We start from the raw sequence: 141,850 nt of genomic DNA, 5'->3' as shown, positions 1-141,850 counted from the left end.
TGAAACGCTGAGGCGTCAACAAATTCAACTTGAGGATATAAATTCAGCCACCAGGTGGCGGACCATGGAATGAAGAATGCAACGCTTGGCCATGGAATAGCCTAGCCATTAGTGAATTCCGTAGAGATCGACTTAAGACGATGTACATATACCCCAGTATACAAAAAGAACCAAGAGGATATAGTCGCAATACCAGCGCAACGAACCAAAATTCGACTCCAACGAAAAACCCGCAACCCTCGCAGAGCTCGCAGACCTCGCTGCGAGGAAAACCGAGAGTTGACTTAAAACGAGCTTTTGGAATACGATGTAAGGTGGCTCGAAAGCTAAAAACATGCAGACTCGCTTGTTACATGGTAGTGTGGGGCACTCAGCTTCGATTGTATGATTTGATTTTGAAGAAACCCGAAAAACCAAAAACCCGCAACCCGCATGCGAGGTCTAGTGTGGGGCGGCCGCCGGCCTGCACAAGTAGACTATCTCCAATATCCAATGCGCTTGTGTCTAAGTGCTAGCCCCTAGGTGCTCCAAGGCTCCGTTCTTTCTTAGGCTTGTCAGACTATAGTTTTCCTGTTTTTTTTTTCTTTAGAGGCTCAGCATATGCCAAATTACTGGAATGGGAGATACAGGCATTGCAGGGTACATGGAGGAATTTTGGATCATTAGTGGATGTTGTGACCTGAAAAAGGACGCATCATAAACTGAGTTTATAGACCTTTGTACAGAAAACGGGTTACAAAACCCTCTGATTTCACATTCACGTTTGAAATAATACCCCTTAAACTTCTCAAAGGATCGGACTGATGGCAGTGGCTCAGTTTGGACCGACACATGTCATGAGATGTAAGCAGACACGGGATAAAAGCCGTTTTCACGACGGGTTATCTGGCGAATGCCAGGTAACCCGATTGCATCAAACTTGACCAAATCTGCACCAAATCTCTTTTAAAATAAAAATCTTGATATCAGGAATTTATTTCGGTGTTTAATTCAAAAATCATGTCTCATAATTTGAAAAAACAGGTATATGAACAACTGTATAACCCAAGCTGATAACTTCTGAGAAACACAACGAACCTAATTTGACCAAATCTGCACCAGAGGCCGGAATTTTTGCAAATTTTGCTCGGAAATTTGCATCCACCGCCACTTGACTTTGTCTTCTTTTTACCGCTCGATTTTTTTCAGGCTGCATTTTTATGATAATCAATGGCTCATAATCGGGAATTAAATTCGCAGCTGGCTCGGAATTTATTTTATAATAATGGCCTCTGATCTGCACCAAATGTGACTCAAATGTATACCAAATTGCAGTCGTGAAAACGGCTAACATCACATCTTTTCACAGCCACTTGACTTCTTTTATACGGACGTGCTTGGCTCCAACTATCATGCAAAACATGTGATGTATCGAATCGTGGCTCTAACTCCCTGACTTATAGGTGCACCCACAGAAAGCATGGCTCACAGCCACTCAAAAGCACAGCATCTGTAGTATAAAGCGCTAGCTTAGCCCTCGCCGGACCTATCGGTTTTCTACAAACGCGCCGGCCGGGGGGGGGGGTTACGACCCCCCTCGCCGTTTCGCCCCTGGTGGAACTAGCGCGTCGCAGAAAAAACGAGCGTGTGCGCCGTTACGAGACGCAGAGATTGGTATCCGATTTTAAGGTCCTAGGTCAACCGGTGACCTCTGAGGTCAGGTCAAGTGCCCCAAGGTACGGTTCAGTTTTTGGTGAATAACTTCGCAAAAAAACGGCCGCAGAGCCGCGATTTTGGCAGCATCGTGTTTGCCTCGCTCAGGCGCGTCGAATGATATACGTTTTGGTCGGGTCAGGTTAACTTAGGGTGTTGACCTCAGGTCAAGGTCAGGTCAGCACCCCCAGGTCACGAAGTTGGTTGAAAGAGGTCATGTCGCATATCATTCGATTCGGCAGGTCTTCCTGAGTCCATTGGTGGCTTTCCCGACTCGCTAGCTCAATTTTCTCAAGAGTTATTGACGAGACACTACTATGACCTTGGTGACGTCATAAATGACGTCACGCAAGGTCAACATTGGAAAAATGGCGCATCTAACCTTGCAAGGAGTGCATCAAATCACGATTCTGTGTGCTTGAGATAGTTGGAGATCGTTCCCGGCGCCAGAATAGCAGTTTTCATTTTTCCCCATTGACTTATAATGGTGAGGTCACGAAAATGACCTGACCTCATATGACATTTAGGAAAAATCCGAGATACACAAGTTGTGAGACTCATAATGGATACTAGATCCTGCAAGTTTCATTTCCCAGTGACATCTCTGGCAGTGAGGGCGTTGCGAAGTTGCGACATCTGAAGACCGTGCAGAGGTTCACTTATGACGTCATAGGTCAGTGACCTGACCTATGGCGCGGCGCGGGAACTACTTTCGGACTGGGGGGGGGGGGGGGGGCACACCATAATAGTTTACCAGCCTAGGGTACCCCCAAATCCAGTTTTCTCACCGGTTTTAGGCCACTTATTTTTCATCTCTTGGCTTTTTTAACAAAAAAAGAAAATATTTGCAAAAAAAGTGCGATTTTCCGTCTTAAAGTTGTGGGGGCACCGCCCCCACGGCCCCAGAGTTGGGGGGGGGGGCAAGCTGCCCCCACTGCCCCCCCGGTTCCCGCGCCTATGACCGGATCTAACCTGACAATCGCCCATCTAATAGCCGGATCTAACCTGACAATCGCCGGATCTAACCTGACAATCGCCGGATCTAGCCTGACAATCGCCCATCGTCTCCATCTCTTATCCCCTCCACTAGGAGGATTGGTGGGTGGGTGAGCGGGACAAAGAGATGAACAATAACTGAACACGGAAGAGAGAGAGAGAGAGAGAGAGAGAGAGAGAGAGAGAGAGAGAGAGAGAGAGAGAGAGAGAGAGAGAGAGAGAGAGAGAGAAAGAGAGAGAAAACGAGAGAGAGAGAGGGAGAGAGAGAGAGAGAGAGAGAGAGAGAGAGAGAGAGAGAGAGAGAGAGAGAGAGAGAGAGAGAGAGAGAGAGAGAGAGAGAGAGAGAGACAGAGGGAGACAGACAGACAGACAGAGACAGACAGAGACGGAGACATATTTACGGAGCGAGCGAAGCGAGCGTAGTCTTTCCTTAGATTAACGGAAATTTCTGAGTATGAGCGGCCGGCCGGCCGGCCGTGCGGACGCTTTTGCGAGGCTTATATCTCAGCAACCACTTGACCGATTTACATGCGGTAAATTTTGTAGGGTAGCTTCATTCCTTCTACCAAGTATTGGACTATTCCCGATGCATGTGGGTGACGCCTTATGCACGTGCCACGTGCAAAACGAAGAGGTGTCACTTTTGTAATTGTTGCAATATCTCGGTAACTACTTGGCCGATTGCGCTCAAAGTTGGCATGTAGGTAGGCACCCACTAGGCACTACATATCCATGTGTTAGAGTTGGGGTGCTGCTGCACGTGCGCACGTGCAGGGGTCGTTTCCAGATCTCGAGAACGGCTGGACCGATTGCGCTCAAATTTGGTACACAGTTAGGGACCGGTTAGTAGGGTGCCGTGCACAAGTCAGTTGGGACCCATTTTGCACGTGCGCACGTGCAGGGTGCCGCTTCCAGATCTCGAGAACGGCTGGGCCGATTGTGCTCAAATCTGGCATATCGCTAAAGACCGGTTAGTAAGGTGCCGTGCACAAGTCAGTTGGAGGTACCCCCTCGAAATTTCGCACGTGCAAGGCCCACCCTCTCGCTCGCTCCGTTAGTCGCCCCAAAAGGCGTTATACTGGTTTTTATGAATTCTCACCATACCGGGTGGCCCAGAAAAAACGTTCCCAACTTTAAATCAATATTTCTCAGAAAGTGATAAAGATACAACATTGAAACTTCGAATAGTCAATGCGTCACATGTTTTCAGTAAATGGTGTGATTTTCATGGTGATCGGTAAATTGCTTTTTAAACGGTTCGTGTTTCAAGCATGCCATGTAAAAATTACTTTTTTGCTCCGATGTTAACTAAAAAAAAAGTGAGTGAACGGGTCACTTTCACCCCGCGGCACCGCGGCCTAGAGCCATGACTTCTACTGGCAGCTAGTCTCATTGATGGTTCGGGTCTCAGGATGACACATTCACTCAGGCAACCACGATGGCTCTGTGCCAGCGGCATCGGAAGAAGTTTCCAGTTTTCTAACCATCTTGTGGCTCAAATGCTTTCCTGGCTGACATTCCTGGGAAAAGGTAGCTTTTCAACCAGTTTTTTGTCATCTGCTAGCAATGTTGTTTTTCATAAGCTATTCTGTGGTCTTCTGGCACAGGAACCAGTCTGCTTTAGTTTGTTTTCCTTATCCGGTCGATTTACTGTTTGATCTACTGAAAGGAGGGTAATCAGCAGTAATCCATGCACCGTGCCACTCCTGCTCGAAACATGATTTGGTGTTGAAACGAATGGCATCCATGAGCACCATCTTGGCTCAGTATTTTGATATTTGGCACATAAGTGAGACAAAAATATTTAAAATAAGAACATACGTGTTGGTTTCATTCACGTGCTCTATTTTTTATTCTTTTTTATAACATGGGACGTCTAACCCAATCATCACTATCGTTTGACATCGGCAAAAAAAGCAAAAACGTCTTGCTTAATTCAACTCAAGATTGCCAGCTTGAAAATGATGGTATAGTGTTATAATTTGGCATACCAATGCGCAAGGAAATGACGCAAACCTGTTGAAAAATTTGGCTCGTTATTTATACTCGAATTTGATATATAGGCCTCCAAAGTTCGGAACGTTTTTTCTGGGCCACCCGGTACATCAACATCTGTCTCTGCAATCACAGCGTCATTGAGGATATCAATACTAAGACATTACAGTTGCGAACTTCCCAAGCCACTCTCGCTGCAACAAGATGGCTAGCGCCTTCCTCCTAAGAACTTTGGGTGCATCGGCAGCGCCAGAGCCTCACATCTGTTACATTTCCCAGTTTTGTTCTGCGCACTTCATTGCCGACAGATAATGCTACAACAGCTGCTGTCGTGCACGGTATGACGGTAGTGGATGTGAACCAGACACCTGTGAGGAGGTATAAAACGGGCCGGATTGAACATACACCTTCAGTGGAGACGACTGCTTCTCCAAGGACAGCACAGGACGCCCTCCTGCAACACCATGGAGTTGCTGTCACGACTCCCAGCGGTCGGCTGCGTTCTATCGCTGCTGACATGCGCCGCTGGGCTGGGCGCTGAGCAAAACTCTGGCACCAACGGTACGTCCCTGCAGGATTTCATTGTCCGCGACTGTAGTGATCTGCCCTTCGGCTCCCCCAGTGGAGTATACCTGATCCACCCTGATCTACAAACTCCGATCCCGGCCTACTGTGACATGGACGACGGCGAGGGATGGACCGTCTTCCAAAGAAGAACCGATATTTCACCGAGACAGGACTTCTACAAGGACTGGGGCGCCTACAAGTGGGGCCTGGGAAGTTTTGATGGAGAGTTCTGGTGGGGACTTCATCACCTCTGGCAGCTGACCTCGTACTTGGACCGAACGTATGAGTTACGGGTCGACCTCTGGGATTTTGAAGGGCAGACAAGGTACGCCACCTATCAGAAGTTCACCATCGAATCCGAGGATGAGGGATACAGAATTGACTTTGGCGACTACTTCGGAACCGCCGGAGACAGTCTTACCTACCACAAGGGAATGAAGTTCTCCACTATTGACAGGGACAACGACATTTGGCCGGGCAACTGTTCATCTAACAACCAAGGGGCCTGGTGGTACAAATCCTGCTGCATCTCCAACCTCAACGGACTGTACAAACCCGGAGTATCAGACTACGTAACCGTCTTTTGGCATGAATGGCGACACAACGACAGTCTGAACGCCACCACCATGAAAATTAGACCCACAAATACACTCTAAACACGCGGAGCCGTAGGCAGCAGATGTAAGCTTTTCATATTTATTTCTCTCATATACGCATATATGATATTTACACTTACATCATTCGTGCATCACATATGTCACTCATGTACAGTGTAAGCGTTTAAATACAAGTTCACAGTGGAAGCTCTACGGGACCCTGTCCCGCCCCGCATCTCCCGCGAATGATCCCACATACCCGTCCTCGCCGGGGCAATGCCCCAGGCCGCTGCACTGGCCGGACCCGCGACCCGTCACCCTGATAGGGTGGCGAGCCGCGCGCCCGGCCGGCCGGCCGGCCCTTTTTAGGGCCGGCCTTCGGTTAGCGGGGTATAGCAGATGCAACCTTTTATGAACCTGCACTCTTAATTTTCGATTTGGCAGAAGTCATATTAGCTTTGGGAAGCTGTTTTTTGTTGAACTGCTAACTATGAATTTTGGTTTTGTGTTGTTCTGCAAAAATGTATTGTTTCATCGAAATCGGTTTCATCAATAAACTGAAAAATGACCGTGTCCAGTCGTGAGGGCACGTTAAACGTTCGGACAAAATTCTGCCATACAACTGGAATTGCGCGATCGGGTGGTGGGGTCAGGGTCAGCACAACAAGCTATGCTTAGTGCGGGCTCTGATTCCTCAAATCCACCCATTCAACCATTCGGACTAAATTTATAAAAAAAAATGTTCCTGTTCTTTTTTAAGTGAATTTGCTTGGTTTCGTCGGCATTACGCCCAGTGTATAAGCACTGATTTGTAAATAGGCCTAGTATCTTTTCTATGTTTATTTCTATGGATTATCATTCCTACGAATATTCATCTTCATCTGCATGCACCTACTTTATCATTATTATCATTACTTATTACTACTTATTTACTTATCACTACTTATTACTAAAGATTAAGCTTACCTACCAAGCTATAGTTGGCAGACAGATCAGTTTCACAGACAAGTACCATATAGTTCAGTGGAGCGTAATTAGACGCCAGGTCAGGCGGGGTCGGGGCCGGTGTCGACTGTTTCCTAAGCCGGCTCCGACACCGCGGGGGTGGGGACGGGGAGGGGGGTCTTAATTACCGTACCAGTGGAGTGACCCGCATCCCGGGATTACGTGCCAGGGTGTCGGCGGATGCACCGACAGAGAAAGAGTGACATGGCTGATCAGGTTACGAGATATCCACCACGCGGTAACTGCAAAATGTCAATCTCACTGATCCCAAGTGTCGGCTGAAAGGTCACAGGTAGGGTAGGGGTAGTTAAGCCCTCAATGGTGTAAATGCCGGCTGGGGGTATCGGCAGCGGGGGTGGGGGTGGGGGGGGGACGCCACCGATTAGGACACCCGACACTTGTGGACCGGTAATATCCCCTGAATGCTGGCGCCCGACACTAATTAGACCGGCGCAGACGCGGGTCTGGGAAAACTCAGAGAACCAGATCACTGGGTGGTGTCCCATCATATAAAAAAGTAGTATGTTGGGTGTACCTACCTCTGTATCAGTATGAGTATATTCTATGTGCATGTCCATTATATATTTTATCCTCGAGGATCAATGGATGCCTAATAACCAGTAAAAAGCCTTTCGGGGCGACCAGCGGAGCGAGCGAGAATTGCACCCGGTGCCGTGCACAAGTTAGTTGGAGGTACTCCCTTCGCAATTTCGCACGTGCAAGGCTCACCCTCTCGCTCGCTCCGCTGGTCGCCCTAAAAGGCGTTTTACTGGTGATTAGGCATTCATTGATCCTCTAGAGGATAAAATAGTGCACCCTACTAACCGGTCCCTTGCGATGTGCCAAATTTGAGCGCAGTCGGCTTAGCCGTTCTCGAGATCTGGAAGCGGCACCCTGCATGTGCGCACGTGCAAAATGGATCCCAACTGACTTGTGCACGGTACCCTAGTCCCTACTAACCGGTCCCTAACCGTGTACCAAATTTGAACGCAATCGGCCCAGCCGTTCTCGAGATCTGGAATCGACCCCTGCACGTGCGCACGTGCAGCAGCACCCCAACTGCGGCACATGGATATGCATTACCTAGTAGGTGCCTACCTACATGCCACCTTTCAGCGCAATCGGCCCAGTAGTCACAGAGATATTGCAATTGTTACAAAACTGACACCTCTTCGTTTTGCACGCGGCACGTGCATAAGGGCTATCCACATGCATCGGGAATAGTCCAATATTTGCTAGAAGAAATGAAGCTGCCCTACAAAAATTACCGCATTTAAATCGGTCAAGTGGTTCCTGAGATATAGGCCTCGCAAAGGCGTCCGCACGGCCGGCCGGCCGGCCGCCCGCTCATACTCAGAAATTTCCGATAATCTACGAAAGACTTCGCTCGCTTCGCTCGCTCCGTAATAACCGAAGGTTTGTTGTCAATAGTTAAAACACTATTCTTTAGAATTGTGTTTTTCTATTGAAAAACAAATCTGAGTTCCCTGACAATTTGGCAAAAGCTGCCTGAGATCAGTAAGCAGCTGACCAGTCAGTTCCTTATATTATGTTATACGTTAACAACAAAAAAAAAGTAGGAAGAACGACTTGAATTGCGTAGGTGAACGACAAATTACTTGAAGAGCTGGAAGTGGAGATTTCTCACACGCCGCACTGGCAAAGACTTCCATGCAGAGATGCTTTTTTAAAATGAGAAGCATTCTTACTATTGATTCATTTCCTTCCTTTTTCCGTTATCTTATCAGGACAAAACGATCATGTTTATAAAGATACATCATTCGCAAAGCCTTATAAGAACTCATGATGCTCATTTATTTCCAAACCATAAAGCAAATGCCAATAGATAACAATTTAATTGTCTACTTGATATCCACAATCAAATTTCACCCAAAACAAAACCAAAACCTGCGTCCCTTTCCCTTTAGCTACCCCCATGCGCATTGCGCACGCGCGACTCGAAGATTATCATTGGCGTCTTGCCACCGCGCCAGGGCACCGGATTTAATCCCAGCGGGTCTGTACCGTCCGATGGATAGGTGATAACTTTGTGGGTCACCGACGCTCGGCTCATTTGCTCGTGAGGTGCGTACAGTTCGCAACCCGTGCGTTCGATTAGTGGTGTCAGCGAATCAGCGAGGTTACCTCCTTCTGCAGCATCGCAATTCGCAATGTAAGTAGACACGCCCTGTTATTATTTAAAGCCTATCAATTTTTTTGTAATAGGTCCTAAAACGTCCATTTCCAGTCATACTTACCTACATTTTCATTGAATTCGTATGTTTTTAAACGCAACTGATGATAAAAATACCAATTAAATACCTACATTGTGCCTCGTCTTTTGCGTTGTTTACTAACTTGCGATTCGCTTAGACATTTTGGAGCCGTATACTTATTCGAGAACTATACCGTGATATCTCACCTAGAAATTAAACAGAACATTTGAAGGCTTGCGTTATGGGCTGGTGCAAGAGAATAAGAATTTACCACTGTAGGTTACTTAACCCGCGCACCGACGGGGGGGGCGGATATCCGCCCCCCCCTGAGGTTTTTCGCGGATAGCGGGAAAACCGCGGCGCGTAGCGCCGCGAAATTTGGTATGACTATTCTCTCATCAATTTTACACATGGTGTGCAAGTTTGAACCTCCTAACTTTTAAGGTCAGGTCACCAGGTCACTTTGAATGACCCAACCTCAAGTCACTTTTTTGCAACTTTGTCACCGTGCCAGAGCTACAGTAGATGTCGGAGGCCTTTGAAAGTCGCAGGATGTTATTAGGTCATTAGTAGCTACAATTTGTATATCTCGGAATTTTGATGTCGGTGACCTAAGGTCAGGTCAATTTCGCGACCTCCCCATTATAAGTCAATGGGGGAAAAATCAACTCCCTGTTTTTACCACTAAAACGGGTCGGAATGGCCCCATATACCATACATGACTTCACATACGATCAACCTTCACTACCTTGAGGTCTGTTTTGCTGTTGGGCAGCTGTAAGGTCATGTGACGTCATCAAAGGTCACCAAAGGTTTTTTGCCAATAACTCCTTACAGGAACAAGATACAGGCGCGCGGATGGTCTCATTGTGTTCAGCTCGTCAAGACGCATCGAATGATATACATGATGACCTCGAGGTCACATGACCTGAGGTCAACCTTTGACCTTGACCTTTCGAGGTCAACATATATATCATTCGATGCGGATTGACGAGAGGATCACGATGATGCCCTTAGTTTGTTCCTATCTTGACTACTTCGAAAGTTATTCGAGAAAAATCCTCTCCATATCTAGCGCCGCCATTTTGACTTTTTCGACCCCTGTGACGTCATCTTTGACCTGACCTGAAAATGACCTTAGTAAAAATTGTAGACCTTGTCCGTGCGTATCCGATGCCGTTTACCGCTTGTCGCTACCTTGCTTCGTTCTCGAGATCTCAGGGGGGGGCGGTCATCCGCCCCCCCCCGTCGGTACTAAGTTGGCGCAGACCCCCGTCGGTGCGCGGGTTAACCACAAAATAGTTTGCCGATTTTACCTAGCTCCTTATTTTGGTGTACTCGTAAGGGACTGCAGGTCGGAAATCGGTAATTATACGGTCCCAGCTTTGAAAGTAAGGGCATGTAAGGGTACCAGCTCTGGAGTCGGGTTATACGGGTCATACCTACTGAATCGGGATATAGAGCAATCTTTTCATGGTCATTACATGAGGATGCTTATGAGTGGTTGATGAGTTACTTAATGAGTAAGAATTAAATTAGTATGCTGCCAGGATGCCAGCAATTAATAATACTCAGCTCTCTCCTAAAATAGTAGCTTGGTATATGAAGGCAGGGACTTTTTAGGGACTTTTGGGAGATATCGTTTTAAATGAACAAGTAGATAAAAGACTCTGAACATCTAGGCCATTCAATTGGATCTTAATATACATGTAAAACGAAAAAAATCGGTTTAACGACGGCTATCTAGTACACATTTGGTGCACATCTGGTGCAGATTAGGTGCAAATTTAGTCAAATAAGGTTCAGTGTGTCTCTTAGTAGTGATCACCTAGGGTTGCACTAATTGCTTATATGCCTGCTTTGTCATATTATCAGAGTATCATCGATTAAAACACGAAAATAGATTCATGGAATAAAGATATTTGCTGTAAAAGAGATTAGGTGCAGACTTGGTCAAATAAGGTGCACTCGCCGGATAGCCCGTCGTGAAAACGACTGATAAAGGTGCGTTTGTAAAATGTTACTATATACGTAGTGCAATAACATACGCATAAGAATGGAATCTCTGCCATCTGTCGGCTTGTCTTGCTAACAGACCCCACCTTTTGCGTCTCACAGGTCTCCCGTGACCAGCTCGGCTGTGGCAGAGTGTCGTGGAAAACGTTCCTCTTCCGAGAACCAGCCTGGCACGCCACCTCCCAGCAAGAAACCCAGAACGACGGCCGCCTACCGGTGGTAAGTACCCTTGTTTGTTGTGTTGGTACTTCATCGGGTGCGCCTTCGTTCACTCATTAACTGACCAACTGAACATAGATGATGGCCTCTGGGGGCTCCCGAGCCTGACGTGATATCTACTCAGTTTTTTTTCTGCCACACGCATGGCATCCAATCAGCTACAAAATCCATCGGACGATTCAGAATTCCTTTGTGCAAACAAGAAGCTGTTGTTTTCCATTCCGCTCCTCCAGGAGACAACTGGGCGTAATGACGTCATCAAAATGGCGTTGGTGACGTCAGGCTGCCGACCGTGGTTTTCCATGATCCATCACTTTCCTTTGTCATGAACCCGAATGCTAAGAAGCCCTCCCCATGCTTTGGGCCGCTGTTTTACCGATATAACTATATAGATATTTCTCAAATGTTCATAGCCTGGCCCAGCTCCTACGCGAATAGCGCCAAAGGCTCGTTTTGTCCAAATTCGGTTTTAATGACGTCGCAACGTCAATGTTTTGTAAATTGTAACGCATAAGTGCCGAAATAATCCTTATTTGCATAGCAGTAGAGATGAGCCACAGTGGCAAAAAGTTGCCTGAGCCTTTGTAGGATAGAGCCTGCATGTCAATCTGCCCTCTAACCCTATGACCCCTGCACCGTTCTCAGGGAGGGCACTCCATCACCGCCTCCGAGGACCCGTATCTGTCGTCTGCGCCCCCGCCGCTCTCTGGCTGCCGTCTTCAGCGCGGTGTCCAAGGATGGTCCTCCCGTGCCGCTGCTCCGACCCCGGCCCATCCGCACCCCACTGGACCTGCTGGAGAGCCTGGCGAAGGAGGAGACACACCGGGAGTTCACCACCAGTGGACTGTTTGCCAGTGAGTACAGACGACATTGGTTAGGAGAGAACTGTGATGAATTTTTATCTTTTCTGGAGGCGTTTTGGGGGTTGTGTGTTCTGGAGTGATTTCCTGTGTTGAGGGCCAGTGACAATTAACCCGTTACCTTTGAAGTGGACACAAAGCTGTGATAAACATTCGACTTCTTCCTGGATGCTAATGCCAGTTGTGTGTGTTGATACCCAGCGTCTACCGCCCCCTAACCGTTCTCCCGTTCCGTTGCAGTCCCGTGTCCGAAGGAGGGGTGCGGCACGGTCTGCCGGGAGCCGAGCCGCCACTGTCCGCGGCCCTACCGCCAGTCCCGGCCGGAACTGTGTCTGCCGGCCGAGGTCCTCCTGCCGCCCGGCGCCGGCGCCGGTCTGGGGGCCGGCCTGGACGGCCTGCGCTGCCCCTCGTGCGGCTGGTGCGTGGCGCTGCGCGTCGGGCCGCTCTGGACGCCGCTGGAGCTGCTGCTCAGCCTGGTCCAGTGGCGCGCCGCCGGCTGGCACCCGGTCCAGTCGGTGGCCGATCGCGCCATCCTCTACGTGCTCATCAAGTATGTCTACGGTGAGCGCGAGCGGTCATCCGCCATGCGAGAGCCCCTCTTCGCTCCGCCTCCCGTCGGCGACTCGGCGTTCTTGCTGTTCGCCGAGGGCGGCGAGGCGGTCGGATTCGCCACGCTCAAGCGGCGCGGACAGCTACTGAGGCCCGACGCCGGACCGGAGACGTTCGACATGGACGTGCTCGACTGTGTGTTCGTGCGCCGGTACGCGCGGCGGCTCGGCCAGGCGTCCTCTCTGCTGCTGGAGCTGTGCCGCGCCGGTCAGCTGGGCGTCAGTCACCCCACGCCGGCCATGGACCACCTGCTGCGCAAGTTTGTGCGCCGTCACGCGTGGTGCCGCCGCGTGCTGCACCAGGTGACGTGGACGGCCGGCGAGGGTCACCGGAGCAGCGTGTGGAGCGCCGTCACCCGAGAGGAGCTGGAGGACGCCGAGGACCTGTACCGGGAGCGGCTGCGGCAGATCGGAGGACGGGACGGGTCCCCCGAGAGGACGCCCCTGTACCAGCGGCTGTGTCCGTCGTCGTAGGTGACCTGGGTGATCCCGTGTGGCAGCTCCTGCATGCAGCGTAAGCATGCCGGCATTTGCAACGCATGCTCTACATTAAAAGCTTGGTAAGATGCACAAGGTGCTATTGCGTGGAAGCATGTGGCTACCAGCCTTTTATGTTTTTTTATGATTGTCAATCGTTTGAGCTTGCTTTAGCAAAATAATGAGTTTTTGTTTGCATAGGTATGTCTACCAATCATGGAGCGATTTGTGTGGTCATTGTATTACGCAGCAGTCTGTTCGTCAGTCGGTTTGCCAGTCTGTTAGTCATTCTGTAAGTCGCTGTCAGAGAGCAAGCCTGTTAGTCAATTTGCTAGTTTGTCTCTTTTCCAGTTTGTTAGTCAGCAGTGGTGTGAGCCTGCGTGCAATGCTGCTTGCATGGCGCTGGTCTGTCAGTTCAGCGTCATTGTTTTTGCTCAACCTGCAATACCACTCGTGCAATGTGTTTGCCAAAGTGTCCATCTTTTAATTTTCTTCAGTGATTTAATGTGTCTGCAATACAACGCGCAATGTCCCTTGAGCATTTGTGTTAGTGAGTAATAGGACGTCCAAAATGATAAAATAAAAAGGAAATGCTATACTTCTCAGGATGCAGACAAATGTAGCGTTTATCTACGAATTGGTGAAACGAAGAGATGTTTTTTATTTGGTTCTTCGAATTACAACGACAAAGAACTGCGGAAATCCAGAACATATTTCAATTGAAAGCAGCATTGCAACATGAAATTGCTAGGACAGATTTAAGGGTATCTTTCCCGGAAAATCAATGAGCAATTTACTTGCGATCTAAACACGGTCTTAAATCAGGCTTCATGTATTGATTGATGAAGTTTAGAGCAATTTCTTGAGGTTCCACAAAATATTTGTTTTTCCTTAAACAATAAAAGCGCGTTGTGCATATTACCTAAGCACAACAGGTGCGCAAATGCATTTAAGCACACACTTACGCGTATGAGTACAACGGAAACCGGAATCCAGACCACAAGCAAGACGACAAGACTTCCCTGGCCGTGGAAGCTCCCTTCAGCCAGTCTCTGCACTACACTTACACTCGCGCCTTTCCACCCCGTTCAGCGGCCACGTGACCAGTCACCGCCCCGGGCAACGGTCACGTGACCAGTCACCGTCGATCACGTGACCGCCCACCGCCCCGGGCTTCGGTCACGTGACCACGTGACCAGTCAGCGCCCCGGGCATCGGTCACGTGACCGCTTGACCAGCAACCGCCCCGGGCATCGGTCACGTGACCGCCCACCGCCCCCGAGCATCGGTCACGTGACCACTTGACCAGCCACCGCCCCGGGCGACTACGCTCGGCTCGGTGTCAGCCAAAGGTAGCAGTCGTCACGATAGAAAAAGGACGCTATGAGCAAACAGAAGCTGGGTACTGCGGGTTGCAAGAGCTTGTACTTGATAGCCCACCTGTTTTATCGTCAATAAGAAAAAATTATCTGATTGTGAGCCTGAACAATTTTTTTTTGGAGGAATTTCAAAACAGACTATTAAAGGGACTATCCCACCTTAACATTAGGTTTGAGTTGAGATAGCCAAATTTGCGGCGAGGTTCAGAAACCGCTATCTATCTTGGTCGCAACCCCCGCAGCCTCGTGGTGTTGAAAAAAATTGTTCCCTTCATTTGAAAATGTTCCTTGTGCAAGTCCCAATCTCTTAACCATTAGCGGCAATCTGATGACGTCATTTGCCTTTTGAACGCCTGTTACGCATTCAAGTGAAGTATCACTTGACTTACGAATAAGCCAATCAGAGGCATTTTTTATTGTATGAGCCGCGTCATATTTGAGAGCAAATACCTATATTTGCTGCCAAATTTCCCCCACATTGGCATTAAGTAAATCCTTCATTACGTCACAGATCCGATCTAAATGACGTCACGATGAAATATAAAAGTCGCAATATCTCAAAAAGTATACGATGAAAACGCGTAAAAACTTGCAGAATTCGTCACAATATCATGAGTAACATTTCCGAATCCTAAATGGTACTTTTTGAAGGTGGGATAGTCCCTTTAATGGATAATGGTCACGTATGATATTCATGTGACCGCGATGATACATGAGTATGATGCGTATGCATGATAGGTTCATGTGTATGATACATATGCATGATACATATGTATGATAAATTATGATACATAATACATTATGTTACATACGTAGCTGAATGTGTAAAAGTGAAGCTCCTGGCAGTGATCGTGACGCAGCGTCATGCCACTGTGACGTCACGTCATCGCGGTCATCGAGTGTGACGTGACGTAGAGAAATTACGTGGCGTGCGTGACAACGTGAAATGGCCATGGCCTGCAATCTTGAGCTGTCCTCAAGAGTCACATGCATTACAAGAGCGCAAAAGTAATATCGATGGCTCAATGACTGGATGAAAAAAAAATAAAGCCATTCAGTACAATATGGTCTTTGTAGGAGTGTTGCGTTACCGGTCCTTTCCTGATAGGCAGACGAGATAAATAACCCAGGTTTCCGCCTCAGCCGATGACGATATCTCAAACCACTCCCGCTGCAACAAGAAAGCCAGCTCTTTACTCAAACGATTTTTTGGCGTCCTCGGCACTGCCAGAGCTTCACATGGGTTCCGCTTCCCAGATCTGCTCTTTTGCGCACTTCATTGCCGACAGATAATGCTGCAACAGCTGCTGTCGTGCACGGTATGACGGTAGTGCATGTGAGCCAGCCACCTGTTAGGCGGTATATAACGGGCCGGATCGAACATACATCTTCAGTGGAAGCGACTGATCCTCCAAGGACAGCACAGGACTTCCTTCTGCAGCACCATGGAGTTGCTGTCACGACTCTCAGCGGTGGCCTGCATTCTCTCGCTCCAGATGTGCGCTGCTGAACTGGGCGCTGAGCAAAACTCTGGCACCAACGGTACGTCCCTGCAGGATTCCATTGTACGCGACTGCAGTGATCTGCCCTTCGGCTCCCCCAGCGGAGTGTACCTGATCCACCCTGACTTCCAAACTCCGACCCCGGCCTACTGTGACATGGACGATGGCGAGGGATGGACCGTCTTCCAAAGAAGAGCCGATATTTCACCGAGACAGGATTTCTACAAGGACTGGGCGACGTACAAGTGGGGTCTGGGAAGTTTAACAGGAGAGTTCTGGTGGGGACTTCACCACCTCTGGCAGCTGACCTCCCAACTAGACCGCGTTTACGAGTTACGGGTCGACCTCTGGGATTTTGCAGAGCAGACGGCGTACGCCACCTACCAGAAGTTCACCATCGCGTCCGAGGCCGACGGCTACCGACTGCACTTTGTTGATTCCTCGTACGCCGGGGACGCTGGAGACAGTCTAAGCTACCACAACGGAATGAAGTTCTCCACATTTGACAGAGACAACAACGCTCACTCGGGTAACTGTTCATCTTTAGACCATGGAGCATGGTGGTATAATGCCTGTCAGAGATGCAACCTCAACGGAGTGTACATTCCGGGGTCAACTGAACCGAGTAGGTCCGTCCGGTGGATGGACTGGAGGGGCGACTACAGTCTGAACGCCACCACAATGAAGATCAGACCCACAAATACGCTCTAAGTGCATGAACGTTGCAAGTAGCAAATCCAAACTTTCGTTGGGCTGCACTCTACTAATTTGTTTTCGTTTCGGCAAAACTCGTATTTAGCTTTGTGCAGCTGTTTTTGTTCAACGGCTAAAAGGTACTTATGCATTTTTGTTCTGTGTGCTTACTCAGGAAAACAAAACAAAAATCGAATGTACCATCGAAATCAGTTTCAGCAATAAACTGAACATGCTCGTGCGTTTTTTATTCAAGTGTGTCTAGTACTTAGTAGGTAGGTCTACAAAATAAGTCACCGCCCCTAGTGAGCGGGTAGCGCCCAAGGGCTGCTCAGGTGCCACCTGCCCGGTAACTTGGAGGTTGCGTGGCGCCTCAGCAGCCGTCAGGCGCTACCTGCCCACTGGTGGCAGCGACTTGTATAGACCTACTGTACTTTGCATATGCTGGCATTACGCATCAGGGTCATGGGTGTAATCTATTTGTGTAACAGTTTTTCATGGTTTATTTAGGGACTCAGCACATGCCAAATCACTGGGAATGGGAGATGCCCACTCTGCAGGGTGCCTATGCACTGTGGACCAACAGCGAATAAGATTTAAAAAATGGACGCATCAGAAACTGAGCTCATGCACCTTAGCACAGAATTCTGGTAACAAAATCCTCTTATTTCACACTCACGTTTTTAAACCCTAGCTTTGAATCCTCCCAAAACAATCAGACTAATATCTAAAATAACTCTTAGATGTATTTCTGAATTTTCGGCAAGTCCAATTACATAATATCAAACTGGCGCTTTATGTTCTAACTGGTGTGTGAGTGACCGCTAACAGAAAATGCTGGTCAACGAAGCCAATGGAATTAGATTATAAGTGAGCATGAACCTTACTTACGGTTAATTCACATGATGGTGAAAACCCTGAACACGTAATTCACATGACGGTGAAAACCCTGAACACAATATTTCTTACGCGAGCTGTTGGCTTTACTAACAAAATGACGTCTTTTTCTAAAAATGTGAAAATTTGATACCTAATCTTTGTTTAAGAGCAAGTTTTAAACTCTATAGCATTAAAATTTATTGATTATAATTTTATGGCTGTTTATAGTGACACAAAACAATTTATTGCCACTTCTTTGCTATTGACGTCATTAAAAACTCAAGTAAAATTTTTGATTGAAAGAGGCAATTGTGGCTCGCACGTCCTTGTGGATTTGAGCGAAGATCATTATTTGGAAAAATCAAAATAGATGAATGTTTTTCTTTCTTGGATGCTCACTAGTGTTTTTAGTTTGAGTCTTGAGACTTGCTCGGAAGGCTGCTTCAAGCCTGGCATATCACACCCCAGAAAATATGCAAGGTAAGAAAGAAGCAAGAGTTTTGACTAGACAATCACTGTTTGACAGTCCATCAACTTCAGTTTCATTTTCCATGCCTAACATTGATAATGAAAAGCATCAGGGTCTGTTGTTCTGTCCCACAACCATACTTCAGGATTTGGCATTAGATGTCTACACTGCTAGTGCTTCTATTCTGGTTCGTTGTTTATGTTTTCTGTTGATGTAGGTACCTACCTACCCATCTTTCTTAACCCCTTGCAAGGGCTTGTGTAGGCATGCGTTGCGCATCAGGCTTCAGGCCTTTGGCCTAAAGCCAGATACACAACCACTTAACCTATGATGCTTCATGAGCTTGAGAATCTATAGCCCATTGCAATGTGCTTTTGGCTATATGTTTCAACTAAAAACAACTTATTATATACTATTTGGTTGCATTTCATTGAAAGTATCCACGGCCGGCTGGCTGCCTACAGTTTGCCATGGCTGTGGGCGGCTGTGGCTGTGGAGCCACGGCTGCGGGGCGGCTAGGCTGTGGAAAATTGCAGCCGTGCAGAACTCTACTGGGCTCCGTAATGCGAAACATATGATGCGTCGAATCACGACCCATGGGTTACAGTTGCACTCAGCAGGAGTACGACTTGTGGCCACTCAAAAGCACACCATCTATCTATAATTATACTAGGCTAGCACAGCTATCAGCATAGAACCGACGGTCACGATAAGTTTTAAGCCTGTTTGATGTTTTTCTTTAAAACTGGCGACCAAGAAACAGGTATATAAAGAGCTTAGAGCGGTGTTGACGTTGTTCATGATGTTGCCTACATGAGCTTGCGCCGTCTATCAATACTTTTATAGAACAGTCTAATTAGTCATATTTACATTGGGCGTTTATAAGAAATATTCGCTTCTAAATAAGGTGCGTAGGTAGTGCAATCCTTATAAACAAATGTTGCATGAAAAGACACTTATCATAATGAGGAAAAAAGAATGAAACTAGCAAAGCAGATCACCAGTCATCTCTGGTCAAATCAACTGATGCGCTAATGAGCAAGGAAACGAAGCCACAGAAATACGGGCGGTTTTGCAGCTTCGGGCTATTGTTACGGCTCCGGATTAGGTTATGAGTAAAATGTCTCGGCGGCTCCGGCTCCCGCTCCGGTCAGAATGTTCCGGCTCCGGCTGCTCCGGCTGTCTGGCAGCTCTAGCTCCGGCTTCTCTCTTCCAATTCGTGATCAACTCGCATTTGATAACACGGAGAGCGCAGCCGAACGGTGGCATTGCAGCGCAGTCGCACAGTGTAGAGAATGGGAAACTTTATTATAAGAAAATGAGAAACTAAAAGAGACGACACTCGCAATCCACATATTTGCGTCTAAAATCTCGGCTAGGGCTCGTCCACCTTTTTGATCCATATTAAAACAAATGAAGTCCAAATTAAAACAACTGACATCCGGTTTAAAACACATGACAACCATATTAAATCACATGCATGTTAATTAAATATCAAGTTAAAATAGATGACAAGCAAATTAAAATATATGAAATGCAATTTAATCCGATCAGACATCTTGGTGTTTTCCGAACAGTTTACCTGCATCTATGTTATTAGCAAGTTAAAATAGTGACAAGCAAATTAAAATATATGAAATGCAATTTAATCCGAAGAGTTATCTTGGTGTTATCCAAAAAGTTTATCTGCATCTATGTTATTAGCCTAAATATAAGCCAAGATAGAGAAACGACTGGACTGCCATCAACTTGAGCGTTTATGTGTAAGCTTTCAGATAAGTTGGTGTGTACCTACTGGAATTAGCAAGAGCATGTCTATAAATTGACAATTGAATGCATATTACATATACTTCATAAGAATACACAGAGAATTTGCGACAACGAAATAAAATCGGAAATGTGTTGCATTGCATTGGGTGTCTGTTATATGCATACCAGTCAAATCGGAAGTTTTTGTACCTGTTGTAAAAAAGAGTATCTGACGCCTTCCCCGCTTCAACATCAGTGCTATCCGGACCGGTCGATTACCTACATAGACGTATGTTTAAGGTAATGACATATTTGCAATAGAACCGCTTGAAAAATATCAAATTGATTTGGTTTGAATTGCATGTCATTTATTTTTATTTGCTTGTCATCTGTTTCCATTTGCATGGCAGAAATTCATGTTTTCGTCTCAACAGATGACATTTTCAGAAGCCACTCCCGCTGCGGCAAGATAAATAGCGCTTTGATTCCACGAATTTTGGCGCCTTTTGGACTGACAGGGCTTCACAGCTGTTACATCTCCCAGCCCTGCTCTTCTGCGCACTTCATTGCTGACAGATAATGCTGCAACACTTGTTGTCATGCACGGTACAGGGGAGTGCTTGTGAGCGAGACACCTGACATGGGCCGGGCCGACCACACCTTCAGTGGAAACGACTGCTCCCCTCAGACCACCCAGGACGTCCTTCTGCATCACCATGGAGCTGCCGCCGCGTCTCCCAGTGGCGGTCTGTGTTCTCTGTCTGTTGTGCGTCGCTGAGCTGGCAGCTGGACTGTGGCTAACATCGGATGTCAACGGTACGTCACAGCAGGATTCTACTGTACGGGACTGCAGTGACCTGCCCTTCGGTTCTGCTAGTGGAGTGTACACAATTTGCCCTGATCGTCTCACTCCGACCTCGGCTTACTGCGACATGGATGATGGTAAGGGATGGACTGTCTTTCAAAGAAGAGCCGACATCACACCCAGGCAGGACTTCTTCGAGGACTGGGAGGCCTATAAGTCAGGCCTAGGAACTTTTGATGGAGAATTTTGGTGGGGACTTCACCACCTCTGGCAGCTGACCTCCCAGCTGGACCGCATTTACGAGTTAAGAGTGGACCTCTGGGATTTTGAAGAGCAGAGGAGGTACGCCACTTACCAGAAGTTCACCATCTCGTCCGAAGCTGAAGGCTACAGAATTGACCTCACAGGCTACGCCGGAAACGCTGGGGACAGTCTTACCAGCCACCGGGGAATGAAATTCTCCACAGTTGACAGAGACCAAGACACGTGCTTAAGTAGCTGTGCGTCGGCTTACGAGTCGGCCTGGTGGTATTATATATATTTAATTGCCCGGTCCGAGCACTTTACCAGACATTATTCGGTCGCTTTCCCAAGGGTGTTTTAAAATAATGTCCGAACGAAGTGAGGACATTATTTTATCGAAAATAGCGTCCGAACGGAGTGAGGATGCTATTTTCGAAAATTGCACGAATGAAATGAGTGCAATTTTTGCATTGAATGTGCGAGCCTGCGAGCATATTCAATGAAAACACCCTTGAGGAAAAGCGACCGTATCATGGCTGGTATAGTATTCGGACCGGGTAATTAAATTTATTATAGTAAATATTTGGCACCTAGCACCAACGCATCTCTGAGAAAGGGTTCGCTTTTGGGCTTCGACATCAAGGAGGTGCACGGGAGATGGGGGGGGGGGGGCAGCAAATGGGTAAAGCTTTGGGCGTATAATGAAAATTATTGCCAATGGACTTTAACACACGATGGGCGAATAACGAAATTAATCTATAACTTGGTTTCAGTATACCTATACAAATGGTAAATTGCCTACCATGTCGTATTTTGCTTGAAATTCATCCCTCATTTCTCAGATATTTCCTGGTAAACATGCGAGACGCGTCTGTTACCTACTTTTATTAGACATTCATGCTACGAAGCGAGTGAGGAGTAGGCGTTGCGGAGACATGTTTTGTCTTCATTAGTGGGGAAATGTGATGTCGTTGCATTCCCTCCTCTTTCCTATGTTTTGAGTTTTGACATCCAATATCCATGAAGGTATGATAACAAACGTCGATCTTACTACAAACACTGGCTCCTGACAGTGCTGTTCTTCCCGTTTTGTAAGGTTCATCTTCAATTGCTCTTTTCACTGGCTCTTGAGAACTAGGTGTACCTCGAAATCTGCCTTCTAAATTTCTGCGTAACCTGCTAAGCCATCTCTTTGAAATGCATACGAAAAGTCATTACATTAAGGCTGTGTTCTTTTCAAAATTCACCTGTCAACCTGTTTCGCAATTTATTTTATTCCAAGCTGCAAGCCGCTGCAAGCTTCTATGACCGGACTTTTATTGAAGTTTCAGTCATCGAATGCATTGTTTAACAGGGAGCTTTTGAAGAGAAGAAAACTGCCGTATAATGAAATTAACCGCCGTGTTTTTATGCATGGGTTTTAATAGGCATTTCCGAGTTTTGGCGTCGACTGAAATTAACCGTCTCTCGCGCTTCAGCCTTTCAGCAGGCCACCTTTATACAAAAATTTAACTGAACTTTTTTAACATGCGTCGGTGGCAAAAATGTACTATAATTGTTGTTACCAGTCCAACCTTAACGGAAGGTACATGCCTGGATCAAATGATTATAAAAGTATCAAATGGAACTCATGGAGCACGTTCAGTCTCAACGCCACCACGATGAAGATAAGACCCACAAATAAAGTCTAGGCACGCAGAGGCTGTAAGCAGCAGATGCAACCTTTCATTTGGTTGCATTCCTGCCACTTTGTTTCCGATTTGGAGAAAGCTATGTTAAGCTTTGTGCAGCTGTTTTTGTTTAACTGCTGATAGGTATGCAGTTTTGTCCCGTGAACTGGGTCAGGAAAAACTGAATGTTCCATCGAAATCAATTTCATGATAAACTGAAAATGTTCGCGTGCTTGTTTATTTTTATTGAGGTGTGTATTGTACCTACTTGTTGCATATGCTGGCATAATGCGTCAGGGTCATGGGTGTAATATTTTTGTGTAACAATTTCTATGGTTTATTTAGTGACTCAGCACATGCCAAACCACTGGGAATGGGAGATCCCGACATTACAGGTTGTTATGGTTAAACTGTCGATCATCAGAGAATAGAATGATAAAAAATGGACGCACGAAAAACTGAGCTAATGGACCTTGGTACAGAAAACTGGTTACAAAATCCTTTGAATTAACACTAACGTTTTTCAACCCTACCTTCTAAATTTCCAAAAACGATCAGGCTGGTGGTAGCCGATCAGTTTAGGTTGACACACGTCATGAGATGTGAGCAGACAATACCACACCAAAAGAAGCCACTTGGCTTTTTTGTACGGTCTTACTGGGCTCCGTCATGCGAAACATACTCGTATGATGCGTCGAATCGCGACTCTGAGTTACAGTTGCACTCAGCAAAGGTGCATCTTGTGGCCACTCAAAAGCACTCCATCTATGTATGTAGCTAGCCCGCGCACCGTTGGAGGGGAGGGGGCGAAACGACCCCATCTCCTTTTCAGCCAATATCTTCTAAAATATTGCAGATATCGTCACCAAACTTTCAGGACTTCTCCCTGCATCAATTTTACATCTTGTCGCGAAAATTTTGTAGAGCGTATGATAGGTTGGCCACAAATGACGTCAGACTGACGTCATAATCTGCCACTTTAGACCTAAAAAGATTTTGCATGAAAAGCTGTCACACCTGCAGTGTTGACTGTTGAAGGGAGAAAAAGTTTTGGTGGAGGGCTACAAAACATTAAACAGGGCTACAAAACTGCTATCTCTAATTTCTAACTTTTGGATTTTGATCCCAAATTGAACAATGCTTTTTTCATATATTACCCTAAAATACCAAAAAACTTTCACACCTTGGCAAACCGGAACATATGTTATAGAACTAACGGTCGCCCACCGACATGACAAATTTGAGATCGATAGCATCATTGTTGGCAACGTTATGTCGAAAAAGTGCTCAAAATTGCTTAAGTCGAATTTGCATTTGCAAACTCAATTTTTAGTTGTTCTAGACAGCGCAACGTAAAAAAGACCCCCCACTGAATTTCCAGTGGCAAGCGGCATCGAATAATTACCCCTTTATGCAAAAATACCAACTTTAAAATTTGACCCTTCATGCCCTGATCTTGACCCGACCTCCACCAGAACGTAACCTAAACTGGCCATAATGGTCGCACAGCCCACACAATTGACTTTGAAATATGAAATTGGCCATAAAACATGTCTCACACTACCCTAGTTTGGTCAGGGTCCAATTGTGGCCGTTATTGAACTGACCTACGTGACCTGATCTGGTGTCAGTGATTTTATTTAGCAACATTGGTATTAGGCAGCCAACGTCCTGTCGATGATTTTCGATAACATCCCTTTTACTCGATGTCATAACGCATTCCTTAGAAGGCCTGTAAACGGTGAAAATGCGACCTTTCACCTGACCTGTGACGCCATCAGTTGCACCTACGTCAATGAAATTAGATCACGTGGTAGTTTCCCTATGGAACTATCAAACGCTGTTTGAATTTTGAAAATCGGTTGGTAACTTTCTGAGATCTTTGGGGGCCGAAACGCCCCCCCCCCCCCAACAGATGGCAGGGTCCGCCAGCAGCCCAACGGGGCGCGAACTAGCTCAGCTATCAAAATAGAACCAACTGTCCCGATAAGTTTTGGACATGTTGGACGTTTTTATTGAAACTGGCGACCAAAATGCAGGGGATGTAACGAGCGGTGTCGACGTGGGTCATGTTGCTGTCTACGTAAGATTGTGTCGTCTGTCAAGGCTTTTGTAGAACAGTGTAATCGGCTATATTTATATTCAGCGTTTATAAAATGCTCGCTTGTAAATAACGTGCGTTTGCAGTCCTAAATAAACAATCTTGGCATGGAAAGACACTCATAATATGAGCAAAAAAAAAAAGAAGAAAGAATAAAACTAGCAGAGCAAACCACCATCATGGGCCATTCGTCTCTGGTGAAATCAACCGATGCGCTATTGAGTAGGGATACGAAACCATAGAAATAGAACTGTTCTGACTCCGATTCGTTGCTACGGCTCCGGCTCAGGCTGTTCATAAAATGTCTCGGCGGCTCCGGCTCCGGCTCCGGTCAGAATGTTACGACTCCGTCTGCTCCGGCTGTATGCCAGGTCCAGCTCCGGCTTCTCTCTTACCAAACGTGATCAATCCACATTTGAAAACACAATCAGCACGGTAGAACGGTCGCAATGCAGCGCAATCGCACAGTGCGGTCGTAGAAAATCGGAAACTGATCACTGTGAACAGAATCTCGCCTCGTGCGACATGCATGGCTGAGACAATAGCAGAGAGGAGTCTCCAAAAGACATCACTCACAATTTTCATCTCAGCATCTAAGCATTCCGGCTAGGGTTCGTCCAGTTTTAGCAACTTTTGAAATATGATCAATAGCTGGAACCTCTAATACCGCTTATAAATAGGGCTATGTTGTGCTTTTTTGCGCATCTGGACGACGCCAGACAGCCGAGATAAATAATCTCTGTTCTCGCCTCAGCATATGACATTTTCACAAGCTATTTCCACTGCAGCAAGATAGCTCTTCCTTGCACGGATTTTGGTGCCTCAGCACCCACAGTCGACACACAATTGTTCAATTTCCCGGTTCAGTTCTGCGCATTTGACTTCAGACAGAGGATGCAGATGCAACAGCTGTTTTCGTGAAATTCGGTCTGGAATGGATGTGAACCAGACACCTGTGAGGCAGTATAAAACGGGCCGATCCGACCACACCTTCAGTGGAGGCGACTGTTCCTCTTAGACCACCGAGGACGTTCTTCTGCAGCACCATGGAGATGGCGCCGCGTCCCCCAGTGGCGGTCTGTGTTCTTTGGCTGCTGATGTGCACCGTTGACCTGACCTCTGGGCTGACCTCTGATGTCAACGGTACGTCAAAACAGGCTTCACTTGTACGCGACTGCAGTGACCTGCCTCAAGGAACAGCCAGTGGTGTCTACATGATAATGGTAGATCTTCTGACTCCGACCCCGGCGTATTGTGACATGGACGATGGCGAGGGATGGATCGTCTTCCAGAGAAGAGCCGACATCACACCCAGGCAGGACTTCTTCCAGGACTGGGAGGCCTACAAGTGGGGCCTGGGAAGTTTAGAAGGAGAGTTCTGGTGGGGACTTCACTATCTCTGGCAGCTGACCTCCCAGCTAGACCGCGTTTACGAGCTAAGGGTGGATCTCTCGGATTTTGAAGAGCAGACGGCGTACGCCACCTACCAGAAGTTCGCCATCGAATCCGAGGATGAGGGATACAGAATTGACTTTGGCGACTACTTCGGGACCGCCGGAGACAGTCTTACCTACCACAAGGGAATGAAGTTCTCCACTATTGACAGGGACAACGACATTTGGCCGGGCAACTGTTCATCTAACAACCAAGGGGCCTGGTGGTACAAATCCTGCTGCATTTCCAACCTCAACGGACTGTACAAACCCGGAGTATCAGACTACGTAACCGTCTTTTGGCATGAATGGCGACACAACGACAGCCTGAACGCCACCACAATGAAGATCAGACCCACAAATACACTCTAAACACGCGGAGCCGTAGGCAGCAGATGTAAGCTTTTCATATTTATTTCTCTCATATACGCATATATGATATTTACACTTACATCATTCGTGCATCACATATGTCACTCATGTACAGTGTAAGCGCTTAAATACAAGTTCACGGTGGAAGCTCTACGGGACCCTGTCCCGCCCCGCATCTCCCCGCCAATGGACCACATACCCGTCCTCGCCGGGGCAATGCCCCAGGCCACTGCACTGGCCGGGCCCGCGACCCGTCACCCTGACAGGGTGGCAATCCGCGCGCCCGGCCGGCCGGCCGACACTTTATATAGAGCCGGCCTCTGGTTAGCCGGGTAAAACAGATGCAAACTTTCATTAACCTGCACCCTTTCTAGTGTATTTTCGATTTGGAAAAGTCATGTTTGGTTTTGGGAAGCTGTTTTTTTATTAACTGCTGAATATGGATTTTGGTTTTGTGTTGTTCTTGAAAAATGTATTGCTTCATCGAAATCGGTTTATTCAATAAATTGAAAAATTTCATTTTCTTTTTTGAAGTGCATTTGCTTGGTTTCGTCGGCATTACGCTCTGTGTACATATAAGCACTGATTTGTAAATAGGCCTAATATGTTTTCTATGTTTTTTCTATGGCTGCATGTAGCTGCTTTGCTATTATTATTTTCACTTATTACCATTTATTTACTTATTACTCATTATTACTATAAATTACGCTTACCTACCAACCTATATTTCACAGTCAGATCAGTTTCACAGACAAGTACCATATAGTTCAGTGGAGTGTAATTAGACGCCAAGTCAGGCGGGGTCGGGGCCGGTGTCGACTGGTTCCTAAGCCGGCTCCGACACCGCCGGGGTGGGGACGGGGAGGGAGACGGGGAGGGGGTCTTAATTACCGTACCAGTGGAGTGACCCGTATCCCGGGATTACGTGCCGGGGTGTCGGCGGATGCACCGACAGAGAAAGAGTGACATGGCTGATCAGGTTACGAGATATGCACCACGCGGTAACTGCAAAATGCCAATCTCACCGATCCCCAAGTGTCTGCTCAAAGGTCACAGGTAAGGTAGGTGTAGTTAAGCCCTCAATGGTGTAAATGCCGTCTGAGGGTATCGGCAACGGGGGTTGAGGAGGGGACGCTACCGATTAGGACATCCGACACATGTGGACCGGTAATATGCCCTGAATGCTGTCGCCCTGCAATAATTAGACCGGCGCATACGCGGGTCTGGGGAAAACCGGAGAACCAGATCACTGGCTGGTGTCCCATCATATAAAAAAGTAGTATGTTGGGTGTACCTTCCACTGTATGAGTAGGATGTGTATCGGTATATTTTATGTGCATGTCCATTGTATATCCCGCGCCCCGCTGGGGGGGGGGGCAGAATCTGCCCCCCTCCCGTTTTTCGCCAATAACTTCTAAACGCGTTACGCCATCAACGTCAAACTTTCAGTACCTTATCATACGTCAATTTGACACGTTCCTTGAAAAGTTGAACGAAATTCGTCGGAAAATTTTTGAGAAAATGACGTTTTAGTGACGTCATGTTCGCAATTTTCGCCTCAAAAATCGCAAAATTTCAAACGCCGCTAACATCTTCATTTTTAAAGAAATCAAGATGTAACAAAAAAGGTTATACGTAATATTACTTTGTCTATCAAATGGCTATCTCGGTTTTTTGAAAATATTGGATTTTGGCCCAAATTTTTTCAAAAAACCGACGTTTTTGGAAAATAATTATAAAATCCAAAATTTTGAGTGTATCGAAACAACCGGAATATATGTCAGAGAAGTGGTCTATGTGCACCTACATACCAATTTTTAGAAGAATCGGTTCAAAAATGTGGGAGTTATTCAAAATTTTATGACGTCACGACACACAAAATTTTTGAAAAATAAATTTTTGGAAGTTCTAGACCTTGTACGGAAACAAAAATAGCACCATTCGACTCGACGTGAAAAACTGCATCAGATAGACACCTTTTTAGGCCTTAACAACCAACTTCAAAATTTGACCTCACTTGACCTGACCTTGACCTGACCTCGACCTGAAATTCATCCAGAGATGGTCCATATCACTAATTGAGTGTGCCTATTGAATTCTATGAATAAAATGACCCATAAAACATGTGTCGCACATGCCCTTTTCTATATTTTGTTTTTGGTGACCTGACCTGACCTGACCTTGACCTTGACCTTTGAATGATATTGTATGCAACGAATATTGTCTTGGTAGCCTAAGAACACGTTTTGGGCAATCAGTCTCAGTCCATTCTTCGGCAATTACGGTGCAAGGCCGATACTGTAGAAACTTGCATTTTGTACCCTTGACCTGACCTTGACCTGACCTCTGACCTACTTAAGCAAAAAAAATTGAGCTCTTAAGATTCGCCTCGTTGAGAGCTTTCGATTGCCGTTTTTCCCGTCTTTCTACGACCATCGGTTCGGAAGTTAGACAGGGGGGGGCAGAATCTGCCCCCCCCCCCCCAGCAGGGCGCGTATGGCTGAATAGCCCAGCGGGGCGCGGGATATGTTATCCTCTGGGGGGACCAATGGATGCCTAATTACTACTGTTATCTGTGCTAACTATAATTAACAGCTGACAAAAGTCAGTGGGTTATTGGCCAGGCTTGTTTATTTCCTGAAAGCTTTGTGACTTTTGTTTAAACGGGCCCTCTCACCTTCAAACAAGCTAATGAATTAACATAGAAGTGACTAGGGTGACCCGCGTGCTCCGCAACGCGAAAAGGGATATTTTCGATCGGCGGATGTTCGGTTGTTCTTGTGTCGGTTGGGTTATCTATCCATTTCGGTCGATTGCTTTTTGACGGCTAAACGTTTTGGTTTGTGGAAAAAATATCCACCGCATCGAGGTGCCCGTGTCTGATAAGCATGCTTTCCACTTCAGAATCTGTCAAATGTGCTTTATAATTTAGGCGCGTAGTTTTATGACAAATTAAAGGCGTAGATAATTTTCACTAAAAATCGTTTTGCAGAGGTTTGAAACATTTATATTTTTAAGAATACTGTTGCTTGTCATGCAAACGTGATGATTGGATCTTGGAGAGAATTGAATGCTCTTTCCAATGATAGCATTTTCAATTGTCAAACGTATCAGGTTAAGCAGCAAAATCCGTGTAATTATTTAGTGGCACATTTTGGACAAATACCATTTAATTCAGCGATTTTTTCCACATTGTTTTTGATCAATTAGCTTTTCACAATTTTTCCATGTGAGACGGTACATTTTTATTGCTAATAGGCGCTGTTTCAACTCATTCCGTCTGACGATCACCTGAAATTAATATAAATTCCAAAATCCGTCCAAAACGTCCATTTTTTAAAAGAAAGTGTCTTTCCCGCTGCACGTGGCGCGTGCCAACCCCTGCACCGCACACCATTCGATAGCCCGTTCGATTCTCTACACGATGCTGTTTTCCCCGTACCGGTCGGGCCCACGGTTACCGAGATATTGCACCGGGACCGGACCCGTGTCGGGCAAATTTGGCTGTTTTCGCCCGTTTTTGCCAGCCGATTAATACATGTAAAGTCTATGACGCGAATTTGCACTTTTTGGGCACGCGCCACGCGCTCGCTATCGATCCGATCGAGCTGAGACCCATCAAAGGCACGTTGTCCATCATTGTTCTATGAGTTGCGCAAACTTCAGCGCGGTAGGTGCAACGGTGTGACCTGTAACCCGCGCTACGTAGCACCATGTCGCGACCTTCGTAATAGACAGAAACTACGTCACCACAAATAGTAATATAGACAAGCGGCTGCGCCACTTGCTTTGCTGCGTGGTAGAAAAAATTGCGGCACCAGCCAATTTGCTTTCGAATGGTGTTTGATTCATGTCGATGTGTTGTCTAGAAGCATAGATATGGACGGAAATGTGAAGAGAATTTAAAACAGAACTGTTCTGAGGGCTTTGTTGGATGAAATTTGGGTGATACAGGGTCAAGACGGGTCAAGGGGGTCAGCCCCGGTCACTTTGGGTCAGGTCAGGTCACATAGGTCACCTGTCGTCCAGCTGGGATCAGCCCGGGCCACTGTTCTGCTTTTGCCTCCACCACTACCCCTGCCCCTACCACTACCCCTACCCCTACCACTACCCCTACCACTACCCCTACCACTACCCCTACCACTACCCATACCACTACCCCTACCACTACCACTACCCCTACCACTACATCTACCCCTACCCCTACCCCTACCACTACTACTACCCATACTCCTACCCCTACCACTACTACTACCCATACTCCTACCCCTACCACTACTACTACCCCTACCACTACCCCTACCCCTACCCCTACCCCTACGAACACCGCTGGGTCATGTCAGGTCACAGAATAATTGGATCCAATCAGTACTAAAATATCAGACTTAAAGTGTTCCCAGCCCTGCCCCTATTCGTGCCATTCCATTACGCTTAATCGTATTGGTCGGAAATGGCGCTTTGTGGCATATGTGGCGCATTGCGACAAACGTGGTGCATTTTCAACCGGCGATTGAGCATGCATCTTGGCACCAAATTGCACCCATATCGGACTATATTTGACAAAACTGTGCGATTTGCGGCAAAAATGACGCCCTGAGATAATTGTGGCGCATTGCGGCAAACGCGGTGCATTTTTATACTTGTATCGCAAACTGTTCCTGTTGAACGAAAAATCTACACATTCTCTCGACACTATTTATTCAAATTAAAAACTTGCCCATCCGCCAATGCGAGGCACCCGCCGCCGATCGGCATGCATTTAGTCCACAAAGTTTGTCGACCCCGGCTCTCAATGAAGATATGAGAACCGATCAAAATTTCATTGGCGTTCTTCCAGCGCGCCCCACGCGCGAACCGTGCACCCCAGCGAGTCGGAACCTAGAAAAGGCGCTGACCCGCTCTGTCACCTAAAAGGTGTGAAAATTTCAACCTCCTACCTCGTACCGTCTGCCCTGTAGCCGTAACAAATTGAACCCACTACACGATGTGCGGACACACAGACTCACAGACAGACGGATTCTGTTTGAATAGTAAGTTAGATGTATCGTGGTTAAAAAGAAAAGCCTAAATAAATATCTACCAAAATATACCGAAAAATATTCACCTTTTTTAGAAATTAGACTTTTATTTTTGTTTATTTTTTGGGCCTCTGGTGTTCCTATCGCGTCATTTGGAAGCAATACTTTGAATTATAAGTGGAAAACAATGGGAACGTTTTTGGTTATATTACTTTAAGTTGGCTACACATGTGTTTCGATATAAATCTTTTTCAAGCCATAAAGACAAAATAAAATGTAAATAATTCGCCCAAACATCAAAGTTGTCAAAATAGTTTGCGGCACAGATTAAAATTCAAATAGCAATGCTTCACACCCGTCGCTTCTCACTTTGCACTTCTAGTTTTTAGATCGTGCAAAATAAGTTCAGCCGTAAATCTGCTCAGTTTCACTTTTCCTGCATTACCATTTAGATTGTCAAAGATGTGAATATAAGCTGCTTCTACAGCCTGCCTATGCTTCTTTGTCAAACCCCTACACAACACAGACATATCATCCCAGTTGGGGAGATGTCCCGCCTCATCTACGTGTTGCACAAGGGCGTTGGACAGACGGTGGTACCTAAGGTCACTCTTATGCTCCTTTTGCCTGGTTTTAATGCCCCTGTATGTTTCACCGACGTAACATTTATCACATGCACCACAAGGAATTTTGTAAACCACACTATCCTCATTAGTAGAACCTTTCTTCTTCGTTTGCACAAGGTTTTTAATGGTCAGGCCAGCTGGGGATGAAATATTGATAGTTTCCCTTACAAAATTGTCCACAGCTTCTACTTCTTTTGATGCTGGGACTGAGAGATACCTCCTCTTGCTATTCCTTGTGGCGTTTGAAGCTCTAGCTCGTATTTTGACGGCCCTCTTCTCTAGCTGACATAAAAGACCTGGCGGGTACTTGAGTCCAATAAATACTTCTTTAATGTAGTTCAGCTCGTCCCTGATAAATTCTTCTGAGCAAATGCGAAGTGCTCGAAGATAAAATCCCAGCACGACTCCAGTTTTTGTTCGACTGCTGTGCGCCGAGTAGAAGTGTATCAGGTCATTCTTGTTGGTGGGCTTCCGGTACACTGAAAATACAGCCTTGTTGCCCCGATTATGGATGCACGCGTCCAGAAATGCAATAGTGCCATCTTCCTCCTCTTCGGAGGTAAATTGTATCTTCTGATGCACACTGTTCAGCTGCTGCAAAATACAATTTAAATCCACATCTTTGTTGATGATGACCAGAATGTCATCGACATACCGGAGCCAGGTCGTATCGGTACCAGCAATGCTCAAGAAGTGGTCCGCTTCTAATGTCTCCATGAAAAGGCAGGCGAGTACCGGGCTCAACGGCGAACCCATCGCCAGGCCATCAATCTGCTTGAATTCTGCTTGGATTTTATCTTCGAGCACTTCGCATTTGCTCAGAAGAATTTATCAGGGACGAGCTGAACTACATTAAAGAAGTATTTATTGGACTCAAGTACCCGCCAGGTCTTTTATGTCAGCTAGAGAAGAGGGCCGTCAAAATACGAGCTAGAGCTTCAAACGCCACAAGGAATAGCAAGAGGAGGTATCTCTCAGTCCCAGCATCAAAAGAAGTAGAAGCTGTGGACAATTTTGTAAGGGAAACTATCAATATTTCATCCCCAGCTGGCCTGACCATTAAAAACCTTGTGCAAACGAAGAAGAAAGGTTCTACTAATGAGGATAGTGTGGTTTACAAAATTCCTTGTGGTGCATGTGATAAATGTTACGTCGGTGAAACATACAGGGGCATTAAAACCAGGCAAAAGGAGCATAAGAGTGACCTTAGGTACCACCGTCTGTCCAACGCCCTTGTGCAACACGTAGATGAGGCGGGACATCTCCCCAACTGGGATGATATGTCTGTGTTGTGTAGGGGTTTGACAAAGAAGCATAGGCAGGCTGTAGAAGCAGCTTATATTCACATCTTTGACAATCTAAATGGTAATGCAGGAAAAGTGAAACTGAGCAGATTTACGGCTGAACTTATTTTGCACGATCTAAAAACTAGAAGTGCAAAGTGAGAAGCGACGGGTGTGAAGCATTGCTATTTGAATTTTAATCTGTGCCGCAAACTATTTTGACAACTTTGATGTTTGGGCGAATTATTTACATTTTATTTTGTCTTTATGGCTTGAAAAAGATTTATATCGAAACACATGTGTAGCCAACTTAAAGTAATATAACCAAAAACGTTCCCATTGTTTTCCACTTATAATTCAATTTGTCTATCTATATCAAGCAATACTTTGGCATCTTTAAAATGGACAAATGCTGTGCACAAGGCAGTACCATACTACCACAGCAGTAATTGTCTTTTACCAAGGTTTTAGTATACGATATAGACATCGCTAAATCTGCGCTGACGAATACATTTCAGAGGGGCCCTCAAATGCATTAGGTCCTCTGAATTCGAGTACTGCAGACTTTCGGCTTAAATATTTCCAATTTAAGGCATTTCCCGATGTTGTGAATACCAAACCGGTAATTGCGAGCCAGGGAGCCCAATTTGGCTATCTCAGCTCAAAACTAATGTTAACGTGGGATGGTCACTTGACGTATGTATCGCTGCAACAGAAATTCGTCGAGAATAAATATCATAACATTGACACTATAGTTCGTTTTTTTTTTTTCAAAAGGACGCTGGCTCAAAGTTCAATATCGAAGCTCTCACGACTTTTGATGGACACTGACTGGGACAGACTTTTGGACTGTGACTTGGACGACGCAGCATATAACTTGACTGACGCTCTATTAACTGCAGCCAAAGCAGCCATCCCAAGTCGAAAAATTACAATAAAATCTCACGACAAACCATGGCTTACCATTGAACTTAAACGAGAAATACGCAAGCGGAATAGGCTTTTCAACATAGCAAAAAGACGTAACACGGACGATGACTGGGAACGATGGAGACGACAGCGAAACAAGACCACAGAGACAAACCAAAGACTTAAAAATAGACACATACAAAACCAAATTGACAAACTTCTTGACCATAAAAAGGACCCACGATCATATTACAAAATTTTAAACAGTATTATCGGAAAAAGGACTCATCGTAGCATGCCACCGCTTATAAATCAAGACGGCATACCAATCTCAGACGACTTTGACAAAGCGACAATCTTAAATGACCACTTTGCATCCCAGACTCGACTAGACACACACAACTTGCAAATGCCTGAAATCCCTATTCCTGTTCCCCCTATTCCTCCGCTAACGGATGTCCAAGTCACCGAGCCCGAAGTTCTCAAAATTCTAAATTCCTTAGACATCAACAAGGCAACAGGCCCGGACAAAATTCCTAACAAATTATTAAAAATGTGTGCACTTTTACTTGATGAACCTCTGTCCAAACTCTTTAACAAATCACTTCAACTAGGAAGGTTCCCCTCACTTTGGAAAAAAGCCTGTGTCACTCCAATCTTCAAGCAAAAGGGATCTAGCTCAGATCCAACAAACTATCGTCCTATTAGTCTTCTTCCCAATCTCTCTAAAATTCTCGAAAAAATCGTTTTTTCCAAGATATATTCTCATTTGAATGGAAACAACTTACTTTCAGAAAAACAAAGTGGATATCGTCCGGGCCATAGCACACAAATTCAGCTCTTGTATCTAACTCACCAGCTATACTCTGCTCGAAACAAAAGTCAAAACTTTACAGCTATCTATTTTGACATCTCGAAATATTTTGATAAAATTTGGCATGATGGACTCCTTTTAAAATGCAAAATCGAGTGCAATATTTCCGGTTCTCTGCTAGCCTGGCTTAACTCTTACCTTACAGATCGCGAACAGGTTGTTCGTGTTGGAAACAGTCTATCATCATCCCAAAAAATACTATCCGGTTGCCCCCAGGGCTCGGTGCTTGGACCTCTTCTGGCCTTAATTTACCTCAACGATCTATCAAACAAGACCAAAAATGACGCTCTCTTTTACGCTGACGACACTTCACTTTATTCTTCCCATCCCCACGACAGTCAGGATCATAGACGCTCCTTGCAGAACGACCTGGACGAGATTAAACGATATGGGACTGACTGGGCCATCACCTTCAACGCTAAAAAGACACTACAACAGACATTTACAAACCGACGAGACAGCTGTCCTCCAGCACTCGCATTTGACGGGCAGGACATACCGACCGTGACAAGTCATAAACATCTCGGACTGACACTCTCGACGGACCTTCACTTTCGCGCACACATCAATAACGTCATTCGGACAATTAACATTCTCCTAGGACCGATATATCCCGTGGCTAAGCTTCTTCCTAGACCAGTCTTGAACAACATTTACTCTACCTATATAACACCTCATTTCGACTATTGTGATATTGTTTACGACGGACATTTGACATCAACTGACGCCATCCGACTCCAGACGCTTCAGAACCGCTGTGCCAGACTTGTAACAGGGACGCTTTATCGAACACCAACTACCGCATTACTTACCGAACTAGGATGGGAACGACTTGAGACAAGACGATTAATTCATAAGCTTCTATTCTTTCACAGACTTTACTTCAATCATCCTCCTCTCCCTTCATACATTAAAGACATATTGACAGAAACCAGACAAGACGCCACGGGACTTAGACTTCGCAATGCTCAATCTCTTACTTTCCCCCCTACCAATCTCACTTCTTTCTATAGAGCCTTTTTTCCTTCGACAATAAGACTCTGGAATACTCTCCCAGACACATTGCGTAACACCTCATCCCGCTCCGCTTTTGCTCGTCAAGTCTGGCAGCGATTTGGGGCACCAGAGCCACCCACTTTCTTTTCTTTCGGCAACAAAACGCGTAACACACTACACACACGATTGAGAGTGGGCATGACGACTCTCAAGGCACACCTGTTCAATATACAACACCACAACACACCCAGCCCAGTATGTGCTTGCGGTTATCACGATGAGAACACAACTCACTTCATACTCTGGTGCCCACTTTACCATACACAAAGAGTAAAACTTATAAATGCAGTTCGAATCATCACTCCAAATTTTGACAATTTCTCAGCAAAATTAAAACTTGATACCCTTCTCTTTGCAAAAGACTTAAACAAGCATCAAGGCACACAAATCACCCATCACCTTCAGACATTTATTGTAGAGACAAATCGGTTTACCAATACAACATAACTGTTTAGTTAGTGCATTTAAGTACCATTGATATTAGGGGCATTCCACGATAGATCGACCAAAATTTTATCAGATTTACACCCGACCATTTTTGATTTTGATGAAATCTTGTCTACAGGGTTCTCTTATGCCCTGAAGTCAATGGTGACAACGCCAGACCCCTACGGTCAGCGGTTTAGGAGATATAGCCCCGGGCATTTTGACGAGGTCACTGCAGAGTGATTTTTGAAGTGCTATATCTCCTAAAGGAATAAAGGAAATGCATTAAAGGTAGTGTGCCAGCTTTCCTGGACCGTATGGAGTTAATGGCCCAGATAAGGAGAACCGGATTTTTAGAACTTATCCATACCTTCAAAACTCATGGAAACGTCTTAAATTCTTCAAATTTTGAGTACCCCAGCGCGAAATTCGCCCCGACGGGTTGTCGGTCGTACCCCAACCACATTTCACACCACTATGAACAATAAATGCACACACTGAAATCGCTATTACCGATATGCTCATCCAATCAAGTTTCGATAAACCCGTTCATCATCAGCTCCTGCGGTTTCGAACACGCCTGTTAGGTGGTGCGGTAGACCGCGCCCAAAGCCAGGGCCCCGGTAACGTGAGGTAGCCGAGTCAGGGCAGCGTGCGATGACCCAAGCCGGAGCCGCGCGTCCTCCCGGTGTCATGTGATAGCCCGGGGCTGCCCGCGGGGATGCGGTAGACCGCGCCCAAAGCTGCGGCCCCGGCTTGGGTCAGCGCACGCTGCCCCGACTCGGCTACCTCACGTTACCGGGGCCCTGGCTTTGGGCGCGGCTTCTGCTCATACTTTGTGGTGCGGTGGTGGTGCGTCGGGCTGCGCGCTCTGACTTCGGCCAAGAAAAATGCGTCAGCTGATCATTGTCATTTCTGCCACTTGCGTGTGGTGAAATGGGGTCATAACTTATGAGACGGCTTTTTCATATCAATTATTTTACATAAAATCATATTTCAAACCATAAATAATGTTCGACAGCCAAATAAAAGAAACAATACCAATACAGGCTTACAGTTTAAGGCTCGACATTGTGTTGTCTATGATTAGACAGCTGATAACTCATTCCCGTACGTCGTATGGTCGTAACACTATAATGACCTTTGCTTATTGTCACATGTGCGCCGCATTCGCAATTGTTTGCCGACGCCTGTTTGCAGGTGAGCCCACTACAGTTGTTATACATATCTAAAAACCGATAAACTTTTAGGCGAAAAAGGCACTATTCCAGGCCCATTTTTGATTTTTTTTTGCGATATTAGGTAAAAACAGAAGCTTCTTATCCTAGGAAAAATAAAATGGGAAATCTTTCAAAGGTGGCACACTACCTTTAAACCTTTGCATCGTTGTGATCGTGGTGAAATGGGCAATTAATTGGCCATCTCGGATTTTCAAAAAAATGATTTTGATTTTTAGCTGTGACGTCATCAATTTTTAAACTTTCTGGCTACCCCCCTAGTACATTAAAATTTGCCATTATTTTTGCTCAGAAATAAAGTTCCGTTAATTTCCTTTCGACTGGAAAAAAACAAAAATGGTAATCTTTCTACAAATATTTTATTTTATTTTTTGAAAATCGCACTACAAACTCTGATTTACAGAATCGGGTTATTAAGCAATATAAGACACATCTGCGAGGACCAGTTACTTCCAAAAAGAGGTTATCTGGGTTTCGGCATATATGTAGGGAAATACAGAATGTTAACCCTCGCCGGACCTATTGGTTTTCTACATACGCCCCGGCCGAGGGGGGGGGGCGGGTACGACCCCCCCCCCCTCGCCGTTTCGCCCCTGGTGGAGCTAGCGCGTCGCGGAAAAAACGAGCGTGTGCGCCGTTACGAGACGCAGAGATTGGTACCCGATTTTAAGGTCCTAGGTCAACCGGTGACCTCTGAGGTCAGGTCAAGTGCCCAAAGGTACGGTTCAGTTTTTGGTGAATAACTTCGCGGAAAATGGCCGCAGAGCCGCGATTTTGGCAGCATCGTGTTCGCCTCGCTCAGGCGCGTCGAATGATATACTTTTTGTTCGGGTCAGGTCAACTTGGGGTGTTGACCTCAGGTCAAGGTCAGGTCAGCACCCTAAGGTCACGAAGTTGGTCTAAAGGGGTCATGTCGCATATCATTCGATTTGGCAGGTCTTCCTGAGTCCATTGGTGGCTTTCCCGGCTCGCTAGCTCAATTTGATCAAGAGTTATTGACGAAAAACTAATATGACCTTGATGACGTCATAAATGACGTCACGAAAGGTCAACATTGCAAAAGTGACGCATCTAACCTTGCAAGGAGTGCATCAAATCACGATTCTGTGTGCTTGAGATAGTTGGAGATCGTTCCCGGCGCCAGAATAGCAGTTTTCATTTTTCCCCATTGACTTATAATGGTGAGGTCACGAAAATGACCTGACCTCATATGACCTTTAGGAAAAATCCGAGATATACAAGTTGTGAGACTCATAATGGATACTAGATCCTGCAAGTTTCATTTCCCTGTGACATCTCCTCTGGCAGTGAGGGCGTTGCGAAGTTGCGACATCTGAAGACCGTGCAGAGGTTCACTTATGACGTCATAGGTCAGTGACCTGACCTGACCCAAAAATGCGGTTGGTGTCAAAAGATGCGGCTTGGATCAAAGGTCAGGTATGCCAAGTTTCAGCTCTTTAACGCCGGCGTGTTCGGAGCTATCGCGAAAAAACCCTATGGGGGGGGGGCGGCACCCGCCCCCCCCCCCCCCCCCCCCTCGGCCGGCGAGGGTTAGATTAACCCTCGCATGTGTAGGGGGGGGGGTCGGATGGACCCCCCCCATGGTTTTTCGCGAATAACTCGCGTAAAAAGCGGCCGATCGCGACGAAACTTTCAGTACCCTCGCATTGATCAATTTTACACCTACCCTGAAAATTTCATGACCCTGACCCAAATGACCTTTGACCTGTGACCTCTTTTCCGAGACCATGTTTGGCCGGAATCGCGATTTCGCGTATGTCGGCTTGCACTAGCCGCGTGTTTGCAAGCTTTTCGTGGTTTCAAACGTTCAAACATGTGATTTGATGTTACTCCCGTGTGTGTCAAGGTCACCTGAAGGTCAGGTCAGGTCATTGACCTTTGCTGACCTCGGATGACCTCGGGTCACTTTTTCGAGTTTTACATGTTTCTAGGCTAGTTTTTGGAGCTGAATTCGAATTTAGCAACCATTTGAACATTTACGAAGTAGTTTTGGTGACTTCGTAACATGTTACGAAGCTGTCAGAGGCGGTTGACACGTACTACGAATACCCGTCACGACGCCTACTGGTTGACCTGACCTGACCTGACCCGACCTGGTCTAAATGCTTCAAGACATCATCTGTGATCAAAACTAACACGATATTCGTGATCAGCACCCCGAAAACCCCCTTAGCAGCCACACTTTACGACTTTCTAACAGGTCCCGATTTTCCCGACTTTGGGTCATTGACCTGACCTGGAAGGTCAACCAATGACCTAGGACCTTAAAATTGGGTATCATCGGCTTCCTCTCGTCACGGGCAACACGCTCGTTTTTTCCGCGAAGCTCTAGCTCGATCAGGGGCCAAACGGCAAGGGGGGGGTCCAACCGACCCCCCCCCCTACACATTAGAAGCTGGCAAACGCCGCACACATGCGAGGGTTAAAATATCTTACGCTTTGTTCCAGTTGCGAAAAATATTCAAGAAAATATTATTTAGGTGTTTTATAAATCCAGTCCTTCCACTGTCCGTGCCAGCTGCACCTATTTGTCGTTTCAGAGCAAATGTATGCAAATTTCATATTACAGAGTTGTTTTCAAAAAATAAAATAAAATATTTATAGAAAGATTACCATTTTTATTTTTTGACAGTCAAAAGAACATTGACCGATCTATATTTCTGAGCAAAAATAATGACAAATTTTAATGTACTAGGGGGGTAGCCAGAAAATTTAAAAATTGATGACGTCACAGCTAAAAATCAAAATAACTTTTTTGGAAATCCGAGATAGCCAATAAATTGCTCATTTCACCGCCATCACAACGATGTACAGGTTTAAAGGTAGTGTGCCACCTTTGAAAGATTTCCCGTTTTATTTTTCCTAGGATAAGAAGCTTCTGTTTTTACCTAATATCGCAAAAAAATCAAAAATGGGCCTGGAATAGTGCCTTTTTCGCCTAAAAGTTTATCGGTTTTTAGATATGTATAACAACTGTAGTGGGCTCACCTGCAAACAAGCGTCGGGCAACAATCGCGAATGCGGCGCACTTGTGACAATAAGCAAAGGTCATTATAGTGTTACGACCATACGACGTACGGGAATGAGTTATCAGCTGTCTAATCGTAGACAACACTTGGACAACACAATGTCGAGCCTTAAACTGTAAGCCTGTATTGGTATTGTTTCTTAAATTTGGCTGTCGAACATTAATTTGTGGTTTGAAATATGATTTTATGTAAAATAATTGATATGAAACAGCCGTCTCTTAAGTTATGACCCCATTACACCACACGCAAGTGGCAGAAATGACAATGATCAGCTGACGCATTTTTCTTGGCCGAAGTCAGAGCGCGCGGCCCGACGCACCACGCGTATTTGGAAATTCCGACCTCGACGAGCATCAGAAGCCACCTAACAGGCGTGTTCGAAACCGCAGGAGATGATGATGAACGGGTTTATCGAAACTTGATTGGATGAGCCTATCGGTAATAGCGATTTTAGTGTGTGCATTTATTGTTCATAGTGGTGTGAAATGTGGTTGGGGTACGACCGACAACCCGTCGGGGCGAATTTCGCACTGGGGTACTCAAAATTTGAAGAATTTAAGACGTTTCCATAAGTTTTGAAGGTATGGATAAGTTCTAAAAATCCGGTTCTCCTTATTCGGGTCATTAACTCCATATGGTCCAAGAAAGCTGGCACACTACCTTTAATGCATTTCCTTCATTACTTTAGGAGATATAGCACCTCAAAAATCACTCTGCAGAGTGACCTCGTCAAAATGACCGGGGCTATATCTCCTAAACCGCTGACCGTAGGGGCCTGGCGTTGTCACCATTGACTTCAGGGCATAAGAGAACCCTATAGACAAGATTTCATCAAAATCAAAAATGGTCGGGTGTTAGGCCTTGGTCGATCTATCGTGGAATGCCCCATTAATGCAACACACTGCTTACATAACACTACACTACATTACAAAACACAAAACATGACACTATGACGCAAGCTGGCCCGATTGGAGTCGTCCGTCGCCTGGGGCCGGGTACTGTTTGCTTTTTTGGCTCGGCGGGTTTCGGGCGGGGTCGACGCTTTCTGATACTTTGGTTTGGTCATGTGTTCTTTGTTTAACTTAATTGGAGAGGCGCCTTTGATTTAAGCTTTTTGCTTTTGCGCCAATCCTCTATTGTTTTGTTCGTTGTTCTTGTTTACATATGGAAAAATACAATGAACTGAACTGAACTGAACTCTCACGTGAGTTTTGGCAGCTTCGGTGTCTGGCCAAGAATTTCTTACCGAAAAAATAATCGATTTCAAATTGTGCACGGTAAGTAGCTGGAAATTGTTTCTTAAAGATGAACATACTATGATGACGTCACTGGTGGCAGCAGGCACCCAACTGTCCGTGCAATGGGACAAGTCTCAACGAATTTGGGTGAAACTTAGTTTTTCACTGTTGCCGAGCCTATAATCGAGTAAGCGGTTCCGTCCATGATAGTTATACGTTACATTGCAATACATGTTCGACAGCATGACGTCACCACTGTTCTCATATCTGGTTCCAAAACGCACATATGGAAATTATCGGGAAGAAATCACATGTTAAAATTAGTCGACGTTCGATTTTCTCAGGTTCAGTTTTGCTCGTTTTGCTTGCTAAAACACGTGCTTGTTCGAAGAACATACTTGGAGCCAGCGTCCTTTTGAAAAAAAACGAACTATAGGAATAAACTGTCGTCAAACAAACATTTATAAAACTTGAGTCAAATTTATAAATTTATACGAGAACAATACATATCTAGTTGACCAACGAATGCATATTATAAAATTTCCAAAGTTTTATGGACTTACTAGATAAGTTTACGCAATAGTTTTGAAAATGTTTATTTGTGACCAAGTGTAAGAAGCGTTATATCTATGGCCTTAATTATGACACTCCATGCTACCCGTGGCGCTATTGGCGGCACAAATAGCGAGTGATATTTTCTTTTCTTTTCTTCACGATGCAATGAAATTGCCTTGGTTTCTTCATAGAAGTCATGTATTTGTAATTTCCTAGACTTAATTCTAAGTTAACAACAATTGAAGTAGAAAGACCGACTTGAATTCCATAGGCGAACGATGAAATCCCTGGAGAATTGAAGACTTCCTTCACACGCCGCACTGGCAAAGACTGATTTGTATAAAAACTTATTTTTTAATCAAAACATATATCCTTGCTAGTTGCTATTGATTAAACTCCGTCCTTTTTGCGGAATATTCTCAAGACAAAACGATCATGCTTAAAAGGATAGCTTATTAGCAAAGCCTTATAAGAAAACAATATGCTTGATTATTTCCAAACCCTAAAGCAATTGCCAATAAATGCCTAACAATTTCATTGATTTAAAATAATTGACCCTACTCTCTGAATGACATTTTATCTACCTGATATCAACAATCATATTTCACCCCAAACATAACCAAAGCCTGCGTCCCTTTCCCTTCAGTTACCGCCATGCGCATCGCACACGCGCGACTCGGGGATTATCATTGGCGTCTTGCCACCGCGCCAGGGCACCGGATTTAATCCCACCGGGTCTGTACCGTCCGATGGATAGGTGATAACTTTGTGGGTCACCGGTCCTCGGCTCATTTGCTCGTGAGGTGCGTACAGTTCGCAGCCCGTGCGTCCGATTAGTGGTGTCAGCGAGTCAGCGAGGTTACCTCCTTCTGCAGCATCGCAATGTAAGTAGACACGCCCTGTTAGTATTTAAAGCCTATCAATTTTTTGTAATAGGTCGTAAAACGTCCATTTCCAGTCATACTTACCTACATTTTCATTGAATTCGTATGTTTCTAAACGCAACTGATGATAAAATACCAATTAAATACCTACATTGTACCTCGTCTTTTGCGTTGTTTACTAACTTGCGATTCGCTTAGACATTTTGGAGCCGTAGACTTATTCGAGAACTATACCGTGATATCTCACCTAGAAATTAAACAGAACATTTGTAGGCTTGCGTTATGGGCTGGTGCAAGAGAATAAGAATTTACCACTGTAGGTTACTTAACCACAAAATAGTTTGCCGATTTTACCTAGCTCCTTATTTTGGTGTACTCGTAAGGGGCTGCAGGTCGGAAATCGGTAATTATACGGTCCCAGCTTTGAAAGTAAGGGCATGTAAGGGTACCAGCTCTGGAGTCGGGTTATACGGGTCATACCCACTGAATCGGGATATAGGGATGTTTTCATGATTATTACATGATCATGCTTATGAGTGGTTGATGAGTTAATTAATGAGTAAGAATTAAATTAGCATGCTGCCAGGATGCCAGGAATTAGCAATACTCAGCTCTCTCCTAAAATAGTAGCTTGGTGTAAGAAGGTAGGGACTTTTTAGGGATTTTTGGGAGATATCGTTTTAAATGAACAAGTAGATAAAAGATTCTGGACATCTAGGCCATTCAATTGGATCTTAATATACATGTAAAACGAAAAAAATCGCTTTCACGACGGCTATCTGGTACACATTTGGTGCACATCTGGTGCAGATTAGGTGCAGATTTGGTCAAATAAGGTTCAGTGTGTCTCTTAGTAGCGATCAGCTAGCGTTGCACTGATTGCTTTTCACAGATACAAAACATTGAGAAGATACAAATAAAAAGGTGATACAGAATATTTCCGGTACATATCCACACACACGCACACACAAACCCATACACACATGCCCGCTCGGACACGGTCAGGAGGCGTTCAAGCGCCAATCCTCCGTGCGGCAGTTACAGTCCCCCACCCTCCATCCTGACTATCTGGCTGCAGATTACTGATTGCTTATATGCCTGCTTTGTCATATTATCAGAGTATCATCGGTTAAAACACGGAAATAAATTCATGGAATAAAGATATTTTCTGTAAAAGAGATTAGGTGCAGGTTTAGTCAAATTAGGCGCACTCGCCGGATAGCTCGTCGTGAAAACGACTTATAAAGGTGCGTTTGTAAAATGTTACTATATACATAGTGCAATAACATAGCTAAGAATTTGAATCACTGCCGTCTGTCCGCTTGTCTTACTAAGAGACCCCACCTTTTGCGTCTCACAGGTCTCCTGTGGCCAGCACGGCTGTGGCAGAGTGTCGCGAAAAACGTTCCTCTTCCGAGAACCAGCCTGGCACGCCACCTCCCAGCAAGAAACCCAGAACGACGGCCGGCTACCGGTGGTAAGTACACTTGTTTTTCTGTGTTGGTACCTCATCGGGTGCGCCTTCGTTTCACTCAGTAACTGACCAATTGAACATCGATGATGGCCTCTGGGGTCTCCCGAGCCTGACGTGATCTCAATGTTTTTTTTTTCTGGCACACGCATGGCATCCAATCAGCTCTACAAAATCCATCGGACGATTCAGAATTCCTTTGTGCAAACAAGAAGCTGTTGTTTTCCATTCCGCTCCTCCAGGAGACAACTGGGCGTAATGACGTTATCAAAATGGCGTTGGTGACGTCAGACTGCCGACCGTGGTTTTCCATCACTTTCCTTTGTCATGAACCCGAAATGCTAAGAACCTCTCCCCATGCTTTGGGCCGCTGTTTTACCGATATAACTACTAGTATATAGGTATTTCTCAAATGTTCATAGCCTGGCCCAGCTCCTACGCAAATAGCGCCAAAGGCTCGATTTTTCAAAATTCGGTTTTAATGACGTCGCAACGTCAATGTTTTGTAACGCATAAGTGCCGAAATAATCCCTATTTGCATAGCAGTAGAGATGCGCCACAGTGGCAAGAAGTTGGATATCAGCATTTGTAGGATAGAGCCTGCAGGTCAATCTGCCCTCTGACCCCCTGACCCCTGCACCGTTCTCAGGGAGGGCACTCCATTGCCGCCCCCGAGGACCCGTATCTGTCGTCTGCGCCCCCGCCGGTCTCTGGCTGCCGTCTTCAGCGCAGTGTCCAAGGACGGTCCGCACGTGCCGCTGCTCCGACCCCGGCCCATCCGCACCCCACTGGACCTGCTGGAGAGCCTGGCGAAGGAGGAGACGCACCGGGAGTTCACCACCAGTGGACTCTTTGCCAGTGAGTACAGACGACAGTGGTTAGGAGAGAAATGTGATGAATTTTTATCTTTTCTGGAGACGGGTTGGGGGTTGTGTGTTCTGGAGTGGTTTTCTGTGTTGATGGCCAGTAACAACTGACCTGCTGTCTCGAAAGTGGAAGCAGATCTGTGATGAATATTCGACTTCTTTCTGGATGTTAATACACAGATGTTTGTGTTGGTGCGCAGCGTCTACCGCCCCTAACCGTTCTCCCGTTCCGTTTCAGTCCTGTGTCCGAAGGAGGGGTGCGGCACGGTCTGCCGGGAGCCGAGCCGCCACTGTCCGCGGCCCTACCGCGAGTCCCGGCCGGAACTGTGTCTGCCGGCCGAGGTCCTCCTGCCGCCCGGCGCCGGCGCCGGTCTGGGGGCCGGCCTGGACGGCCTGCGCTGCCCCTCGTGCGGCTGGTGCGTGGCGCTCCGCGTCGGCCCGCTCTGGACGCCGCTGGAGCTGCTGCTCAGCCTGGTCCAGTGGCCGGCCGCCGGCTGGCACCCGGTCCAGTCGGTGGCCGATCGCGCCATCCTCTACGTGCTCATCAGGTATGTCTACGGTGAGCGCGAGCGGTCATCCGCCATGCGAGAGCCCCTCTTCGCCCCGCCTCCCGTCGGCGACTCGGCGTTCTTGCTGTTCGCCGAGGGCGGCGAGGCGGTCGGCTTCGCTACGCTGAAGCGGCGCGGACAGCTACTGAGGCCCGACTCCGGACCGGAGACGTTCGACATGGACGTGCTGGACTGTGTGTTTGTGCGCCGGTACGCGCGGCGGCTCGGCCAGGCGTCCTCGCTGCTGCTGGAGCTGTGCCGCGCCGGTCAGCTGGGCGTCAGTCACCCCACGCCAGCCATGGACCACCTGCTGCGCAAGTTTGTGCGCCGTCACGCGTGGTGCCGCCGCGTGCTGCACCAGGTGACGTGGACGGCCGGCGAGGGTCACCGGAGCAGCGTGTGGAGCGCCGTCACCCGAGAGGAGCTGGAGGACGCCGAGGAGCTGTACCGGGAGCGGCTGCGGCAGACCCGGGGGACGGGCCGGGTCCCCCGAGAGGACGCCCCTGTACCAGCGACTGTGCCCGTCGTCGTAGGTGACCTGGGTGATCCCGTGTGGCAGCTCCTGCATGCAGCCTAAGCATGCCAGCTTTGGCAGCGTATGCTCTGTATGATAGGGTTGATAAGATGCATGAGTTTTGGTATGGAACCTTGTGATTACGAGCTTTTTATGTTATTATTAGGGTCAATCATATGAGCTCGTTTTTAGGAAAATATTGAGCTTGTAGTGTGTTACTCAGCGTGCTAGGCCGGTGTGTTACTCAGCAGTATTTTTTATCATTCTCTTTGCGAGTGTCTTTGTCACTCTTTTTGTCACTACAATGTAAGTTGCTGTCAAACAGTAAGTCTGTTAGTCTGTTAGTTAGGGGCTTTTAGCCGGTTTGTTAGTTAGCAGTAAGGCGTCCGGCGAAGCTTCAGTTGTGCAATAAATTGCCTTGCAATATATCCAACAATGGCAACCACGCCGCTGTGTCCCATCGTCTGCCATCGCCCTCTGCTGTCTCTTGTATCCTCTAAAAATGATTTAATAAAGGGAAAGGTCATACTTCTCAGGAAAAAGACGAAAGTAACATTTATTCACGAAGGGGTAAAACGAAACAAATATTAGGTCTGATACACAACGACAAAAAAGCTCTAGGAGGCCAGAAGAACACATTTCAATTGCAATATTGAGTGCAATACTGCTCGAAATTTTCCTCGAATTTCGGCGCCGTCGGCATTGACAGAGTGTCACATCTGTTCCATTTCCCAGTTCTGCTCTTCTGCGCACTTCATTGCCGACAGATAATGCTGCAACAGCTGCTGTTATGCACGGTATGACGGGGAGTGTATGTGAGCCAGCCACCTGTGAGGCGGTATAAAACGGGCCGGACACAGCACACCTTCAGTAGAGGCGACTGCTGCTCTGAGACCACCAAGGACGTCCTCCTGCATCACAATGGAGATGGCGCCGCGTCTCCAAGTGGCAGTCTGTGTTCTCTGGATCCTGATGTGCACCGCTGGGTCAGTCTCTGAGCTGACCTATGGGCTGACCTCTGGCACCAACGGTACGTCACAGCAAGATTCCACTGTACGCGACTGCAGTGACCTGCCCTACGGCTCTCCAAGTGGAGTGTATACAATCCATCCTGATCGTCTCACCCCGACCTCGGCCTACTGTGACATGGACGATGGTAAGGGATGGACCGTCTTCCAAAAAAGGGCCGATATTTTACCCAGGCAGGACTTCTTCAAGGACTGGGAGGCCTACAAGTGGGGTCTGGGAAGTTTTGATGGAGAGTTCTGGTGGGGACTTCATCACCTCTGGCAGCTGACCTCCCAACTGGACCGAGTTTACGAGCTGCGGGTAGACCTCTGGGATTTCGAAAACCAGACAGCGTACGCCATTTATCAGAAGTTCACCATTGAGTCCGAGGATGGCGACTACAGAATTGACTTTGGCGACTACATCGGGACCGCCGGGGACAGATTTGGTCTAACCTACAACAAAGGAATGAAGTTCTCCACATTTGACCGAGATAATGAACCCACGTCATCTAACTGTTCATATCTCTACCAAGGCGCCTGGTGGTATTCTAACTGTGTCTGGGCCAACCTCAACGGACAGTACAAACCCGGAGTAACAGGCCTCACAACCGTCTTTTGGTACGACTGGAGGGGCTACTACAGCCTGAACACCACCACAATGAAGATTAGACCCACAAATACACTATAAGCACGTGGGGCTGCAGGCAGCAGATGCAAACCTTTATTGGGTTGCATTCTTATCAATTGTTCCGGTGTCATGAAATGTTATCTAATTTAGCTGTAACAACAGCTGCCCACTTTCCGCTTTGGGACACATGTTCATTTCCTTCGTTTGTGATGCTTTTGTGAAATTGAATTGATTGATTCTTCCGATCCGTTTTCAGCAATTCACTGTAAATATTAATCGCGGCCGAAGCGCAAAACTCCCCCTAGAGAGGTAGCTTAGAATGGGATTTTCAATAGAAAATCACAATTCTAAAGAATAGTGATTGTTCTTAATCGAAAAGTCCCAACCTTTGGATACGTGTTTTATTGGAAGGTTTATGTCTTCTTGTGTGTTGGATGTATTGTGGGCATAACTAGGCTGAATGTATGTTCCTATGTTTTTTGTGAATATATTTTAAGTGGATTTTCCTAGGAATTTCTATAAATATGTTCCAGAAGTCTCATTCGCAATGCGAGATTAGACATAGGAGGATTGCCTCTGATATCTCGCGGCCTCTCACGAGCATTCCATCCATAAAATAAAGGCGAATCTCCACATAGCACCACCTGTCTCAATAAACTTCGGAGTCACCAGGGAAAGCGTACTTCGCCTTGCGTGAGTATTAGAAGTCATGACTCACCGTCTCCGATTCGGTGATGAGGCTGCTCTTGTCCTCTGTCAGCCCATCCTCCACGTTGAGGTCCTCCGCTCCCAAATTATCCTCATCATCCTCCTCATGTTTAAACACCTTCACCTCATCCGTCGAGCCTTGTTCGTCGCCGTGCGGCATTTTGGCAGCGGTCGCGCACTAGCTCACAGCACCGACGCGGCCACTCGGCCCTCAGCACCCATCACAAGCGCCACCGACACTGTGCGCACGTATAGACAGACATACATAAGGGTACTTAATCGGAGTGGTCCAACTGGAGCGGTAAAAAAACGTCTGTTAAATGCTTTTTCATCAATGGTACCATCTCTTCCACACCATCCAGCGCCAACCAATCTCATAGACAAGAGGATATTTACAATTTCAATCATGCCCGCCTCTATAATTGCGCTAGGTGTTCGTGTTCTGACCAATCATAGTGTACTTTGTCGGCAGTAGCCTTTTGTTCAATTCGTCGGCACCCTTTGACTCTATCGCCGCTAGAGGGTTCGAGTGCCACAAAATAGAGCCATTCTCGTCTTTGGATCAGCAGCGGGAAGCAGTGCCTACCCTGAGGAACCGTGCCATCGATAACAGTACACGGAGAAAAATAATTACTCCCCCCGGGAATCACGATCCCCTATTTGGGAATCAACTGACACCCATGGTGTAATCCGATTCTGAAAAACAGTGTCCATACACCGTTTTTTAGTGTAAATTGATCTCGGTCAGAATCACATACCCAAGGGTCATTTGACTCCCAAAATTTTGACTCCCATTTTAGGTGTCGTGTCAAAAGATCCTGCACGGTGTCAGTGTAAAATAACACATCTAAGCGTTTTTGACGCTATCATGAGGAGTTTTTATATCCTATTGGTGTCATTTTACACAGTTGAGCGTTTTCGCAATCCGTGACTCCCTTATTAGGTGTAATTTGATCCTCAGTGGTGTCATAATATTCCGTTCAAATGACTTATTGAGTGTAATTTGACCCTCGGTAGTGTCATAATATTCCGGTGTCATTTGAGCCCCATTGGGTTCAAATGACACCGGAATATTATGGCACCACTGAGGGTCAAATTACACCTAATAAGCGAGTTACGGATTACGAAAACGCTCAACTGAGTGAAATGACACCCATAGGGTTCAAAAACTCCACATGATAGTATCAAAAAACACTAATATTACAGAAATTGTTTTGACGTCACTGGTGGTCCAACCGACTCCGACTACGGCCAGAACTGTCGACTCCAACGGACTCCGACTCTGATTCCGTAACCCTGCCCCTGGTGTAGGTTCAGTGATTTGAATCAATGCCCGGAGTGACGTCATGTGTGAGCTAGCCATGGCTGGTCCGCTACGAAGATGAAATAGGCAATAGCCCAATCAGTAGGCTGCACTGTCAATTTGCGGACGAAGAGTTGCGGAAAAATGCGAGACGAAGAAATGCGGGGACGAAGAAATGTGCGGACGAAGAAATGCGAGACGAAAAATACGGAGACGAAGAAATGCGAGACGAAGAAATGCGAGACGAAGACATGCAAGACGAAGACATGCAAGACGAAGACATGCGAGGTGAAAAAATGCGAGACGAAGAAATGCGAGACGAAGAAATGCGAGACGAAGAAATGCGAGACAAAGAAGTGCGAGACGAAGAAATGCGAGACAAAGAAATGCGCGGACGAAGAAATGCGGAGACGAACAAATGCGGAGACGAAGAAATGCGAGACGAAGAAATGCGAGACGAAGAAATGCGAGACGAAGAAATGCGAGACGAAGAAATGCAAGACGAAGAAATGCGAGACGAAGAAATGCAAGACGAAGAAAGGCGGAGACGAAGAAATGCGCGGACGTCAGGTCCAGTGGTTTGAGTCAATGCCCGGCCAATCAGCAAGCTGCATTGTCGTGTGACGTCATTTGTGTTCTAGCCATGCCGGTCCGCCACGAAGATGAAATAGCTCGACCTTGCAGGAAAACCGTTAGGAAAGCCGTTGACTTCAGTTGCCGGAAGTGTGCCCACGTGGGTGCGTGAGGTGTGAGCGGGGAGAGGAACTTATTTGAATTAACGCGCTTGTAATGTCGCCAAACGTTGTTTAAATTGTAGATTTACTTCAAGTGATAGTGCTTTAACGATAAACTTCAGATTTTATTTGTAGTTTGCTCAACATGCGTATTTAAATAACGAGGCGCTGCACTCGGCGAAATTTTGAAGTAGGACAAGATAGCAACGCACCATGGAGACGGAGGTAAGTTTTTATGTCATTAAGCTGCAGAATAACTCTACCTAAGTAGCAATAATCACCGGTTGATGGAACATTGTTGAAATGTGAGTAATTCCTTACGGTGAATGAAGTCACGGACCCATGAGCCTTACGATAAGTTTTCATTAGATTTTGCCATACATTTCGTGCCCAAATGTTTTGGAATTTATTGTTGCATATGAAATAAAGAATGGCATGCATGTATTGTTAATTTGCGTCACGTGGTTAACAACTGCAATTATGACTCTGTTGGACAGTGTATTTTAATCCCACAAGGTGTATGATTCCGAGAATCATTTGACAATATCTGGTATAAAGACTGATTGAAAAGAAGACGTCATCGTCAATAGATAAAATTGTAGCTGCAAGGGTGAAGACACATGTAAGCTACATTTAATGTCTCGTTGCAGTCTGGCTAATCTATATTACTATTTGAGGAGGGTGCGTCTGTCCGTTACCGAGGTCCCGACTTGGTGGTGCTTTGCGTGGACTACAGGCCAGACCGTTGCACCTAGCCCGGTGAAATTTGCACAACTTATAGATCAAGGATGCGCGACGTGCCTTTGAGGGGTCTCAGCTCGATAGGATTGATAGGGAGCGCGTGGCGCGTGCTCAAAAAGTGCAAATTCGCGTCATAGACTTTACATGTATAAATCGGCGTGCGAAATCGGGCGAAAACGGCTAATTTTGGCCGACACGGGTCCAGTTCCCGTGCAATATCTTGGTGACCAGGGGTCCGACCGGCACGGGGAAAACAGCATCGTGTACAGAATTGAACGGGCTATTGAATGGTGTGCAATGCAGAGGATAGCACGCGCCACGTGCACCGGAGAGGGCACTTTTATTTGAAAATTGCGGTTTTTGAGGGATTTTGGAATTAATTTTATTTTTAGGTGACCGTTAAATGGAGCGATTTGAATCAACGCCTATTTGCAAGAGAAAGGTACCGCCTCTCATATAAAAAATTGTGAAAAGCTGATTGATCCAAATCAAGGTGGTGCAAATCACGGGAGAAAATGGCGTTTGTCAATTTTGTGCCACTTTATTAATCACACGGGGTCTGCTGCATAACCTGATACCTTTGGCAATTGAATATGGTACCATTGGATAGAGCATTCAATTCTGTCCAATATTCACTCTTCATTTTTGCATGATTAGCAACATTATCCCTAAAAATGTGAATGTTCCAAACCATTACATTGTCATTTTTAGCGAAATTCATCGATGGCCCTCAAAAGACTTCACGCCAGTTTTCGAATCATTCTAAAGTAGAACGCATGATAATACGACACGGGCACCTCGATGCGATGTAGGTATCTTTTTGTTTTCTTACAAAATGCTTGGCCGTCAAAAAGCAATCGAACGAAATGGATATCTACCAACCAAATCGACACAGACCAACCCAATACCCACGGGTCAAAAAAATCCCCCCTTCGCGTTGCGGAGCACGCGGGTAACCCTAGTCTATATTACTATTTGAGGTGACGTAGTTTCTGTCTATTACGAAGGTCGCGACATGGTGCTACGTAGCGCGGGTTACAGGTCACACCGTTGCACCTACCGCGCTGAAGTTTGCGCAACTCATAGAACAAGGATGGACAACGTGCCTTTGATGGGTCTCAGCTCGATCGGATCGATAGCGAGCGCGTGGCGCGTGCCCAAAAAGTGCAAATTCGCGTCATAGACTTTACATGTATTAATCGGCTGGCAAAAACGGGCGAAAACAGCCAAATTTGCCCGACACGGGTCCGGTCCCGGTGCGATATCTCGGTAACCGTGGGCCCGACCGGTACGGGGAAAACAGCATCGTGTAGAGAATCGAACGGGCTATCGAATGGTGTGCGGTGCAGGGGTTGGCACGCGCCACGTGCACCGGGGAGGACACTTTCTTTTGAAAAATGGACGTTTTGGACGGATTTTGGAATTTATATTAATTTCAGGTGATCGTCAGACGAAATGAGTTGAAACAGCGCCTATTAGCAATAAAAATGTACCGTCTCTCATGGAAAAATTGTGAAAAGCTAATTGATCAAAAACAATGTGGAAAAAATCGCTGAATTAAATGGTATTTGTCCAAAATGTGCCACTAAATAATTACACGGGGTATGCTGCTTAACCTAATACGTTTGACAATTGAAAATGCTATCATTAGAAAGAGCATTCAATTCTCTCCAAGATACAATCATCACGTTTGCATGACAAGCAACAGTATTCTTAAAAATATAAATGTTTCAAACTTCTGCAAAACGATTTTTAGCGAAAATTATCTACGCCTTTCATTTGTCGTAAAACTACGCACCTCAATTATAAAACACATTTGACAGAATCTGAAGTGGAAAGCATGCTTATCAGACACGGGCACCTCGATGCGGTGGATATTCTTTCCACAAACCAAAACGTTTAGCCGTCAAAAAGCAATCGGCCGAAATGGATAGATAACCCAACCGACACAAGAACAACCAAACACCCACCGATCGAAAATACCCCTGTTCGCGTTGCGGAGCACGCGGGTCACCCTAGTCGTTCCTATAAGCTTCAGAAGCAGAACATACCCATGGGTATGCTGGTTAGTTGTACCATACTATTGGTCTCAAGATAAGGGCCCAGGCGACCCGTTTTTCTGAGCTGATGTATGACGCTAACAGGAACAGGCTCTGTATCGGTATAGAAAAACCATCCCAAGAGTCATTTGACACCGTTGAGGTGACACCTACGAGGGGTGTTTTTTGAAGCGTACCAAAAACGCGCAGTTTCCAGGAGTCCGATTACACCCGGAATCAGACACCCCCCGAGGTAATCTGACTGGTTGGGAGTGTATTTTATACCACATGTCGTCAAATGATTCCCGGAATCATACACCGTTTGGGATCAAAATACACCCTCAAAATCCGATTACTCCCTGAAGTGACACCTAAAAGGGGTGTTTTTTGAAGCGTACCAAAAACGCGCAGTTTCCAGGAGTCAGATTACACCCGGAATCAGACACTTTCTAGAGTATTATGACTCTGATTTGAGGTGTATTTTTATTCCATAAGGCGTATGATTCCGGGAATCATTTGACGCCGCACGGTATAAAAATACACCCTCAACCAGTGTCATGATACCCTAGAAAGTGTCTGATTCCAGGTGTAATCGGACTCCAGAAAACTGCGCGTTTTTGGTACGCTTCAAAAAACACCCCTTTTAGGTGTCATTATTTTTTTCAGTGTATGCACTACAGGGGTATCCAAAAGGAAATCCAACTTAAAAAGCTCGGAACCGGTAGACCCATGCCACCCACGCCGTCACATAAAGTCGACCTACCGGTATCTAGCGCCTTGGGCATACCGGGGGTCGGATGGATACGCCGACAAACTAACGACCAGTAGCCCCCATCCCGTCTATCCCCCCCCCCCCCACGGAGCGACAGGAGCGGCGGGCCAGTCCAAATTCATCCTCAGTTATTCTACTCGTACCTACTTACATGGGTCTGTGTCGCGTTATACATGACCACAGCCGAGCCGCCACCAATCGCAAGGAAATGACCTAGCAACCGACCATAGTAAACATCTCTTACCAACTCCGCTGGATGGATAGTAGTGTGAGCAAGAGAAAGAGATGGACGATAAGTGAGCGAGGAAGAGAGAGAGAGAGAGAGAGAGAGAGTGGGGAGAGAGTTGGAAAGAGAAAGAGAAAAAAGAAAGAGGGAGAGAAAGAGGGAGAGACACAGAGAGAGAGAGAGAGAGAGAGAGAGAGAGAGAGAGAGAGAGAGAGAGAGAGAGAGAGAGAGAGAGAGAGAGAGAGAGAGAGAGAGAACAGAAACAGAGACAGAGACAGATATTTTTTATAAATTGTCACCATACATCAACATCTGTCTACAGTCACAGCGTCATTGAGGATATCAAAAGTACGACATTACAGATGCCAACTTCGCAAGCCACTCCCGCTGCAACAAGATAACTAGCGCCTTCCTTCCACGAATTTTGGGTTCATCGGCACCGCCGAAGCTTCACATCTGTTCCATTTCCCAGTTCTGCTCTTCTGCGCACTTCATTGCCGACAGATAATGTTGCAACAGCTGCTATCGTGCTCGGTATGACGGTAGTGTATGTGAACCAGACACCTGTTAGGTGGTATAAAACGGGCCGGATTGAACATACACCTTCAGTGGAGACGAGTCCTCTTCTTAGACCACCAAGGACATTCGCCAGCATCACCATGGAGCTGGCGGCGCTGCTCCGAGTGATGGTCTGCTCACTCTGGCTGGTAATGTACAGCTCTGGGTCAGCCTCTGGGCTGATCTCTGACACCAACGGTACGTCACAGCAAGATTCTACTGTACGTGACTGCAGTGATCTGCCCTACTACTTTGCTAGTGGAGTGTACACAATTTACCCTGATCGTCTCACTCCGACCTCGGCCTACTGTGACATGGACGATGGCGAGGGATGGACCGTCTTCCAAAGAAGAGCTGATATTTCACCCAGACAGGACTTCTACAAGGACTGGGAGGCCTACAAGTGGGGCCTGGGAAGTTTCGATGGAGAGTTCTGGTGGGGACTTCATCACCTCTGGCAGCTGACCTCCCAACTAGACAGAGTGTACGAATTAAGGATCGACCTCTGGGATTTTGAAGGACAGACGAGGTACGCCACCTACCAGAAGTTCACCATCGAATCCGAGGATGGCGGCTACAGAATTGACTTTGGCGACTACTTCGGGACCGCCGGGGACAGTCTCCACTACCACAGAGGAATGAAGTTCTCCACTATTGACAGAGACAATGACATTTGGTCGGGTAGCTGTTCATCTGACCGGGAGGGTGCCTGGTGGTATTTCGGCTGCGCCAACTCCAACCTCAACGGACGGTACAAACCCGGAGTGTCAGACGTCACAACCGTCTATTGGGATGAATGGAAGGGATACGAATGTCTGAGCGCCACCACTATGAAGATCAGACCCACAACTACGCCCTAAGCATGCGGATCTACAGGTATCAAATGCAAACCTTCATTTAGCTGCACTCTTAAGGCCGCCGTCCACTGTTTATGCGCGCATTTTGCGCGTAATCCCAAGTGCCTACAGCGCGCTGAAAAAAAGAAGTATTTCAAGTCATTAGGAGGCGTAAAGCAGTCTTAAGTTGTCAGCGCGTGATTCGGCGCCCAACAGCCGCCGAATAATCAGCTGACTGCGATTCACACGCATTCGGCGCTGCAGTGGCGCAGCCAGGGGGGGGTCAGAGGGTCAGCTGACCCCCCCGAAATTTCTGTCGGGGGCCCGCTCGAGAGAGAAAGAAAGAAAGAGAGAGAGAGAGAGAGAGAGAGAGAGAGAGAGAGAGAGAGAGAGAGAGAGAGAGAGAGAGAGAGAGAGGAGAGAGAGGTCCTAATCTAATTGGACGAGCCCGCTTCGAGAAATGCCTACTGGGACACCACGGGTGAGGGGTCGGCCTGGGGCTCCAGGTGGATGGGGCCCGGGCCCCCGGGAGAACGGGCCCGGGCCCCCTGGGTGGATGGGACCCGGGCCCCCGTGGACGGGGCCCGAACCCCCGGGAGAACGGGTCCGGGCCCCCGGATGAGAACGGACCCGGGCCCCCAGGAGAACGGGCCCGGGCCCCGGGTGGATGGGGCCCGGGCCCCCGGGAGAACGGGTCCGGGGCCCCTGGTGGATGGGGCCCGGGACCCCCGGTGGATGGGGCCCGGGACCCCCAATGGATGGGCCCGGGCCCCCGGGAGAACGGGTCCGGGCCCCCAGGAGAACGGGCCCGGGCCCCCTGGGTGGCTGGGGCCCGGATCCCCGGATGGATGGGGCCCGGACCCTTGGGAGAACGGGCCCTGGCCCCCTGGGTGGATGGGGCTGGGCCCCCTGGTGGACGGGGCCCAGACCCCCGGGTGGATGGGGCCCGGGCCCCCGGGTGGATGGGGCTCGGGCCCCGGAGCCCCGGGTGGATGGGGCCCGGAGACCAGGTGGACGTGGCCCGGGCCCCCGTGTGGATAGGGCTCGGCCCCCATGTGGATAGGGCCCGGACCCTCAGATGAATGGGGCCCCCTAGGGTGACCCGCTTGCTCTGCAACGCGAATAATGGGTATTTTCGATCGGTGGGCGTTTGGTTGGTCTTGTGTCCATGGGTTATGTATCCATTTCGGTCGATTGCCTTTTGACGGGTAAGTATTTTGGTTTGGGAAAAAATATCCATCGCATCGAGGTGCTCGTGTCTGATAACCATGCGTTCTAATATAGAACATGCGAAGTATATTTTATAACATAGGTTGACGTAGGCTACCTATTGAAAAATTGAGGCCATCAATGAATTACTATGTACAGGTTTGAAACGTTTATATTTTTAAGAATATTGTTGCTCTTCATGCAAAAGCGATGAATGGATATTGGACAAAATTGAATGCTCTTTTCAACTATGCCATTTTCAATTGTCAAACGTACCAGTTTATGCAGCAAAACCCGTGTAATTAAGTAGGTAAGTCATGAAAAAATGTCATTTTCTTCAGCGATTTGTTCCACCTTGTTTTTGATCAATTAGCTTTTCACAATTTTTCCATGAGAGGCGGTACGTTTCTCTTGACAACAGGCATTGTTCGAACCCGCTCCGTCTGACAGTCACCCGAAAATAGCATTAAGTCCAAAATCCGTCCAAAAGTCAATTTTTCAAGCATAAGTGCGTTATCAGGTGCACGTGGCACGTGCCATTCCTGCACCGCACACCATTCGATAGCCCGTTCGATTATCATTTACGATACTGTGCTCCCCGTGCTGATCGGACCCACGGTTACCGAGATACCGCACGGGTACCGGACCCGTGTCGGGCAAATTTAGCTATTTTCGCCCAATTTTGCAAGCCGATTTATACATGTAAAGTCTATGACGCAAATGTACACTTTTTGAGCACGCGCCATGTCCTCACCACCGGCCCGATTGAGCTGAGACCCCTCACAGGCACGTTGCCCATCCTTGTTCCATCGGTTGCGCAAACTTCAGCGCACTGGGTGCAACGGTCACTCTAGCCTATACCTACCCCGCGCTAAGTAACACCATGCCGGGACCACGGTAACATACATAATCTACGTCACCACATCATCACACCACAACAAACCCGGCCCAAGGCAATACATGTCTCATGTGAGCGCGTTAACCCTCGCCGGCACAGACCATTTTGCGTCCTTCGACGGCAGAATTACGACCCCCCTCGCGTATGGCCCATGATCGAGATGTAGAGCTTCGCGGAAAACACGAGCGTGTTGCCCGTGACGAGAGGAAGCCGATGATCCCCAATTTAAAGGTCCTAGGTTAGGTCATTGGTTGACCTTCCAGGTCAGGTCAATGACCCAAAAGTCGGGAAAATCGGGACCTGTTAGAACGTCGTAAATTGTGGCTGCTATAGGGCTTTTTGGGGTGCTGATCACGAACATTATGTTAGTTTTGATCACAGATGATGTCTTTATGCATTTAGGCTAGGTCGGGTCAGGTCAGTTCAGGTCAGGTCAACCAGTAGGGATCGTGACGGGTATTCGTAGAACATACGTGTCAACCGCCTCTGACAGCTTCGTCACATGCTACGAAGGCACCAAAACTACTTAAATTTTCAAATAGTTGCTAAATTCGAATTCAGCTAAACAAAAACTAGCCTAGAAACATGCATAGCTTGAAAAGGCCGTAGTGTACTGAGGTCCTCCTAGGTCAATGACCTGACCTGACCTTCAGGCTTCAGGTGACATTGACATCCACCCTTATGCATGGGAGCAACATATCAAATCACATGTTTGAACGCTTGAAACCACGAAAGGACTGCAAACGCGCCGCTAATGCGAGCCGGCATACGCCGAACCACGATTCTGGCCAAACATGGTCTCGGAAAGTAGGCCAACTTTGGCCTACTTTCCGACCCTTAGGTCGGAATTTGACCTTGAGTTGACCTTGAGGTCATTTGGGTCAGGGTCATGAAATTTCTAGGGTAGGTGTAAAATTGATCAACGCGAGGGCACTGAAAGTTACGTCGCGATCAGTCGCTTTTTACGCGAGTTATTTGCGAAAAAAAACTTAAGGGGGGTTGCATCAAACCCTTCCCCCTGTGCCGCGAGGGTTAAAAGTTCTTGTGAGCGAATTCACGTAATGAAGAAGAATAAAGGCACAATCTACTACAGCAGCCAATAGATGACTTAGAACAGGCACATGGGACTAGTTGAATATTGTCCGACAGAAGCAGGCAACAGTTCCGATTGCATATATGCTATGCATATTGCGGAAGGGGCACATTTCGGCCTCGAAAGATACGAATTCTTACGTCATAGTAACATATTTCTGTCGTGGTCAATTTGCGTAAAAATTGAACACCGAGTGATTACCGAGCTATTGTTCTATCCAAATGTTCTGATTCAAACTCGCTCAGGGTTATCGCGCAGGTAAAGGGGGCCCGCTCAGCAGAATGTGTATGAAATATGGAGAGATTCTGAAAAATGGGTGGGGGGCCCGCACACCAGGGGGCCCGCTTTGGAGGCGATGACCCCCCCGAAATGAAATCCTGGCTGCGCCACTGCGGCGCTGAACAGCATTCGGCGCGCAGCCCATAGACTTCAATGTTAAATTCAGCGCGTACTCCAGTGGACGGCGGCCTTTACTAGTTTGTTTTCGATTTGGAAAAAGTCATATTTAGCTTTGGGAAGCTGTTTTTGTTTAACTGCTGAATATTAACCCTCGCCCGTAGTGGTGTTTTTCCAGCCGCGAACGTATAAGGGGGAGGGCTTGCCGTTTCGCCCCTGATCGAGCGATCTTCGCGGAAAAAACGAGCGTGTTGCCCGTGACGAGAGGAAGCCGAAAATACCCAATTTTAAGGTCCTAGGTCATTGGTTGACCTTCCAGGTCAGGTCAATGACCCAAAAGTCGGGAAAATCGGGACCTGTTATGTAACACGGCGGCTTCTCGTGCCCAGGGCGGGGCGCGTCGTGTTGTTGTCAGCCCTTGGCAGAAGAGATGATCTGCCGGTCCAGGTGTATTGTCTCACGAGCACAACACAGAGCGAGATGGTCGGCTACAGTGTCGGTCGAGACCGATGCAGGTACACGTCCGGCCTCAGTGGCTGCCGGGGGTCTTCTGCTAGTCCCCCCGATCGGGTGACTTCAGCAGAGCTATCCTACTCTTAGGGCGTAGCCCTCTAGCCTACACTGAAAAAAATAATGACACCTAAAAGGGGTGTTTTTTGAAGCGTACCAAAAACGCGCAGTTTTCTGGAGTCCGATTACACCCGGAATCAGACACTTTCTAGGGTATTATGACACTGGTTGAGGGTGTATTTTTATACCGTACGGCGTCAAATGATTCCCGGAATCATACGCCTTATGGAATAAAAATACACCCCAAATCAGAGTCATAATACTCTAGGAAGTGTCTGATTCCGGGTGTAATCTGACTCCTGGAAACTGCGCGTTTTTGGTACGCTTCAAAAAACACCCCTTTTAGGTGTCACTTCAGGGAGTAATCGGATTTTGAGGGTGTATTTTGATCCCACACGGTGTATGATTCCGGGAATCATTTGACGACATGTGGTATAAAATACACTCCCAACCAGAGTCAGATTACCTCGGGGGTGTCTGATTCCGGGTGTAATCGGACTCCTGGAAACTGCGCGTTTTTGGTACGCTTCAAAAAACACCCCTTTTAGGTGTCACTTCAGGGAGTAATCGGATTTTGAGGGTGTATTTTGATCCCACACGGTGTATGATTCCGGGAATCATTTGACGACATGTGGTATAAAATACACTCCCAACCAGAGTCAGATTACCTCGGGGGTGTCTGATTCCGGGTGTAATCGGACTCCTGGAAACTGCGCGTTTTTGGTACGCTTCAAAAAACATCCCTCGTAGGTGTCACCTCAACGGTGTCAAATGACTCTAGGGATGGCTTTTCTATACCGGCTCAGAGCCTGTTCCTGTTAGCGTCATACATCAGCTAATATCATACCAGTACTATTGGTCTCCTATATAAGAAATACCGGTAATATTCGAGTTCGGGGACTGGGTTGTGTGCAGGGGTGAGGGATGCACTCGAACCGAGCTGCGGCGAGGGTATAAAGGGTATATTCATCGCATCAGAAAAACAGGTCGCCTGGGCCCTTATCTTGAGACCAATAGTATGGTACAACTAACCAACATACCCATGGGTATGTTCTGCTTCTGAAGCTTATAGGAACGATTAGCCAGACTGCAACGAGACTTTTAATGTAGCTTACATGTGTCTTCACCCTTGCAGCTACAATTTTATCTATTGACGATGACGTCTTCTTCTCAATCAGTCCTTATACCAGATATTGTCAAATGATTCTCGGAATCATACACCTTATGGGATCAAAATACACTCTCCAGCAGAGTCATAATTGCAGTTGTTAACCACGTGACGCAAATTAACCATAGGGCATGTCATTCTTTATTTTATATGCAACAATAAATTCCAAAACATTTGGGCACGAAATATAGGTATGGCGAAGTCTAATGAAAACTTATCGTTAAGGCTCATGGGTCCGTGACTCCATTCACCGTAAGGAATTACTCACATTTCAACAATGTTCCATCAACCGGTGATTATTGCTACTTACTTAGGTAGAGTTATTCTGCAGCTTAATGACATAAAAACTTACCTCCGTCTCCATGGTGCGTTGCTATCTTGTCCTACTTCAAAATTTCGCCGAGTGCAGGGCGCCTTGTTGTTTAAATACGCATGTTGAGCAAACTACAAATAATATCTGAAGTTTATCGTTAAAGCACTATTACTTGAAGTAAATCTACACTTAAAACAACGTTTGGCGACATTAAAAGCGCGTTAATTCAAATAAGTTCCTCTCCCCGCTCACACCACACGCACCCACGTGGGCACACTTCCGGTAACTGAAGTCAACGGCTTTCCTAACGGTTTTCCTGCAAGGTCGAGCTTATTTCATCTTCGTGGCGGACCGGCATGGCTAGAACACAAATGACGTCACACGACAATGCAGCTTGCTGATTGGCCGGGCATTGACTCAAACCACTGGACCTGAGCTGTGGTTCGCACCAGGGTTACAGAGTCAGAGTCAGAGTCGGGTGGAATTGACAGTTGTGGCCGGAGTCAGAGTCGGAGTCGACGGCGACTTTGGAAGCCGGAGCTGGAGTCGGAGTCTGGGTCACCGAAAATCAATTGATACCGCAGCGTATCCGGACAAATCTTTGCATGGCATTTCTTCGTCGCGCAATTCTTCGTCCGCAAAACTTCGTCCGCTCATTTCTTCGTCCGCGCATTTCTTCGTCTCCGCCTTTCTTCGTCTTGCATTTCTTCGTCTCGCATTTCTTCGTCTCGCATTTCTTCGTCTCGCATTTCTTCGTCCGAGCATTTCTTCGTCTCCGCATTTCTTCGTCCGCGCATTTCTTTGTCTCGCATTTCTTCGTCTCGCATTTCTTCGTTTCGCATTTCTTCGTCTCGCATTTCTTCGTCTCGCATTTCTTCGTCTCGCATTTCTTCGTCTCGCATTTCTTCGTCTCGCATGTCTTCGTCTTGCATGTCTTTGTCTTGCATGTCTTCGTCTCGCATTTCTTCGTCTCCGTATTTTTTCGTCTCGCATTTCTTCGTCCGCACATTTCTTCGTCTCCGCATTTCTTCGTCTCGCGTTTTTTCCGCAAATCTTCGTCCCTAAATTGACAGTGCAGCCTGCTAATTGGGCTATTGCCTATTTCATCTTCGTAGCGGACCAGCCATGGCTAGCTCACACATGACGTCACTCGGGGCATTGATTCAAATCACTGAACCTACACCAGGGTTACGGAGTCAGAGTCGGAGTCCGTTAGAGTCGACAATTCTGGCCGTAGTCGGAGTCGGTTGGAAACGACAGTTCTGGCCGTAGTCGGAGTCGGAGTCGATATTGGAAGCCGGAGCTGGATTCGGAGTCTCATTCACCGAAAATCTCTTGACTCTGCAGTGTTGGCAGAGTCAAGAGATGGTGGTATACCACCAGTGACGTCAAAACAATTTCTGTAATAATTTAGTGTTTTTTGATACTATCATGTGGAGTTTTTGAACCCTATGGGTGTCATTTCACTCAGTTGAGCGTTTTCGTAATCCGTGACTCGCTTATTAGGTTAATTTGACCCTCAGTGGTGCCATAATATTCCGGTGTCATTTGAACCCAATGGGGCTCAAATGACACCGGAATATTTTGAAACTACCGAGGGTCAAATTACACTCAATAAGTCATTTGAACGGAATATTATGACACCACTGAGGATCAAATTACACCTAATAAAGGAGTCACGGTTTGCGAAAACGCTCAACTGTGTGAAATGACACCTATAGGATATAAAAACTCCTCATGATAGCGTCAAAAACGCTTAGATGTGTTATTTTACGCTGACACCGTGCAGCATCTTTTGACACGACACCTAAAATGGGAGTCAAAATTTTGGGAGTCAAATGACCCTTGGGTATGTGATTCTGACCGAGATCAATTTACACTCAAAAAACGGTGTATGGACACTGTTTTTCAGAATCGGATTACACCATCGGTGTCAGTTGATTCCCAAATAGGGGATCGTGATTCCCGGGGGGAGTAATTATTTTTCTCCGTGTACAGTATGTCTAAAAAGAATGTACCGTCGCCACTACGTGGCGCTGGTGTCGCGAGCCGGTAGTTGGCCGAATCCGCACCAGACCACACATTCCCAAGCGCTAGGTGACAGCTGCGCAGCGGCCGGTAGTAGCGTAAGCCCGAACCTTCGTGACACGACCCCGTGGTGGGGGGGGGGGGGGGGGGAGGGAGGGGAGCGGGCGGGGCAGCGCGTGCAGGGAGGGGTGCTCCGGCAAGCTGGCAGTTGTCGCGGCCAAAGGTCAAGGGGTCACACACCAAGCGAACGGACGCTGATGTGGGTTCGTGGGGATCGTGAACTTGTGTGTGGTAGGTGCGCCTTGCGATGCACGGGTGATACGCCATGGGTCTAAGCCAAATGATTAGGGGGAGAGCGGAAGAAAAATACCTGGTCAACTACGGCGAATAATGGTGCTGAAAAATGGAAAGTATGGGTCAATGCAAGCCTTCATGACTATCAACTTTTCTGAGGACGCAAAGGCCAGCATTGAATAACGATATCCGGATCGAAATTAGCAATGATTTATAATTACATGCCGAATTAATAGCGCTGCAAAACCCACCTATAGTCTGTTTTTTTAGCAGCTGCCGGTCGTTTTAAGTGCCTAAATTGCAACTGCGCGTGCTTTTGAGACTGCGAAAACAGAAATACGAGACACTTTCTATCGGCTCCTTTTATGGCGGCTCGAATGGAGCGTATCAATCCAGTATCGATCCGTGTCGATCCAGCTGTCGTACTGAACTTGCCATGTTCTGCACACTCAGGCTCCAGCATTCAGAATTGTGCTGACTTTCACTTAGGCTGGTGGAATAAGCTGCGGATTTGTCTTTTACGCCTCACAACCCTTCTTGAGAATTGTCATCACCGTTCTTGCGCTATCAGTTTGTACACTATATAAAAAGAGGAGAGAGGGGTTGAGAGGAGGGCAACGTTCCCTGGCCAGGTGGCCTCTTTGTGTCAGCGAAGATGGTACAAAAGTCGTGCCATGGTGCCAGCGATAGCAGGAGGCAGGAGATTGAGAAAGTGAATAATTTAGGAATGAAACCAGCTTGTGTATACCGCCTTATCACTGTTCTTTATATGTAGATTGCATCATACCTATATGAAATGCAAAAGTGCTCAAATGTCCGGGCGTCGTTTGTATTTTAAACAGCGCCGGGCCGGTACTCGGCGACTTCCGCGCCGGGCCGGGGGTGTCTGAACCCACCCCCGTCTAAATCAGCTCCTGGGCCAAGTAGCGACTCGCAGTAAGCGTTATTCGAAAGAGCAAAAGAAATAATGAAGAAAACACATCAGTCATTTTTAGGTCAGGTCAAAGGTCAGGTCACCAGAGGTCATCAAAGGTCAAATTTTGTCAAATCAAAGGTCAAACGAAAGAGCAAAAAGTAAACCATATATTCTGAAGGTCATCCCAGTGCAGTCTGCATCCAGCTGTTCACGCCTGCCTCGTGCATAATCGCAAATCATAATCATGCGATCATCATCAGTCATCACCGTATAGCGAGTCAGCCCAGCACAGCTCCTCTCGTCTTCTACTCGTCTTCTGTGTCTTCGTCTTCACTATCACTGCTTCCCAGGGTAACGACGACGCGCTCCACCTCTTCGGCCACGTTCTCGTGCTGCCAGTAGCGCTCTTCGAGCACTTCCACGTGATCGCAGCACTTAGCCCATGCCGAGGGTGGGATGTGGGCCACCGCCTCTTCCACAAGCAGCTTGATGGCTCCCATGCTTCCGCTTCTGTTGCGTTGTCTCACATACGTTTTCAGTTGAGCCCATATCATTTCGATCGGGTTCAGGTCGCAACTGTAGGGTGCCAGCCTGACCACTGTGTGTCCTTTTTCTTTTGCCAGTTCATCCACATAGTACGTTTTTGGGGGAGCGTGCTTGTGAACCAGCTCCAGAAGCTCCACTTTGAGCATGTCGTCGGCATATGAAATGCCATTTTCTTCCAGCCATGCCTGGATCTCCCCTTTCTTGTTACTGGTCGTCGGGGTCTTGTTTTTAATCCGGCTGTGGTAGCTGGCGTTGTCCATGACGATAACGCTGTTAGCCGGGATGTTCTGGAGTAGGCTGGAGAACCATTCCTCGAAATGTTGCGCATTCATCGAGTCGTGGTAGTCGGTGCTCTTGCCGTCGGTCCAGGTGGTAAGCAAGGCATCACCGACAAATCCATCTCTGGATCCAGCATGGACAATGATCAGACGCTTGCCTTTGCCAACAACACTTCTTCTGCCACAAAACTCGCGATCATCCAGCCAGCCTTTTTGATCAAAATCAAACTGACTGAACCACGTTTCATCGAGATAGATGACTGCTCGGTCGGGCTCAGTATTGCGGATCCTGCGCATTTCTCTGAGGTAGCGGGCTCTTGCAGCCCGCACGTACGGGCGCTCTGTTGTAGACGGCCGAATACGGTACGGGGGACCGGCGCGCGGGAGCGGGCCGCGGCGGCTGTGCCGTCGATGCTCCGCCCTAATCACGTGATTGCCTGGAGGTGTGTGTCGGCCGACCCCGGGTCGGCCGGCCGGGAGAATACAGTTCATGCCGAGAGACGAGCGTGTGTGGCTCTGGTGGCGGGGATAACATTGGCGACGAGGATGAGATCCGCAAGATGCCACTCGGCCGGTTGGAAGTTTTTGAAGCAGCAGAAGACAACTGGGAGGAGTACATCGAACGGTTGGTCCAATTTTTTGTTGCAAACGAGATAGAGGAGGATGTAAAGAAAAGGGCTATTTTGTTGAGCAACGTGGGAGCCCGAACCTATGGCGTCTTGCGTTCACTTTTGTCCCCGGTGAGACCCGATGAGGTTTCATATGACCACATCGTGAATGTATTGAGAGAGCACTTCCATCCGCGACCGTCGGTCACTGTGGCGCGGTTCAGATTTTTCTCGTGCTCCCGTAGTATAAATGAACCGGTGCAAGACTATATAGCCCGACTGAAACAGCTGTCACGGGATTGTCAGTTTGGCTCGTTTTTGGAAGAAATGATTCGTGATCGGCTAGTGTGCGGAATCAATTCGGATTTGATTCAGAGCCGTCTGCTGTCGGAGCCTGAATTATCGTTACAGAAGGCGACTGAAATGGCCGTGGCGCTGGAGACAGCCAGCCGGAACCAGCAGGAGCTGGCAGGAGGACCTCGGGTTGGACAGCCACCGACCGAGCCAGCGGTGCAACGCATCCACACATCGGAGTCGCGGCCGCCACACGGACGGGGGAGCCGTGAAAACTCAAGTAAGCCCAAGTTTTCTGATTCTGAGGCTAATAAGTGCTGGCGCTGCTTGAGTAGCAAACATTCAGAGTCTGAGTGTTTTTTCAAACGCAAGCGTTGTTTTCGTTGTTCCAAATATGGTCATACAAGTGCCGCTCATAGAGCAGGAACCGTGAACAGTCTCGGAGATGTGCCTCACCAATCTGACGAGGTGACTGTTGAAGATGGTGAGCCCGGGCCGGAGGACACTGTGGTGGGAGACCTGTTCACCTTCTCAGCTGGACTGAGCAGAGGTCGACCTCCGATCCTGCTGGACGTGACGCTGAATGGGAAGCAGGTCCAGATGGAACTGGACACTGGAGCGTCGGTGTCTGTCTGCTCCTACGGTAGGTTCAAAGAACTCTGGCCGACTGGTGACCGGTTGTTACGGCCCACAGACATTCTCCTGCGCACTTTTTCTGGAGAAAAGCTGGTGGTAAGAGGTGAGGTGATACTTGATGTGGGTTATCAAGGATCAACGTACCAACTACCTCTGGTGATCCTGGAAGGAAGGGGGCCATTGCTGTTTGGAAGAAATTGGCTGCATCAGATTCGGCTAAATTGGCAGAGCATTTGTACGGTGTCCAGTAAAACTGATGTCGAGGCGGTGGTGGACAAGTTTCCGGAGCTTTTCCAGGACGACTTGGGGTGTGCTCGAGATGCTGAGGTCAGCATCCCAGTGGACGAGTCTGCATCACCGATCTTCTACAAGCCCAGGACGGTGCCGCTGGCGTACAAGGCTCAGGTGGATGCTGAGTTGGAGCGGCAGCTGAAGGCTGGACTTCTGGTACCTGTGAAGTGGAACAGCTGGGCGGCTCCCATCGTGGCAGTGCCGAAGGCTTCAGGTGAGCTCAGAATCTGTGGTGATTACAGATTAACCGTAAACCGGGTTACACCGGTGGAGCAATATCCGCTGCCTAAGGCTGAGGAACTGTTCACAAAGTTCCAGGGAGCTACAGTTTTCAGTCAGCTTGACCTTAAAAGTGCGTACAATCAACTGCCATTGTGTGCAAAAAGTCGTCAGTACTTGGCAATAAACACGCACAAGGGGATACTTGTCCCGACCCGTCTGGGATATGGGTACGCGTCAGCCCCCGCAGTGTTCCAGCGGTACATGGACACCCTGTTGACTGGGATAGCAGGAGTGGGAGTGTTCCTTGACGATGTGGTTGTTTCTGGCAAGAACCCACAGGAACACAACGCAGCGCTGGAGGAGGTTCTCCGGCGCCTGTCAGAGGCCAACCTGAGGCTACAGCGACGCAAGTGCCGGTTCGGGATGAAGTCGGTGATCTATTTGGGACATCACATCGGGTCAGAAGGGATAAAGCCAACGGCGGAAAAGGTCAGTGCGGTAGAGGATGCACCCGCCCCTAAAAACGTCAAAGAGTTGCAGGCCTGGCTTGGCCTGATTAACTATTACTCCAAGTTTTTGAAGGATCTGGCTACTATTCTTGCGCCCTTGTACAAATTGCTCAAGAAAGAGGAAAAATGGCAGTGGGGCCCGGAAGAGCAGAAAGCATTTCAGGCTGGGAAAGACTTGTTAAAATCTCCCATCACGCTGGCGCATTTCGATGAGTCCGCGCCAGTGATTTTGGCATGTGATGCTAGCCCGTGGGGCTTGGGATGCGTCTTGAGCATTGTCGATCGGCATCTGGGGGAGCGTCCGGTCGCATTTTACTCCCGATCTTTGTCAAAAACTGAGCAGAGATACTCACAGACGGACCGCGAGGGCTTAGCGGTCATAGCAGGAGTCCGGCGCTTCCACTATTACTTGGCCGGCAGGCAGTTCAGCATCCGGACCGATCATAAGCCCCTGCTGGGAATGTTGGGGGAAGATAAGCCAATCTCACCCATGGCGTCTCCCCGGGTGACCCGCTGGGCGCTTCTGTTGTCTGGATACAAATACAAGTTGGAATATGTTCCAGGGACAAAACAGGGCCATTGTGATGGCCTGAGCCGGCTGCCTCTGCCATCAGATGCCTGCGAGCTGCCGACGCCTGCTGAGACGGTGCATCTTATGGAGTTCGTGGACTCGACTCCAGTGACGGCGAGCTGCATTCGGACCTTCACCGCCCGGGACCCGGTGCTGAGCGTCGTCCTGCAGTACACCCGAGACGGATGGCCGACCAGCGGACTCTTGAACCCGGAACTGGTACAGTTTCGACGCAGAGAAGGTGAGCTCAGTACCCACGAGGGCTGCCTGCTCTGGGGCTCACGGGTAGTGGTGCCAGCCAAACTGCGGAGCCGTGTACTTCAAATGTTGCATGAAGGGCATCTGGGTGAAAGTCACACAAAGAGTTTTGCCAGAATGTACGTGTGGTGGCCCAATATCGATGTGGATATCTGTCGGATGGTCAGTGAATGTACCACATGTCAGACGTACCGCAGGCAGGCACCAGTCGCGCCCCTCAGTCCTTGGAGCTGGCCCAGCCGTCCCTGGGAACGGATCCATGTGGATTACTGCGGGCCAGTACAGGGGCAGATGATGCTGGTAATTGCAGATGCGTGTACGAAATGGCTGGATGTGCACGTAACCACTCGATCTACTGCAGAAGTTACCATAGAGGAGCTTCGTAAGTCGTTTTCGAACTGGGGGCTGCCAAAAGTGATTGTCACGGATAACGCAGCGTGCTTCACGTCACCAACGTTTCAATCTTTTTGTGCAAAAAATGGAATCAAACACCTGCTAACTGCTCCACTATCCCCCAAGAGCAACGGGCTAGCTGAACGAGCGGTTCAAACTGTCAAACAAGGGGTACGGAAACAGCATGGTGGCAGTCTTCAGTCAAAAGTAGTCCGCTTTTTATTCGCTTACCGAACTACACCCCACAGCGTCACAAGACACACGCCAGCGGAGCTGATGGTGGGTCGTCAGCTCCGAACTCGCCTTGACTGCGTCCTACCCAACTTGCAGGAAAGGATGGTGGAAGTGCAGCACAGAATGAAGCAGAGATATGATGAGAAGGCGTGTGAGCGCATTGTTCTGCCCGGAATGCATGTTCTTGTCTCGCAGGTGGCGGGCCTGGCGGGCGTCGACCGTTCCACCCGGTGGCTGCGTGGGAGCTGCATCGGTCGGAGTGGCTCCAAGCTGACGGTGCGACTGACTGACGGCCGGGTGATACAGCGCCACCTGGACCAGGTGGTCGCCGATCAGGCCGGCGGGACGCGGCGGGACGGCGGCGCAGACGGGCTGGACGCAGGTGAAGCCGTGACGGTGGACCCCACCGCTGCCGCTGTACCGCTGGTGACACCGTCGGCGGCGTCGGCGGCCCGAGTCGCTGCCGGCGGGGCCGCGCTGGAGGTCGGGCCGACGCCGGCTGGCTCCGGCGCACCGATGGATGCTGCGTCTGTGGAGCCTGCTGCTGACCCGGCGACTGACGTGCCTGGGACGACGGGCACCGCAGCTGGGGACGGCGAGGCGCCGGCGGGCGCGGCGGCTGGGGACGACGATGCTTCGGCACAGTCGCGCTACAACCTACGGCCGCGTAAACCGCCTGTTGTCAAAACGGGATGTTTTGATTCGGGTGGGAGGGATGTTGTAGACGGCCGAATACGGTACGGGGACCGGCGCGCGGGAGCGGGCCGCGGCGGCTGTGCCGTCGATGCTCCGCCCTAATCACGTGATTGCCTGGAGGTGTGTGTCGGCCGACCCCGGGTCGGGAGAATACAGTTCATGCCGAGAGACGAGCGTGTGTGGCTCTGGTGGCGGGGATAACACGCTCCATCAGCAGCTTCCTGTTGTTTACCTTCCTGTAGCGGAAGCCGTTCTGGAGGAGGATCTTGCGCAGGGAGCTGCGACTGAAGGTTAAGTCCAGCTCACTTGTCACCTTCATCAGGATCGAGTTTAGGGTAACTCGCTCACCCTTTTCGTACATGCTGTGTATGGCTCGTTTTATGGCACACACGTCGAAATCGTCGATTTTCTGAACGACTCCCGTCCGTGGGGCTGACTTCATAGGAGACTTGAACTCGCCGACTTCCTTTTCTTTCATGATGCTGCGAACTGTCCGCTCGGAAACACCAGTCATCAGATTCACTCTCTCATACACTTTATTTGGGTGAACCAAACAATATGAACCGCATGGTTCTCCTGTTAAGGCCATGTTACTTTTCTCTTTTGAACAAAATTCAAAAACATTGAAAATCACCTTCTTGGTCTGGCGATCGATTGGGGAACATTTTAGCTTCGAAAAAGACATCTTTTCCTTCTTTTTAGTTCATGTCGAAGAAAAGTTACGGATGTGCAAAGTTTCAGGATTTGCAGGATTTCCATAGCATTTTTGCTTTCGCTCCTCGCGCACTTATCAGACAGGCGCTTTAAACGACCGGCAGCTGCTAAAAAAACAGACTATAGTAATTGTCAAGTCGGATTCATACCGACTTGAATTAAACTATCCTAAATCAAATTGTATATAAGATCTCTATGCTTTGACCAGCTTCGTGACCTGACGGGCTGTGACCTGACCTTGACCCGAGGTTAACACCTTAACTTGATCTCACCCGAAGAAAAAGTATACCATTCGACACGCCTGAGCTAGACAAACACGATGCTGCTAAAATCGCGGATCTGCGATCATGTTTAACGAAGTTATTTACCAAAAACCGAACCTGTGCCTTGGGCCACTTGACCTAACCTCAGAAGTCATCGGCTGATCCTAGTCCTTAAAATCGGAGACCAATCGCTGCATTTCGTAACGACGCGCACGATCGTTTCTTTCGTGAGGCTCTAGCTCATTAAAGGAAATAGTTCACTTTCACGAAATTATATTTTTTGCAATGGATTTATGATTTTTTATGTTCAAAATGATCAGCAAAGAAAATAAAACCTTTTCATAACAAAATATTATTTTCTTTATTTTTGATATAGGAAGAACTTTTCAGTTTCTGTAAGGCACACGCGATCCAGTATGAAAAGAGCATGGGTCCCGAAAATTCTTCAGAAGCTAGAGAAATTATCGCGGCCACCGGCATTTGGGCGATCTGCTCATGCTTTTGTTACTGGAGCGCCTCTGAAGAATTTTCTGAATAATTTTCTTTTGTTACTGGAGCGTTTCTGAAGAATTTTCGGGACCCATGCTCGTTTCATACTGGATGCAAATATATGCAAGGCACACAACCTCAACGCAAGGCACCTTTTTCGGGACGAGAAATAGAATATCTTTGCCTAGGGTGATCGTTGGGCTGTAAAAGCTCCTGATTTATGCTCGTCTCAGCCCAAGCTACGGAACTGCTATTCCAGTTAAAAACCCATGTTAAAATGTGAACTATTTCCTTTAAGGGGCGAATCGGCAAAGGGGGTTGTTCCCTCACTTCCAACCCCCCAACGCCCCTTCGGTATTCAGAAAACCTGAAGGTCTGGTGAAGGTTAAAACGTTGCTCCTGAACGAGGAAGAAATGTAAAAGTCAAAGCTCTATAGACGTCCTGTAAAAGTGGCCATAATAAATAAATTGGTTAGAGATACGATGCTTTTTAAACGACTTCCTCATATAAAATCGGGTGCTGGGACCAATCTTATAAACGCTTTAGAATGGACAGGGCGTCACTGGCTAAAGTTTGGGTGCAGAAAACAGCTATTAAATGCAAAACGGTTTTCATGCATTTCAGTCAATTGTATATTGACGTCACAGTGGCCGAGCTAAAAAAAGTTTGGTAGTGTTTTGCATCTTTTACGCCCTAAGAAACTACACCATCTATTGAAGTGGGCGGGCTTATTTGAATGGGAGGGCGCATTATGCGTCAATCGTGTGCTTTCGTTTGTTTTGGACTGTATTTTACGACATCCACTGCTGGTATCACTATTAATATTATCAAATGCCGTGAATACGACAGCATTCCATTTATAAGATTGGGCCAATGGAGTCGCGCCCTGCGAGCTCGGTTTTCCGCTCGGCCGCTACGGGCCGAGGAAGTCGGTCTTCGCCTGAGGGCAGGACGGAGGTCAGCGAGGGAGCGCGGGGTCAGCCAGGTATCGCCCAGTGCCGAGCGGATGCCGCTCCCTCCCCTCTCTTCCCCTCTTCTCCCCTCCCCACCTCGGTATAGATGGGGAGGGACCGAACTGCCAATGACATGCGAGCGGTCAAGGCCGCTCGCGCGGCAGCGACCCTGGCGGCCGGGTGGCGAGTTACCTAAGTGTGGAACTACCCAGCGCCGAGCCGGCCGGATGACGTCACACCACGGCCAGTGCCGGCGCGGCGGCAGACTGGCCGAGATTGGCATGGTCTTAACTTGGCGAAGAGGCATCAGACGCCAAACTTCTGCTGCAGCTATTAATCACATTTCATGCGTTTCTTCCATGTGTATGAGCTATCAAGTCCTTCGAATACCTAATGTGTAGGTGAGCGTACCTGCATTTAGCAGTGTGTGCTATGCTATGTGGATGGGCACATCCGACAGTCGACACACTGCGCAATGGATTCCGATATTGCTTGGCTGATTCTGGCTTTGTGTCTTCGAACGAACCATTGAAAGGGAGGACGTCATTTTTATCCGAAGGTTGGGACTTTTCAATTAGACAATCACTATTCTTTAGAATTGTGATTTTCTATTGAAAATCCCAACCTGAGCTACCTCTCTAGGGGGACATTTGCGTTTCTGCCGGAAATTGGGACATTTTGATCGCCGCCGAAACGGCACGGTAGAATTTCTTGCCATTTTCAGCGTTTGGTCCCGTATCGGGGAGCTACCGGCTGGCATCGGTCGCTTGAAATATAATTAACCCGTTTTGGGGTAATCGGCACGTGCATTTTCCCATAGGGTTAACATGGGGGAAAATTGGAAATTCGATTTGCGAAAAATTTCGTCAATTATATTTGCTGATATTTTTAGGATCGGATCTCGGCCTGGCACCTCACCTTTTGATGTTAATTATTTAAAAATCATAGGGTACAATTTCGGGTAATCTTGACGGACAGTTACCCCATGTTGAGCCTATGGCATTTTCGAAAAATTATTTTCGAATCGATTTTGCCAAAAAATTCCACGTTAGATTTTGAAAATGTTCCAATATGTTGTGCCCCGGGGTGTCGGCTACCACATGGTATGGGTCAGATATGGGGCGATTGAAAAGCACGTGCCACGTGCAAACGTGTTTGATGGGGTAACCTCGGGGAAAATCCGACATTGGCCAAATGGGGGTCCTATGGCTCAGAAACGACTGCACCTAGTGAAACCAAATCAGCGCAGCCGGTGAGCAGATGAGTCCAGCTGGTCGCACCAGTGGTCACGTGGCGCACGTGCTATTGCACGTGCCGTGGCACGGGGTTAATTTTTGTGCTTAAATACACCAACAATGTGAAATGCAAGGAATGGGGGAAATAGCCGTCAGGCCGTCAGTTTTTATGATAGGGTCGATCTGAAAACGGGTATAGGCACATAATGAAGGGGGCTAAAAAACTGCTATCTCAGATTTTTTTGTAAAATGAAAAAATTATAATTCTGGGGAAATTATATATTCGAAAGGTGAAATTTCCCTCAATTTTCCCCTTTTTCGAGTTTAGCCGTCCACTGTTCAGGGACGGTGACACCGGCCGGGGTCATCTTTTACATGCTGATGGCCACGTCGATGGGTCATCACGTGGCGTGATCTGTGAAGCTATCAAAGGTCCGGCACGTGCCACGTGGCCACGTGTTTGAGTCGCGTACCTCCCAGATTATCGTGTGTTTGCCGATTTGTGGCCTTATAGCACGAAAACAGCACAAGCCAGGAACACTGAAATGGTGCAATCAGTGAGGGGACAAGTCCTGCTTGCAACACCGGTGGTCACGTGGCACACGTGCAAATTTGGGCACCTCCGTTGCGGAGATATTTTATAGTGAAATATTCAAATGTACATAACTTTTTCAGTTTAAGTCCGATTGGGCTAGAATTTGGTGGGTGGATGAACTGTAAAGCGACATGAACGAATGCGCCATGTTTGTTGCAGTGCGCCACGTTTGTCTCAAAGCGCCATTTTTGCCGCAAAGCGCAAAATGTGCGCAACTTTGTCGAACATTGGACGATTAGGATGCGCTGTAATTAAGGGATGGCTGCTTAAACGGCAGATATGAATGCACCACATTTGCCGCAGGGCGCCATATTTGTCTTAATTTGTCAGTGTTTGTGTTTTGCCTACGGCGGGCGTTTTTTGCGGCGGTGTTTGCGTTTTTTTCGGTGTTTGCGTTTGACGGCGGGCGGCCGTTTTTTTGCGGCGTTTTACGGTTGGCGGCGGGCGTGCGTGCGTTGCGGGCGTTTTTTGCGGCGTTGTTTGCGTTTTTTTTTGTTTGGCGGCGGGCGGGCGGGCGATGCGGGTGTTTTTGCTGTTTGCGTTTGGCGGCGGGCGGCCGTTTTAGCGGCGGTTTGCGGCGGGCGGCCGTTTTTTGCGGCGTTTTGCGGTTTGCGGCGGGCGGCCGTTTTTTGCGGCGTTTTGTGGTTTGCGGCGGGCGGCCGTTTTTTACGGCGTTTTGCGGTTGCCGGCGGCCGGCCGCTATTTGCGATTAGCGGCGGGCGGCGGGCGGTCGTTTTTTGCGGCGTTTAGCGGTTTGCGGCGGGCGGCCGTTTTTGCGGCGTTTTGCGGTTCGCGGCGTGCGGCCGGTTTTTTTGCGGCGTTTCGCGGTTGGTGGCGGGCGATGCGGGCGTTTTTTTTGCGGCGGAGGTGTTTGCGTTTTTTTGCGGTGTTTGCGTTTTGCGACGGACGCGCGTTTTTTTGCGGCATTTTGTGCGTTTTTTTCTGCGGTTTTCGGCGGGGGGCGATTGTTTTTTTTGCGAAGTTTGCGTTTGCGTTTTGGGCGTGCGTTTTGCGGTGTTTGCGTTTGGCGGCGGGCGGGCGGTTTTTCACAATTAAAGTCCCAACCTTCGGATCCGCAGAGCTGTTCGACAAGCGCTGCCCGGGCCTAAAGGTTGTTAGGTGCACTCAAACGTTTTAAGATAAGCAACTGCTGATTGAATTTCTGGCGAAGGTTAGTGGAACGCTCTGTTTACAAATGAGTATCTACCTACCTAGTACCTACCTGCAGTGGCAAATAACTGGGTCGCGGTCAGTTAGGCATGATTCACGAAGTCCCTTATCTTTTATTAGACTTATTAAGCCCAATGTGCAACATTTGCGTCTTTTCGCGTTGTATCGGGTAGCAAATGAGAAAATCTGCTTCTTCTCCACAGCCCTCAATTCAAGAAACCGTCCTTTTCCTTATCGCATTATTCCAGAACATAATTTTCAAACATGGGTATCTTCCCCACAAAAAAAAACTGAAGCAGTTTCCTTCGGCTCCAATGCGCCGCTCGCCCAGGGAGACGGAAGTGTTATATTCTCGGCGGTCCAGTCTGCATTCTGCAGCACACTCAAACTTGGCGGACCCCCAGCGCACGACTGAACGATTCGTATTGTTGTGAGTGACTGTGACAATTCACTGGTGGTTTCGGAATAATTAACAGGCGGCGCAGCCCAGTGCCTCTTACAATGATTTACAGTGGCGAATGCACTATTGCAGAGAAGAAATGGATTGAGCAGATGCCCAACCTCGCTGTATTATCAACTAAACATTAGGTACGCTTTACATTTTAATCAGGCAATCATGTAAACAAACGACTTGCGAGTTGCGACCCTTCCGCCTTACATAACTCGGCAGAATGCCCCTGAGTCGGCTAAACTACACTGCATCTCTTCAAACCTTAAGTATTTTACAATTTACCACTCAGCTATGCAATAGGCTTATAATTCACTGCTCAAGTCTCAACCCCTTTTCCCTATCATCTTTTTGGCACCGTCAATCGCCATCTGCGCTGCCCACTGTCCAGCAAATAATCCGGCCGTCTCCAGTTCTCTGGCAGGGGCTTCCAAACTCAAGCGAACTCGCCGAAGTTTCGCCATTCAATGCGCAGGATCTGTACAATTGAGTTTGAGAGCCTCTGGGTTGGCTCGGCGCGCCTGCGCCGCGCCGTTGGTCCGGCCAAGTACGCGAGTGACGTCATGCTATAAGCGTCATCCCCCGACCAAAGTCACCAATCAGAGCCCTAGAATCGACTTGTAGTTCCACACTTAGGTAACTCGCGGCCGGGTGCCGCAACTGGGATTCAGCCAAGTTACCGATTCGCCTCCTGTGGGAGAGCCAAACCAGGGGACATACTTTTTAGACATACTGTACGTGTCAGCTTACTATTGGCCCGGGGAGCGTTTCATATATGGTTACACAGTTGCGATTGGTCCCTACCACGACGGAGGAGGGAGATGCACTGCCCGAGGCTCACCCGGTACTGGCTAAGTGTGACTAAACTATGATGGACATTGGACAGGTACCCATGTAAACGGTAGATCTAAAGCTTTGTTAAGTAAAGGGCAGAGTCGAGATAGTTGAATAGCGCGCGCCGCTAAATCCTCCGAAGATGGACATACGTGGCACCGTGACGAACCGGCTTTGGGCGGCGGCGCGGCGCCACGGCTGGGCGGCGGCGCGGCGGCACGGCAGCGCAGGGTCTCGGCCGGAGTTCGGCGAAGTCGGCAAAGTCGGCCCCGCACGGCAGATATACAGTGAAGTAATGAACGTTGAAAATGTCTAATTGAAATAGGGCCACCACGCAGGTAAAATCAAACTACAAACTAATTAATCCTAAACCCATTAAAATCGAAGCGACGGTTAGCGGAGACAAACAACGATGAGCAATTAACGAGAAGCAATGAACGAAACACGCACATTACAGTTAGAATGTCGTAAAGTGTGGCTGCTATGGGGTTTTTCGGGGTGCTGATCACGAATATTATGTTAGTTTTGATCAAAGATGATGTCTTCATGCATTTAGGCCAGGTCGGGTCAGGTCAGGTCAGGTCAACCAGTAAGGGTCCTGCCGGGTATTCGTAGTAGGTGTCAACCGCCTCTGACAGCTTCGTAACATGTTACGAAGGCACCAAAACTACTTCGTAAACGTTCATATGGTTGTTAGATTCGAATTCAGCTCCAAAAACTGGCCTAGCAACATGTAAAACTCGAAAAAGTGAACCGAGGTCATCAAAGGTCAATGACCTGACCTGACCTTCAGGTGACCTTGACACCCACCCTATGCATGGGACCAACATCATTTCAGATGTTTGAATGCTTGAAACCACGAAAAGACTGCAAACGCGCCGTTAATGCGAGCCGACATACGCCGAATCGCGATTCCGGCTAAACATGGTCTCGAAAAGTAGGTCACAGGTTAAAGGTCATTTGGGTCAGGGTCATGAAATTTTCAGGGTAGGTGTAAAATTGATCAACTCGAGGGTACTGAGAGTTTCGTCACGATCGGCCGCTTTTTACGCGAGTTATTCGCGAAAAATCGAGGGGGGGTCCGTTCAACCCCCCCCCCCCTATACGGGCGAGGGTTAATTTGGGTTTTGTGTATTGGTTCTGCAAACAAGGTATTGTTTCATCGAAATCGGTTTCAGCAATAAACTGAAAGTGTTCGTGTGTGTGTGTGTGTGTGTGTTTTTTTTATTGAAGTGCGTATGGATGGTATTGTCGGCATTACATATCAGCTGATTGCGCTGTCGATGGCCGTCCCATTCACGGCACTTTTTAGTGCCGTGAATAGCGGGTGTTGTGAAAGGGATAGGTCGCTGGGAAGATGTTACTATGCAATATCTTAATTTATGATATTTTAAAATGTAAACAATTCTTCATATAATGCCCTTGACTTCTTAGAACGACGCTTATACGCATAGTGGTCATGTTTGAAAGCATGTATTTTCCATGAATAAAACCACACTCAAACCAATAGAAATAAGTTTGTTCATTCATTATATGGCCTTATTTTCAAATCCAAACGAGATTGTGGAGGCGATTTTAGCACCTGCAATCGTCTTGAATTTTCCGCAGCCGGCAGCCACTACCTATCTATCTACATGCTAGGTAATATGGGTATTCACCCCGTCCGGACGTCTTACAAATATGCTTTCCAAATAAATATTGAAAATAATGATAACAATAACACGTCAAATGTATATTCGAAAGCTTTGTGTGTTTAAATATACATTTGAGGTGTTATTGTTATCATTTATCCTAACTGTCTTGGATATTCTACAATTGAAAATAATTATATGCCTTCAGTTTGTCAAACAAGTATAAACACTCACAATGCGTATTTTATCACTTTCTGTCTGGCACAGGCAGCTACGGAACATTCTGCTGTTTCTCTTCATGCATCCCAATCTTACTTCTGAACCGAAAACCTTTTTTATATGGTTTTCAGATGTAGACGGGTTTCTTCAATCAAAAGCGCAAAAGTAATGTCGATGGCTCAATGACTGGACGAAAAAAAACAAAGCCATTCAGTACAATATGGTCTTTGTAGGAGTGTTGAGTTACCGGTCCTATCCTGATAGGCAGACGAGATAAATAACCCAGGTTTCCGCCTCAGCCGATGACGATATCTCAAACCACTCCCGCTGCAACAAGAAAACTAGCTCTTTACTCCCACCATTTTTTTTTTTGCGTCCTCGGCACTGCTAGGGCCTCACATCTGTTCCATTTCCCAGTTCTGCTCTTCTGCGCACTTCATTGCTGACAGATAATGCTGCAAATGTTGCTGTCGTACACGGTATGACGGTAGTGTGTGTGAGCCAGACACCTGTGAGGCGGTACAAAACGGACCGGACCGACCTGTGACAGTGGGACCGAGCACACCTTTAGCAGAGACGACTGTTCCACTCAGACCACTGAGGACGTTCTTCTGCGTCACCATGGGGCTACCGTTACGTCCACCAGTGGCGGTCTGTGTTCTCTTGCTCCTGGTGTGTGCCGCTGGGTCAGCCGCTGATATGACCTCTGGGCTGACCTCTGAAACCAACGGTACGTCACAGCAGGATTCCATTGCGCGCGACTGCAGTGATCTGCCTCGGGGCACAACAAGCGGTGTCTACATGATAATGGTGGATCTCCAAACTCCGACCCCAGCCTACTGTGACATGGACGATGGCGAGGGATGGACCGTCTTCCAAAGAAGAGCCGACATCACACCCAGGCAAGACTTCTTCCAGGACTGGGAGGCCTACAAATGGGGCCTGGGAAGTTTAGAAGGAGAGTTCTGGTGGGGACTTCACTACCTCTGGCAGCTGACCTCCCAGAACCGCATTTACGAGTTACGGGTCGACCTCTGGGATTGGGACGAGCAGACGAGGTACGCCACCTACCAGAAGTTCACCATCGCGTCCGAGGCCGACGGCTACCGACTGGACTTTGTTAATTCCTCGTACGCCGGGGACGCTGGAGACAGTCTAAGCTACCACAATGGAATGAAGTTCTCCACGTTTGACAGAGACAACGACGCTACCTCGGGTGGCTGTTCATCTTACAACAATGGAGCATGGTGGTATAAAAACTGTCAATACTCCAACCTCAACGGACTGTACATTCCGGGGTCAACAGACACAAAAAGGTCGGTCCGGTGGGCTCACTGGAGAGATCAGTACAGTCTGAACGCCACCACAATGAAGATCAGACCCACAAATACGCTCTAAACACCCGGAGCTGTAGGCAACAGATGCAAACTTTCGTTGGGCTGCACTCTTACTAATTTGTTTTCGTGTTGGCAAAACTCGTATTTAGCTTTGTGCAGCTGTTTTTGTTCAACGGCTAATATTATATGCATTTTTGTTTTGTGTGCCTGGTCAGAAAAAAAAGACCAATGCCCATCGAAATCAATTTCAGCAATAAACTGAACATGGTCGTGTGTTTTTTATTCAAGTGTGTATGTGCACAGGTAGGTCTACAAAATAAGTCACCGCCCCTAGTGAGCGGGTAGCGCCCAAGGGCTGCTCAGGTGCCACCTGCCTGGTAACGTGGAGGTTGCGTGGCGCCTCAGCAGCCGTCACGCGCTACCTGCCCACTGGTGGCAGCGACTTGTATAGACCTACTGTACTTTGCATATGCTGGCATTACGCATCAGGGGCATGAGTATAATCTGTTTGTGTAACAGTTTTTCATGGTTTATTTAGGGACTCAGCACATGCCAAATCACTGGGAATGGGAGATGCCCACTTTGCAGGGTGCCTATGCACTGTGGACCAACAGCGAATAAGATTAAGAAAATGGACGCATCAGAAACTGAGCGCATGCACCTTAGCACAAAATTCTGGTAACAAAATCTTCTGATTTCACACTCACGTTTTTAAACCCTAGCTTTGAATCCTCCAAAAACGATCAGACTAATGGAAGTCATTCTGTTTGAACTGACACATGTCACGAGGAGGTGAGAGCGAACAATACCACACCAAAATAAACCACCTGGCCTCTTTTATACGGTCTTACTGGGCTCCGTAATGCGAAACATATGATGCGTCGAATCACGACCCATGAGTTACAGTTGCACTCAGAAGGAGTACGGCTTGTGGGCGGCGGCAAGTCCGTTTGATCGCTAATCCGTTAATTAACGGATCTAAATTTTGGGTTAACGATTAACGGACTCGCTAATTTTTTCCACGTATAATGGACCGTTTTAGTTCCGTTACTTTTCGGCTCCGTTAATCGTTAAAATTTAGTCCGTTAATCCGTTAACCCTCGCGGGCCCGGGGAGGGGCGTTTTTCGCCCCCCCCCCCCTGGCGAATATTTGCGATAGCTCCCGAACGCTTAGGGATAGGAAAGCGAAACTTTCAGTACCTTTTCTCCCATCAATTTGACATCTTCTGAAGTAAAAAAATTTGGACCTAGCCTCCTCAATGACGTCACAGGGTTGATTTTTCTAGACCCCTGTACGGCAAACTTCGTCGTCACAGACGCAAACTTCAAATAGCTGCCAAAAATAGAGTTTTCAAGATAAAGACAAATTACGAGCACGGTTGTGTAGCGTTTGACCTAGAAAAAAAAAAGAAAAATAATTTTGGTGACCTGAGGTCAGAGGTCAGGTCAACGACCCAGAGATGTGGTTTTAGTTTTTCGCAAATAACTTCGACAAAAATGGTCCTAGAGCTACGGCAGTGGTCCCATCGCATTCGCCTTGTCAAGCCGCTTCGAATGATATATATTTTGTTTGTAAAAGGTCAAGTTTTATGTTGACCTCATGTGACCTCGAATGACCTTTGGTTGACCTTGACACATGAAAGGTCGTTAATGATGGATTCGTACCCGCTGATCACGAATCTGGCATCTATTTTCCTCTAATCCTTCATTTAGCGCCTCCGGATGGCAAAATTGTCTTATTTATTATTACTAACTTGAATCAGTGAAATAGCCTCTAGCAAGGATACTCTTATGTGACCTTGACCTTTGAGCAGCCTTGTATCGTAAGATGAACCACAAATAGGGACCTGATAAGCCTCAAAACATTTCAAAACATCTTGGAAGTTAGCACGCAAGATGTACGAAAAAGTGCTAAGTTTGAGGTCAATATTGAGCATGACCTTGACCTTGACCTTTGATTTTGAGCACATTTTCGGAATTCTCAGATTCTCTTCTTCCTTTTGACACCCGATTTTGCCGGTTTTATGCATCCTGCGGTCCTCTAGAACGCTTACTTTGAGATCACTACACATGTGCCGGTTTTTGTCTTTGACCTTGACCTCTGACCTTGAAAATTGACCTGAGGTCAAACAATTTAGGTGCTTTAGAATCGTCTCGTAAGGACCTTTCGTTTGGTATCGCTTTTGTTTCCGTAGCTCCCTTATTTACGGAGTTATGCAGGGGGGGGGGGGGGCGAAAAACGCCCCTCCCCGGGCTGCGGTGGTTGGAATTACCCCCCGGGCCCGGCCGGGTTAATCGTTACTGGGGCGTTCCACGACAAATCGACAAATAAAAAATTAACCCTCGCATGTGTGCGGCGTTTGCCAGCTTCTAATGTGTAGGGGGGGGTCGGTTGGACCCCCCCTTGCCGTTTGGCCCCTGATCGAGCTAGAGCTTCGCGGAAAAAACGAGCGTGTTGCCCGTGACGAGAGGAAGCCGATGATACCCAATTTTAACCCGCGACCTGGTGGGGGGGGGGCTATTTTTTGCCCCCCCTCCAGACTTTTCGATATATCTCCAGAACCACTGCGCCGATCGTCACCAAACTTTCAGTACCCTCCCGGACATCAATTTTACACATTGTGACCAAAAATTTTTCCAAAGGCTATGATAGGTTGGCCGGAAATGACGTCAGAGTGACGTCATGTTCTGCCGTTTTCGACCCAAAACAGGGTTTCGCGGGAAGAGCTGTCAGGCCTATAGCTTTGCAAATACAGAAAAATGATACAGACATAAAAGCTGTAGAATGGACAGGGCTACAAAACTTCTATCTCAGATTTTTGAAATTTTTGGATTTTGGCCCCCAAAAATCAAAAAATAGATTTTTTGAATATAATAGCCAAAAAATCCAAAAAGTTTTTTGAATTTCGAAAAAAAACGGAATATATGTGATAGTGCTTACCGCCTTCTATCTACATACCAAATTTGAGATCGATACCTCTTTTTTTGGCCAAGTTATAGCGAAAAAACTGTTCAAAATTGATGACGTCAAATTTTCAAACTCAATTTTCAGCAATTCTAGACCTCGTAGCGCAAAACAAAGACCACCATTAGACTCCCCGTGACGAGCTGCATCGAATCAATACCCATTTTATGCAAAAATATCAACTTTGAAATTTGACCTTTTTTGACCTGACCTTGACCTGACCTCCACCAGAAAGTGACCTAAACCGTACCTGATGGTCTTATAACCAACACCATTGAGTTGGAAATGAAAAACTGACCATAAAACACGCATCGCATAACCTTAGTAAAGTTGGGTTCATGTGGTGACCCTTGGTGACCTTTGGTGACCTGACCTGTGACCTGACCTGGTATGACCAGTGACCTCTAACAGCAACATATCTACTAGGCAACTGACGCCCTATCGCTGATTCCCGACAAAATGCGTTTTCCTCGGTGTTATAGCGCATTCCCTAGAAGACCCGTGAACGGTGAAACATTTCATCTTTGACCTGACCTGTGACGTCATCGGTGACCCCGAGGTCAATAAAATTTGGTTTCCATCGACAAATTTGACAGGCCTTTCGAACGCCGTTTGAATTTTTCGGATCCGTCCAGTAGTTTCGGAGATACGAGGGGGGGGGGGGCAAAAAATAGCCCCCCCCCCCCACCAGGTCGCGTTATAAACAGACCCCACCAGGGCGCGGGTTAAGGTCCTAGGTCATTGGTTGACCTTCCAGGTCAGGTCAATGACCCAAAGTCGGGAAAATCGGGACCTGTTAGAAAGTCGTAAAGTGTGGCTGCTATGGGGTTTTTCGGGGTGCTGATCACGAATATCGTGTTAGTTTTGATCACAGATGATGTCTTGAAGCATTTAGACCAGGTCGGGTCAGGTCAGGTCAGGTCAACCAGTAGGCGTCGTGACGGGTATTCGTAGTACGTGTCAACCGCCTCTGACAGCTTCGTAACATGTTACGAAGTCACCAAAACTACTTCGTAAATGTTCAAATGGTTGCTAAATTCGAATTCAGCTCCAAAAACTAGCCTAGAAACATGTAAAACTCGAAAAAGTGACCCGAGGTCACCCGAGGTCACAAAAGGTCAATGACCTGACCTGACCTTCAGGTGACCTTGACACACACGGGAGTAACATCAAATCACATGTTTGAACGTTTGAAACCACGAAAAGCTTGCAAACACGCGGCTAGTGCGAGCCGACATACGCGAAATCGCGATTCCGGCCAAACATGGTCTCGGAAAAGAGGTCACAGGTCAAAGGTCATTTGGGTCAGGGTCATGAAATTTTCAGGGTAGGTGTCAAATTGATCAATGAGAGGGTACTGAAAGTTTCGTCGCGATCGGCCGCTTTTTACGCGAGTTATTCGCGAAAAACCATGGGGGGGGGTCCATCCGACCCCCCCCCCTACACATGCGAGGGTTAAATTTGCACCCACATATTTTATTCTTGATTGAAAACTGGTGTAAGGGGTTGTGATGGGCGGGGAAGCCAGCTGTGGCAAGGATTTTTTCTTCGAACAACGGTTTCCGAGATATAGCCTCGGGCAATTCCTGGAGGTCACGCTGCAAGCCTATGTTTAGTGGCTTATAACTCAGAAACTATTGGTTTTCTATGATAAAAACTTTCAATGGTTCAACTCACAATCAACCAACAAACATTTTGGCTATCTCGGATTTTCAATTTTTGTAAATTTTGATCACGTGACCTTTTGACCTATTTTTCAAAGAGTGACCTTGATATTTTCCCCACTGAAAGTTGCAATTTTGTCTGATGGCGATTGAAGTCCTATCAATTGTCATTCATATGCGATAATAAAAAAGTGGCTATCGCCCTGCGTTGACCTCAGGTCAGGTCATTTTTATGACCTGTCCATTATTACGAGCGAGAGCGACAGCGAGATCTCGAAAACAAAGCAAGATAGTGACAAGCGATAAACCGTACAGGGTACACACGGATGAGGTCTACAATTTTTACTGAGGTCATTTTCAGGTCAGGTCAAAGATGACGTCACAGGAGCAAAAAGGAAGTCAAAATAGCGGCACTACATCCATATGAAGTTTTTCTCGAATAACTTTCAATGTATCCCAGCTAGGAGCAAACTAATAGCACCATCGTGATCCTCTCGTCGATCCGCATCGAAACATATGTATGTTGACCTCGAAAGGTCAAGGTCAAAAGTTGACCTTAGGTCACGTGACCTAAGGTCATCATATATATATATATCATTCGATGCGCCTTGACGAGCTGAGCACAACGAGTCCATCCGCGCATCTATATCTCAAACCTGTAAGGAGTTATTAGCAAAAAAACCTTTGGTGACCTTTAATGATGTCACATGACCTTACAGTTGCCCAAGAGCAAAAAAGGGTCTCAAGGTAGGCAAAGTTGATCCTATATGAAGTCACTCATGGTATATTAGGCGATTCCGACGTGTTTTGGTTTAAAAGTAAGCGAGCTGATTTTTCCCCAATTGACTTTTAATGGAATGGTCAAGAAATTGACCTGACCTTAGGTCATCGATATCGAAATTCAAAGCGAACTGGCGCTAGGCTAAACCAACACAATGGTGCCTGTTCCACGTCTCTTTCTTTATCTGATCAAAAGGTGCAGCCAAAACTATTTTGACTTCCTTTTTACCCCTGTGACGTCATCTTTGACCTGACCTGAAAATGACCTCAGTAAAAATTGTAGACCTTATCCGTGTGAATCCTGTACTGTTTACCACTTGTCGCTATCTTGCTTTATTCTCGAGATCTTGCTGTCGCTCCCGCTCGTAATAATGGACAGGTCATAAAAATGACCAGACATGAGCTCAACACAGGGCGATAGCCACTTTCTTATTTATGCATATGAATGACAATTGATAAGGCTTTAATCTTCATCAGACAAAATTGCAACTTTCAGTGGAGAAAATATCAAGGTCACTCTTCGAAAAATAGGTCAAAAGGTCACGTGATCAAAATTTTCAAAAATGGAAAATCCGAGATAGCCAAAATGTTTGTTGGTTGATTGTGAGTTGAACCAGATAAAGTTTTATCGTAGAAAATCAATAGGTACCGAGTTATAGGCCGCCAAACATAGGGCTGCAGCGCGACCTCCAGGTATTGCCCGAGGCTATATCTCGGAAACCGTTGTTCGAAGAAAAAAAATCCTTGTCACAGCTGGCTTCCCCGCCCATCGCAACCCATTAGACCAATTTTAAGCAAAAATTAAATTTGAGGGTGCAGGGCACTTGTCGATTTGTCGTGGAACGCCCTTTGATTTCGGTACTTTGATTTCGAAGCAAAAAGTTTACTGTAAAGTTACTGGTGTGTATGAAACCTTCATGCGGCGAAGTTTTTCCTTTCTGGATCTGGCAGCATTTGATTTATTATATGATAGATATTATTATAGATTATAGATATTTATATTATAAATTGTGATGCACACGCCTGTCATTGGAACGCTGCCTGGCTGAGAGGCGGAGAGAAAGGATAGAGCTGTTTGTCAGACGAGCTGAATCGTCGGTAACGCAGGTTGAAATCGGTCGCAACTCGCATCACACATATCATCACCATGTATTATATTTACAAATAGGTATATCTTATCCATGCCGTCACCGAGCAACCGAGCAGGCGCGATTGTTGACAGGACTTCGAGAGCAGAACCGAGTTACAAGTGAGTGGCGCCTAGCCGTCAGCGTATAGGTTGGTCGAGTTGTCCTCAGAAAAATGCACAAGCATTTTCATATTGTTTATTACCGTGTAAAATGTTAACGATTAACGGACTAAAGTAACTTCCGTTTCTTTTGTTGTGAATTAACGGATTATCGTTTAACGGAACTAACTTTTTAGTTAACGGATTAACGATTAACGAAACTAACTTTTTGATTAACGATGCCCACCTATGCTTGCGGCCACTTAAAAGCACACCATCTATCTATAATTATACTAGGCTAGCACAGCTATCAGCATAGAACCGACGGTCACGATAAGTTTTAAGCCTGTTTGATGTTTTTCTTTATAACTGACGACCAAGAAGCAGGATATATAAAGAGCGGTGTGGACGTTGTTCATGATGTTGCCTACATGAGCTTGCGCCGTCTATCAATACTTTTATAGAACAGTCTAATTAGTTATATTTACATTGGGCGTTTATAAGAAATATTCGCTTGCAAATAAGGTGCGTTGTGCAATCCTAAATAAATAATAGTTGCATGAAAAGACACTTATCATAATGAGGAAAAGAAGAATAAAATTAGCAAAGCAGATCACCAGTCGTCTCTGGTCAAATAAACTGATGCGCTAATGAGCAAGGAAACGAAGCCACAGAAATAGGGCGGTTTTGCAGCTTCGGGCTATTGTTACGGCTCCTGATTAGGTTATGAGCAAAATGTCTCGGTGGCTCCGGCTCCGGCTCCGGTCAGAATGTTCCGGCTCCGGCTGCTCCGGCTGTCTGGCAGCTCTAGCTCCGGATTCTCTCTTCCAATTCGTGATCAACTCGCATTTGATAGCACGGAGAGCGCAGCCGAACGGTGGCATTGCAGCGCAGTCGCACAGTGCGGTTGTGGAGAATGGGAAACTTTATTATAAGAAAATGAGAAACTAAAAGAGACCACACTCGTAATCCACATATTTGCGTCTAAAATGTCGCCAGGGCCGTCCACCTTTTTGATCCATATTAAAACAAATGAAGTCCAAATTAAAACAACTGACATCAGGTTAAAAACACGTGACAACCATATTAAATCACATGCAAGTTAAAATATCAAGGTAAAATAGATGACAAGCAAATTAAAATATATGAAATGCAGTTTAATCCGATCCGACATCTTGGTGTTTTCCGAACAGTTTGTCTGCATCTATGTTATTAGCCTAAATATAAGCTAAGATAGAGAAACGACTGGACTGCCATCAACTTGAGCGTTTATGTGTAAGCTTTCAAATAATTTGGTGTGTACCTACTGGAACTTACAAGAGCATGTCTATAAATTGACAATGAATACATATAACATATACTTCATAAGAACGGAAAATTTGCGACAACGAAATAAAATCTGAAATGTGTTGCATTGCATTGGGTGTCTGTTATATGCATGCCAGTCAAATCGGAAGTTTTTGTACCTGTTGTAAAAAAGAGGATCTGACGCCTTTCCCGCTTCAACATCAGTGCTATCCGGACCGATCGATTACCTACATCGACGTATATTTAGGGTAATGACACATTTGCAATAAAACCGCTTGAAACTATCAAATTGATTTGGTTTGAATTGCATGTCATTTATTTTTATTATCTTGTCATCTGTTTTCACTTGCATGGCAGATGTTTTAATATGGATGTCATTTGTTTTAAACCGGATGTCAATTGTTTTAATTTGGACTTCTTTTTTAATTTCGATCGAAAAATGTGTAAAATAATCAAACTTTGAAAAAAATAATCAATAGCTGCAACATTTAATGCCGCATAAAAATAGGGCTACATTGTTTTCTTCTTTTGCACATCTGGACTACGTAGGACAGTCGAGACAAATAATTCATGTTTTCGTCTCAACAGATGACATTTTCAGAAGCCCCTCCCGCTGCGGCAAGATAAATAGCGCTTTGATTTCATGAATTTTGGCGCTGTATGCACTGACAGGGCCTCACATCTGTTACATTTCCCGGCCCTGCTCTTCTGCGCACTTCATGGCAAACAGATAATGTTGCAACACTTGCTGTCATGCACCGTATCAGGGAAGTGCTTGTGAGCCAGACACCTGACATGGGCCGGGCCGACCAAACCTTCAATAGAGACGACTGCTCCCCTCAGACCACCGAGGACGTCCTTCTGCATCACCATGAAGATGCCGTCACGTCTCCCAGTGGCGGTCTGTGTTCTCTGTCTGTTGTGGGTCGCTGAGCCGGCAGCTGGACTGTGGCTGACCTCGGATGTCAACGGTACGTCACAGGAGGATTCTACTGTACGGGACTGCAGTGACCTGCCCTTCGGTTCTGCTAGTGGAGTGTATAACATCCACCCTGACCTACTGACTCCGACCCCGGCGTACTGTGACATGGATGATGGTAAGGGATGGACTGTCTTTCAAAGAAGAGCCGACATCACACCCAGGCAAGACTTCTTCCAGGACTGAGAGGCCTACAAGTGGGGCCTGGGAAGTTTCGATGGAGAGTTCTGGTGGGGACTTCATCACCTCTGGCAGCTGACCTCCCAACTAGACCGCGTTTACGAGTTACGGGTCGATCTATGGGATTTTGAAGAGCAGACGAGGTACGCCACCTACCAGAAGTTCACCATCGCACCCGAGGCCGACGGCTACCGAATTGACCTCACAGACTACGCCGGAAACGCTGGGGACAGTTTAACCAGCCACCGGGGAATGAAATTCTCCACATTTGACAGAGACCAAGACACGTGCTTAAGTAGCTGTGCGTCGGCTTACGAGTCGGCCTGGTGGTATTATTGTTGTTACCAGTCCAACCTTAACGGAAGGTACATGCCAGGATCAAATGATTATAAAAGTATCAAATGGAATTCGTGGAGCACGTTCAGTCTCAACGCCACCACAATGAAGATTAGACCCACAAATAAAGTATAGGCACGCGGAGGCTGTAAGCAGCAGATGCAATCTTTCATTTGGTTGCATTCCCGCCACTTTGTTTTCGATTTGGAGAAAGCTATGTTAAGCAGCTGTTTTTGTTCAACTGCTGATAGGTATGCATTTTTTCCCGTGAACTGGGTCAGCAAAAACTGAATGTTCCATCGAAATCAATTTCAGTGATAAACTGAAAATGTTCGTGTGCTTGTTTATTTTTATTGAGGTGTGTATTGTACTTGTTGCATATGCTGGCATTACGCGTCAGGGTCATGGGTGTAATCTGTTTGTGTAACAATTTTTTATGGTTGATTTAGTGACTCAGCACATGCCAAACCACTGGGAATGGGAGATCCCGACATTACAGGGTGTTATGGTTAAACTGTCGATCATCAGAGAATAGAATGATAAAAAATGGACGCACGAAAAACTGAGCGAATTGACCTTGGTACGAAAAACTGGTTACAAAATGCTCTGATTTCACACTCACTTTTTAAGCCCTACCTTTTAATCTTTCAAAAACGGTTTGGTGGCAGTCGATCAGTTTGAGCTGACACATGTCATGAGATTACCGCGGACAAAGCCACGTCTTTTCACAGCCACTTGGCTACTCTTACACGGCCTTACTTTGCTCTGTTATGCGAAACATGTGATGCGCGTCGAAAGCTGTCAGCATTACTAGAACCGACAATTACGATAAGTTTTGGACATGTCAGATGTTTTTCTGGAAACTGGTGACGATGAAGCAGAAAATAAAGAGCGGCGTATACGTGGCTCATGACGTTGCCTACGTAAGCTTGTGTCGTCTGTTAAGGCTTTTATAGAACAGTTTAATCGGTCATATTTACATTGGGCGTTTATAAAAAAAGTTCACTAATAAATAAGGTGCATTGTGCGGTCATTAATTAACAATGTTTGCATGTAAAGACACTTATCATAACGAGCAAGAAAAATAAAACACATAATACAACTAGAAGAGCAAACAACCATTGCACGATCCATAATTGAGCGCGGTGCCTGCTCGGCGGCTGCGCAGGGCGCGATGTGCGTGCGCCTGGCTGTTAGGCTGTACCGCGGTGTCTTCGTCCGCGCGGTTCAGTTGGCCCGCGCGGCATTCTGAAATAGACCGGCAGACTGAACAGCTGTGTTCCTCTACACTCATCAGTCATCATGGGCCATTCGTCTCTGGTCAAATCAACTGATAGCTACGGGGCATGGATACGAAACCATAAAAATGTGGACGATTCTGGCCCCGGTTTACTGTTACGGCTCCAGATCAGATTTTTAATAAAATGTCTCGGCGGCTCCGGCTCCGGCTCCGGTCAGAATGTTCCGGCTCCGGCTGCTCCGGCTGTATGCCAGTTATAGCTCCGGCTTCTCTCTTACCAAACGTGATCAATCCACATTTGAAAACACAATCAGCACGGTAGAACGGTCGCAATGCAGCGCAGTCGCACAGTGCGGTCGTAGTCGTAGAGAATCGGAAACTGATCACTGTAAAGTGTGAACTGAATCTCGCCTCGTGCGACATGCATGGCTCAGACAATAGCAGAGAGGAGTCTCAAAAAGACATCACTCACAATTTTCATCCCAGCATCTAAGCATTCCGGGCCGGCTAGGGTTCGTCCAGTTTTAGCAACTTTTGAAATATGATCAATAGCTGGAACCTCTAATATCGCTTAGAAATAGGGCTATGTTGTGCTTTTTTGCGCATCTGGACGACGCCAGACAGCCGAGATAAATAATCTCTGTTCTCGCCTCAGCATATGACATTTTCACAAGCTATTTCCACTGCAGCAAGATAGCTCTTCCTTGCACGGATTTTGGTGCCTCAGCACCCACAGTCGACACACATTTGTTCTATTTCCCGGTTCAGTTCTGCGCATTTGATTTCAGACAGACGATGCAGGTGCAACAGCTGCTTTCGTGAAATTCTGTCGGGAATGGATGTGAACCAGACACCTGTGAGGTGGTATAAAACGGGCCGATCCGACCACGCCTTCAGTGGAGGCGACTGTTCCTCTTAGACCACCGAGGACGTTCTTCTGCAGCACCATGGAGATAGCGCCGCGTCTCCCAGTGGCGGTTTGTGTTCTTTGGCTGCTGATGTGCACCGTTGACCTGACCTCTGGGCTGACCTCTGATGTCAACGGTACGTCAAAACAGGCTTCACTTGTACGCGACTGCAGTGACCTGCCTCAAGGAACAGCCAGTGGTGTCTACATGATCATGGTAGATCTTCTGACTCCGACCCCGGCCTACTGTGACATGGACGATGGCGAAGGGTGGACCGTCTTCCAAAGAAGAGCCGACATCACACCCAGGCAGGACTTCTTCCAGGACTGGGAGGCCTACAAGTGGGGTCTCGGAAGTTTAACAGGAGAGTTCTGGTGGGGACTTCATCACCTCTGGCAGCTGACCTCCCAGCTAGACCGCGTTTACGAGCTAAGGGTGGATCTCTGGGATTTTGAAGAGCAGACGGCGTACGCCACCTACCGGAAGTTCGCCATCGAATCCGAGGATGAGGGATACAGAATTGACTTTGGCGACTACTTCGGGACCGCCGGAGACAGTCTAACCTACCACAAAGGAATGAAGTTCTCCACTATTGACAGAGACAACGACATTTGGCCGGGTAACTGTTCATCTAACAACCAAGGGGCCTGGTGGTATAAATCCTGCTGCATCTCTAACCTCAACGGGCTGTACAAACCCGGAGTATCAGACTACATAACCGTCTTTTGGCATGAATGGCGACACAACGACAGCCTGAACGCCACCACCATGAAAATTAGACCCACAAATACGCTCTAAACACGCGGAGCCGTAGGCAGCAGATGCAAGCTTTTCCACATTTATTTCTCTCATATACGCATATTACATATGTATATGATATCATACATAACAGTAGAACACTTCAATCATGATAACATAAGATAACAGTGATATTTACACTTACGTCGTTCGTGCATCACATATGTCACCCATGTATGCACAGCCTGTCTTAAAAGTACCGCGTAAAGTGACGGTGGATCCATCAAGCCTGACCGAGGAAGGGCCTGCTATAATTTGAAAGTCACCGAACCAGCTGACCTGGGGAATGGACGAGGTGTCAATTGCTTCGGTGACTCAAATTTAGCAGGCCCTTCCTCGGTCAGGCTTGATGGATCCACAGTCACTTTGCGCGATACTTTTAAGACAGACTGTACAGTGTACGCGCTTAAACAAAAGTTCACAGTGCCAAGTTCTACGGGACCCTGTCCCGCCCTGCATTTCCCCGCAAATGGACCACATACCCGTCCTCGCCGGGGCGATGTCCGTATAGGTCGCTGCACTGGCCGGACCCGCGATCCATCACCCTGACAGGGGGGCAAGTCGTGCGCCCCGCCGGCCAGCCGACCCTTTATAGAGCCGGCCTTCGGTTAGCCGGGTATAGCAGATACAAACTTTCATTAACCTGCACTCTTAGTAATGTATTTTCGATTTGGAAAAGTCTTATTTGGTTTTGGGAAGCTGTTTTTTCATTAACTTCTGAATGTGGATTTTGGTTTTGTGATGTTCTGTAAAAATGTATTTTGTCATCGAAATCGGTTTAATTAATAAACTGAAAAAAATCGTTTTCTTTTTTGAAGTGCATTTGTTTGGTTTCGTCGGCATTACGCTCGGTGTATAAGCACTGATTTGTAAATAGGCCTAGTATTTTTCTATGCTTTTTTCTATGGATTATCATTCCCACGAATATTCATCTTTATCTGCATGCACCTACTTTATCATTATTATCACCAGTAAAACGCCTTTTGGGCGAAGAACGAGCGAGCGAGATAGTGAGCCCTGCACGTGCGGAAAGGCGAGAGGGTACTTCCAACGGGCTTGCGCAAAGCACCCTTCTAACCGGTCGCTAACGGTGTACCAAATTTGAACGCAATCGGCCCAGCCGTTCCTGAGATCCGGAAGCGGCATTCTGCACGTGCGCACGTGCAAACGGGGTCCAAACTGACTTTTGCACGGCACCCTACTAATTGGTCCCCAACCGTGTACCAAATTTGAGCGCAATCTGCCCAGCCGTTCTCGAGATCTGGAAACGCCCCCTACACGTGCGCACGTGCGGTAGCACCTTAACCGCAACACATGGGAATACATTGCCTGGTGGGTGCCTACCTGTATGCCAAGTTTCAGCGAAATCGCACCAGTAATTACCGAGTTATTAAAATGGGAACAAATTTGACACCTCTTATTGTTGTAATTTGCACGTGCACTGGGGGTGACCCACATGCATCGAGAGTATCCTATTTTTGGTAGAAGGGATGCTGCTACCCTACAAAAATTACCGCAAGTCAATCGCCCAAGCGGCTGCTGAGATATGAGCCTCTCAAAATCACTACTTTTGCAAAACAGCTTGAACACCCTTGACTTTTCACGTGGCACGTGCCACGACGGTCACTGAGGTGTATCAAAAGTAGTCAATTACGGGGTAGAAGGGATGGGGCTACCCAGCAAAAAAGACCGCAGGCCAATCGGTCCAGCGGTTGCTGAGATATAAGCCTCTCAAAAGCGTTACAGGCCGGGCCGGGCCGGGCCGGGCCGCTCATACTGAGATTTTTCCGTTATATTGAAAAGACTCGCTTCGCTCGCTGCGCTCGCTCGCTCGTAACTACTTATTACTACTTATTACTACTTATCACTACGTATTACTTAAGATTAAAGGTAGTGTGCCACCTTTGAAAGATTTCCCATTTTATTTTTCCTAGGATAAGAAGCTTCTGTTTTTACCTAATATCGCAAAAAAAAAATCAAAAATGGGCCTGGAATAGTGCCTTTTTCGCCTAAAAGTTTATCGGTTTTTCGATATGTATAACAACTGTAGTGGGCTGAACTGCAAACAGGCGTCGGCAACAATCGCAAATGCGGCGCACATGTGACAATAAGCAAAGGTCATTATAGAGTTACGACGTACGGGAATGAGTTATCAGCTGTCTAATCGTAGACAACACAATGTCGAGCCTTAAACTGTAAGCCTGTATTGGTATTGTTTCTTTTATTTGGCTGTCGAACATTATTTATGGTTTGAAATATGATTTTATGTAAAATAATTGATATGAAACAGCCGTCTCTTAAGTTATGACCCCATTTCACCACACGCAAGTGGCAGAAATGACAATGATCAGTTGACGCATTTTTCTTGGCCGAAGTCAGAGCGCGCGGCCCGACGCACCACCACCGCACCACAAAGTATGAGCAGAAGCCGCGCCCAAAGCCAGGGCCCCGGTAACGTGAGGTAGCCGAGTCGGGGCAGCGTGCGCTGACCCAAGCCGGGGCCGCAGCTTTGGGCGCGGTCTACCGCATCCCCGCGGGCAGCCCCGGGCTATCACATGACACCGGGAGGACGCGCGGCCCCGGCTTGGGTCAGCGCACGCTGCCCCGACTCGGCTACCTCACGTTACCGGGGCCCTGGCTTTGGGCGCGGTCTACCGCACCACCTAACAGGCGTGTTCGAAACCGCAGGAGATGCTGATGAACGGGTTTATCGAAACTTGATTGGATGAGCATATCGGTAATAGCGATTTCAGTGTGTGCATTTATTGTTCATAGTGGTGTGAAATGTGGTTGGGGTACGACCGACAACCCGTCGGGGCGAATTTCGCACTGGGGTACTCAAAATTTGAAGAATTTAAGACGTTTCCATGAGTTTTGAAGGTATGGATAAGTTCTAAAAATCCGGTTCTCCTTATCTGGGCCATTAACTCCATACGGTCCAGGAAAGCTGGCACACTACCTTTAAGCTTACCTACCAAGCTATATAAGTTGGCAGACAGATCAGTTTCACAGACAAGTACCATATAGTTCAGTGGAGCGTAATTAGACGCCAAGTCAGGCGGGGTCGGGGCCGGTGTCGACTGTTTCCTAAGCCGGCTCCGACACCGCGGGGGTGGGAGACGGGGAGGGGGTGTTGATTACCGTACCAGTGGAGTGACCCGCATCCCGGGATTACGTGCCAGGGTGTCGGCGGATGCACCGACAGAGAAAGAGTGACACGGCTGATCAGGGGTCGAGATATGCACCACGCGGTAACTGCAAAATGTCAATCTCTCTGATCCCCAAGTCTCGGCTCAAGGGTCACAGGTAAGGCAGGGGTAGTTAGGCCCTCAATGGAGCAGCGGAGGTGATCTGAGGGTATCGGCAGCGGGGGTTGGGGAGGGGACGCTACCGATTAGGACACCCGACACATGTGGAACGGTAATATCTCCTGAATGCTGGCGCCCGACCGTAATTAGACCGGCGCAGACGTGGGTCAGGGAAAACCGGAGCACCAGATCACTGGGCTGGTGTCCCATCGTACAAATATAGGTGTTTGGTATACCTACCTCTGTATGAGTATGTGTATATTTTATGTGCAAGTCCATTGTATATTTTATCCTCGGGGGGGGGGGGGGGAGGGACCAATGGATGCCTAATTATAATAAGCAGTTGACCAAAGTCAGCGGCTTATTGGCCAGGCTTGTTAATTTCCTAAAATTTTTGTGACTTTTGTTTAAACGGGCCCTCTCACCTTCAAACAAGCAAATGAATTAACATAAAAGTGATGTATCGTGATTAAAAAGAAAAGCTTAAATGGATATCTACCAAAATATACGAAAAAATATTCACATTTTCATAGAAATTAGACTTTAATTTTTATCAATTTTTGGAGCCTCTGGTGTTCCTATCACGTCATTTGGAAGCAATACTTTGGCATCTTTTAAGTGGACAAATGCTGTGCGCAAGGCAGTACCATACTACCACAGCAGTAATTGCCTTTTACTAAAATTTTAGTATAAGATATAAAAATCGCTAAATCTGCGCTGACGAACACATTTCAGAGGGTCCCTCAAGCTATATGCATTCGGTCCTCTGAATTTGAGTACTGCTGATTTTTGGCTTAAATATTTCCAATTTAAGGCATTTCCCGATGTTGTGAATACCAAAACCGGTAATTGCGAGCCAGGGACCCCGATTTGGCTATCTCAGCTCAAAACTAATGTTATCGTGGGATGGTCATTTGAAGTAAGTATCGCTGCAACAAAGCATTCGTCGAGAATAAATATCGTAACATTGACACTAGGAATAAACTGTCGTCAAACAACGCTTTATAAAACATAAGTCAAACTTATGAATTTATACGAGAACAAAACTTGTCCAGTTGACCAGCGAATGCATATTCTAAACCTTCCAAAGCTTGATGTGGACTGTCTAGATAAATTTACGCCATAGTTTTGAAAATGTTTATTTGTGACCAAGTGTAAGAAGCGTTATATCTATGGCCTTAATTATCACACTTCATGCTACACGTGGCACTATTTGCGGCACAAATAGCAAGTGATGTTTTTCTTTTTCTTATTTTCTTCACGATGCAATGAAATTGCTTTGCTTTCGTCATAATAGTCAGGTATTTGTAATTTCCTAGACTCAATATTCTAAGTTAACAACAATTAGAATAGAAAGACCGACTTGAATTCCATAGGCGAACGATGAAATTCCTGGAAAATTGAAGAGTTCCGTCACATGCCGCACTGGCAAAGACTATTTGTATAATACTTCTTTCTTAATCAAAACGTACATCCTTGCTAGTGATTAATTTCATTCCTTTTTACATTTTCTTCTCAAGACAAAACGATCATGTTAAAAAAGATAATTTATTCGCAAAGCCTTATAAGAAATCAAGGTGCTTGCTTATCTACAAAAGCCCTAAAGCAATTGCCAATAAAATACAATATTGCAATGGGATAAACAATACTACTTGTCCTAATCTCTTATCAATTATAAATTAAAATATCATTTATTTAAAACTAACCCCACTGTCTTTATGACATCTTATCTACTTGATATCCACAATCATATTTCACCCAAAACTAAATCTAAACCTGCGTCCCTTTCCCTTCAGCTACCGCCATGCGCATCGCGCACGCGCGATTCGGGGATTATCATTGGCGTCTTGCCACCGCGCCAGGGCACCGGATTTAATCCCAGCGGGTCTGTACCGTCCGATGGATAGATGATAACTTTGTGGGTCACCGGTCCTCGGCTCATTTGCTCGTGAGGTACGTACAGTTCGCAGCCCGTGCGTTCGATTAGTGGTGTCAGCGAATCAGCGAGGTTACCTCCTTCTGCAGCATCGCAATGTAAGTAGACACGCCCTGTTATTATTTAAAGCCTATCAATTTTTGTAATAGGTGTAAAACGTCCCTTTCCAGTCATGCTTACCTACATTTTCATTGCATTCGTAAGTTTCTAAACGCAAATGATGATAAAAATACCAGTTAAATACCTACATTGTACCTAGTCTTTTGCGTTGTTTACTAAATTGCGATTCGCTTAGACTCTTTGGAGCCGTAGACTTATTCGAGAACTATACCGTGATATCTCACCTAGAAACTAAACAGAACATTTGTAGGTTTACGTTATGGGCTGGTGCAAGAGAATACAAATTTACCACTGTAGGTTACTTAACCACAAAATAGTTTGCCGATTTTACCTAGCTACGATTTTACCTGAACTTATTTTGGAATACTCGTAAGGGGCTGCAGGTCGGAAATCGGTAATTACGGTCCCAACTTTGAAAGTAAGGGCATGTAAGGGTGCCAGCTCGGGAGTCGGGAAATACGGGTCATACCCACTGAATCGGGATATAGGGATTTTTTTCATGATCATTACATGATTATGCTTACCTATGAGTGGTTGATGAGTTATTCCATGAGTAAGAATTAAATTAGTGTGCTGCCAGGATGCCAGCAATTAGTAATACTCAGCTCTCTCCCAAAATAGTAGCTTGGTATATGAAGGTAGGAACTTTTTAGGGACTTTTGGGAGATATCGTTTTAAATGAAGAAGTAGATAAAAGACTCTGGACATCTAGGCCATTCAATTGGATCTTAATATACATGTAAAGCGAAAAAAAATCGTTTTCACGACGGCCATCTGGTACACATTTGGTGCACATCTGGTGCAGATTAGGTGCAGATCTGGTCAAATAAGGTTCAGTGTGTCTCTTAGTAGCGATCAGCTAGCGTTGCACTAATTGCTTACATGCCTGCTTTGTCATATTATCAGAGTATCATCGGTTAAAACACGGAAATAAATTCATGGAATAAAGATATTTGCTGTAAAAGAGATTAGGTGCAGGTTTAGTCAAATTAGGTGCACTCGCCGGATAGCTCGTCGTGAAAACGACCTATAAAGGTGCGTTTGTAAAATGTTACTGTATACGTATAGCAATAATATATGTACATAATAAATTGAATCGCAGCCGTCTGTCGGCTTCTCTTGCTAACAGACCCCGCCTTTTGCGTCTTACAGGTCTCCTGTGGCCAGCACGGCTGTGGCAGAGTGTCGCGGAAAACGTTCCTCTTCCGAGAGCCAGCCTGGCACACCACCTCCCAGCAAGAAACCCAGAACGACGGCCGCCTACCAGTGGTAAGTACACTTGTTTTTCTGTGTTGGTACCTCATCGGGTGCGTCTTCGTTTCACTCACTAACTGACCAATTGAACATTGATGATGGCCTCTGGGGGCTCCCGAGTCTGATGTGATCTAACACAGTGTTTTTCTGGCACACACATGGTATCCGACAGCTACAAAATCCATGGGACGCTTCAGAATTCCATTGAACATACAAGAAGCTGTTGTTTTCCATTCCGCTCCTCGGGGACACAACTGGGCGTAACGATGTCACCAAAATGGCGCTGTGGTGACGTCGGGCTGCCGACAGTGGTTTTCCATCACTTTCCTTTGTCATGAACCCGAAATACTAAGAAGTTCTCTTCATGCTGTTTTACCGATATAATTTCCTAGATATTTCTCAAATGTTCACAGCCTGACCAAACTACGCGAATAGCAGAGACTCTCGATTTTTTTTAAATAAATTGGCGTCTTGTGACGTCGCAACGTCCATGTTTTGTAACGCTTAAGTGGCGAAATAATCCCTAGTTGCAAAGCAGTAGAGATGCGCCACAGTGGCAAAAAGTTGCCTGAGCCTTTGTAGGATAGAGCCTGCAGGTCAATCTGCCCTCTGACCCCCTGACGCCTGCACCGTTCTCAGGGAGGGCACTCCATCGCCGCCCCCGAGGACCCGTATCTGTCGTCTGCGCCCCCGCCGCTCTCTGGCTGCCGTCTTCAGCGCGGTGTCCAAGGATGGTCCTCCCGTGCCGCTGCTCCGACCCCGGCCCATCCGCACCCCACTGGACCTGCTGGAGAGCCTGGCCAAGGAGGAGACACACCGGGAGTTCACCACCAGTGGACTGTTTGCCAGTGAGTACAGACGACATTGGTTAGGAGAGAACTGTGATGGATTTTTAACTTTTCTGGAGACGGGTTGTGTGTTCTGGAGTGGTTTTCTGTGTTCATGGCCAGTAACAACTGACCTGCTGCCTCGGAAGTGGAAGCAAATCTGTGATGAACATTCGACTTCTTTCTGGACGCTAATGGCAGTTGTGTGTGTTGATGCCCAGCGTCTACCGCCACCTAACCGTTCTCCCGTTCCGTTGCAGTCCCGTGTCCGAAGGAGGGGTGCGGCACGGTCTGCCGGGAGCCGAGCCGCCACTGTCCGCGGCCCTACCGCGAGTCCCGGCCGGAACTGTGTCTGCCGGCCGAGGTGCTGCTGCCGCCCGGGGCCGGCGCCGGTCTGGGGGCCGGCCTGGACGGCCTGCGCTGCCCCTCGTGCGGCTGGTGCGTGGCGCTGCGCGTCGGCCCGCTCTGGACGCCGCTGGAGCTGCTGCTCAGCCTGGTCCAGTGGCGCGCCGCCGGCTGGCACCCGGTCCAGTCGGTGGCCGATCGCGCCATCCTCTACGTGCTCATCAAGTACGTCTACGGTGAGCGCGAGCGGTCGTCCGCCATGCGAGAGCCCCTCTTCGCCCCGCCTCCCGTCGGCGACTCGGCGTTCTTGCTGTTCGCCGAGGGCGGCGAGGCGGTCGGATTCGCCACGCTCAAGCGGCGCGGACAGCTGCTGAGGCCCGACGCCGGACCGGAGACGTTCGACATGGACGTGCTCGACTGTGTGTTTGTGCGCCGGTACGCGCGGCGGCTCGGCCAGGCGTCCTCTCTGCTGCTGGAGCTGTGCCGCGCCGGTCAGCTGGGCGTCAGTCACCCCACGCCAGCCATGGACCACCTGCTGCGCAAGTTTGTGCGCCGTCACGCGTGGTGCCGCCGCGTGCTGCACCAGGTGACGTGGACGGCCGGCGAGGGTCACCGGAGCAGCGTGTGGAGCGCCGTCACCCGAGAGGAGCTGGAGGACGCCGAGGACCTGTACCGGGAGCGGCTGCGGCAGACCCGAGGACGGGACGGGTCCCCCGAGAGGACGCCCCTGTACCAGCGGCTGTGTCCGTCGTCGTAGGTGACCTGGGTGATCCCGTGTGGCAGCTCCTGCATGCAGCCTAAGCATGCCAGCTTTGGCAACCTTTCATGAAAGGTTTGTACGATGCATCGGAGCTTGAACTTGGAACCCTGTGGTTGCGAGCTTTTCCATGCTCTTATTAGGGGTGATCATTTGAGCTTGTTTTAGCAAAATAATGAGCTTGTCTTTTGATAGGTCTACCAATCAGGGAGTCAGTTAGTGTGGACAGGGTGTTTTTTTTGTCTTTTGTCAGTGTGCTTGCCAGTCGGTTTGCCATGTTATTTGCTGTCATATTCTGTTAGTCAGTATGTCATTAAGTCTTTTAGCCAGTTTGTTAGTCATCAGTGCTGTAAGGCGGCCGGCGAAGCTTCAATTGTGCAATGATTTGCCTTGCAATAGATTGATCATCAGGTTTGCATCGCAATGTTTCACTTTTATGAAGCATTGTGTCTGATTTCTTTTGTTTTGTAACTCGTATCGAACTTTGTTCTTGGATGTCTGTAGTTTGATGTCCTCATCGAACCATATACTGTATGCACAGTGTATTGGCCGCGCATGTGATCCAACGGTAACCTTTGAGCCGTTTGCTGCTCGTCTGATGCTTTGTTGATGCTGCATGTATCATCTGGTGTGCCATATTGATTTGTCTGTAACCTAGCTCCGTACGCAGGTAAACGTGTTCTCCGCCGTGTCCTCTGGATCCTGACCCGATCCATTCGTCCCGTCCTCACAGATCCAACAATGGCGGCCACGTCATTGTGCTCCATCGCCCACCATTGCCCTTTGTTGGCCCTTGTTGTTGTATCACGAGCCAGAGTCATTCACACCCTTGTAATGTGTTTCATTCTATCCAGCTTCTATCAGCGGTATGTGCAGATGTCTCATTGGTCTTTGGTGTCTGCTGGTCCGTCAGCACGAATGTTCGTGAGCGATAGGCAGATGTACGTGTGAGTTGTGTTCGCCAAGGTGTTCGTTTTACGTGTTGTGGACGATGGTGTACATAATGTGCCTGTAATACAGCCCATAATATGTCCCCAGTATTTTTCATGAGTAGAGGGACGTTAACAGAAAAGATTAATAGAAAGAAAAGGTCATACTTCTCAGGATATACACAAATGTAACATTTATTCATGAATGGGTAAATTGGAAGAAATATTTTGTTCGATACACAACCGCAAAGACAGGTAGGAAGCCAGAGTAGATTTCTATTGCAAGTAATATTGTAATATTTACTTGCAATAGATGATGTAAGGCAGGGGTCGGCAAATGGGGGGTAACGGAGCCCTTCGCCGTGATTGATAAGGGTCTCAGGGAAAACCATCATTTTTTAGAATTCATGACTCGCACGAACTGATAGCGTGATGCATGTGAAATGCGTCGAATTGCCACTCCACCCTGGCATGGTCTCTAGAAACAGGTCACAGGTGAAGGTCTTTAGATCAAGCAGTAAATTTTTTAGATAAAAATGAATGACTCGGAGTTACTGAAAGATTAGCTGTAATATGCTACTCATTACTTGAGTAATTCGTGAAAAAAAAACGGAATGGTTCATCCGTTTTTGGAAGTGTTCATCCTACCTCTGTATAAGTGCGAGGGTTAAAATGTTACATTTGATATGCAGAACGGTGGCGACCGAATACCAATGACCTTTGCTATGTAAGCAATGGGGTCTGATAGGTGGGGGCCCTGACCGGCGTCCAAAAAAGGGGCATCCCCTGAAGGACCTGCCGGCCACCGATGTAAGGGAAAGGCATTTACTGAAAAATGAACATTTTTCTTGGGATTGAAACTCGTTCAAGTCGAGCTTTACGTGTGACTACTCCTGAAGCGAATTTTAGAGATTCCACAAGCATATTTATTTACGCTAAAACAATAAAAATGCGTTTCACTATGAAAGCTCCTAGGCATACATGCATACAAATCCATCTTTTGTGTACTTACCCATGGTGTTAAAGCAGCAACTGTTGACTCCTTCCAGTCCAAAGGCAGGAGTTACCACCCGCCGACTTTAGTCAGCGCTTGCTTCCTTCAGACCCTTCAGACTGTCACTGAGGCTACTACGCGCTGGCCTCCCCGACTTAGCAGGCGAGATCACATGACCGGCCACCGCCCCGGGCGACGGTCACGTGACCGGCCACCGCCCCGGGCGACGGTCACGTGACTATGTAGTCACCGCCCCGGGCGAGGTCACGTGACCGGCCACCGCCCCGGGCGACGACGTTTGGCTCGCTGCCAGACGTAGCTGGCGGTCACGATAGAAAAAAGAGCGCTATGAACAAACAGAAGCTAGGTATTCGAGTCTGAGCAAGCTTGCACTTGATTATCGATCAGTTTCTCTTCTGTAAGAATAAATTAATTTGGTAAAATCAAGATGATTTATTAACCCGCGCCCCGTAGGGGGGGGGGGGGCCGATACGGCCCCCCCCTGTCCTTTTCGGTCGATATCTCCTAAACGGCTGGAGATATCGCCACCAAACTTTCAGGACCCCTCCGAGCATCAATTTTACACATTGTGACCAAAAATTTTTCCAGAGGCTATGATAGGTTGGCCACAAATGACGTCAGAGTGACGTCATGTTCTGTCATTTTCGACCGAAAAAAGACCTTCGCGAGAAGACCTGTCAGGACTACAGCTTTGAAGATACAGAAAAATGATCAAGACATAAAAGGTGTAGAATTGACAGGGCTACAAAACTGCTATCTCGAATTTTTGAAATTTTTGAGTTTTGACCCCCAAAAATCAAAAAAGCATTTTTTTGGATATATTCGCCAAAAAATCCAAAAAGTTTTTTGAGTTTCGAAAAAACCGGAATATATGTGATAGTGCCTACCGTCTTCTATCTACATACCAAATTTAAGATCGATACCTAGTTTTTTGGCCAAGTTATAGCGAAAAAACTGTTCAAAAATGATGACGTCAAATTTTCAAACTCAATTTTTGGCAATTCTAGAACTCGTAGAGCAAAACGAAGACCACCATTAGACTCCCCGTGACGAGCTGCATCGAATCTATACCCATTTTATGCAAAAATATCAACTTTGAAATTTGACCTAATTTGACCTGACCTTGACCTGACCTTCACAAAAACGTGACCTAGGCTGGCCCCAAAGGCTGCCTAACCCACATAATCGCGTTTTTCATGTTAAATGGACCATAAAACATGTATCACACGACACATTCATATTGTGACCCCCGGTGACCTGACCTCGCTGTGACCTGACCTGGTATCAGTGACCTCAGATAGCAAAGTATGTGTTTGACGAACAATGTACCATCGATGGTTTTCAATAAATTACCAATTTACTCGCTTTCACAGCACATTTCTTGAATTGCCTGTGAACGGTGAAAATCTGACCTTTGACCTGACCTGTGACGTCATCGGTTTGACCTAGGTCAATGAAATTTGGTCACAAGGTAGTTCCCGGGTGGGGCTATCGAACGCCGTTTGAATTTTGAAAATCGGCCGGTAACTTTCCGAGATCTTAGGGGGGGGCCGATACGGCCCCCCCCCCCCCCCCTACGGGTGGTAGGGTCCGCCGGTAGCCCTACGGGGCGCGGGAGGTAGTTGAGGAGCAAAAATGGATAACAGGCAGGTATGATGAGAATTAATGTGTTGAAGTGCAGTACACGGCAGTCGTTATTGCCGATTGTGACAATTGTGGCGGTTATGACGATTGAAATGCGACGTCTTGTCACCGCGACCGTGACGTCACCGCGTGTGACATGACATAGAGAAATTGCCTACTCGTGCACGCAGCACGACTTAGCGTGAAATGGCAGTCGCGACCCGACCTAAAGAGTCGGGCACATCAGAAAAGGACGCAGAAAAGTGTATGGGCTTGGTGTTTTGCTGAAAAAAAAAAATAAGCAAAGCTCTTTTGTAAAAACTGTCTGTGGGTTCGCTTCCATCAATGTGAGATATAGCACAGGACTGAAAATCAAAGTCTTAAACTAGTTTTGACTTACCTAATCCTAGTACACTAATTCCACATAAAAATACTGATTTTATAAACAGTAAGCATGTGGATCTACATTCCACCATCCAAAGCAGCGCATGTTGAAATGTTAACTGCACACTGTAACTGCAGACGTTGAAAGACAGAGCGAAATGTTTAAGTCTATATTATAACTAGATAAATAAGATACCAACTATATACCGAAATAACAAACGCACAGCCAGCAGCAACACAGGTGTTCCAACGTGTTTCAACCACTGAGTCCTATATTTATCCGAAGTTCTATGTTATATAGTGTGGCCGGTACATATGGGCAGCAAGAGGCACTTCTGCACGGCTGTTCCATTGCATTTCTCAAGATGAAAAATTATACAAGCTTGGGAACAGCATACAAACAAACATAACAGCATGTGCCTTAGAAGAAGGCGAGAAAATACGCACCGAATTTAACTATAATAACTCATTTTTCTAGCCGCGCAATTTACTATCAACCTTGACCCTCAGGCCTTCATAGGGAGGAGATGATCCATCAGAGCTACTATGTTGCTGCCCTGGAACTTGTTCAGGTCAGCTGGCCGAATTGGAGCCACCTTTTCAGTTCTAGTATGCCACACCAGTATCTGAAAGATGATGAATAAGTGAGGCATGTGATATGACACTGAGCTGTAAAAGATGTCCACCGGCCATCGTATGTAGTCCTTGCTATTTAAAACTGATGCTGCTTAGAATCTTTACAGTTTGTTGAGAATGGTTAAAGGCGAATGAGATAAGCATGGTGATTTTGGTTTCTCGACAGCCCCATTCCATAACGGCTTATGATTGCTGCAAAGCGTTCGTTTGTCATGTGAGATGTAAGCTGAAATGAATGTTTTCAGCTTCATAATGGGGACATTGCGTGTGACACTGGTCTTTTAATACATGGTTAATAAGCGGAACAGCAAGTTACTCTTTCCTGGAATCATCGTGAATTGTAATATGCCCTGAAGCTCGAAATCCCTGGTCTCATGCATACTTTTTAGGCTGGCAAAGCCTAAAGTACGCACAAGTCAGCGAAACCTCCTAGTTCTGACTGGATAAAATGGAAATAAGCAATATTTGACGTGATCTGCCTTGAAGAGGACAGCAAGGCCATCTATACCACGTTGATAACAGTCGTCTATTTGTATGCCCACTCACATACCCTTGTTTGAGCTTTTGTTATCAGTATCAGTTTGATATCAGTTACCAGAGAGACGTGCGTGAGTAAGTCAATGTCATTATATTAAGCATTACAAGCCTATACAAAGTAGGTAGCCTGTGAGCACTCTTCGCCAGCCTTCAAACATTTTTTGTTAACCTGTGAGCACTCGTAAGTAGCCTGTGAGCACTCCTTACTACCCTGTGAGCATTCTGTACTACCCTGTGAGCACTGCTCACCAACCTGAGAGCACTGCTCAGTGCTCACCAACCTGAGAGCACTTCTCACCAACCTGAGAGCACTCGTCCGCCAGAGGCTGCAGATCCTCCCTGGTCACCCCCAGCTCCTTCAGAAAGCCATCCTCCTCGTACCCAGCTCTGTACGGCATGGCAGCGTTTGGCCGCTGCCGGGTCACGGCAGGTCAGGTTAGGGTAGGCCAGGGCAGGGCAGGGCAGGGAAAGGCAGGGCAGGTCAGATCAGATTTTGTCAGGTCGCTTGTAAGGTCAAGGCAAGGCAGGGCAGGTCACCAATAAATCAGGTAAGCCGCCGTGCAAACGTGGAGCTCACATGGCAAGTGTAAATGGAAAAGAAAAACGGGTAACTAGACGGGCATTTAATTGACAAAAAGGTTAAAGAGCAAAAACTAAGGATGGTTACTATGACCCAAGCATATCAAAGCATGACCGACGTGCATTTCTCCTTTACCTGTCTCGGGCACCATCATGCCTATATTTGAAAATTGAAACCTGCCACGATCCCACCATAACCGTACTTGACCACTTCTTTCTTGACCTCACCCCTAATCTCTCCTCGCCCTCAGACTTCTTCCCGTCTCTCTCACCTGTTTCAGTAGCGTCACACTGACGGCAAACCCGGCCATGTCTATAGGGAACCTCCTGCCCCCGTGCCAGCCGTCGTAGAAGTCGGTGACCTGACCTCCAATCACCACTGGTGAACTGACCCCGAGCTCCGTCACCAGGCCGACCGGGAACACGGACACTCCGCGCGTCTTCTGGATCTGAGGAGAACACCAGGGGATGCTTAGAGAAACGGCTTGGGGGACTGGGCGCTGTGGGGTGTTGAGGTTCACTAAGGGAAATTTGTGTTACCATGCATAAGACAAAGATGTAAATAAAATTGAAACGCGGCGAGCATTGATTAAGTGAGGTGTAGAATTAATCAAACACATTTAAGTGTATCAAAGTTAAGAAATCATCGGACTTAACGGCATTAAATGGGAGTGCAACGTAGGGGGTTGAGACAGTGATTTCAGTTCGGAGACATAGCGAATTAACGGAATTATCGACAAAGAAAAACACTGTGACGAACCAAAACGGATCGTTAAAGTGAAACTACACTGAAAACAATTTAACCCAAGGCTGACGAGTAAACCGGTGTTTTACGGGTACCCCTATCCGCAACCATTTTTAACCACCCTCCCAGGAGTAGTGCTAGGTCCCATTGCGGTATAGTCGTACTTGCTCTGAGCGGATATAACCGCTGTCAGCGAACAAGTCCGCTGAGAGCAGGGACGACTACACTGCAATGGGACCTTACTGTACTCCAGGGAGGGTGGTTAAAAATGGTTGCGGATAGGGGTACCTGCAAAACACCGGTTTACTCGCAGGCCTTGGGTTAAATTGTTTTCAGTGTACGACATAATGCACCGGGTACAGTCGTCAAAATATAAAATAATGTCTACACAGTTATCAGCTCAAATCACACTTATTTTCCTTCAACATAGTACCGACACACATGATGAAACACATGATGCAATCACACTTTATCGTTACCTACCTCCGTGAATATTCTGATGTCGTAGCTGTTGTCGTCATCAGCAAAGTACACCACACCTGCCGTGGCGTGACTTCTCACCCAGGAGAGGCCGGTGTTTCGACTGGCCACTCCGCGGGGTACGCGGCCCCAGAACCGGGGCCGGGGAAGGGCCAATTCCGGCACCTCGGCTGGGCAGGGCGCAGGGAGGGGGGGGGGGGGTGAAATCGCAGCCCTGAGCACATTACTAGCACAATATTGCGGTACACACGTTCAAACTTTTCTACTTCTGCATAATATTATTCTGTTCACAGAAATTTAACTGCACCGATTTAAAGCTCCCTACGATAGGAAAAATACATGTGCCTAAGTAATCAATTATTTCATGTTTTCCACATTCTCACGAAACAATGGGATGCAAATGACTTAGCCTGCACACCATATTGCTTTGCTCTACAATATAAACAAGATGAACACAACTGCAATAGTATTCATCATTACCTGGATAATTATAAATGTTGTGAGAGCAATATGTGTACAATGCACATGGTGAATTAGCTAGCAGCCCGGTCTAATGAGTATTTAATGCGGAAAACTCGTTAAAAGATACCATGGGTGCTTAGCGACATTTGTTCTGTCATTACTTTCGAGGTTAACTTACATGACTTTAAAATAAATTTATTGAGATGGCGAGAATCATAGCTGATAGTTATTAAGTATCTGAGTAAGCCTAAATGGTATCATTTTTCCTGAGGCTACATGAATTTCGAATTTACTGCACCATATGAACGGAGGTTTTAGCAGTTTTGCATCCCGCCTTGAAATTAACCGGCTAACCCTGGTATTGACTATTGTTGACAAATAGGGCCGCATAATTGGTACGAAAATGGAACTTTAAATAATGTGTTTTCTTTGGCCACCAATCGTTTTTCAATTGTTTTTTGGATATTATTTGCAAAAGGTCAATTTTGATATTATTTTTGATAATCACGCTCAAAGAAACGTTTTACCACACCAATTGTGTGTTAGCTCTTTTGCCGACATCACCTGTAATTAAGTGTTGGCATGGAGCCCAGCAGGGTTTCCAGTGGTGTTTACATTCCTAACAATTCTCCATCAGCCTCAATTATGTTAACTCCGAGTAATTGTGACATAAACAAATGTGAAATATGCATGGTCACGGCACCATCCTTTGCGTTACAGCACGTTCAAGCTAATTGTCTTAATCATAATTACGGTCGTAATGTGAGCTGTGCAGCCCCGCTGGTGACAAATGCGACCACAATAGCGCCTGAGAATTGCGTTTGTTGCTCCCGTACACCGGAAATATTCTGTTTGTTGCTCGGACTTATGTTTAAGCAATATGTCAGTAAGCGGTGTACATTGCAGAAACAGAAGGGACACTTGTGCATCGAGTTAATCATCCGTAATGAACTCCCAGTCTAATTTACTGACAGCACTGGCTAAGTGGCAGTTTTGGTAGCGCAAATGTGGGAATTCCTTGAAGCGTTTGCCTCTAATATATGATGGTCGCCTTGTTGTCTGACGTGTTGAACCATTGTCGCCGACATAATCAGTAAGCACGGTTTGCAACGAAGGCCTAACATCAATCAAATGAAGAACGGACACCGAATGGTCCAAAGAAGCTCACGAATAAACTCCCGAACCCAATCACGGGCCCAATAACGGACCACATCACGGGTTCAATCACGAACCCTGATCACGAAACACGTAATCAGCGAGTACCACGAAGCCCCCTGACACCATCGCGCGTCCTGCTTACCTATTAGATGCACATACCGCAGTCCTGACCGTTCCAGCAGCTCTGCCAGCGCCGGGGTCCTCTGCGGCGCGTCCTCCACCACCACCCAGAAGAGGAACGGCGCAGCGTGCATCAGAGTCTGTGACAGCCTCACCAGATCGGCCTCCTGTTCCGGTCGCGGGTAGGTGGCCGTGATGACGTACACCGTGCGGGTCCCGCTCTCGGGATCGGAGGCCTCTCGGCGCGAGCGGTGACTCGCGGAGGAGAGAGGAAGGGAGGACTCCTGAGGATTGTCCAGGAGTTCAGCGGAGGAGCGGGGTGTCGGAGGAGTGTCCTCAGGTGTGTCGTAGAGCATGACGTACACCTTAGTCATCAGTGCGAGGCAGGTGAGTAGCAGTAGCAGCGTCAGACGATCCTGGCGGAGCGGCCGTCCCAGCCGGCTGACAACCTGGTGGACAAACAGTGGGTGACGTTTGGAGGGCAGAAAAGTACTAGAAGGTATGGTTGTAAAAGAATCAGATAACTAAAAACAACTATTTGAAGGAAATTGTAATACAAACAAAAAAGATGGTCATTTTCGGATTTTGTTTTCGACCGAGATCTATGACTCCCTCGAGCACTTACAATTCAGATTACTTATAGTTATACAACAGTTTGATTTGGGCATAACTTCTATCGCTTGACTTGGTTACTGATTCTTTAGCTGACCGCCAAAATGTAGAAACTAAGGTTCCAAATAGAAAGAAGCATTCCAAATAAAAAAGAATCGTTAGTTGTTTCACATGAATGCATTACAATGACAAATTATATCAAGTTCCTCATCAATTTAAGTCTGATTGAAACATAAGAACCGCGGACTGCCAAAGAACAATGACGTAAAACAGTGAAAACAAAATGACGGCAAACACTATAGGAGTGAATCATCCCCGTTTAAATTCATCTGCCTGACATTGCAGTTGTAACTAATCAACCCTCCCCCCCTCCAGTCACACTTACCGACATCTCTGTCGATATTCACCCTCCTGTCCCTCTTCTATCCCCCGGCTCTCTCCCGCGCGTGCCGCCGCTACCTCCGCGCCCGCGCAGCGCACGTGCAACAGTACCGCGGCGCGCGACTGCCGGTGTCGCGACTGCAGGATCCACCGGTACCGGGGGGCGCCGCGGGCCTAAACGTGTGCGCTGTTGCGAATAAAAGGACTCGCCGATATGGTTGACGCGTTACGTTGTGGGTAATAGCCGGTTACTGAAAATGTGTAAGTGGTTTAAATGGTGTTTAAATGGTGATTGGTTTTATGTGTATGCGGCTCTTAAAGGATCGAGGAAGAGAATTATGATGTAGGAGATGGCGCAGTATGATGACCGTCTTGCGTGAAAGATTTGGTGACGAAACAGGATAAAACGGCAAACGTCTTCAGTATTATTCGGAAGTAAGGTAATGTTTTTAGGTTTCATAACAGCTCGATGACCTATGTGCTTGTCTAGTGAGTTATTCGAAATGAGGTTGAGAAAATGAGGTTAAAAATGAACTGATTTTTTTTTTAGTGTATTAGTGTTAATGCGATGTGTGTATCGCATTTCATGAATTGAAAATAACGCTGAAACAGACTTGATTGAGGCTTGTACCGTTGGATGCCCGGTCCAAGTCACTTAAAGGGACCCTCCCACCTTAACATTAGATTTGAGTTGAGATAGCCAAAATGGGGTCCCTGGCTCACAATTACCGGTTTCGGCACTCACAACATCGAGAAATGCCTTAAATCGGAAATATTGAATTTCAAAATTGCAGCATTTTGATTCAGAGGGGCTAATGCTTAGGAATACCCCTCTGAATGTATGACGTCAGCGCAAATATCTAACGATTTTTAAATGTTTGACTAAAACGTTTTGTAGCACGCGGTGGTATATGCTATTTGCGCGCAACATCTGCCGCAAACGCCGCACTTCTAAAATAAAGTCGCTAGAAACAGCGGAGATCCCAAAAAAGTAAACAAAAGTAAAAGTCTAATATCTTGAAAACCGGTGAATATTTTTCGGTGAAATTTGGTAGCTATTCGTTTTCGCTTTTTCTGAACCGAGCGACATCACTTTCATGCCAATTCATAAACTTTTTTGAAGGTGGGAGGGTCCCTTTAACAATATCAAGACGTGCTTTCGTTTTATCCTCTAATGCTCACCCATACAATAATTACATGGGTGTAATTCCAATGATCGCACGTGTATAGTACAATGCAATGCACGTGCTATTTTAAATGGTTACACGCGCATAGTTCGGATGGACGTGCAACCATTCAAACCACCTTAAATTGGTCTACAAACTGAAGACCAAAACTTTGAAGTCAGCGCTCACATAACTAGGTAAAAATGCAACAATCCTACCTCCTAGCAGCCCTTCTCGGATGGCAGTAATTCGAGACTTTCAGTTGTTCTAAGCGACATATATCAAGTGGCACATTCGATACTCGCATATACATATACGAACACGTATATTCATGAACATTATACAATCATGTGCCTTCATAGCGCAGAAATCATGTGAGTTGAATCAATTGCAATGCGCAAATATTCGTTTTTAACACGTTCTTGCATCCATCGCTAGAGTTTGTCAGCACTTGTTAACATCTGAATCAGAAGGTAAGCTGTATTTCCATAGAACGAATATAGGGTGGCATCAATCATCATCGAAGAAATACAAGTGATTCGGGGTTGGATGGAATTTCATCTTCATTTTACATTCGTTTATTTTCCTTGTAGGAATTCAATATTAATTATTTCTCTTTTTTAGTGAGATTGAGTCGTTCACCAGTACCTGCAAAAAAGAAGAAGAAGAATAACATCAAACTCGGAGGTTGTGGAATGAGGCTATCTTTGACATTGCTGTGCTAAATTTACTATACGAATATACAAACGTGCTGTACATTTCTGTACAGTAGAAGATAATCATTTAACCTGTAGGTGTAGCCTCATGTAAAAACCTCAAGTATTTGACTGATCTAGTGCGTACTGCGTAACTGTAAAATCTGGAAATAAAACGAACATCTGGCATCACAACACGACTAAGAAACAGGAAACTAGTTCTGAGGCCAGTTTTACCAACAGAAAAACAGCCACCTGACGGAATTTGTTTGTTAAAGACCACCTCACATATATGGAGCGTAAACGCGATGGGCACGTAAGCGGATAGGGTTTTACCGTTTACGCGCCGTATGTGAAGCGGTCTTTAGGCAAAAAATTCCGGCAGGCGGCTATTTTTCTGTTGGTAAAACTGGCCTCGGATCTTTGCCTTTATTCGCAGGAACATGTGCCTAGCTTTTAATTAATTGTATAACTTTTCAATCCTGTTTTAGGGATTCGGATCATACCGGCTCTTACCGGCGGCTAGAGCGGTAGTAGGGAGAATATCCACCGTAGTAGTTTCTACCACTGTAGTACACATTGCTCCCGTATGGACTGTAGGCGGGAATGTAGCCGCTGCTGCCTGCTGACGTGCTGGAACTTCCACTACCGTAGTAGGTTCCGTAGCCGCTGCCGTAAGGAGAGTAGCCTCCACTACCGTAGTAGGATCCGCCGCTGTTGTAGGGGTAGTAGCTTCCACTACCGTAGTAGGATCCACCGTTACCGTAGGGCGAATAGTTGGTTCCATAGTAGGAAGAGTAGGTCGTGCCGGAGGGGCTGTAGCCGTTGTAATACGGGCTGTAGTTGGTGTAGTAGGGGCTGTAGGAGCCGCCCAAAAGCCCGGAACCGCTGCTACCGTAGTAGGTTCCGTCTTGGCTCAGCGCCAGGGCCGAGGCCGCGCAGAGAAACAGTGCCTGGAAACAGAGGATTCGACCCGGATCACCAAAAAGAGAGCTAAAAGTAAGTGTAAAAAGTAAAACATGAATATTTTAAAAGTAAGAAACGAAAAATGGGACAATAAAAGACGCAAAGAATAAACTGTAAAATATTAAACACAAATAACGATAAATTAAAAAGAAATGAATAAATGAAGTGATTCAAATTATTATCATTACAGCTAGGCAACACAAGTTCATCAAAGCCAAATCCAAATCGGATCACTTACCGCAAGTTTTTGCATGATGACCTCGTGTCAGTGCTCTGGCGAATATGCCCCAAAATGCGGCCGAGCTGGGTCTTTTAAACCGCCCCGACCAATCGCCGGCTTCCTGTCTCGATCACCGACTTCGAATCATCGATACGCTGCTCACACTGCGGTCGCGGCGACACCGCGTGATTCCCGTCATGTTTGCCCTCCGTTATGTGAGCAGATGTTTGCATTCGGCGCCTGAACACCTAATCGACAGCACGGCTGAAGCGGGTTGGACGCTAAGCCACTATCGTAAGGTCAATCAAACAGTGCGTTTGATTGAAATTGAAGGTCCTGCGCTCGTGGCGGGGCCATTTTCCTTTCCACCGCGGAGAGGGGGGGGGGCGTCGCGCCTTCCCTCCCCCCCCCCCCACCCCGTGACGGGACGTGCTATCGAAAGGTCATGTACTTTTGTGTTGATCGTGAGCAAGATAGTGCTACGAAGGAAGCAAATATACGTTAAAGTGTGTATGGGTTTGCCGTTGATCAAGGTGTACGCAAAAGACTAGGCATACCTTTGTGTGAAATGCTTGGCGTCTGAATTATTTGACACAAGAAACCGACTTTATATGTCGCTTGGGCCCATACCTATGCAAGTTCAAAATTCAAAAAGACTTACATACAAAGAACAAAACTTTTTTTTTTTGCTCCGCCAGCCTAAAGCCAGTCTGGAGCCGGGGGTCATTACATCTGGCAATTTTGGCCAGGAACAAAGTTTTACGTTAAGCCGGTTTATGTGAACCCAGAAGCAATAGCAACGTGGGAGCCTATCCTTAGCGTGTATGAGCAAATCTAATGGGGAACTTACTTTTACCGAAGTGCCGAAAAAGCCGGAACAAAAACACAGATGAAGAAACGGTAACATTTATTTACATCACATATTCATACACTTGTTTAAGGTGTCAGTGTACTGGTGTGGGGTGTATTGTCAGGGAAAAAGTCCTAAATAACAAAAAACCTGACGCCTATTGCAAAGGGGAAAACCCCGCGCTGAAGCCAAAGAGCGCAGGGAAAAAACCCCTACAGTTGTTTAATCTAATGTGTAGGAGGTAGAAGGGAAGGGATAATGACGGCCCCGTGCTGGGGAGGGGCGCGCGGCGACCACAGGCGTAAACACCTTGGCCGCCAGTCGGCGTTGGCTCTCAACGACTCCGCCTTAGCGGGTCGGAGAGCGCAATAGGGGGCCGCCAGTTACACATAGTGCAATGCAAGAAACATCAATGGCTAGAGCGCGAGCAAACGATGCAATCAGAAGGAAAATGTAAATAAACGACCGGAATTTAGGTTGCACGTGTAAGGAACTGGGCGCCGCGTTACTATCGTCCCCACGGCGCCCACTCATGCCCGTGAGTGCTCGGGGTTCCGTTTGTATCAGTGAGGTGGTTTTTATATGTTGTTAATAAGACGTGCCTCCTGAAGAAAGGTAAAAAGCAAATCATGTAGCTCTGGATGATCGTCGCCAAGGATAGTTGGCAAATCAAGACTGAGGCCATGTGTGGTAATGTGTCTTATAATGTGTCTCCTGTGGTGCTGTAAGCGTCGGCAGTGGAGTATGAAGTGCTGTATTGTGTATCTTGGATGTGTGAGGCAATAGTGACATATTGGAGGTGGTACATGGTCGTATATATGCGAGTGTGTAAGATACGTGTGTCCTAGCCTCAGTCTGGCCAGCACGGTTTCTTTTTGTCTTGTAGGTTGATTTGAAGAAGAGAAATGGGAAATTGATGGTTTAATCGGATAGAGATGTGGATGTTTGATTGTGTCCCAGTCTCTTTGTCGAAGTTGCATAAAAGAGACGAAAATATGGTTGATAAAATCTATAACTGGAAGCGGAAGATGATTTCGAGACGAGAAGAGAAGTCCAGTTTTGACAAGGTTATCTGCCCGTTCGTTACCTTGGATCCCCGTATGTGCGGGGATCCAGAGGATTCTTACTTCTTTATGTTCTTTCTGTAGAGCAATCAGCTGCTTTTTTATTTTGTATACCAAAGGATGTGTTTCCGTTTTTCTTGTCATCAGAGTTCTAACAGAAGAAGCCGAGTCTGTACATACATACTACTGCTTTCTGAAAATGTTTACTTACAATATATTTAAGAGCCGAACTAATCGCAATCAATTCAGCGCTGAATATGCTGTGGCTGTCGTGAAGTCTGTTTGTTTTTTCATAATTTAGCGAAGTTATAGCTGCGGCAGAGTGTCCGTCTCTCCGCGAGCCATCGGTATAAATACTCGTATATGCGTCTGCCTGATGCTCTGCTTTGTATTTAAAGAACAGCTGTTGTGCTTCCTCTTTTGTAATTTTTGTCTTTTTATCGGTGAATAGGAAATCGATATGCTTGATTTGTTGTAAGAAGAAAGAGGAAAGTGAAGGTGAGGGCATGATGTTCGGATGGGATATTCGAAAGACGTTGAGCACCATTTGAATTCGAAAGGCGATAACCGGGAAGCGCCTTTGAGGAGCAGTCGGCTGCAGAGCTTCAGTGTAACGGTTGTTTAGTATTTTATATGTGTGGTGCGAAGGAAAGGAACACGACCGTGCGAAGAACCGAAGGAGCTGGTATTTCCGGCGCTGTGCAAGTAGAGGCAGATTGAGTTCGATATGGAGACAAATTATGTTTGTGTGGACATCGCGCCCGCAACTATGCGGAGTGCTTTGTTCTGGATTACTTGCAATGACTCAATTTTCTTAGAAGCTATATCATCAAATAGAAAAGCATTATAGTCCAAGATAGGGCGAATTAGGGAAATGTATAGTCTGAGAAGTGTGCTTCAGGTACAAAACTAAGCAAAGCCGACGAAATGAGCACGCAAGTCGTGCGAAAAGTGTGGCCGAACATGAGAGTGGCGAAGTTCCGTTTCAAAGCGGCACAGACGTGTTGCTATGGAACCTCTCAGTCTATCGTTCGCGAAATGGTGTACTTTTGTCATAGGCCAGTACCCACGCAGCATCATATTACCTCTCCGTTCCTTCCTCCCACGAACAATAACACTTGTTCAGAACCTGCAGCCATACATTTCACGTGCTTGGCGTGGTTTCAGTTTCCGTCATTATTGCGGAACGGCCTGGAAGCAATCACCAAGTAATGGCTAATAAGCAGCTGGTAACGAGCAGTGTAATCGGCGGGGTACTTGCAGTATGTCACGGCCCACGCACCTCACATAGGCCGCGGCACACAGTGTTTCGTGGCTATTAGCGGTCAAAAGTCCACCAGCACAAAACGCACGAGGTTTGCAGGAAAGCGGAAGCCATTCTCATGTCAACGATGTGCGATGCTTCGTGATTGCTAACGGTGACTGTAAACGCATCCGTTCACGAACGTGGAATATGTTACAGCGCTTCCCAGCCGAAATCCGGTGCCAAAAAGACGATACCGGAAGAAGATGCTTTGTTCCGTCGTGCAAAACGCTGCAACATGGCATCTAGGGACGAGGAGTGCATGAATGTGAAGCTTCAGGGTACGCTAGGAACTGCGCTTCAATATAGCGTAAGGTATGAGCTATTTCGTTTGACGAGTATTTTCATGCGCTGCTGGATTATGAATATCTCATCAGACAAAATTACCTTTAAACGTACACGCATGAGCACTGAACAGAGGCTGGGGCAGAGGCATAAATGCAGGCAACAGCCTCGTGTACTGAAACAATTTCACACTCATTAGCAGTTAAAAAGAAGATGCATATAATTTTCACATATTGTAACAGTCTGACAACAAAGCGAGATGTATAATGACGTAAAAAACGAATGATGCTATTGAGCATTGACCAGCTAAATCTTCAAGATGTATAGAGTGATATGATAGCGCTGTAGCACCTCAGACGCTTCCAATTATTGACAGCTGTCGAAACAAATGTGACATCATTATTCATTATCATCGTCCATTATCATGTCTCGGCATACCAGCTGTCGAGGCTGTGAGCGGGCAAATGGTGGATGATCGGTTCAGTTGACCTCCGAGAGTCACAGAGTTCTGAGTGTCCCGAGTGGCGGAGTGGCGGAGTGGCGGAGTGTTCAGAGTGTCAGAGTGTTGGGGTGTTCGGAGTGTCACAGCGGGAACAGTGGGAGCACTGGGAGACTTACTTGTTGGGTTAGGGCGCGCGCATAAGCACAGGGAGACGCCGAATCTGCTGGGAGGAGCGCATATATCATGGGATCAGGTCAGTGACAGTCTTGCACTATGCCGTAAATACATTGCTGATAAAGTGTTTTTTTATATTACATTCAGTGTGTGTAGAAAGCTTTAGATTTCATCTGTCACAATTTCACATTAGTATTGCATGTTTCTGTCTGCACTTTTTTTCTCGCTGTTTGGCCCTCTCCCTCTGTCTCTCACTATTCTCTCTCTCCTCTCTCTCTCTCTCTCTCTCTCTCTCTCTCTCTCTCTCTCTCTCTCTTTCTTTTTTCTCCACCACCCACTCACCCATCCGCCCTCATTCCCTCAGAACCGGAGCAGCTGGTCCTACTGGAGCGACGGGGTTCTACCGCCCTCTTGACCCTGAACCGACCCGCCGCCAAAAATGCCCTCTGCGACCGGCTCATGAGCCAGCTGGCCTCGCTGCTGGATGACCTTGAGGCTGACCCCGAGGTCAAGGTCATTGTCATCACCGGACAGAGAGGGGTCTTCGCTGCCGGTAAGGATATTTGCAGGAATCTGTAACCGTAAATAGCAAGACAGTTACAGTTTCTGAGGACAGTGAAAGTACTTATTTAGTAATGAACGCATTGTGAAATTTAATAGAGCCTTCGAGGTTTCTTATGTCTGCGCCATCTCTCTGGAAAAATGGTTGTGCTGCCCAGGGCGTATTTTAAGGGATTTTCACTGGGTCGGCAATCACAATTAGGGGCGGCATTTTGCACTCATAGGGGCGGCACTTGGCATCTGAGGGGGCGGCATACCTACTGATATTTAATGACCAAAAAAGACACGTTCGACGGTTCTTTTATAACTCTTTCTAAGTAATGATTTCTGATTCAACCTAAGCTCAGCGGTATTTCCGGGATATAGTTTTTCTCTCATCATAATGCGATAAATGAAATATAATTTGATTTTGCAAAAAAAAAATTAAAATTTTACCTGAGGTCAAGTTCATGACCTCACCAGAAATAGAACATGTTGCATACCAGTCGATCCGTATCGTCAAGCTTAAAATATTCACGCGTTGTATGGCTATATCTAGAACAGTGTTCGGCAGGTCGCACGAGTGGTGCCCACTTTATGGGCGCTGGACGGGGCCATTACCCCCACTTGTCATACCTCATTGCTTACACAGCAAGGGTCGCTGATATTCGGCCATATCCTTAGACGTCTCTATTTTTCTGCATAGGTGTAAATAAAATGCAACACATTTAAACTCTCTTTTTATGGAGAGGGAGAGCGGGTGGAGTAAGGATGAACTCATACATTTTTTATTTATTAGTTACTCGCGTAATGAACAGCGTATTGCACAGATAAGTTCATCCCTCCCCCCCCCCCCCCAGTTAATGAATGTTATACCTACCTACTCAAACATTTTGGTGACCCCAGTGACATTGTCATTGAGTTTTTGAAATTTGAATGACCTTCACTCGGTAACTTTCTCTCCGGCTCGGCCGGCGGACAAAACGCAAGCGGAGACAATGCGGGGAGTCCGGTGCTCTACCAACTGAGCTACGGAACAGGCAAATGCTCACCATAGATATACCGACTGAACGATCCCTTTATAACTTCAGCGATTGATAAGACAAACAGTGTGTCACTGTAAGTACATAAAATGTAAGTCTCGAAATTGCGATGTCTGACCAAAGGTAAGGACAATTTTGCGACCCTTCCATTAGGTACACTGAAAACAAAATGACACAAAAAACGACTAAAAACGCACAGGCAGAGCGTGTTAACTAGGCTTTCTTGTGTACCCTGCATCATTCATTTTTTGACCCGTCGCAGACGTGTCAATTTACAAATGTGTTAACCCAGTCGTGTTGTGTCCTAAAACACAATATCATTGTGTCTTCAACACATAAGGCTTGTGTGAATACATTTGCAGAATACAAGGTAAATATGTTACTAAATTAAACCCAAATCGCAAGTGAAAGAAGGAAACACGTGGTGATAATGTAGTTTGTTGCCGGGGCACAGTTCAAGGGACTATGGCTTTGGCTGGACAGGCTGACTGCCAAAGCCGGGCCCCGAGTGGAATCGGGCGCTCGGGTGCGATCAGGGCTGAGTACCCGGCCGGCCGACCCATACGGTCAGGGCGCGGTCAGGGCTGAGCACGCGGGCGGCCGACCCATACGAGGCCGCCGACCCATACACGAGATGGAGTTGCGCCCGGACGACCACTTCAGGGCCGAAGGGTGAACGCGTCACGTGGACGGCTCAAAAAGAGCACCAAGTGACGAACCCCAAACTGGAGGACTGCTGTTCAATACAGTTGTCCAGAAAGCCGGGATAAACTTACAGCCACCTATTTTTCAAATCTATATTACTATTTGTGGTGACGTAGTTTCTGTCTATTACGAAGGTCGCGACATGGTGCTACGTAGCGCGGGTTACAGGTCACACCGTTGCACCTACCGCACTGAAGTTTGCGCAACTCATAGAACAAGGATGGACAACGTGCCTTTGATGGGTCTCAGCTCGATCGGATCGATAGCGAGCGCGTGGCGCGTGCCCAAAAAGTGCAAATTCGCGTCATAGACTCTACATGTATTAACCCGCGCCCTGGTGGGGTCTGTTTATAACGCGACCTGGTGGGGGGGGGCTATTTTTTGCCCCCCCTCGTATCTCCGAAACTACTGGACGGATCCGCAAAATTCAAACGGCGTTCGAAAGGCCTGTCAAATTTGTCGAAGGAAACCAAATTTCATTGACCTCGGGGTCACCGATGACGTCACAGGTCAGGTCAAAGATGAAATGTTTCACCGTTCACGGGTGTTCTAGGGAATGCGCTATAACACCGAGGAAAACGCATTTTGTCGAGAATCAGCGGTAGGGCGTCAGTTGCCTAGTAGATATGTTGCTATTAGAGGTCACTGGCAATACCAGGTCAGGTCACAGGTCAGGTCACCAAGGGTCACAGGTCAGGTCACATGAGCCCAACTTTACTAAGGTTGTGTGATACATGTTTTATGGCCAATTTTTCATTTCCAACTCAATGGTGTTGGTTATAAGACTATCAGGTACGGCTTAGGTCACTTTCTGGTGAAGTTCAGGTCAAGGTCAGGTCAAGGTCAGGCCAAAAAAGGTCAAATTTTAAAGTTGATAGTTTTGCATAAAATGGGTATTGATTCGATGCAGCTCGTCACGGGGAATCTAATGGTGGTCTTTGTTTTGCGCTACGGGGTCTAGAATTGCTGAAAATTGAGTTTGAAAATTTGACGTCATCAATTTTGAACAGTTTTTTCGCTATAACTTCGCCAAAAAAAGAGGTATCAATCTCAAATTTGGTATGTGGATGGAAGGCGGTAAGGACTATCACATATATTCCGGTTTTTGCGAAATTCAAAAAACTTTTTTGATTTTTCGATCATTATATCCAAAAAATCTATTTTTTGATTTTTGGGGGTCAAAATCCAAAAATTGCAAAAATCCGAGATAGCAGTTTTGTAGCCCTGTCCAATATACAGCTTTTATGTCTTTATCATTTTTCTGTATTTGCAAAGCTATAGGCCTGACAGCTCTTCCCGCGAAACCCTTTTTTGGGTCGAAAACGGCAGAACATGAGGTCACTCTGACGTCATTTCCGGCCAACCTATCATAGCCTTTGGAAAAATTTTTGGTCACAATGTGTAAAATTGATGTCCGGGAGGGTACTGAAAGTTTGGTGACGATCGGCGCAGCGGTTCTGGAGATATATCGAAAAGTCTGGAGGGGGGGGGCAAAAAATAGCCCCCCCCACCAGGTCGCGGGTTAATCGGCTGGCAAAAACGGGCGAAAACAGCCAAATTTGCCCGACACGGGTCCGGTCCCGGTGCAATATCTCGGTAACCGTGGGCCCAACCGGTACGGGGAAAACAGCATCGTGTAGAGAATCGAACGGGCTATCGAATGGTGTGCGGTGCAGGGGTTGGCACGCGCCACGTGCACCGGGGAGGACACTTTATTTTGAAAAATGGACGTTTTGGACGGATTTTGGAATTTACATTAATTTCAGGTGATCGTCAGACGGAATGAGTTGAAACAGCGCCTATTAGCAATAAAAATGTACCGTCTCTCTTGGAAAAATTGTGAAAAGCTAATTGATCAAAAACAATGTGGAAAAAATCGCTGAATTAAATGGTATTTGTCCAAAATGTGCCACTAAATAATTACACGGATTTTGCTGCTTAACCTGATACGTTTGACAATTGAAAATGCCATCATTGGAAAGAGCATTCAATTCTCTCCAAGATCCAATCATCACGTTTGCATGACAAGCAACAGTATTCTTAAAAATATAAATGTTTCAAACCTCTGCAAAACGATTTTTAGTGAAAATTATCTACGCCTTTAATTTGTCATAAAACTACGCGCCTAAATTATAAAGCACATTTGACAGATTCTGAAGTGGAAAGCATGCTTATCAGACACGGGCACCTCGATGCGGTGGATATTTTTTCCACAAACCAAAACGTTTAGCCGTCAAAAAGCAATCGACCGAAATGGATAGATAACCCAACCGACACAAGAACAACCAAACACTCACCGATCGAAAATACCCCTTTCGCGTTGCGGAGCACGCGGGTCACCCTAGTATATCCTATATAGACGGAGGAGTTTCTTCCTCCAAGCAGACGTTAATTAGCTATGCTTCAGCTTGCACTTGATGTAATCAGCGCATATTGCTCTAGACAATTTATCATGTATCGACTCCCTCGGCTGTATTGTGCATTTTGACCTTTCTCAAAACACTTTGGCAAATTTTTACAAAAACCCAGCATAAAAGTCGGTGCTCGAAAAACGCCCTCTCTTATCCCCATTTGAAGTTAAGGTTCAGAGGTCACTCACTGGTGGATGGCACGGTGTATTTGTGCAAGGGTACACGTCTACCATATCCAACAACACATGATTTCGATACACTGATGCATTACATTCGTCCAGCGTGCTTGGCACGATAAAATTGTGTCATTATTCTGTTTTATGTGTTATCAAACGTGTCGGAGGTCCCGCCAAGCGTGAAAATACTCAGCCTTATTGTGTTTTGGGTGCGATTAACACATGACTGATGTGTTACCAGTACAGAACATGCCCTCACTGTGTCGATTTGTTTTCAGTGTATGAGGAAATGGGAGAAAGTCGGGGCATGTGCCTCTTTTTATAGGTAGACAAATGTCAAAGTTAACGAATTCAAACATCAGAAAACAATTAAAAATGACACACTTAATCGGAAAAATGCCACCCACGACCCCTCGTTATGTCCTTGAGGTCATGTCAGGTCATGGATTGGTAGGCCTCCAGCAGGTTTTTTCAATAACTTCTGATAGAGACATGCGATATGCCTGAGCGATGAAAACACCTTAGATGATTTCAGTTTGACGATACAAATCAACTGATATGCAACATGACCTTTACCAGTCAGGTCATGACCTGGACCTGAGCTCAAATTTCCCAAATGACATTTGAATGTCAAATTATAGTTCATTCGACGCATCTCGACGAGAGGAGCGCAGTACTGAAAAAAAAACGATGTCATAACTTTCGTGAGTCAATAATTATTTAAGTAAAAAGGTTCTTCATTAAAACAGCTCAGTAGAGGAGCGGAGGGGGCCCACTGTCCCCTTTAACCCTCTCCGGCCCGACACGGGTTAAACAAGTTGTGCTCTGGAGGTTAAGTCGTTGATGTTAGGTCAAGTCTGAGGACTTTATAGGAACGTTGAAGAGCTATCGAATGCGCTTTTTCGCGGTGCTGTAGTTCTATTCTTCCCCGAGTTATGCGCCAGTTTGTCAATAAATGTTTAAACAGACAACGTTTCACCCACATTTCACCATTGATGACCTCTGGTCGCCTGCTATTTGACATTTGACTTGACCTAACCAAAGTACGGTTAACCAACTAACCCAAGTAGTTTTGACACTCCTTCGAATACCGCTTACAGCGTGTCGCTACGTGGCCCAAGTAGCCAAGTTATAGGGGTCGGGAGGGGGGTTCAAACAACCTCAGCCCGGCGCCGGTTAAGGGAAGGCACTATCATTTTGGGGGCGCTGCAGATATGCTAAGGGACGACAGCATCATTTTGAGGCGCGCCACCAATTTTTTTTAGGGCACTTAAACCACTTTGAGGGACACCACCGACACTGTGAGGAGCGCAATTATCTCTTTGAGCGTTGAGGGGTGGCACCATTACATTGAAGGGCGCCATGTGAGCAGTTGACAATGAGGAGCGCCTCCGATACTTAACCCGCGCCCCGTAGGGGGGGGGCGAAACGGCCCCCCCCTCTCCTTTTCGGTCGATATCTCCTAAACGGCTGGAGATATCGCCACCAAACTTTCAGGACCCCTCCGGGCATCAATTTTACACATTGTGACCAAAAATTTTTCCAGAGGCTATGATAGGTTGGCCACAAATGACGTCAGAGTGACGTCATGTTCTGTCATTTTCGACCGAAAAAAGACCTTCGCGAGAAGACCTGTCAGGACTACAGCTTTGAAGATACAGAAAAATGATCACAACATAAAAGGTGTAGAATTGACAGGGCTACAAAACTGCTATCTCGAATTTTTGAAATTTTTGAGTTTTGACCCCCAAAAATCAAAAAAGCATTTTTTTGGATATATTCGCCAAAAAATCCAAAAAGTTTTTTGAGTTTCGAAAAAAACCGGAATATATGTGATAGTGCCTACCGTCTTCTATCTACATACCAAATTTCAGATCGATACCTCGTTTTTTGGCCAAGTTATAGCGAAAAAACTGTTCAAAAATGATGACGTCAAATTTTCAAACTCAATTTTTGGCAATTCTAGAACTCGTAGAGCAAAACGAAGACCACCATTAGACTCCCCGTGACGAGCTGCATCGAATCGAAACCCATTTTATGCAAAAATATCAACTTTGAAATTTGACCTAATTTGACCTGACCTTGACCTGACCTTCACAAAAAAGTGACCTAGGCTGGCCCCAAAGGCTGCCTAACCCACATAATCGCATTTGTCATGTAAAATGGACCATAAAACATGTATCACACGACACATTCATATTGTGACCCCCGGTGACCTGACCTCGCTGTGACCTGACCTGGTATCAGTGACCTCAGATAGCAAAGTATGTGTTTGACGAACAATGTACCATCGATGGTTTTCAATAAATTACCAATTTACTCGCTTTCACAGCACATTTCTTGAATTGCCTGTGAACGGTGAAAATCTGACCTTTGACCTGACCTGTGACGTCATCGGTTTGACCTAGGTCACTGAAATTTGGTCACAAGGTAGTTCCCGGGTGGGGCTATCGAACGCCGTTTGAATTTTGAAAATCAGCCGGTAACTTTCCGAGATCTTAGGGGGGGGCCGATACGGCCCCCCCCCCCCCCTTACGGGTGGTAGGGTCCGCCGGTAGCCCTACGGGGCGCGGGTTAAAGAAGAGACGCCAACATTACTCGGAGGGGGGGGGGGCAACATCACTTTTATTTTGAGGACGCCACCCACATTGTAAGGGGCGGCACTGTAACTTTAAGGAACGCCGCGGATACTTTAAGGGGCGGCTTCATCATATGGAGGGGCGCTACAGATGGTTAATGGGTGGCAATAGGTATAATATTTAGGGACTCCGATACTTCGAAGGGCGCCACCGTTTGTTTGAGGGTGACATCATCACTTTGAGGGGCACCACCGGGCACCGATACTGTTCGGGGCGCCACCGACACTATAAGGGGCGCCACCGACACTGCCAGGAGCACTTTGACCGGCGTTACTATCACATTTAAGGGCGCCATGAGCACATTGGGGGGCGGCACCATGACGTGGAGGGGCGTTACGGAAGGTTTGAGGGGCGGCAGCATCATTGAGGAGCGCCTCCGACACTTCGAGGGACACCAGCATTTCTTTGAGAGGCGGTACCTTGACTTTTGAGGAGAAACCACCGACACTGTAAGGGGCGGCACCATCACTTTGAGGGGCGCCACGGATGGTTTGAGAAGCGGCACCATTATGTATATGGAGGGGCGCTACAGAAAGTTAGAGGGCGGCAACATTGTATTGATGACTGATGAGTTCCTCCAAAACTTTGAAGGGCGCCACTAACACTTTAAGGGGCGGCACCAGCACTCTTAGGGGCGGCAGCATCATTTTGAGGGGCGCCACCGACTCGTTGACAGAGACACCATCACATTAAGGGGCGCCACTGGCACTTTGAGGGAGGCACCATCACATTGAGGGGCGCCACCGATACTGAAAGGGGCGGCATCATCTTCTTGAGGGGCGGCATCATCTGCTTGAGGGGCAGCTCCATCACAATGAGGGGCTATGTGGATACCTAGAGGGGCGGCACCATTACATTGGTGGGTTCCTCTGACACTTCTAAGAGCGTCACTGACACTATAAGGGGCGGCACTAACACTTAAGGGGCGGCAGCATCATTTTAAGGGGCGCCAGCGACTCGTTGGCGGGCAGCACCATCACATTCAGGGGCGCCACCGGCACTTTGAGGGCGGCACCATCACATTGAGGGGCGCCACCGATACTGAAAGGGGCGACATCATCTTCTTGAGGGGCGGTATCATCACATTGAGGGGCTCCACAGATGCTTAGAAGGGCGGCACCATTACATTGAGTGGGGCTACTAACAGATTTAGGGGCGGCACTGTCACATTGAGTTGCGCAATGATCACTTTCTATAGACGGCTGGTTCACTTTAAGAGGCGGCATTATCATTTTGGAGGGCAGCAGCCTCACTATGAATGACGGCACCTAGCCTGCATGTGCGTGCTGCATCCTGGAGGGGGCGGCAACTGGGTCGGCAAACGGCTGTCACTGGGTCGGCATTCTCCGTGACTGGGTCGGCAATTGCCGACCCAGTTAACATGTTAAAATACGCCCTGGTGCTGCCTTGAAGCTAAGAATACCTATTTTAGCTTTAAAAGTTGATTTGATATCCTTAGGTTGTACGTTGTTCTAGAACTAATGCAATTCTCATAAACCCCAACTGCTTTTATGCCTGTGTGATCATTATCTTATCGTTTTTCCTTCGTGTTGTCCTCTTCGTGCTGTGCCCATAGGCGCGGGAGCCGGGGGGCAGTGGGGGCAGTTTGCCCCCCCCCCCCCCAACTCTGGGGCCGTGGGGGCGATGCCCCCACAGCTTTGAGACGGAATACCACACTTTTTTGGCAAATGTTTTCTTTTTTGTTGAAAAAGCCAAGGGATGAAAAATAAGTGGCCTAAAACCGGTGAGAAAACTAGATTTGGGGGTACCCTAGGTTGATCTCTATTATGTGTAAAAATGCAAGTGTCAGCAAGGCCGTTCCGTCGCTCATTACGTTGTAAAAAACACTTTAACTCCCTACGTTACACTTTAACGTTTAACTTTTAACACTTTAATAATAATAACTTTTAACGCTTTAATAACACTTAAACTTTTTTTACAACGTAATGAGCGACGGAACGGCCTTGCTGACACTTGCATTTTTACACATCTGTCAAATAACTATATTAAAAAAAAGATCTCTATTATGGTGTGCCCCCCAGTCTGAACGTAGTTCCCGCGCCCCTGGCTGTGCCTGCCATAGGAGCTGACGTGAAGGAGATGCTGCCTCGCCGGTTCCCCGCAGTGCTACATGAGGAGTTTCTGAAGGACTGGAGTCGGCTGAATCGCTGTCAGAAACCCACCCTAGCCGCCGTCAGCGGATACGCCGTGAGTTGAGATAGAGTGTGAGTGAGTTTAGAGAGTGAGCCGGGAAATAAACGAGCTTAGCGCGAGTATAAGCTGAGCGAGTGGGTGAGTTGGATAAGAGACAAGAGTGTGAGTTGAGTAAGAGGAAGAGATAAGCATGAGAGTATGTTCCGTAAGAGACAGCAAGTGTGAGTTTAGCAGGAGTGTGAGGTGGAAAGAGTTTGTGCGCTGGGAAAAGTTTATTGATTAAGATCGCCCGACTAATGTGACTACCTAAAACTGAATTGAACAGACAGGATGTAGTCGTCCCTACCAGTCGCAGACAACCCTCGTCAAGAATCTCAAATATCGAGGTTCTGGCACATAATGAGATCGGGCTGCTCACATTGCCTGTGATTCCCCGCTCTGCAATACTCCGATACTCTACCCGTGCCTCTGCATTAACAATTGCTTTACGGTGAAGACTAACTAGTTTGTAAAAACATACTTCCTTGTCATAAGCATGTGAAGATGACGAGGCATTGGTGTCAAAACGATACCTAATTGTTTTTATCTATTGCGGTGCATACTACTCCAAGTCAGTGAGAAAACGTATTTCTTACATGGCGTAATAGCTACTTGCTAAATTATTCTTAAATGTCAATTAGGAAGCCATGGATGACAAATAATAATTACAATAAATGTGGGATGGCATGATAATGTAATTTCTCATAATGGTACTTATCATTTACCAGCAAAGTAGTCCAAAGTTCAACAGTGACAAAAAGTAGAATGCACTAAAAGCAAATACTAATTGCTAAGAGCAGCTAGTAATTGCTTTTACACCATTTAAAATAACAAGCTCTAAATATGGCTTGGTCGGCAAGGACGTGAGATTGGGGTTTGGAGGAACCGGATTCAATCTTCGGTTCTGTGTGTTATGGAAGTGTCCCACACCGGCAGGAGAAACGTGGACTCTCGCGATTGTGATAGATTGCCTTTAAAGAGAAGAAAAAGACCTTTGGAATCGGGCACACATTTTCTTATTAGAGGGAAGAACGAATAAGCTATAAATAAATGCAAGTACACTGAGCGTTAGCCTTGCCGTTGCCTAATGGGAGTCCCAATTGGAACATACCCTTCCAGCGGCAAACCTTAGACTCTGGCTGACGAATAAAGCACATCATGCGGTTTGCGGGCCACAAAATGCACGCTGATTGCACGGAAGTCAGCTTCCGTGGTCCCGGCAGCATGCGGGGATAATCAGCTCATATTTACATCGTTTTACCGCTTAGCAGAGACACTGTGGGCGACATTGCCGACTAAAACGGTCTAATTTCGGCCATTTGTACGTAATGACAGCGTTCGGACGCGGCTGGGCCTGACAGAAGGGTAGCGTTGATAAACAATGTCACCGTTTATGAACAGGCCCACCTGCAGTTGTGGTGGGGAGACGCTACAGTAGGGAATGAGAAGGCGTTTCACTGCTGTTTAGGTGTTTAGTTTGTGGGCTGTTTTATCCAGGTAAGCATGCGGAAATGGTGTTGGCCTGGAATCATTTGAATAATTCCAGAGTGAGCGCTAATTGCAGGATTGCATTTAGAAACGCTAAGTGTGTGGTGCCGCTATGCCTCTCTTGCCGTTGTTCTTGCTCTTCCTCTTTACCATTGTTGCGTAAGGTGATCCTATTTAGAAATCTAAGGTGCAGTGTACTTCATTGTAATTTGTAATGTATCTCTCTCCCTCCCTCTCTCTCTCTCTCTCTCTCTCTCTCTCTCTCTCTCTCTCTCTCTCTCTCCATACACACCCACAGCTGGGCGGGGGCTGCGAGCTGGCTATGATGTGTGACGTCATATATGCCGACGAAGCTGCCATATTTGGTCAGCCAGAGCTGCTGCTGGGAACCATGCCGGGCGCTGGTAAGAACCCTCAACTGGAAGGCGCTTAGTTGACTGTTTTCTGGGAGCAGTCGTTGCAGCTTTGGTGAATTCATGGTCCAGTTGCTAGCTAAATGATGACGAAGTGTTGAAAGAGGAGAGCGAGATCTAGGAAAGCATTTGTCACTTTATTTGGGAACCATGTTCATATGGCTAAACAAATAAGGACCATGCATTAGGTAGCGCACTTCAGTGAAGTTGGCCTTATACGCATGACTACGCTGACGTAAAAATGATTCAGGGAAATATGTGTAAATAATTATTCTTGATGTCGCATGTTTTTTTTTGTTGACTAGCCTAGGCCGAAACTCGTTGTACAATGCTTATACCAAATATCACCTTTCATGATCATTCACAGCAGTTGTCAAATACGAGCAGAGATCTCGGGTTGTAGCCCATACCATCGCTCCCTTGTTTCTTGCAGGGGGGACCCAGAGACTTTGCCGAGCGGTGGGTAAAGCTGTCACCATGGAAATGTGCCTCGCTGGAAGAAAACTCACCGCAACAGAAGCCCTGCAGGCAGGTCCGTACCCTTAGGTCATAACGCTTGCGGATTGTACAGTAATTATTAAAACGTGTAATACGATAACTGCTGCTACTTTGCGAGCCGTAGTGTAGTGTCATTGTATTTACCTATACCATTTAACGATGATAAGATAGCTAAGTCGGTAAAGTCGTCAATTGGGGCCGGTTTTAAAACCCTGATTAGATTGGTTTGGATGGTGACACGTCTTAATAATGTAAATATTTGCGTTAATGGTTGATGTTTGATTGATCTGGAATATTCAACAAACAGCGTACTACTATCAAACACAGTGTTAGCGCCTAGCGGTATGCGCATTTACCCCAATGCAATCGCACGCTATCGCTCATGATCATCCTCAACATAAGGCAGCGTCAACGTCCTGTGTTTACTGTTTAAGCGGCGTAAGGCCGTATCGATTTGACGCGGCATTTGTCGCCACCAGGCCTGATAAGCCGTGTGGTTCCCGCCGAAATTCTGTTAGAAGAGGCCCTGAAGACGGCGGAGAAAATCGCTCAGCTCTCATCCACTGCTGTTATACTCTGTAAACGGGCGGTGAATGCAGGTAGGACGCTTGGCATCTTATAATACTTAACTTTACAACTGTGCCAAAGATGAGCTACAATTTCACTCAACATTCTGGGGGCTAGATAGGTATGTGCAGGTGCTAGGCATTAAATACCTAAAAAGTGAAAACCATTTTGTTAATTGTTTCTGAAATCACTTCCAGTGACCAATGTTTGCAGTTGTTGATTTAAAAACATCCCTGTAAGTGTAAATGAAGATTCATCGGCGAATTTCAATTTTTCTGTTCCAGCCCACGAGATGTCTCTTTCTGCCGGGCTTCAATACGAACGAGACCTCTTCTACAGCACTTTCGCAACCGAAGATCGAAAGACTGGAATGGATGCCTTTGTTCACAAGAAAAACCCGACTTTCTCGGGAAAATGATACTCGATATTTAGATCATGTGCGTAGTGCTCATTGCTGCTATGTTGAGTTCAATATGTGTGCAATTTTGTTACGTCTTTCCGGAAAAAAATAAATATTTATCACGTATTACTGAGCATGCTCTCATACTTTTAAGCCTAACAAGAGCAATAACCTACACCCTCTTTACAGCAAAACAAAAGATCAATTATTGTGCTCATATCTTCATCGAAAGAACCGTAATGTGGCCCTTTCTAGAGCAAACGTAATTGTGAATGAGTGCCAATTGGCTAACAGGCAAAAAATTATTGCACAATATTTGTGGCATGTATTTTACAACTGACAACACTGTGCAAGAAGTGTACATATGATGCATATTGCATCCCAAAGATAACGTTCGCCTCTAGGACCCTAGTCTAAGCCACGCGTTTACACATTGCAAAAATCGCATAGCCTCGCGTCTTAGCAAGACGATGAACCCTAACGCCAAGGTTAAACTATAAATTTTGTCTATTTTAATTGGATTGGAATCAGTAATCACTATTATACTCTAAAGTTCAACACAACACATAGCATAGCACCCTATAGTAAGTACCTGTGCCTTTAATTAATACGACGCAACTTGTTGATTAATGGCCTCACAGCGATGAGCTTCACATTTATCAAACCAGCAACATTGTCTCTTGATTCCTTCACAGAAGTCAGCACATATATCGTCATATATTCAAACCATTTCCACCCTACACATCGCACAAACCACACATCAAAGGCTCAACCCTTCCTCAGCCATCCGGTCATATATCCACTGTGTAAAATGACGCACATCGGCATAAACACCGGGCAAGCCGGGGGTGCCACAGCCAATACCCCACGAGACTATCCCAGCCTGCACGTATCTGCCCGGCTGGAGGGGGTCCTCACATGCCAGTGCTGAACCTCCATCCCCAGTACACGCGTCTCTACCTGCCCTACCGCCGGCGCACATAAACGACTCGTGCAAAAAGAACCCGTCGCCCAGTCGCGTGCGGCGCAGGGCGGCCTCGCACCTATAGTCGTCCACGACGGGAAGAGAGATGGATTTCAGCACCGTCTGGATGCCACCGGAACGGAACGCACTGCGACCCCAGCCAGTGACGACGCAGTCTTGCGGGGAAAAGTCCGCGTCGGGTAGACAGATGGTATCAATGTGCGCCTGCAGGTGCACAGGCACTGCAAACAGAACGACGGGGGTGCGGGTATTTGAACGGTGATGAATGAGTGTTTTAAACGCAGTGGATGGGTAGGTAATGAGTCCATTTGCGGTTATTTTATGCCTGTTTCGTCACGAAGTACAGACTGCATACCGGTAAGGTTTATTGCGAAATTAGCTTTAGCAAACAAGTATTAACGGTTAAGTTACAACAGTGACATGCTATGTAGTTGTCGCTAACTCTGTGCAATTCCTATAGGTCTATACGGTCCACTCGCTACGATGGCTACTTTGTAAGCTGTTTTTCTACAATATACATAGTGCTTCCTAATGGCACCTAATCAGGCTAATCTTAACATATATTGGCATGCTTTCATTCATTTTAACCCATTATGAAAGCCCTAAAAACGTGCCATATCTTTGACAAGACATGCAGCGAGCTCGAAACTCCCCAGAAGCCAGGTAAGCTACGTCTGACCTATCGATACAACAAAGCTACCTCCCCGACTACTACCCAACCCCCCCTCTCGCGCGTACCTTCCAAGAAGAGGAGCGCTATGTCGTTCTGCAGGTTCCCGCCGCTGTACTCGGCGTGTCGTACCACCTTCCTCACTGGCACGTTGAGGTGGGTGTTGATTTCGGTGGTGTGCTGACTGTCCCACTCCCCTAGCCGCACCTCGAGGTCACGGTACTTGCGGGCCGTGTGGGCAGCCGTCAGCACCACCTGGTGGACGAAATAGGAACTATCTAATACGCCGCGTTACAAAGAACAATACAAGTTGAAATTTAGAAGACACACCAATACAGCATTGTGGAAATGTTTACCAAAGTATTAGGGAATTCAGTAACACCTCTGTCTTAGCGAAGTGGGAAAATACGGCCCGTCAAAAACGTTACCTCGAATAGGTATATGGTGAGTTCGCGACAATTCCTCAATGACTGAATTTCGGAAACCAAGACAGCTTTGAGCTTGCAAAATAAATCGGATATCAGTCCATGTCACTGAAGCATTGGAAAACTAATTTATATAGTCACCGTGGGAAAACTACCATCACTTATCCGATGTATCTGGTACACAATTGAAAATATTCCTCAACCTACCTGCGGGTGAATGAGGGAGCCACCTCCGAGGAACAGATACTCGCCGGTGTTCCTGCCGGGCCTCAGGATAGCCGCCTGCCACGGGTACTCGCCCGGCTGGCTCTCACCCTCCTGGTGGTCAGATAGGTAGTTAATAGCGGTCAGATACAGTAGCGGTTAGATACAGTGACGGTCAGATACAGTGGTCAGATAAATCTGGTGAACTGCGGTCAGATACTGTAATGGTTAGACACAAATACAGCAAACATGGTGCCGATGATCAGATATGCTAAACGTAAACAGCGGTCAGATACAGTGACGTGACGATCAGATACAGTAGCGGCCATATTTCACAAGTCTTAGACGGAAGCGCCCTTGATGAGCTAGTGGTCAGATACAATCACCAGAAAAAAGTTGCAAAAGCAAACAGGTTGAATGGCTGCCAGGTACCATGGCCGATCAGTGATCACAACCAGATACATGATATGAGGAAACAGGTCAGATACAACGGTGCACCTCCAGCAGTTCAGAATGCTGTTCGTTCGATTCCCCTCATTGAATTCGTGCTAATTTTAATCTGAATTTGTTTGGACAGTGAATGAGACTGAATAACTCCGGTTTGATGCGTACGATAGGTAGACTGTGCCGCAATACAGTCAGGCATTGCGGTACAGCCTATGCTTCACTCATGATTCTGGAGGAGGTGCGAGAGAAGAACGGTGTGTGCTTTTTCTTGTTTTTTTTTATGTGGTTTTACTGGTAGGAACTCAAGCTGAAAGCCTCTTTCTTTGTTTATCTGCTTAACGTCGGGCATAATTGGGGCATAAAGCATCTAACCATTGCCGAGCGTTATGCCTCTTTTGCGGTCATTTTCAGCAATCATACATACTCAAGTATCTCATTACATGCCATTGGTGCCATCTCACCTTGAATCCAATGATGCGCACCCCCAGCCCGCCTTCGTTTCTCCGCCCACACCGGGGCAGGTAGGTGGGATTCTCCTGCAGGTCATCGCTACGCTTCACGTGCGGTCTCGTGCAGCAGACGTCCAGAAAGTCGGTGCAGTCGGCGTGCGTTCTCGTCGGAGAATGCTTGGCGTTCTCGGTGAGCTCCCCGCCGAACCTGCGTGCAGGATGCGGGTGTTATTGTCGGAGTTTCTTCTTTTTGTGATAAGGGACATGCCATGAGGTATAATCGTGGGAAGTCAGTCACTATTCACCTTTCAGTAGTATAATTTGCGGTGGTCTAATAAAAAGAGGACGAGCCCACTTCGTGTAGGTACCCATTATTCATAAAAAGCCGATCAACTGTCATCAGGAATGGACATCGCTACTTTGGCCGAGCTCATGTTGCATTAGACTCAGTCTCAGATCATCTCATTTCGCTCTCACATCAAACATCTCTGGGCTGGACGTAACCTAATCCCCCCTCACCGCACCAAACACCGCCCCCCCCCCCCCCTCCACCTCTCATGGTCTACCAGTACCCACCTGATATCGAGTGCACCGACTCCGTCTGTGATAATATCGTCCGAGTCGCAGTGGTAATACGGCACGCACTCAAACTCCCCCCGCTGGCAGAACTGTCTGGCTGCCCCCGTCTGGTTGGCTATCACCTCAGCAGCGTCCACCTGACGGGGCAGCCGCAGTGCCGACGCCAGCGACATCTTTACCAGCAGCAGTAGCGCCACCAGCGGCCGGACGCGGAGTGACATGGTCAACCTGCGGGAGGGCGAGAGGAGACCGGTCAGTGATGTGGCACGAAGTGCATGCATTGCAATTTGCAATGATGCATTCTTATTTGTCAAAAGCGGTCACCTCACAAAAGTGAAGTGACCGGTTGTAGATAGGTGATTCAGGAACTAGTTATTAATGTAATAATCACTTAAAATCTAACATCAAATTCAAGTCAAAGTGAAGACGTTCTAGGCATTCATATTGACGCGTTATCAACTTTACCCCAATATTGATGAAATAACAGCTACACCAAAAAATATGATGCTATTCCACCACACCCATTCCGTCCATTCCGTTTCATTGCTTCCAATTTCCATCCTCAGCATACTCCAATCCTCGTCCTCCACGCCTCAACCCCCTGATCCAGGCTGGACAGTCACCTTTATCCCACATAGGTAGGTAGGTATGTGTATTGGGTAGCTCCTCCCCGGCCACCTGGGCTCAATCTTATTAACGCCGTGGAATGGATATGGCAGCACTGGCTGAAGTTAAGCTGCAGAACACGGCTGCAGGATGGTTTTCACGCTTTTCAGTCCATCGTATGTGACAGTCCAAAGCATCATTTTGTCGACTCGGATTACCGTTTGTCGGCACTGGTATCACTGTCATGTTACCAAATGCCGTGAATAGAATAGTACGGCATGTTATAAGATTGGGCCCAGGGGCGGGCCCGTAGCCGGGTGCGGTGACCAGTAGCGGGGCTGGGTGGCCTGTCCAGTTGGGTCGACTCAGCCCAGAAGTGTCACTAAGGTGCCCACCCAGACTAATGTCTTCCCCCAATTCCTACCACCCTTCCGGCTCTGCAATGGTCTCCGTCTCATCAGACTGAAAAGGCCTAACCAAACAACTAGCAAAACAAAACAAAACAAAACAAAACAAAACAAAACAAAACAAAACAAAACAAAACAAAACAAAACAAAACAAATCGCCAAAACTGAAATAGAACCAATCAATATTCAATTCATCGATACTGAAGACAAATAACCTAAAAACAAACAATCTTAAGCAAAAAAAAAAAAAAAAACGTCCCTGCTCATTGCGCACCATTCGCTCTCTGAACCTAATCGGTAAGACGGAGACCTACAGACTAGAGAGCTAAAATTTCATTTCCGCGACAACCGACACTGTCGGCAGAGGCCTCTATCTCTTTTCTACCAGTCATGACATTAGTCACGAGACACCAAGCACCTTACGAATCCCTAGTAACTACACCCATTTTTCCTACACACTCCAGGAATTCTCCACATTACGTACTGTGACGTCATAATCCTCATATGACGTCACCGTCAGACCGGAGGTGAGCGCGGACGCTTTCTTTCATTCACAGTCCCGCCACTCACACGTAAGCACCACACGTCTCCGTGATGATATCCTATTCACGACGGGAAATACCCAGAGATCCCGCTATTTTTCCGGTGAAAAACGTGAGGCTTAGCCTCCGTGCGCTTCCCTCACAAAGACTTCACCGACTCTTCACAAAGGCAGCCGGGAAGGTGTCAAGGCTTATGGGCGGTTCTGCGAGCGGGGTGGAAGGTACGGGGAATGACAGGGATGCCGATGGGTTGTTACGGGATTTGTCGTTAGTCAGATAGTAGCTAAGGGTCTCAGTGGTTTGGTGCAGTGTCCGCCGCGGGCCGCAAAATCCCAGTCCAGCCCAGCCCAGGCCCATGGGCTCTCAGCTCGGCCCAGCCCGAACCCATTCATGGTAAAAGTGTCAAAGCCCTGCCCGGCCGGCGGCCCAGCCCGTCAAAAATAAATGGATAAAAAATTATGGACACCACACAGGCATTCTGTCATCCAAAGTTAGCCAAAGATAAAAATATTTTGCGAGCAGCATGCCCAATTCACATTGCATACGTGCAATATTAACTCGTTTTTGCGTCTCGCACAGTAATAAGCTAGTTACGGTTTTTGTCTCAGCCGCGAACCCTTGAGTCCACTTTACAGTTATTGGCCAGCCCATCCACAGCCCATCAATCCTTCATATTTGTGGGCCCAGCCCACCCCAGCCCAGCCTGTAGCCCAGCCCAGCCCATGGCCCATTGGGCTGGCCCGGCCCGTGGCGAACACTGGTTTGGTGTAAAAGGTAGGGTAGATGAACGTTTTTTATGTCTGATGGGACTAGGGAGAAAAGAAAGAGGGTGGCATAATAGGCATGAGGTTGAATCGTGAGAGGCTTAATGTGGCTATCATATTGGATAAGACTTAGTTAGGCATGCCTTCAAATTTCCATTCGAGTAATGGCGAAAACCTGAGAGTAAAAGGAGCGTGGGTACATCACTTATGAGCAAAAGTGCAAAAGATAGTAATTCGTATGACACTCAGGACTCAGGAGGTGAACGAGTTTGAACCAGTGGATTGTGAAACCACATCATAATCTTACACAATGCCAGTGCATGAATGCATGCATACAGCTTCGCATGCTCATATTTCATCTAGCAATGTAGGCCCCAGAGGTCATCCAAGGCATGCAGATAAATAATTCACGATATTGCGAGGGGTGACTTCCGCATTTGTTTGCTTTCCGTGAGCATTAACTCAGCCGATAATGCCAGAGCAAAAGTGAATGCTCTTCCGGCTCCTTCAACAACAAGGGGCACAACTGATGCAGCAGTCCCTGTCGTAATCTCATAAAAGTATGCAATGGCTGACCCAGAATCAGCAATTGTTCAATGCACATTGCATATCTAAACAGCTTCGCGGCCTGGCTGGGAATACCCGCCTGGTAGGATCGAGGATGGTCCAAATAAAGCTCGCGCCTGCAGAGGATACGAATAGGAAGAAAGCTGCCAGGTTCCTTTCGCCTTTGCATATCGGGGCTCCGTTTCCACACGACATGCGTTTCCAAACCTCTTACAACACGGTGTTTACGGCCATGAAAGCATAATGCAGTTCGTTGAGCTAAAATTAAGTTTGAAAGCAGTAAAAAGGATAAACTTTCTGAGCAGGATTTCGAACCAACCGTGACCCTCAGGTTGAACCAGTGCAGCTGCTGGCTACCTGGCATGTAGCGCGTTTCACTGCGTGGCAGCTGAATATTTTGCAGTTTACTTGCCCCTGTAGTGTGCATTTAAGAAGCTGATAAGTCTGCCTGTTCCCTTCTTGTCTCACGCCGTGTGAATAAAAGAGAATTTGAGCTCGTTGCTTCGACTTGGATTGTATCAAAATATTTGAATACACTGTGTGTTACGGTACCACACATATTGCAAAACTGAAGGAAATCAATTTGAATCAAAACAGCCTTATGGTAAAATTGAAATAAAAGCAACACACTAGACCGCGTATCGCTCCACTTGATCAATATTATGGGGTAGAATTTAGATGAATTAATTTTAGGTAAAACCAATTATTACCAGATCACCGTCATGGAGACGGCCATCTGGTACACATTTGGTGCAGATTAGGTGCAGATTTGGTGCAGATTTTGTCAAATTAGCTGTATTGTGTTTCTTAAAAGTTACCGGTCGTAGGCGGCCGAATGTCCAATGGACAGGGACGCCTTAAAACCTCATTTTCACTCACTCACTCACTGCATAGATGCTTATAGATCTCATTTGTCAAATTATCAGACATTATTTTCTATTAAAGCACTGAAATAAATTCATGATATGAAGATATTTATTATAAAATAGGTTTGGTGCTGATTTGGTCAAATCAGGTGCATTCGCCAGATAGCCCGTCGTAAAAACGGCTACTTGATCACGCATCTCCTCACCATGAAAAGCACAGTTAAGCTCACGTTCTGAGTTTTTCCTATCATTCTCCTGACCTGCGCGTGTTTACCTACACGTGTTCCGGCCGGTCGTCCCCGCACCCTGTTCAGCGCGGAGTTTCAGTGCCGACAGCGAGCCGGCTGCCTCTGTATAGTGAAGGTCAGAGCCCAGTGTTTGATCTCCAATACTGCAGCTAACCAGAAATCCTGTGTGACCGCATATCCAGCCCCGCAGATTAGAGGTGCAAGCTTTTCTATCACAAGTTACCACACCAAACACATTACTGAAAACTCGTTTCACTACTATATGTATGATTCGGAGCAGTTATATTTGGCTTGCTTACAGCAGTTGGCTAAGTTACTTTGTCGTAAGTGTTGTGCCCGAAATGTATCGGCATGGTGTGGTTGTGAAAGCATTGCACTTGCTCACTTCCATTGCAAATTCTGCACGTTCGTTGCAGACAAGACTGCAGTTTTTACCGAGCCTTTGGCAATCACTCTGGGCTTATGGAGCGTATCTTTCTGACAGTGTGCTACCGGAAGAGTGGGATTAAGTGCTCGCTCGTTCCTTGGCTGCATTTTTAGACGTTTTATGGATTAGATCAACTTTTTTGCTTCCTGACCCATTGGTCATGTGGAAAGACAACCACAACTATCTAAGGGCAAATTATTTGGTTTGCTCTAGGCAAAAATACCGACCGTTCATCCCCACCGCTTCCGAATAACATTGCCTCCAAGGCATAAACAGAAAGTACACAGAAAGCACTGGACCTTTCAACAAAATAGCGAGAATAAATCCCTTACCCTCCCCTCCCCTCCCCCCCCCCAAAAAAAAAATCGGCCATAGGCAAGTCAGTACGAGTCTGCACCAAACGTACCCGGCACATCCACACATGCGTAAACAAGCGTGCACATACTACTCTCACAATAGCAACCAACCTGTTTTGTGAATCCTCCGCCGCTCTGCCTCCCACTCGTCCCTCTTTCCACTCTTCTCTCCTCACCAAGCGTCCAACTCCAGCATCCAACTCCAACCTCCAACTCTCTCACTCCCACCGTCTAACTCCTACCACACAACGGCTAACCACCCTGGCTGTTCCCACTCCGCGCTACAACTGCCCGCTCGAGTTACTTACACCCAGACACCAGCAGCGCAGGACGGGCTGGCGCATCTCCCGGCTTTTCCACTCCCCTGCGGCGAGAGGCAAGTGGCGCCACCTGCATAGTGCGGTACACGGGATTTCCGTAATCCCACCCTGTCCTCGGTATATTGTGAGCGGGCGGTAAGCGATGATCGGGGAAGGGGAGGGGAGGGGATGAGTGGGAGGGAGAGAGTGGAAAGAAGAGACGATGAGGGCCGAGAGGTAGAGTCGAAGAGAAAGATGACTGTTTGTTGAAGGTTGTCTCATCAGTTTCTACTTAGTAAGATTTCACGCGTTCCATATAGGTATTGTAGAAAAAAAAGGATTATCAATTATGCGTGACCACCCCTACGTGTACAAAATATTTGCTCTCACGTCTAATAAGTGACGTCAGCTTCCGACATCAGATCAAATTAAATGCAGCAGGTATGTAAAGCGTTAAACTTACCTCTATAGTTATATGATCCATTAACCATCCCTTATCAACAAGACACAGCAAACGGGATGGGATTTGTAAAGAAGGTGGCACGGCCACAGTCGATGAAAAACTGCAGCTCTACCCGTCTTGCAGCGCCGTACATTTGCGCCTCCCAGCAAAACCTTGAAGCCAGACCGGAACGTTGTCCCACTGCGCTCCCGAGCATTTGCAATGCTGACTTAATCCATTATACATTCACCCTGGCCCTAACTATGCTAATATCGACAGCAGAGGCTGTCTAAATCACGCCTGCTGTCAGCCAACAGACGGTGCAGACTGCAGAGGCGACGTTCATCGCATGCAACAAAGACTTCTCTCGCGTTGCAGTAGCACCTATCTGCAATTTGCATCTCTAAAAAATAGCTGGTCTTGATCGACGAATCAAAAAGACGTAGTAGGCATTGCCCGGACCGGACGAACCATTCAGAACATGGGCGAACAATGAAAGGAAATGTTGCATAGCTACGGAGTTGCATCAACTATTGCGTCAATATTGCAAATATACGCACATGAGTAGTTGCCAGACTATTTAGAAGCATGACACATCCATTGTGTATGGCGTGCACTTCCATGTGATTCATTTGCTTTGGTTCAAACCAGTAGTTTCCAGCTTGGATATTTCTGTCAAAACTGCTGAAGCACGTCGGATATTTTTACGCTTATGCATATTCCCGTCCATACTGCAAACCATCAGAATTCAGTAACAATCGGGAACATAATC

At 47.0% G+C, this 141,850-nt stretch overlaps 14 protein-coding genes across 17 annotated transcripts; 10 read left to right on the top strand and 4 right to left on the bottom strand.

The window, feature by feature from the left end:
• The first annotated feature begins 9,656 nt into the window (after window positions 1-9,656).
• LOC122390232 lies at window positions 9,657-13,785 on the top strand. The gene is made up of 3 exons (XM_043382964.1): window positions 9,657-11,302; window positions 11,948-12,156; window positions 12,403-13,785. The coding sequence occupies exon 3, from the start codon at window positions 12,747-12,749 to the stop codon at window positions 13,242-13,244; it is 498 nt and encodes a 165-aa protein (XP_043238899.1). The 5' UTR covers window positions 9,657-11,302; window positions 11,948-12,156; window positions 12,403-12,746; the 3' UTR covers window positions 13,245-13,785.
• Window positions 13,786-16,021: 2,236 nt separating this feature from the next.
• Window positions 16,022-17,059, top strand: LOC122390231 (microfibril-associated glycoprotein 4-like). Its single transcript, XM_043382963.1, has one exon. The coding sequence runs from the start codon at window positions 16,072-16,074 to the stop codon at window positions 16,837-16,839; it is 768 nt and encodes a 255-aa protein (XP_043238898.1). The 5' UTR covers window positions 16,022-16,071; the 3' UTR covers window positions 16,840-17,059.
• Window positions 17,060-25,757: 8,698 nt separating this feature from the next.
• Window positions 25,758-27,045, top strand: LOC122390230 (techylectin-5B-like). The gene has a single exon (XM_043382962.1). The coding sequence runs from the start codon at window positions 25,784-25,786 to the stop codon at window positions 26,540-26,542; it is 759 nt and encodes a 252-aa protein (XP_043238897.1). The 5' UTR covers window positions 25,758-25,783; the 3' UTR covers window positions 26,543-27,045.
• A 17,637-nt stretch (window positions 27,046-44,682) lies between these two features.
• LOC122390217 lies at window positions 44,683-47,653 on the top strand. The gene is made up of 4 exons (XM_043382948.1): window positions 44,683-44,699; window positions 45,060-45,176; window positions 45,820-46,028; window positions 46,275-47,653. Exons 1-4 carry the CDS (start codon window positions 44,683-44,685, stop codon window positions 47,159-47,161), a joined length of 1,230 nt encoding a protein of 409 aa, XP_043238883.1. The 3' UTR covers window positions 47,162-47,653.
• Window positions 47,654-48,019: 366 nt separating this feature from the next.
• On the top strand, window positions 48,020-48,796 carry LOC122390216 (fibrinogen C domain-containing protein 1-like). The gene has a single exon (XM_043382947.1). The coding sequence runs from the start codon at window positions 48,020-48,022 to the stop codon at window positions 48,794-48,796; it is 777 nt and encodes a 258-aa protein (XP_043238882.1).
• A 7,122-nt stretch (window positions 48,797-55,918) lies between these two features.
• On the top strand, window positions 55,919-56,677 carry LOC122390215 (ficolin-1-like). Its single transcript, XM_043382946.1, has one exon. The coding sequence runs from the start codon at window positions 55,919-55,921 to the stop codon at window positions 56,675-56,677; it is 759 nt and encodes a 252-aa protein (XP_043238881.1).
• Window positions 56,678-65,004: 8,327 nt separating this feature from the next.
• Window positions 65,005-71,244, top strand: LOC122390229 (uncharacterized protein K02A2.6-like). 3 transcript variants are annotated; one of them, XM_043382961.1, is made up of 4 exons: window positions 65,005-68,405; window positions 68,744-68,902; window positions 69,537-69,734; window positions 70,574-71,244. In XM_043382961.1, the coding sequence occupies exons 1-4, from the start codon at window positions 66,923-66,925 to the stop codon at window positions 70,666-70,668; spliced, it is 1,935 nt and encodes a 644-aa protein (XP_043238896.1). In that variant the 5' UTR covers window positions 65,005-66,922; the 3' UTR covers window positions 70,669-71,244. The 3 variants fall into 3 exon arrangements, 2 of the variants coding, with proteins under 2 accessions (XP_043238896.1, XP_043238893.1); XR_006258109.1 differs by having other exon boundaries at window positions 66,634-68,902; XM_043382958.1 differs by having other exon boundaries at window positions 66,655-68,405; window positions 69,537-71,244.
• LOC122390214 lies at window positions 65,844-66,659 on the bottom strand. Its single transcript, XM_043382945.1, has one exon. It carries the CDS (start codon window positions 66,657-66,659, stop codon window positions 65,844-65,846), a length of 816 nt encoding a protein of 271 aa, XP_043238880.1.
• An 8,931-nt stretch (window positions 71,245-80,175) lies between the features above and the next one.
• Window positions 80,176-81,233, top strand: LOC122390228 (techylectin-5B-like). The gene has a single exon (XM_043382957.1). The coding sequence runs from the start codon at window positions 80,248-80,250 to the stop codon at window positions 81,022-81,024; it is 777 nt and encodes a 258-aa protein (XP_043238892.1). The 5' UTR covers window positions 80,176-80,247; the 3' UTR covers window positions 81,025-81,233.
• An 11,531-nt stretch (window positions 81,234-92,764) lies between these two features.
• LOC122390213 (fibrinogen C domain-containing protein 1-like) lies at window positions 92,765-98,533 on the top strand. The gene is made up of 2 exons (XM_043382944.1): window positions 92,765-93,170; window positions 98,454-98,533. The coding sequence occupies exons 1-2, from the start codon at window positions 92,765-92,767 to the stop codon at window positions 98,531-98,533; spliced, it is 486 nt and encodes a 161-aa protein (XP_043238879.1).
• Window positions 98,534-106,002: 7,469 nt separating this feature from the next.
• Window positions 106,003-111,668, bottom strand: LOC122390227 (galactosylgalactosylxylosylprotein 3-beta-glucuronosyltransferase P-like). The gene is made up of 6 exons (XM_043382956.1): window positions 111,562-111,668; window positions 110,587-111,013; window positions 108,828-108,994; window positions 107,872-108,048; window positions 107,323-107,433; window positions 106,003-106,473 (listed from the first exon to the last, which is right to left on the bottom strand). Exons 1-6 carry the CDS (start codon window positions 111,565-111,567, stop codon window positions 106,354-106,356), a joined length of 1,008 nt encoding a protein of 335 aa, XP_043238891.1. The 5' UTR covers window positions 111,568-111,668; the 3' UTR covers window positions 106,003-106,353.
• Window positions 111,669-113,294: 1,626 nt separating this feature from the next.
• On the bottom strand, window positions 113,295-114,695 carry LOC122390225 (shematrin-like protein 1). The gene is made up of 3 exons (XM_043382955.1): window positions 114,623-114,695; window positions 113,935-114,371; window positions 113,295-113,371 (listed from the first exon to the last, which is right to left on the bottom strand). The coding sequence occupies exons 1-3, from the start codon at window positions 114,635-114,637 to the stop codon at window positions 113,362-113,364; spliced, it is 462 nt and encodes a 153-aa protein (XP_043238890.1). The 5' UTR covers window positions 114,638-114,695; the 3' UTR covers window positions 113,295-113,361.
• Window positions 114,696-117,938: 3,243 nt separating this feature from the next.
• Window positions 117,939-131,921, top strand: LOC122390224 (enoyl-CoA hydratase, mitochondrial-like). Its single transcript, XM_043382954.1, has 7 exons — window positions 117,939-118,801; window positions 119,087-119,275; window positions 128,320-128,444; window positions 130,216-130,321; window positions 130,764-130,862; window positions 131,308-131,427; window positions 131,680-131,921. Exons 1-7 carry the CDS (start codon window positions 118,792-118,794, stop codon window positions 131,811-131,813), a joined length of 783 nt encoding a protein of 260 aa, XP_043238889.1. The 5' UTR covers window positions 117,939-118,791; the 3' UTR covers window positions 131,814-131,921.
• Window positions 131,922-132,097: 176 nt separating this feature from the next.
• Window positions 132,098-140,705, bottom strand: LOC122390223 (phenoloxidase-activating factor 2-like). 2 transcript variants are annotated; one of them, XM_043382952.1, is made up of 6 exons: window positions 140,449-140,705; window positions 135,552-135,782; window positions 134,988-135,183; window positions 134,083-134,193; window positions 133,519-133,705; window positions 132,098-133,001 (listed from the first exon to the last, which is right to left on the bottom strand). In XM_043382952.1, the coding sequence occupies exons 2-6, from the start codon at window positions 135,773-135,775 to the stop codon at window positions 132,556-132,558; spliced, it is 1,164 nt and encodes a 387-aa protein (XP_043238887.1). In that variant the 5' UTR covers window positions 135,776-135,782; window positions 140,449-140,705; the 3' UTR covers window positions 132,098-132,555. The 2 variants fall into 2 exon arrangements, with proteins under 2 accessions (XP_043238887.1, XP_043238888.1); XM_043382953.1 differs by having other exon boundaries at window positions 135,552-135,784; window positions 140,445-140,646.
• Between the last annotated feature and the right edge of the window lie 1,145 nt (window positions 140,706-141,850).

The sequence above is a fragment of the Amphibalanus amphitrite genome, unplaced genomic scaffold, assembly GCF_019059575.1.
Source record: "Amphibalanus amphitrite isolate SeventyFive unplaced genomic scaffold, NRLGWU_Aamphi_draft 000387F_arrow, whole genome shotgun sequence".
Lineage (NCBI taxonomy): Eukaryota > Metazoa > Arthropoda > Thecostraca > Balanomorpha > Balanidae > Amphibalanus > Amphibalanus amphitrite.
The sequence above is the reverse complement of the archived record's forward strand: the minus strand, read 5'-3'. Positions and strand labels throughout refer to the sequence as shown.

Coding starts and splice junctions, on each gene's coding strand:
- LOC122390232 (XM_043382964.1), top strand. CDS start 12,747: ATGCGAGAGCCCCTCTTCGCTCCGCCTCCCGTCGGCGACTCGGCGTTC.
- LOC122390231 (XM_043382963.1), top strand. CDS start 16,072: ATGGAGTTGCTGTCACGACTCTCAGCGGTGGCCTGCATTCTCTCGCTC.
- LOC122390230 (XM_043382962.1), top strand. CDS start 25,784: ATGGAGATGGCGCCGCGTCCCCCAGTGGCGGTCTGTGTTCTTTGGCTG.
- LOC122390217 (XM_043382948.1), top strand. Junction 45,177..45,819: donor ACGACGGCCGGCTACCGGTG/GTAAGTACACTT, acceptor CACCGTTCTCAG/GGAGGGCACTCCATTGCCGC. Junction 46,029..46,274: donor CACCAGTGGACTCTTTGCCA/GTGAGTACAGAC, acceptor GTTCCGTTTCAG/TCCTGTGTCCGAAGGAGGGG.
- LOC122390216 (XM_043382947.1), top strand. CDS start 48,020: ATGGAGATGGCGCCGCGTCTCCAAGTGGCAGTCTGTGTTCTCTGGATC.
- LOC122390215 (XM_043382946.1), top strand. CDS start 55,919: ATGGAGCTGGCGGCGCTGCTCCGAGTGATGGTCTGCTCACTCTGGCTG.
- LOC122390214 (XM_043382945.1), bottom strand. CDS start 66,659: ATGCGCAGGATCCGCAATACTGAGCCCGACCGAGCAGTCATCTATCTC.
- LOC122390229 (XM_043382958.1), top strand. CDS start 66,923: ATGCCACTCGGCCGGTTGGAAGTTTTTGAAGCAGCAGAAGACAACTGG. Junction 68,406..68,743: donor GGCAGTGCCGAAGGCTTCAG/GTGAGCTCAGAA, acceptor GTTTCTGGCAAG/AACCCACAGGAACACAACGC. Junction 68,903..69,536: donor TAAAGCCAACGGCGGAAAAG/GTCAGTGCGGTA, acceptor CTCTGCCATCAG/ATGCCTGCGAGCTGCCGACG.
- LOC122390228 (XM_043382957.1), top strand. CDS start 80,248: ATGGGGCTACCGTTACGTCCACCAGTGGCGGTCTGTGTTCTCTTGCTC.
- LOC122390213 (XM_043382944.1), top strand. CDS start 92,765: ATGGTAGATCTTCTGACTCCGACCCCGGCCTACTGTGACATGGACGAT. Junction 93,171..98,453: donor AGACAACGACATTTGGCCGG/GTAACTGTTCAT, acceptor CTTTCCCTTCAG/CTACCGCCATGCGCATCGCG.
- LOC122390227 (XM_043382956.1), bottom strand. Junction 108,995..110,586: donor GCGGTATGTGCATCTAATAG/GTAAGCAGGACG, acceptor CGCCCTGCCCAG/CCGAGGTGCCGGAATTGGCC. Junction 107,434..107,871: donor GTGTGACGCTACTGAAACAG/GTGAGAGAGACG, acceptor GTGACCCGGCAG/CGGCCAAACGCTGCCATGCC.
- LOC122390224 (XM_043382954.1), top strand. Junction 119,276..128,319: donor GAGAGGGGTCTTCGCTGCCG/GTAAGGATATTT, acceptor TGCCTGCCATAG/GAGCTGACGTGAAGGAGATG. Junction 128,445..130,215: donor CCGCCGTCAGCGGATACGCC/GTGAGTTGAGAT, acceptor ACACACCCACAG/CTGGGCGGGGGCTGCGAGCT.
- LOC122390223 (XM_043382952.1), bottom strand. CDS start 135,775: ATGTCACTCCGCGTCCGGCCGCTGGTGGCGCTACTGCTGCTGGTAAAG. Junction 134,194..134,987: donor TGCGCATCATTGGATTCAAG/GTGAGATGGCAC, acceptor TCTGACCACCAG/GAGGGTGAGAGCCAGCCGGG. Junction 133,002..133,518: donor AGCGCTCCTCTTCTTGGAAG/GTACGCGCGAGA, acceptor TTCTGTTTGCAG/TGCCTGTGCACCTGCAGGCG.